Source organism: Triticum urartu, chromosome 3A (assembly GCF_056163025.1).
Source record: "Triticum urartu cultivar PI428250 chromosome 3A, HENAU_Tu73, whole genome shotgun sequence".
Classification (NCBI taxonomy): domain Eukaryota; kingdom Viridiplantae; phylum Streptophyta; class Magnoliopsida; order Poales; family Poaceae; genus Triticum; species Triticum urartu.
Genome location: NC_141875.1, coordinates 312,311,212 through 312,446,193, shown reverse-complemented (window position 1 = coordinate 312,446,193; position 134,982 = coordinate 312,311,212). Strand labels below are relative to the sequence as shown.

The 134,982-nt window shown below is 45.2% G+C and overlaps 2 protein-coding genes and 1 long non-coding RNA gene across 4 annotated transcripts; 2 read left to right on the top strand and 1 right to left on the bottom strand.

The window, feature by feature from the left end:
- Positions 1–28,996: 28,996 nt before the first annotated feature.
- On the bottom strand, positions 28,997–70,292 carry LOC147979554 (nicotinamide adenine dinucleotide transporter 2, mitochondrial-like). Its single transcript, XM_087547004.1, has 9 exons — positions 69,797–70,292; positions 69,599–69,700; positions 64,327–64,433; positions 48,801–48,849; positions 39,338–39,450; positions 30,320–30,414; positions 30,153–30,241; positions 29,980–30,074; positions 28,997–29,349 (listed from the first exon to the last, which is right to left on the bottom strand). Exons 1-9 carry the CDS (start codon positions 69,882–69,884, stop codon positions 29,128–29,130), a joined length of 960 nt encoding a protein of 319 aa, XP_087403130.1. The 5' UTR covers positions 69,885–70,292; the 3' UTR covers positions 28,997–29,127.
- LOC147979555 (uncharacterized) lies at positions 43,013–44,796 on the top strand. The gene has a single exon (XM_087547003.1). The coding sequence runs from the start codon at positions 43,058–43,060 to the stop codon at positions 44,648–44,650; it is 1,593 nt and encodes a 530-aa protein (XP_087403129.1). The 5' UTR covers positions 43,013–43,057; the 3' UTR covers positions 44,651–44,796.
- A 2,500-nt stretch (positions 70,293–72,792) lies between the features above and the next one.
- Positions 72,793–74,492, top strand: LOC147979553 (uncharacterized). 2 transcript variants are annotated; one of them, XR_015618832.1, is made up of 4 exons: positions 72,793–73,159; positions 73,371–73,461; positions 73,572–73,839; positions 74,199–74,492. It is a non-coding gene; the product is annotated as an uncharacterized LOC147979553 (long non-coding RNA). The 2 variants fall into 2 exon arrangements; XR_015618833.1 differs by lacking the exon at positions 73,572–73,839 and having other exon boundaries at positions 72,796–73,159.
- Positions 74,493–134,982: the final 60,490 nt, after the last annotated feature.

Genomic DNA, 134,982 nt, shown 5'->3' with positions numbered 1-134,982 from the left:
CACAAAAATTTGATGTAAAATGTTAGCAAGAGTCAATAATGTTGAAAAAGATTCACAAATTCGCAAGTGTAACAAGTAGACCAATAGCAATGAATGGCACACGGAAACGCACACACGGATAGATAAATGGGGTCATGCAACCAAGGATGAGCACAAAATGTGGAATCCACAGAAAACACTCATGTTGCACAACTCAAGAGAGACGCTAGCACGATTTCTCAATAGGCAGATACGACACTTGTGCACAACCTATAAGATGCAAAATGTATTGACTTTCTATCCCAAGTATGCTATATATGTATGATGTTCCGGTGGTATGATCCAAGATGATCGGATATGACAATCTTATGTGCAATGTGGGATGATGCTATGGCACTTGCTTACAAGCTCTTTGTTCACTCTTTTTCTTTGCTTAAAAGCTTTATTCTTTTTTTTATAATGCCACAATGCGAAATGCACAAACCAAGATAGCAATTGGTTATATACGGGAACAATCTTGTGGCACAAGGGATGATATGATACCAAAATGATATGGTATGTATGCAATGGGAGGTGTAGATCACTAATGTGCACAAGTAACGTTGCCGGCAATACTCAAATGGCTAGTCTCGATAGGCAAGTGACGCAAAATGGGCTAGGGGTTAACAATGTAATGAGGACATCAATACCATTGTTACACCCATAGCCCCTACTGTTACATATACTGGACCAATTACTAGAGCTCGCGCACGCCAATTAAATTACCAGGTACTTTTGTTTCTTGGTAATGATTCTAATGTTCATGAGATTATGATGCTGCCTAAATTGGATACATTTGTTTTGCTTACAAATGAAGGGCCTAGCTTGGAGAAGGATGAACATTGGAGCAAGAACACGCATGGAGTTGATGGCATGCGCAAGGGGATCAAGAACGGAGTTACAAGTGATGATTTCAGGACTTTGAAGCCGCTATAAGGAGTGCATGAAGCCTTGGACAAAATATACAAGATGCCACTTCATAATATTCGTCCATAGGCTATTCTAGGTGCTGCGTCACCTTATTAATGGGCCAGGCCCATGTAATTTCGAAATACTTAAGTATAGGCTATTTTTAGAGTCCGTATGTGTGGGGAAACAAGAGTTAGGGTTGGTTTCGGACCCCACCCTCAAGGGCCACGAAATTCCCCCCTCTTCCTCCATATATACAGCCCTTAGGGCGTCGTTTAGACTTTGGGTTTTGTTTAGATTAAAAGTTCGCCATAGCTGCAACTTTGCCTCTATGGTTGTGGTATATGGCAGCGGTGGTGGTATATGGTAGCGGTGGTGGTATATGGATACAGATTGGTGGTGGTATATGGATACGGATTGGTGGTGGTATATGGATACGGATTCAGAGCGGTGGCGGATAAGCAAAGGTGGTAGATGGCAAGGCGATGATGATGGTGCGGCGGCAGCGTGACAACTTATGACCAGAACTCAAAACTCTAAAAGACTAGACTCTAAGACCAGCAACTTGACACGACGATGCAACCGCAAATTCAACAAAGCAAAAACCCTAAAAAGATTATGCAAAGGCTCAGATTGGTTCGGATATGATGAACTAACCCTAAATTTTTTTTTGTGGCTTTTTCGTGGACTGTAGGTATGAAGAACAGACTCGATCTAATCTACGAAAAACTGTAAAAATCTCACCGAGCAACCTGGAAATCTGATACCACTTGATAGAGGCGAGGGTCCCAATCTTTCGATGAGATGGTGGCTATCGTTCTATGGGAGTCGACCTTGACGATCCGACTACGAACGTGCGAGACGTCGCGCCTTAGCAATCGCTAAACCAACTTCCGAGGGTTATTGACCACGCCGGAGCACGATCAACCTGACCACGAGGGTCTGTTTCCTGCGAGCAAACGAAGAACAAGCAAGAAACTGAGATTGCAATCTGGATATTGCGAATATAAGATGAAAGCTTTATTGATCAAGGTGGGGTTCTGTGACGTCTTGGTCTGGTCGTTGGACACAAACGAAGTACGCGAAGTTGCAGCTATGGCGAACTTTTAATCTAAACAAAACCCAAAGTCTAAACGACGCCCTAAGGGCTGTATATATGGAGGAAGAGGGGGGAATTTCGTGGCCCTTGAGGGTGGGGTCCGAAACCAACCCTAACTCTTGTTTCCCCACACATACGGACTCTAAAAATAGCCTATACTTAAGTATTTCGAAATTACATGGGCCTGGCCCATTAATAAGGTGACGCAGCACCTAGAATAGCCTATGGACGAATATTATGAAGTGGCATCTTGTATATTTCGTCCAAGGCTTCATGCACTCCTTATGGCGGCTTCAAAGTCCTGAAATCATCACTTGTAACTCCGTTCTTGATCCCCTTGCGCATGCCATCAACTCCATGCGTGTTCTTGCTCCAATGTTCATCCTTCTCCAAGCTAGGCCCTTCATTTATAAGCAAAACAAATGTATCCAATTTAGGCAGCATCATAATCTCATGAACATTAGAATCATTACCAAGAAACGAAAGTACCTGGTAATTTAATTGGCGTGCGCGAGCTCTAGAAATTGGTCCAGTATATGTAACAGTAGGGGCTGTGGGTGTAACAATGGTATTGATGTCCTCATCACAATGCAATTGCAAGGGGAATATACAATGGTGTCGTCGAGGTTACCGTCCGTGGCGATGATGAGAGGCGGTGTTGTCGATGTTGACCCGTTCCTAATTAACCGAAACACCTTAGGAAACGGAAAAACCACAACTCAAAATCTAAAGGACAAAGGTCAAATGGTGGTAGCGGAAAGCGGTGGTGTTGCACTAGGCAATGTGGAAGTGGAGGTTATGGTGGACTATACACGGTGTCAGAGTTGAAAGCACGGTCCCTAAGTAGCCTAAACACCTTAGGAGACAAACTCACAACACAAACAAAATTGGGTTAAGTTGAGGTGGCGGAAGTGTATGGTGGGCAAGGTTATGCGGAAGTGGTGGTGGTGGTTGATGAAGAAGCAACCATCCCTAAGTAGCCGAAACACCTTAGGAGACTCAAGTCACAACTCAAACAACCACATATACAATGGGGATCAAAATGTGTTAGGTTGCGGAAGTCGGTGGTGGTGTAGCAGATGATATGGTGGAGAGCCTAGGAAAACATGCCAAATTTCAGAAATTTGATGGAGTCAAATGATGGTGGTGTTATTTTTGTGAGAAGGGGAATGTCAAGAGCTTCAAAACGAGCTAAAGAACGTCAAAAACGGACTCCAGATGAATTAGATATGGCCAAAACAAAAATTTAGCCGAGTCAGTGTCAGGGTTACCCGGACATCCGGGAGTAGGTCCAGATGATCCGGGTTCGTCAACCGGATTTCTGTCGTGTGGGGCGTCCGGACATCCGGGAGATGGTCCAGCTGATCTGGGTGGATCCGGATGATCCGGGAGCACTTCCGGATGATCCCGGCAGGTCAAACTGCTCGGGATTTTCTCTCAGGGATGAATTTTTGGGTGGAAATTGGATGATTTCGGGGTCAAAATTGACGACATTTCGTGGATGGAATGTGGGGAAACTTGGGGATATGCTAGATCCACTCGAAACCAAGCAAATAGATCAAAATCAACAAAACATCATCAAAACGAACAAATCACAAAAAAAAATTGGGGCTATTTTTGGTGGGGATTTTCGAATTTAGGATGAAATCAAGCAAAAGAAGGCTAGAAAACGGTGGGGGGGCTCCGAAATCGTGATCAATGTGGCTCATGATACCAAGATGACGTAGGGTAGAACCCTAACGGCCCGATATTTCACGAAAGGAGCGGATCCTATCCAAGAATGCGAAGAACATGAGGGGAAAACGAGGGAAAACACAAGAGGAAACACGAGAGAATCACTCAACCAACAAGAATAGATCACACATGCGCTAGATCGATGAACACAAATGTAAGATACAAGATCCAAAGTCAACAACGGACGATACAAGAGGTAAACGGTCTTCTCCGTGGGGAGGTCTTGAATCCACGGGGGCGGGGGGGGGGGATCTTCCCTTAGAAAGGGGGCTTGAATCCAAAGGGATCTTCTCCGTAGAGGCCGCGGTCTCTCTCGTGGAATAGATCCGATATGGATGAGCGTAGCTCTATCTCTTAAATGAGCTATCACAACGCTAACCCTAGAAAGGAGGTGGAGGAGGTCTATTTATAGTCTAGTGGGCGAAGGGGTAAGTGAGGGGGCGAAACAAGTACATGGGCCTCGGCCCGGGGGCATGCACGCAGGCAAGGCCGGATGATCCGGATGGGGGTCCGGATGATCCGGGCGTCGTCCGGATGATCCGGGACCTCGTCCGAATGATCCGGCTCCGCGGTGGAGATTCTGCAAGCTTCGGGTGTCTTCAGACGCAATTACCCAGATGATCCGGAGGGGGACCTGGATGATCCGGCTGAGCCCGGATGATCCGGACGGCGCTTCGGATGTCCGGCCTGGCTCCTGCAGCCGCTCCGTCTTCTTCTTCTCCTTTCTTTCGTCTTCTCTTGCACGCTTCCCTCGTGGATGTTGTAGACGTACACTTGCGCTCGCACTCCTCCTCGACATCCGTGATGTTCCAACAATACCTATGCATGCACACGGAAGGAGTGTCAAGTAGTATACCATCCTTAAGAGGGTCAAGTGAGCACTTGTAAAGGAGATGATTCACATTTGTGTATGTGAAGTAGATGTCGCACGTGTCACTTGCCAAATGGTCTCTTGATGTGGTGATGTCCGTAGGATGCTCTGCATCACAAACACATGATACCAGGATGGAATATGTACGAAAAACAGGACGGCAAGGCATATTCACAACTGTTTTTATAAACTAAGAAGAAGCCATTTCAACAAATAAGAAGCAATGCAAGCTAGACACCACCTAAAGATGCAACGAATATGACTCTGCCAAGTTAAAAGTGTCCCATCATAAATGGTGTTTCAACAAATTACAAGCAGCGCATGCTATAAATCATATGAAAGATGCAACTAATATCACACTGCATATACGATAGGTGTCTCGTCATATTGATTGTTGCGGGATACAAAAAAACAATAGTTTTATGTGGGGACATGCTTAATAGACAGATGTACTATGTACTAAAAACAGGATGGCATGTCACATTAACAGGTATAATGTATAAAATAAGCAGAATAGCACATGTAATTTAACCAGATTGGAAGAATTACAATCTAGATACCATATGCAACATGCAACCACATATCATGCTGCCAAGTTAGAGCAAGCACCTACAATGTTGGTGTAGAGGAAATGCGTCATCAACTACAGAGCTGCATTCAGTATCTTCATCTAGCCTTGCTGTTTCTTGAGAATCATGTGGGGAGGCTGACGCTGCATTGTTTAAAAGAGCGTATTTTGTCACAGTAACCCCCTAGGGTGACTATCTCATCATAAGTGATTGATGTGGGATACAAAAGAACATTAGTTTGATGTAAGAACATGGTTAATAGACAGATGTACTAGTATGTACCAAAAACAGGAAGGCATGTCATATTCAAAGGTATAATGTGTAAGCTAAGCAGATGCAATTTAACCAAATTGGAAGAAATAGAAGCTAGACATCCGGCTGGAGTGGTGAGCATGATCATTGAGGACCTGAGAGCCTGGTGGGAGGCGGGATGCTTCGCCACCATCGTGCCTTTTTAGTTGGCTTCCAGGTGATGCATGTCTATGTTGGGCTTGTCACTGGCTCGACCAGTGCCCTGACTAGCTATTTGTCTCCTGGTGCTCCCAGGATGGTGGTTCATGTAAAAAAATATTTCCTTATCTTAATAAAGACCAACTTCGACCTTTCGAATACAAGCTAGACACCATATGTAACATGCAACCACATATGACACCGTGAAGTTAAAGCAAGCACCTGGGATGGTGGTTCATGGCGAGTGAGATCATCAACTCCAGAGCTACGTTTACCGTCTCCATCTATTGAACATCAAACCTTTAAAGCGCGGACACGTGTCTTGCCTGCCCGCAAAGCAAGTAGGAGCGACTTCTCTCTTTTCTTTTGTGCTTCTGTCAAGGCACAATCTGAAATACCCTTGCATAAAAACACAATAGTGAGAGTATGGGTGAAGTGTGTGCCGAACTAGTGTAGTGTAAAAGTTGAAGATAGCAAGTTGCTGAAAAATAAATGACAGGAGACATATGATAGCTCTACAACATTGCATGGCAAACAAAATTAGATTCTACTCCATATAATTTTGTAATATATGAGCGATGGCTGGGCAATGCAGGTACTCCTCCAGCACACCACCACATGTGGTCCAATCAAAATAACAGTCGACTAAAAATAAATAGGTCAGTCGATTTTTTATGAACCGTCCGATCTATAAGGAACGGGTAGATGGCCTTCGTCTACCCCCCGCCAGTCACTATTGAGGATCTTTCTCGAACCGCCAGCAACCACCGGCCCAGACCCCTACCTCCGCCGCCCCGCCCTCCCCTCGACCTCACACCATTGCCGTGCTTGGCAGCCCCCACAGCCATCCCTTTAATCCCGGCTGACCTCCAGATCGGGCACCAACAGCTCCTAGGCCCCACACACCCCTAAGATAAACACTGAGGCGCTGCTTCCCCGGCGTAATAGGCGCACTAGTGCCTGTTACGCCGGAGAATGCTTCCTTTAATTGGGATTCAACTGACCAGGAATTGAAATCCAGGGGGCAACAGACCTCTAGCTAAGGTGAAATAGTACATGAGGAGAAACCTTGTGCATCCCGAGTTACTAGGAACATCTAGTGTTAGGAAGAAGCGGTCAACTACTGTCTTCTGTGGGATGAATACAGTGCTAGCAGACACGTAAGATTTGCACGAATAAGGGAAGAGGAGTACCATTTTTGGTTGCTAGTATTGTGTCCTCTTGATGTCATGGTGATTTTCTTGTTTTTACCGAGGTACCGATGTTTTGTAGGAGGATGGAGCCTTGGACAAACACATGAGCAAATTGTTGAGTATGTTGCGGTGGTCGTCTATCGGCGGAGGGGAAGCAGATCTAAGGCGGCGAAGGATGGCGTAGCGGGAACAGCTTCGGTGCGGTGGACGATGGTGAAGTTGGAGCTGCAGCAGTGAGGCGCAGGACGGCGTGGTTGAAATGGGTCGAGTACGAACAGCTCGGCCTCGGCTTCAACTACTAGCCGTGGAGGGCATTGCTATTGCGGTTGCGGTTGCGCTGGATGACGGCATCGGCGTACCGGCTCCGACGTGACGGAGGAGAGCGGCGGTTGATGGGTGGGATGGGGTGGCGCATGGAGGACCCTGGGGTTTCGCAGCTGGTCGAGTGGTAGTTTTGGCGCCCATAGAGTACGAATGGGGAATCGGACGGGGGGCGGGGGCGGGGGAAGCTAAGGGAGAACCATGTTTTGTTCTGGGACGCGCTTGTTTTTGGTTATTTTGAACAGATGGGACGCGCTTGTTTGAAATTGGGGGAAAGTACAAACTTTGCCCCCCTCTTAAATTTTGTACCTACTGTGGGTCGGGGGTAGGATGGTAATCCCAGGTGTCCCAAATAATGGGCGGGAGCGATTTCGGTCGCGCGCATGTGTGCTCAGGCGGCCATTGTGTATGAATGTTTTTCGGAGGCGGTTGCGTGGCGTCTAGATGAAGCTACAAACCTTCCCCGGATTAGACCTTTGGACGTCGAGCCTGTAGGTTTCACGGGTCGGAGTTAGAAAAGTAATTTCCTTCTACCAAAAATTGGTCTCATGCAGTTTCGGGCAAGTAGAGGCTCTTTTGGCGCTTCGTTTGAAATTTTGGAACAGAAGCATTCACGTTTAGAGTACTCTTCAAATTTGAGGATTGACCTAAATAGACAACGTTAAATTTGACCTTGTATGTTTGAAAACCTCATTAAATTATGCTCTTCTTTTTGAAATTTTGACACTTGAAAATCCTATAACTATGATTATTTTGGAATGGAGGAGGCAAATTTGAATCTATATCGTACACGACTATATATGCTATTATGTACAAAAGAAGAGCAAATATTGGTGCCCCCATAATTTAGGTATGATTTACAAATGCCATGATGTCAAATTCAAATAATTGAATGGACTTCATGTTGAATTCGAATTTTTTAAACCACCTTAAGTTAAATTCAAATGTATGCTAGTTCATAGCTATCTATTTATAGTGTTAATTGTGTAACTTTTGTATGTATAATGTGCTTTACACACACAACATGAACTATACTCACATTTATATTCGACTGCTAAAGCAATGCATTGTCTGGAGTTCAAAATACTAACTATATGGATCAATTATGTCGAATAATAACATAGACATGCTCAAATTCGATAGAATATAGATGTCTGATGGATCAATGACTGTTCCTTACGCGAATTGCAAATATCATGATCCCATCCTAATATTTGGATACAATTTATATTTTTAATCAGTGTGTACATCAGCCTTTTACGTGTAGTTTCACTCTCCATCAGTGGTCTCTCACACATGCTCACACACTCTCCCCCAAGGTGTCTTTCTTGCAGACATGCTCTCGATATAACCCTCCCTCCCTCTCGTAACCATTTACGATTGTTTTGACTAACCTTTATCACAAGTACTCTTCCTGTCACAAGCATACGCATGCACAATCCCCATCGACCCTTTCTATATACATAGACCTGCCTACGTGTCTCCCACCTGCACATTATCTTTAGGCCTGTCTCTCATGCATTGTCTCCACCTCTCTTCCTAATTAACGAGTATGATTCTAGCAGAGCATTCTATAGGATGCCCCTTAAAGTTAGGTTGGATGAATAGTAATATCAGAGATAAGGGATTACCTTAGTCCGACGACCTAGGGTTACAAATCCTAACCAACTTTGTTAGTGGACACAGAGTCCTCCAAGACTCTGCTATCTTTGTCTTGTACGACTAGACCTCCATGGGTCTCCCTAAATGCATCACGAGCCGACCAATGTGGCACAGGATGGAACCGAACCAAGGGCCTTACCTCGGTCCACCAGACCTCACGCGGTGACACACCCTCTGTCGGTCTCGTTATCTTCTCACACCCACACATACCAACACAAAAAAAATTCTCCTCGTGCCTCTATCCCCTCCCCCTTGCATATACACACTCAAGGGCATCTCTCACTGTGACATCATATTCGTCTCTCTCTCTAGACCTCTCTCATTTCTCGTGCTATCTCTCCCACGTCTCCCCACCCCCGTCGGGCCCTCTATCCATGCCTCTCTCGAATGCGTAATACACACACATACCTCTCTAGGCCCTGCCAAATACATCAACTACACATTCACACATGTTACATCACGTACCCCATTGATCTAAAAAGCCCTCTCTTCACATTTATTTTTCATACACATTCATTTTGAATAAAACCACACAAAGTGTGGCCAAAAAATTATTTTAGAATTTCTACATATATACAACATTACAAAGTTATATGGAGGAGTATGAACGTTAATTTGCAGTGCATGGTGCCCACAATGATATTTATTCCGCACCATGAATTTTTATATTTTTATACTATATATAAAGTTAGTCCTAATAAAGAGAAACAAAGAGCATCTCTCTCTCCATTGCATACACCCCCTATACGCCCCTTTCACGTACGCACACAAACTATCTCCAGGTCCTCTAAAAGCATGCCCCCAGCACGTTCACGCATGTTTCATCTTTCTCTCGTCATATATACAGTGACGATCATTGTATTTGAAGCGAAAGCACGATACGTACATTGGACTTCAGAATCCACTCGTTACGGTCACCATTTACTTTTTGTGGTTATTATACAGTCGCGAGCTGACAAAACAGCTCTGTATTTGCTCAAGACACGACTAGTTGACCAGCTAAATGCTCCACATGGCACCTCTAGTGCTGCATCATTATCTCACTACCATTGGGCCCACCTGTCGGCGTGTATCTACTCTACTCTTATAAAAAACAGATTTGATGATGATGGTGTGCCTGCCATCCTGCAATATAGGACATCCGATTTATATCTAACGGATAGGAAGGAAACTATGTCAATTTTGCAAAAAGGTACCCACACCCCTCTCCACATTTGCAAATAAGGCCTTCCCTCGTTCATCGTTTTCTCTCACAAGATAAACTACTCATACAAATGCATCTTGATGTTACATGCAACGCACGGGCATCTTGCTAGTAAGAATGAAAACAAACGATAAAAAATATTGGACGGTGGTTCGAAGTCATGACTGCGGGCACATGGACAAGGTGGCCTTGTATTGGTATGTTGAGCCGTCTGTTTTAACACACGGGAGCAGGTGGGGTGATTATACACACACACACATGCACATGAACTGCATGCACGCAACACTCACATGAACACACGCAGCCACACACGCATGCAACACTCACACGTACACACACAACCACGCACACACGCAACACTCACACGCACACACGCACGCATGCATGCACACACCACACGACCAACACACACTCTCACGCTCAAATGCTAAGCCTACACGTGCATGCGCACACATCAGGCCCTGTCAGGCACATACACAACCAGGTGGTTTCCGCCCACGGGTTGGAGTCTTGTCGCGCCTGTGTAAATTTGTGTTTCTCTGACCTTTTTCTTATGCGAACTGACAGGTGGGACCCACAAGGAATGTGGTCAATTTAACTAGTCAACATCGTGCCACACAGACTATTTGGCCGGTCAACAGAGTGCAATCCGATGCTAAATGGTGAGCAAGTGACCGTATAATCACCGCAAAATGTATATAGTGACCGTAATGAGCGTATTCGGAAGTCCGGTAACTGTATTACACTTTTCTCTCTATAGGCCCTCCAAAACTACATCTCTACACGTTCTCGCATGTTACATCTAACAACTATGCAATACAACACTACTACTACACTCTAACTTAATAAATCATTATGTGTTTTTAGTTTTACTAGATCTCATATTGTTACTTAATTATTCAGTTTGCACACATTAAAATTGCCTTTGAAATGTATGGCTAGTGTCATCTACCATGCAGGAAAAATCCCGTCCTTTCCTGTTTAATCAGGTTTGTATCGATGGATCGTGCAAAACAGCAAAACTATAGTAGTACTACAGTATAAGTAGCAGTTCACTGGGCCGCAGTGTCGTTTAATCCTTCGTCGTAAGAGTGGAGCACTCGCTTTCATAAATGTTCTAGTCCCTTTCACTGACATGTGGGACATCAACAACCGGGTCCACGTGCCATACCGAAATAACAGTACAGAGCAGCAGGGGTGAAGCACCCCAGTCATGGCGCCGGTGTAGTAATGAGCAATGAGGCATCAAATCACAAAGCTGCACCTTTCCCGTAGTTAAGTTGGAGGGGCGAAGTAATAATGCTAAAAAAGAAGTTGGAGGGACGAAGCAACCATCATTTCACTCGTTACTTGATCTGCTTCTCCCTCATCTTCTTCAAGTTAACCACATGTTGCTTCTATCGTTGTTCTGCCTCATGTGGGACACGGATCGGCTTGGTAAAGCACTGGCACATGGGACCGCATGTTAGCAAACTGCCAAGCCAACGTCCTCTAAATATAATAAACCTCCCCCGCCATCCACGCGGCAAAATCACCTCCTTTTTACTAATCTTGATACTATAATTTTTTAGATCAATATAATTGAGATTTGTATAGATAGCACGCAGGAGCAAAACTAAGTGGTACGGTTATGGGCATCCACAATGATTAGCCAAATGTGAAAATAGCTTTTGGCATCAATGGGAACCATTGTAGATGGTGCTGCCAAAGCCAAAAAGTTGGAACAAAAGCTCCCTAATTGATTGATTGAAGGAGTAGAAAATTGCAACGTCTCTCCTCTTTCTCCTGTGCTTGGACGCATGTATAGTATAGAGCACAGAGTCTACTCCCCTGTCCCTTTTATCACAAATCACAAAGCAGTGAGGCGTCAAATCACAAAGCACGGATGAAGCAACCATCATTTCACTCTTCGCTGACTCCGCTTCTCCATCGTCTTCTTCGAGAAACCACCTCACCGCACTAAGATGGACGGATGATGCTATTGTGTAGCACTAGTACATTTACGCGTCCTTTGGTTCAAAGAACTCCTGGATGCAAATAAGGCGGTTGTCTCGGCTTGCAGGCATCACTTGAGAATGACTTACCTTGTTCTCCCTCAATGGTGTTCTCCGTTGATCGCACTTCGCCAAACCACAACGTTTGAGATATCATCGATGTCACCGCAATGGGGAAGGAAGTCAAATAGTTACTACCTCCATCTTTTGTACACAAGGCCAGTATATCAAAATTACAATTTGCAGAAGGCCACTCACACTAATCGAGGCAAAATTGATGGGGTTTGCCTCATACTAGCAACCCAGGACATTAATATACCCTTGCATGCATGCCGAAGTGAGAAGGTTGGTTTGCCTAGCGCTGCATTAATCAAGCGATGAGGAGTGAGGTGGTTAGATCTTTGGGCGTTGTAGAAAAAAATATGTATTAATTGACACGTTGAACGAGAATTTGTATCGATCAACCCTGAGAAGGAAAACCCCGCCTTTCTTTTTTAACACAAGTAGTACTTTACATACTTGTATCCTGTTTGGGTCTAGGCCTTGCATTTCCATACTTCGCCACACATTTTGCCAAGTTTGCCTAAAGTTTTCAAAATGAAAAGGAGGTATTGATGTAGGGTAGAACCCTAATTGCCCGATCTTTCATGAAAGGGGCGGATCCCGCGATGAACACGAAGAACACGAGGGAGAACACGAAGGGAAACAAGAGAGAAGCACTAAACCAACAAGAAATAGTCACACATATGCTAGATCCTCGAGTACATAAGAGATCACATGATCCACGGTCAACTAGGGATGATACAAAGGTAGCTGGTCTTCTCCGTGAGGAGGTCTTGAGGTTCTTTTCCGCAAGGAGGTCTTGAATCCAAAGGGATCTTCTCCGAAGAGGGGCCGCTGTCTCTCTCATGGAGTAGATCCGATGTGGATGAGCAATGCTCTATCTCTAAAATGATCTAAACCCATGCTAACCCTAAAATGTAGGTGGGAGAAGAGTATATAAAGTCTATGTGGGTGACCTCGGCCCTTACACTATGCGCGGACTGGGGAGGCCAGGCGTCCGGGCGTCGGGCCGGATGTCTGGGCGTTCGTGGAAGGACGGATGTCCGGGCTGGAGAGGCCAGATGTCCGGGCTGGAGGCGTTGGCCTTGCTGCTCTCGGGATCGGTGGTGTCCAGATTTCCGGGCTGGAGGCCGGATATCCGGGAGCTCGGGAAGGGCCGGATGTCCGGGCTGGCGGGGTCGGATGTCCGGGGCCTGTAGGTGCTTGGCAATTGAGCGGCTGTTGTGGATGACTCTCCAGGGGGCGGATGTCCGGGGTCACGGCCGGATGTCCGGGACCTAGGAGGTGTTCTTGTCTCCTTTCGTTGGTTCTCTTCATCCATGGACTTGGCGGCTTGTCCGTCTTCACGTGCATCTTCGGGAGGGTTCTCTTGGTACCTAATCATGCACAACATCTCGGACTTAGGTAGTAGCCATGGGCGAAGGGGTACACGGGCCTCGGCCCTTACACTGTGCGCAGACAGGGGAGGCCGGACGTCCGGGCGTCGGGCCGGATGTTCGGGCATTCGCGAAAAGCCGGATGTCTAGGCTGGAGGTGCTGGCCTTTCTGCTCTCGGGTCGGTGGTGTCCGGATTTCCGGGCTGGAGGCCGGATATCCGGGAGCTCGGGAAGGGCCGGATGTCCGGTCTGGCGGGGCCGGATGTCCGGGGCCTGTAGGTGCTTGGCAGTTGAGCAGCTGTTGCGGATGACTCTCCAGGGGTCGGACGTCCGGGGTCACGACCGGATGTCCGGGACCTGGGAGGTGTTCTTGTCTCCTTCCGTTGGTTCTCTTCATCCGTGGACTTGGCGGCTTGTCCGTCTTCACGTGCATCTTCGGGAGGGTCCTCTTGGTACCTAATCATGCACAGCATCTTGGACTTAGGTAGTAGCCATGTCTCGAGGGGATCATATGCAATATCACTAAGGAGAGAAGTCACCTCGGTCCTGAGAGCTCTAGCCCTAGCTCGAGTCATAGGTCCTCTTGGCACTTCGTGAGACAATGGTCCATGGGGATGAACGTAGGATGCTCCGCATCAGGTAAACTTGCGCACAGCTGTCGTGGTCGCACCGCAGCCTCACAGAGTCGCTCCTGCACGCCGCGGTCGCACCGCACCCTCACACAGTCGCTCTTGCATGGTGCAAACCCAACCAAGGGAACGCACCCTCACTAACACATGCTACCGCATGTGATCAAACCAAACTCAGCCATCCTACCACTGACACATAATTTTCATTCAGACAGTATGTTTATCCAATGGCATGTTGGGGAATATCCGTACAGCCCCTGTGGTGATCTATTGGGGAAGAAGACGAGAGGAAGAAGGGTCAGGAGACATAGGATATTCATCCAACCACCTGAAATGGTCGATTGACCCAAATGATGAAAGTCAGGCGACTTGCATAAATATATGTTTTTACACAACAAAAGATCCCTAAAACCAAGGTTGTTAGAATCGCGATTCTGTTATACGATTCTACGACTTTACGATCCAAACTTACCCATCTGATTCTACGATTTTAATTCATAAAATCTACGTTTCAACGATCCTGGTAGTGAAGATTCTACGATTTATGATTCTACCATCAGAGCTCCGATCCGATTCAAAATCGCGATTCTGACAACCTTGCCTAAAACAACAACATAAAGAAAAACTATCATTGTTCACAGAACGAGACGGCCTCGTCGTCTTTGGCTGCCGGTGCGAACCAGCCGTAGCTCTCGACGTGTGTCTCCGCACCATGATTGTCCACGGCATCCAGCTACTTGTTCACGTTGAGCGTGCGGGTGCTCTGCACGGATGAGAGCACCACCCGGTTCAAGTCCAGGACATCCGATTCCGCCTGCAGGAGGGCCTCGATGGCAGCAGCATCCATGCGCTACGCGTTGAGTTGAGCCTCCACCGCCCGGTTCAAGTCCAGGACGTTTGGTTCCACCTACAGGAGGGCCTCGATGGTAGCGGCATTCGCACGCTCTGTGTCGAGTTGAGCCTTTGCCGCCTGGTTCAAGTCCGGGACATCCGGTTCCGCCTGTAGGAGGGCCTCGATAGTAGCGGAATCCGCGTGCTCTGCGTCGACTTGAGCCTTTGCCGCTCGGTTCACATCCACGACATATGGTTCCTCCTGCAGGAGGGCCTTGATGGCAGCGGCATGCGCGTGCTCCGCGTCGAGTTGAGCCTCCGCCTGCCGGTCCTCCTTTAGTATCGCCAGGTTGAACCGCTAGTCCGCCTTCACCATGGGGTACCCGGACGCCGCCATGAAGTCGACGTCCATCGTCTCATACGCATCGGGGGCCTTCTGCGCCACGACCTCCACCATGAACATTGGATCGGCTTCCTCCTCGGAGCTTGGCTCCAGAAAATTGGGGGATTGGCCCGCCGCAAAGCGAGCTTGGGAACGGAGGTCTATGGCGCTGATCGCCGTCGCGATTTCTATGTGGCGCTCCAGCATCAGCATCTTGTAGTACGTGATCTTGCAGCGCACCATGGCTTTCCGACGAACTAGGGGACGCTTGATGTGGGCTAGGGGATCGAAAGGTGGGGGAATGGGCTGGAGAGGAGGTTTGGTTTTGGGGCAGTGGTTGGCATAGGCCGATCAGCGAAGGTTCTGGTGTCAATAGTGGTTTCGGTGATGATCGGTCAATCGGTTTTGACTGTACATCGCTCTTGTCGCGTTCGCGTTGCACCCCAGCACGCTGGACCCTCCACGTCACTCACCGAATGGAACGTGCTTCATCTTGCATTTTCGCTCGCTTGTGGGACCGCAGTTGACAGCAAACCGACGTCCCTCCCCCTGCCCTGCCTGCGTCATTTTTACTACTACTCCCTCCATTTTATGCGGAGTAAATAAAAATAGAGGGAGTATACTACGGATGAGGATCCCCTGACATGGCCGAACCCATTGATTTACTGACATGCGGGGCCTAGCAAGCATGGGGCCCACCAGTCAGTGACCGAAAGGCAGGGTAAGGCAGGGATACCTACGTCAGAGGATCCACTTCCACTACTACTCCCTCCTTCCATATATATAGGGCCTAATGTGTTTTTCGAGGCTAACTTTGACCAAATGTTAGAGTAATAATATATGACATGCAACTTACACAAAGCATACGGTCAAATTTGTACGTGAAAGGAGCTTCCAATGATATAGTTTTCACATTATACATCTCATGTACTATTAATCCTATGAATAGTCAAAGGCGGCTTTGAAAAACGCATTAGGCCCTATACAAATGGAATGATAGAGGCTAAGGTGTCCCGATGTTTCGATGAGATGGTGGCTATCGTTTTCTGTGGGAGTCGACCTTGACGATCCGACTACGAACGTGCGAGACGTCGCGCCTTAGCAATCGCTAAACCAACTTCCGAGGGTTATTGACCACGCCGGAGCACGATCAACCTGACCACGAGGGTCTGTTTCCTGCGAGCAAACGAAGAACAAGCAAGAAACTGAGATTGCAATCGGGATATTGCGAATATAAGATGAAAGCTTTATTGATCAAGGTGGGGTTCTGTGACGTCTTGGTCTGGTCGTTGGACACAAACGAAGTACACGAAGTTGCAGCTATGGCGAACTTTTAATCTAAACAAAACCCAAAGTCTAAACAACGCCCTAAGGGCTGTATATATGGAGGAACAGGGGGGAATTTCGTGGCCCTTGGAGGAGGGGTCCGAAACCAACCCTAACTCTTGTTTCCCCACACATACGGACTCTAAAAACAGCCTATACTTAAGTATTTCGAAAATACATGGGCCTGGCCCAATAATAAGGTGACGCAGCACCAAAAATAGCCTATGGACGAAGTTTATGAAGTGGCATCTTGTATATTTCGTCCAAGGCTTCATGCACTCCTTATGGTGGCTTCAAGTCCTGAAATCATCACTTGTAACTCCGTTCTTGACCCCCTTGCGCATGCCATCATCTCCATGCTTGAACTTGCTCCAAGGTTCATCTTTCTTGTCCAAGCTAGGCCCTTCATTTGTAAGCAAAACAAATGTATCCAATTTAGGCAGCATTATATTCTCATGAACATTAGAATCGTTACCAAGAAACGAAAGTACCTGATAATTCAATTGGCGTGCGCGAGCTCTAGTAATTGGTCCAGTATGTATAGCAGCAGGGGCTGTGGGTGTAACAATGGTATTGATGTCCTCGTCATCCTCCCCTTCTTGAAATGAAGTCGTCCTCGACGGAAGCGCATCTTCCTCACCCAAATAAGGCTTCAAATCTGCAATGTTAAAAGTGGGACTAACCCCAAAATCTACAGGTAGCTCAAGTTTATATGCATTATCATTTATTTTCTCTAACACCTTAAAAGGACCATCAGCACGTGGCATTAGCTTTGATTTGCGCAGATTAGGAAATCTATCTTTACGCAAATGTAACCAAACAAGATCTCCAGGCGCAAACACAACATGTTTTCTACCCTTATCTCCAGCAAGTTTATATTTAGCATTCATACGCTCAATGTTTTCCTTAGTTAACTCATGCATTTTTAAAATCAATTCAGAACGTTCTTTAGCATCAAAATTAACCTTCTCTGAAGATGGAAGAGGCAACAAATCAATAGGTGCACGAGGTAGGAAACCATACACAATTTCAAAAGGGCACATCTTAGTAGTAGAATGCAATGAGCGATTATAAGCAAATTCAATATGAGGCAAGCATTCTTCCCACATTTTCTTGTTATTCTTCAAAACAGCCCTAAGCATAGTAGACAATGTTCTATTGACTACTTCAGTTTGTCCATCAGATTGGGGGTGACAAGTAGTACTAAAAAGCAGCTTAGTCCTCAACTTAGCCCATAAACATCTCCAAAAGTGGCTAAGAAATTTAGTATCATGATCTGAAACAATAGTATTTGGCACACCATGTAAGCGAATAATTTCACGAAAGAACAAATCAGCAACATTAACAGCATCATCGCTTTTATGACATGGTATAAAGTGTGCCATTTTCGAGAACCTATCCACGACAACAAATATGCTATCCCTCCCCTTCTTTGTTCGAGGTAAACCTAAAACAAAGTCCATAGATATATCCTCCCAAGGAACACTAGGTACTGGCAAAGGCATATATAAACCATGAGGATTGAGTCGTGACTTAGCTCTTTGACATGTAGTGCAGCGAGCAACAAAACGCTCAACATCCCATCTCATCTTTGGCCAAAAGAAATGTGTAGCAAGTATATATCCTCCGTCTTCTTGACGCCAAAGTGTCCCATAAATCCTCCTCCATGTGCCTCCTGCAACAATAAAAGACGAACGGAGCTAGCTGGAATGCATAGCTTGTTAGCACGAAACACAAATCCATCGTTAAGAACGAACTTGTTCCAAGTTCTCCCTTCCTTACAATTCTGCAATACATCTTTAAATTCAGCATCATGAACATATTGATCTTTGATGGTCTCCAAACCAAATATTTTAAAGTCAAGTTGTGAAAGCATAGTGTAACGACGAGACAAGGCATCAGCAATAACATTTTCTTTACCCTTCTTGTGTTTAATGACATAAGGGAAAGTCTCAATGAATTCAACCCATTTAGCATGTCTACGGTTCAGTTTTGCTTGACTTTTAATGTGTTTCAAAGATTCATGATCAGAATGTATAACAAATTCCTTGGGCCATAAATAATGTTGCCATGTTTCTAAGGTCCGAACAAGAGCATATAATTCTTTATCATAAGTAGAATAGTTCAGACTAGGCCTACTCAATTTTTTAGAAAAGTATGCAACAGGTTTTCCATCTTGTAATAACACACCTCCTAATCCAATTCCACTAGCATCACATTCAAGCTCAAAAGTCTTATTGAAATTAGGAAGTTGGAGTAAAGGAGCATGTGTCAACTTATCTTTCAAAACCGTGAAGGCATCTTCCTGTGCGGTACCCCAAACAAAAGGCACATCCTTCTTTGTAAGCTCGTTGAGAGGTGCAGCAATGGTGCTGAAATCTCTCACAAAACGCCTATAGAAACCAGCGAGGCCAAGGAAACTCCTCACTTGTGTGACCGTTTTGGGCTGCGGCCAACTCTCAATAGCTTCAATCTTGGCTTTATCAACTTCAATTCCCTGTGGAGTAACAACATAGCCAAGAAAAGATACTCGGTCGGTGCAAAAGGTGCACTTTCCAAGGTTTCCAAACAAACGTGCATCACGTAGAGCAATAAAAACAGCACGTAAATGTTCCAAATGTTCCTCCAAAGATTTGCTATAAATCAATATGTCATCAAAGTAAACTACCACAAATCGTCCAATGAAAGCACGTAAAACTTCGTTCATTAACCTCATGAAAGTACTGGGTGCATTAGTTAACCCAAAAGGCATGACTAACCACTCATATAATCCAAACTTAGTTTTAAATGCTGTTTTCCATTCATCACCCAATTTCATACGAATTTGATGGTATCCACTACGCAAATCAACTTTGGAGAATATTGTAGAGCCACTCAATTCATCAAGCATATCATCTAGCCTAGGAATAGGATGACGATAACGAATAGTAATATTATTAATGCCTCTACAATCAACGCACATACGCGACGTACCATCCTTTTTCGGCACTAAAATGATAGGAACAGCACAAGGACTAAGGGATTCGCATATATAACCTTTGTCGAGCAGTTCTTGTACTTGACGCATAATCTCCTTCGTCTCCTCTGGATTGGTACGGTATGGTGCACGGTTGGGTAGCGAAGCACCGGGAATTAAGTCAATTTGATGCTCAATCCCTCGAATAGGTGGTAATCCCGGTGGCACGTCTTGTGGAAAGACGTCAGCGAACTCCTGCAAAATATTAGTGACAGCAGGGGGCAAAGAGGAAGGCACGTCCTCGAATGAAAATAATGCCTCTTTGCACACAAAAGCATAGCAAACAGATTTGCTGAAATCTAGCTCATCAATATCAGATTTGGTGGCAAGTAAACATGCACTTTTCAATTTAATTTCAGAAACAACAGTAGATGGTTTATTATTAGGCTTCATTTGGTGCTCAAATTCTTTTGCCACAATCTGATTTTCACTCTTATTTGTCTCCTGTTTTGCTTTATTAGCTCTATTAATATCATCTTTCAAAATGGAATCAGGAGTCATAGGAAGCAAAGTAATATTTTTATCGTTATGAACAAGAGTATATTGATTGTTTCTACCATGGTGTACAGAATTTTTATCAAATTGCCATGGTCTACCAAGTAATAAGGAACATGCTTGCATAGGTACCACACCACAATCAACATAATCAGCATATGTAGAGATACTAAAATGCACACGAACAGTACGTGTTACCTTAACCTTGCCGCTGTTGTTGAACCATTGGATGTAGTAAGGATGTGGATGTGGTCTTGTGGTGAGAGATAGCTTCTCCACCATCTCCATGCTAGCCAAGTTATTGCAGCTCCCTCCATCTATGATCACGCGAACAGAACGTTCCTTCACAACTCCCTTTGTATGGAACAAATTATGCCTCTGATTTTGCTCAGCTTGTGTAACCTGCACACTCAAAACACGTTGAGCAACTAAACTTTCATACCTGTCAGCATCTTCAGGAGCCATGTATTGCGTCTCATGATCAGAATCGTCTCCACCGTGTTCGTCACGTGTAATAAGAGCCAAAGTCTCCTCATCATAGTCACTAGCGGACTCATACCCACCATCCTCAGTAACAATCATCACACGCTTAGATGGCCATTCTCTCACATAATGACCTCCACCCTTGCAACGTCGACAAATAATATCATGTGTTTGCCCTGTTGATGCCATGGATGAAGAAGAGCTCTTTGCAGGCCCAGAAGGTGTGCTCTTGGCAGATAGTGGTGATTGTGCCTGCTTTATTGTATCACGGTTGGAGGTGGTAGCCGACGGAGGCGCCGGTGTAGCAGAACGTGTGGAAGTAGATGATGCACGTGGTGTCCATGATGAAGGTCGACCTGCAGAAAAGTTAGTCCGCGCCAATGCCTGTCGATCCTGCACTTCACGTTCAGCTTTACAAGCAAGATGGAATAAACGAGTGATATTAGTATACTCCTTATACTCTAGAATCGTCTGAATCTCTCTATTTAATCCACCCATAAAACGTGCAAGCATAGCTTCATTCTCCTCAACAATACCACATCTAATCATGCCAGTTTGTAATTCCTGATAATATTCTTCTACAGAATTTTTTCCTTGTCTTAAGCGCTGCAATGTTTGAAGTAATTCACGTTGATAATATGGTGGAACCCAACGAGTACGCATAGCAGTTTTCAAAGCAGCCCCAAGTAGCCGGAATAGGATATAATCTACAATGCTCAGACCACCAAACACATGAAAAACTAGTGAAAGCACAAACAGCAGCAGGAACACGTCTCTCCTCGGGATATTGTAAACATGTAAATCGTTGTTCAGTTTCTAACTCCCAAGTAAGATATATATCAGGAACATATCTACCCTCAAATGGTGGAATATTCAATTTTAGTTTAGGGAGATGGTCATGATCTCGTACCTGAGGGTGAGCCCTACCATTGCCATTATTTGCATGTGGACGACCTGGTGGTTGCTGTGCTATTGGTGGCACGTAGTTCTGATTTTGATCAACCTCATCCTCATAATCTCCCACATAAGCATCCTCCTCCACATCAGCAGTAGGAGCCACAGAAGTATCCACAACAGCACCAGCAGTTTGGCCCGACTGAAGAGGGACACGGCTCGCTCGGCGGAGGGCTGTTTCCCGATGTGGAGGTAGTCGGTGTTGTTGCTGTTGTTGCAGAGGTGCGGCAGGAGCAGCCGGTGGTGGTGGTGGAAAACGCGAAAGCAATTCAGCAAACTTGTTATCGAGCTTTGTTTCAAACGTCTTCTCCATGCCATCTATCTTCTCCATGGCCTCTTCAAATTTGTTTATCACATCTTGCACCTGTCCATTCATCATTTGCTGAAACGTATCATGAAGCTCCTTGTTCGTCAAGTTCTCCCAGTCAGTCTCGTCGGCTTGTGATCCTGGCATGGTTAGCAGCAATAGAAACACACAAGAATATGATCCTACAGACTACTAACAAGTGGTGGTGGTGGCGGGTGTCACAAATCCGTCAAGCAAATCTCAAATTCTTACCAGTTCTTACCCAGCAGCAGGCGGTGATCGGCAACCGTTGTAGTCAAAAACTCTCAAAAGCTTGGATAGACCGATTGCCAGGGAGAGTCAAACGCACGACGTAGATGTATGTGGAGCTGGGAAGGCTTATAGTATGGTAGCAAAAAGGGTCAGCAATAATCAATTCAGAGATGCAAAGTTGAATAAACGCTCAACGACGGTACTGTGCTGGTCCTAGGCTAGACCGTGCTAGAGACGCGAGCCTAGAACACTAACAAAATCACGGCGCTGCACGTAAATAAGGGAAAAGCACACTCTGGAACTTGTTTTTTCGCTCTCTTTTTTTGCGCTCCTTTTTTTTGCGCTCCTCTTTTTTTTGCGAAAAATCACTATAATGGCGAGTGTCTCAAAACTCTTCCCTCGTCAAACTGATAGGATGGGCATGAAAAAAAATTTCACTTTTTTTTCGGAAATCAGGGCAGCGACGACGAAAAAGTGCGACAAAAAATCACTATGATGGCACGTGGCTCAAAAGACTCAGAAAAGCCTAAAAATAGGATAGGGAAAAAAAATCCCGTGAAAATTTTGGCCTAAAAACTGCCCGGGGGTCTCCAGACTCTCTTTTTTTCCGAGACCTACGCAGGCAAGGAAACACGACTCGGAATTTAGATTGATCTCAAGAACAAACCTAATATGAGAAGAACTCGGATTGGTGGTGGATATATGGTTGGGGTATATGGCAGCGGTGGTGGTATATGGTAGCGGTGGTGGTATATGGATAGAGATTGGTGGTGGTATATGGATACGGATTGGTAGTGGTATATGGATATGGATTCAGAGCGGTGGCGGATAAGCAAAAGTGGTAGATGGGCGATAATGATGGTGCGGCGGCGGCGTGACAACTTATGACCAGAACTCGAAACTCTAAAAGACTAGACTCTAAGACCAGCAACTTGACACGACGATGCAACCGCAAATTCAACAAAGCAAAAACCCTAAAAAGATTATGCAAAGGCTCAGATTGGTTCGGATATGATGAACTAACCCTAATTTTTTTGTGTGGCTTTTTTTTCGTGGACTGTAGGTATGAAGAACAGACTCGATCTAATCTACGAAAAACTGTAAAAAATCTCACCGAGCAACCTGGAAATCTGATACCACTTGATAGAGGCTAAGGTGTCCCGATGTTTCGATGAGATGGTGGCTATCGTTTTCTGTGGGAGTCGACCTTGACGATCCGACTACGAACGTGCGAGACGTCGCGCCTTAGCAATCGCTAAACCAACTTCCAAGGGTTATTGACCACGCCGGAGCACGATCAACCTGACCACGAGGGTCTGTTTCCTGCGAGCAAACGAAGAACAAGTAAGAAACTGAGATTGCAATCGGGATATTGCGAATATAAGATGAAAGCTTTATTGATCAAGGTGGGGTTCTGTGACGTCTTGGTCTGGTCGTTGGACACAAACGAAGTACGCGAAGTTGCAGCTATGGCGAACTTTTAATCTAAACAAAACCCCAAAGTCTAAACGACGCCCTAAGGGCTGTATATATGGAGGAAGAGGGGGGAATTTCGTGGCCCTTGAGGGTGGGGTCCGAAACCAACCCTAACTCTTGTTTCCCCACACATACGGACTCTAAAAATAGCCTATACTTAAGTATTTCGAAATTACATGGGCCTGGCCCATTAATAAGGTGACGCAGCACCTAGAATAGCCTATGGACGAATATTATGAAGTGGCATCTTGTATATTTCGTCCAAGGCTTCATGCACTCCTTATGGCGGCTTCAATGTCCTGAAATCATCACTTGTAACTCCGTTCTTGATCCCCTTGCGCATGCCATCAACTCCATGCGTGTTCTTGCTCCAATGTTCATCCTTCTCCAAGCTAGGCCCTTCATTTGTAAGCAAAACAAATGTATCCAATTTAGGCAGCATCATAATCTCATGAACATTAGAATCATTACCAAGAAACGAAAGTACCTGGTAATTTAATTGGCGTGCGCGAGCTCTAGTAATTGGTCCAGTATATGTAACAATAGGGGCTGTGGGTGTAACAATGGTATTGATGTCCTCATCATGGAAGGAGGGAGTATTAGTACTATGAGCACTGCATACTCTACTATAGAGTTGTCAGTACACCACTAGTACTATTGGGCAGGGAGCTTAAAAAAGTTACTATTGGACTGGCTATACATGGCGAAATCCTAGTAGGAAGAGCATGCGCGAGAACAAGCACATTCACGTGTTTGAAAACAAATTGGAAACCATCTGTGTTTGAATACAAATCTAGGAGTATGTACGAATCTAACAATATTGATTGGGCCTTGTTGAATGTTGATACTTTTTCTGTAAGTTTGATCAAAGTAGAGATACTTTGACTACACATAAAACTTATATGTAAACTAGAAATGATCGGAGGGAGTATATTGTATGTTCAAAAGCAAAACAAACATTGAATACCCTTTGTATATGATTTGCTGATGCTATGATCACCGGTTCAAAATTTTGAATCTGGCTTAGATATCACACATGCACCCACTCGTTCTCTCTCGGTTTCATCTCAGGGTCGGGAGATCGATTGAAAGAGGACTAGGGTGGGTACAGTACATTCGTTTTGCTTATGAATGTAGAATATACTCGCTCCGATCCCCACAGACCCCCCCCCCCCACCCACGGGTCATTTCTATCATAGAAACAGACCAAACTTTCTCTCCTTGCACGACACGCAATTGATCTCTCAACATCAATCCATCTCATCAAGATGTGTCAGGGCATGAACCAAATGGAATGTCAAAACTAAGACAGGAAGCGACACGTAGTGGAGGTAAAGTGAAACTTTAAACGAACCGTTTGTCTGTATGCATGTCAGACAAATTACAACATTGGAAATACAAGCATGGTCTATGCCATGTGAATGATACTCGGCGGAATGTTCTAATGAGGCATACGGGAGGATGGACTCGACCGGAGGGCAACATGATCTATAGAGAAGAGGGTTGGAGAGGAATGAGAAATAAGCAACGCCACATGATTATACTTGAACGGCTCAAGTAAACAATAAGATGTCTCATTTTCCCTTTCGTTTTGGTCATGGAGTAAGATACTCCCTCCGTTTTTATTTACTCTGCATATTAGGTTTGACTGAAGTCAAACTTCATTAAATATGACCAGATTTATAGAAAAATATGAACATTTACAATAGCAAATATATATGATGTGAAAGTATATTCAATAATGAATCTAATGGTATTGATTTGTTATTGTATATGTTATTATTTCTGTCTATAAAATTTGTCAAAGTTTACAAAGTTTGACTTCGAGCAAAGCTAAAATGCGGAGTAAATAAAAACAAAGGGAGTATGCAGGGACTAGTATATTTACTACTGCCGGAACATGGTAAGTTGGACCCCTAAATATGGTCACGGAACGGGCACACCTCAATTATTCCTTCAAACAACACTACTGCAGGATGCTGCTAATGCGACACTACGATCAGAGACCCTTCGAGAAACTGTGTGTGATGCCATAATCGCAAACGGTGATGTATGAAAACCGTTAAAAAGGTGAAAACATTTGCCATGGAGGATGCATCAAACACAATTCAGATTTTAGTTGCGTGTGCGATCCAGGGCATACGGTTCAGTTCAATGAACTGTTTGTGATGAGGCGGAACAAAAGAAACGGGCAGCCTGATGAAGGCGTGTGTGATATGGAGCATACGGTTCACTCGGATGAACTGTTTGTGATTAGGCAACATAAAAGAAACGGGCAGCCAGATGAAGGTGTGTGCGATATACAGCATACGGTTCACTCGGATGAACTATTTGTGATTAGGCAACACAAAAGAAATGGTCAGCCAGATCAAGGTGTGTGTGATTGAGGGCATACGCTTCAGAAGGATTAACTGTTTGCGATTAGGCAACAGAACAGAAACGGGTAAGCCAGATCAAAGTGTCTGCGATTGATGGCATACACTTCACATGGATGAACTGTTTGCGATTAGCCACAACAAACTGAAAAAGTTAGATAGATCAACGTGTGTGCGCTAGATGGGCACACCAATTCTAATTAAAAGACGTGTGCTGACATTGCCTATTGCGGTGCACCCTAGGTGCAAACGCCATGTACGCGGCCGAGAAGGCGTACGTGCCCATGTTACACCTTTCGGGAATAGTGCCGCACTTATAACCATCAGTAAATTTTGAGCATGCATCCCGTCATATTCCAAATTGCAAACCTGTTCACACTGATCAAAACCTAAACGGTTTCCCACTTAGGAGCGTATTACTACGCGGTAATAAATAGTACTACTCCAGGATGGCTGCACATTCCTCCTCAACTCCTCATCCAAAAAGAGTCAAAAACAAACAAGTCATTCATCATCGTTCCCTTGCATCCCCCATGGCCAGCGTGAGTTCTGGGTCGAGAGATTGCCACCAGGGAGAGGTGAGCCTGGAAGCGGGAGGACGAGAGATGTCCCGCCTCGCCGCGACAGCAGCCAACATGTCCCGCCGCACGGCCGTAGCAGCAGAGAGGTCCCGCCGCGCCGCCGAAGCAGCATGGAGGACCCGCCACGCCGTTGATGCAGCAGTCTGGTCCGGCCGCGCCGCGGAAGCAGAAGAGATGTCCCGCCCCACCGCGAATGCAGCAGAGATGTCCTCCCTTGTCGCGGCGGCCTGGGAAAATGCCTCGCGGGCAGGCGAGGACTCTTACAGGCACACGCATGCCCTCGTCCATAAGCAGATGGATCATATCTACAGGTGGGCGAGGTTGCAGGGTGACCTGCAAGCCTCGTTTGAACAGTCTACCGACGTCATCCGGCAACTAAATGAGAGCAATGCAAAGCTCCGGGCCAAGCATGACCTACTGAGGGAGAAGATCGTCGGAAGTGCGGAGCAGCAGGAGCAGACCACTGCCTTGTTGAAGAGGGCCGGCGTCATCGTCGAGAAACTTATGGACAAGAATAAAAAGTTGTGCATCGAGCGCAGAAGGCTGGTGGAGGAATACATGGATGCTCTCAAGCAACATCTTGAGGACAAGAAAGAGCTCGTCACCGCTCGCCGCGAAGACTAGTTCCCGCGGCCTGCAGCAACGCATCAAGAAAGTAGAGATCAGCGAGCCAGATTGTTGTCTTCCTTCTTCTTTTACCCTTGTGTATTTTGGGCGTTGCTACACGTGGCTTTTTTTAATTATGTTTCTAAATATGTAAGACAATTATTGTCCACTGTCATCGTCCTTATATTCATCATGCTTGCTATAAGTCGCAGTCGATGCTAGGTCGGCCATGCAACGCTCACACCCCGTGTCGTGTGCACAAGCTTACGCGTCGCATGCGTACGAGGCAACCTAGCGGCCAAATTTAGTGTTTTGACCCTTTTTAGAAAGTTAAGCCGGATATGACCTTGTTTTAAAAAAAAGGGGATCTAACCCTTTTCCTATCGTCGGGGTCGATGGCGGTAGGGTATAACTGCCTACCGCCGAGGCCCCTTGCGGTAGGATTAACGGCAAAGGCGGACAACCGTTGGTTGTTGCTGACGTGGTTACAGTGTACCTACCGCGAGAGAAAGTTGCGATAGGGTGAAGTACCCAACCACCAATGTATCTACCAGTAGGCTTCAAACACCAACCCCCCCCCCCCCTCCCCACACACCGAGCTCCAGACGGTTCTAGTCATGAAATTGAGGTTTATTTTGCGATCCTACTACCAACTACCTCGGCGGTAGCTGTCGAAGAGGGGAAATCTATGTTGTTCCTGAGAGTGGGTTATATTTTACGATAGGGTATGCAACCCTACCGCCAGAGACCCTGGGGGTAAGGGCTGGCTTGGTGGGTAGACCTCGCCAGCCGGCTTATAACTGTTCAAAACCTACCGTCAGGCTCGCTGGCGATAGGGTATAACAGCCTACCGCTAAGGGCCTCGGCGGTAGGGTTGACGGCACGGGTGACAAGTCCTTTACTTAAGCTGACGTGGATAAGTGGCCTACCGCTAAGGGCCTCGGCGGCAGACAGTTATACCCAACCGTCATCTACCCCAACAGTAAGGATAGAGACCAGATCCTGAATGTTTTTCGAACCATGGTCAAATCCAGCTTAACAGGTCAAAACACTAAATTTGGCCCAACCCAGCAGGGGCGACGAACGCCGGCCGTCCAGACAAGCACGCACATTAAACCAACTAGTAGCTAATCTAAAAAAACATAAAACCAACTGGCAAGCACGCAAATAAAACCGACTGGCGTACCAAGCACTGCCAGTTGGCCCTCTCCAAACAGCCGTCTGTCCCATGCCGAGTCGGCCACGCATGCCCGTCTAGAACGATGCTGACAGCCAGCCTCCATGCGTGAACTGGTGTCGCGGGCGGAACGCACGCCCCGCCTGTCGCAACCGGGCAGCCGACACGGGGCGTACAAGCCAGCCAACAGGCAGGTCCAATCACGCCATCACGAGCAAGAGGGCGCAAGGGGGGCTCCTCACAAGCACAACCGAATCTGCTCCATGATGGTGGCACCACGCCTGCCCACGATCCACCTGTCATAGACCGCCGAGGCATGTCGCCTTGCCACCGCAGCACCAGCATCCTTTATATAGGAGTATAATCGTCATTGTTGAAACAAAGGGTGTGACACTTCCAAAGGAAAAAGTGATAACATATGATCAGCTACAATAGCTGGCCAAATATTCTTCTAAAAGCTTAAATCAACGTGAATGGACAATTAGCATGCCATCGTTCTTGATGCGCAAAAGGAGAAAAGCATGCCAACTTTCTGTAGACAACGATTTGCTCCTAACAACTATGCAGAATGAATTTAAAACAACAGGGTTTCTCCCTCACGGCAAAATACAAACCTCTGGATCCGTCTACTTTTACCAAAATCTGTCGTCAACAGCTATCTTTTCTTCAATAATGGACAAATGGCAATGCAACCACGATAACGAACCATTACAGCCAGAACTTACGATTCAGCATTGCAAGCACATTGAAGATTTGTTGGTTTCCATCTTTCAATTAGGAGGACAGGAGTTGGTGCATGAGTCGATTGATCATCTCATAACTAGTAAAAGTAATGACAGCGTTCGGCGTTGTTCGCAACAAATTTGTAGCACAACCTCGGTAGAATCCAGCAATCCCCTCCTTCTGTAACACTTGCTTTATACAGTCCGTTACACCTATATACCGTATAGCACCATGGGGAACACGGCCTTGTTCTTGCAACTTAGATCGTACAACCTGCGTGTAAAACAATGACTGAAAATTAAAATAATAGCAAAGGGCCTTTTGATGTGCCAACAGAAGGTGATTATTCCTTGTTAAATTAAAAACATCTCTCTGTTTCTTTCTCTAATTTAACTCCTAAAGGAGATCAGATATATCATACTCCATCCATGTCAGGGTCTATTTTGTTTCATCAAGGCATGTTATTGGTGTCACTAGATATGCTGTCCAAAGAATCCTGATTGTGACTTTGTAGACGCAAACCACATATTATATATTAATGGACTAATTATTGGTCAAATCCTCGTCTGGCCAAAAATACGGCTTACATTTTGTAATGGATGAAATATTTCTTTAGCCTCTCATTTCATAAGCTTATGTATTTCATTTGAAAATAGACTCCTCATTTGTAGTAGGCAGTAACAACTGCTCCATTCAGTTATCCCAGTGAGAAGTAAAAAGACTTTGTGAATTGTTGCACTCCATGATTTGCTATTCCATAATGGGGACACAAACAGATCTGGCAGACGTTACAAACAACACTGCACTTGTACTACCATAGAAGGAGAAGCATGTATGCAGCAAATGATATAGCATTTGGATGATGAAAGTATACTATCGAATAGGGAGGATCGATAAACATACCTCATGAGGGTATGTTATCAGCGAGGCTGCTATTTTGGATCCTGAAGAACAAATTGCTACTTGACCAGGGCCAAGCTTGTCAACTGTAGTATTGTCTGGAAAACACATACACTTTTCAGTCAATCTCTTGCCCAGATTCGTCTCACTTTTCATTGTAGAAGATATCTCATTACCTCTTTTGGCAAGGTACAGCTTCGCCTTCTCGTATACTGGGAACTGGATGGCTACATGAGTAACCCCAGCTAAAGAAGGAAGAAGACCACTGTTGTTGTGGAAGAAACAATCAAGGACACAACAAAAAGTAAAAACGATTGAGCTTTATAGTCAAAATGCAGCCAACCTGTACAATCCACGGAGACCTTCTTCTGCTGCAATCCTACGTAACGCAGATAAGACGCTCGTGTAAGGCACCACGCCAGGCCTCATCCCTTGTGTCTTCAGGAGAAAACAGAGTAATATAGTTGTTGAATATCATTCAATGTGCCACACAAATGCAAGATTGTGCCCCAAAATTAAGCAACAACGAAAATTCATGTATGACTCCTTATAAATGATCAGGTCCAAAGATATTGTGACTTAGTTTAAGTTGTTAACGATAAACATTCAATTAAATCGGAGAGAAGTCCATGTTACAACCCTGAATTGTCATCAAAGTCTAAAGATACAACCCCGAACTTCAAAACCGTCTACTTTACAACCTCAAACTTTCAAAACCGTTCAAAAAACAACCCTAAACCGGTTTCACACAGTTTTGACTGGTTTTGACCATTGACTGCCTAGTCATCCCAGCCAGTTTTGACCATTGACTGGTTCCCATGATATTCAATCAGGGAAAATTTCAAAACGTTTTGCCAAACAGATAAATAATTATAAGGAAAATGCATATTCAGGACCTTTTGGGCTAAAAATTGGCAACAAAAAAAAGTCTCCAGACCACGCCCAGACCTCAGGATCCGTCAAGAAACCAGTGCTCAAGGTCGACCTACATGGGAAGATTCTGGGACTTGGTCCACTGAACTAGGAAGTCGGACAGGGCCTGTGACTTTATCACCTTGCAAGACTGGTAAGTGATCTTGAAGGGAAAGAGCTCGATGCGCCAATTGGCGACCAGGCCCATGGCATTTCTATTGTTGATGATGTCGGCCAGGGGTGTGTGGCTGACCATAGTGATCAGGTGAGCCTGGAGGTAGTGTAGCAGCTTCCGAGCCACCATGAACACCCCATAGGTGATCTTTTCATAGTGGGTGTAACGAGACTTCGATGGGGACAACACCTCACTGACGTAATACGTCAGGTGTTGGACCTTCTAAGCTCGGCCTTCCTCCTCGCATTAAATCACGACCACCACGCTTACAATCTATGTAATAGCACAGATATATAAAAGCATGGATTCGTCAGTTCTTGGAGCGGCCAAAATTGGTTGCTTCACAGCAGCTGCTTGAGTTCACAGCAGCTGCTTGAGGTTGTCCAGTGCCGACTGGGCCTCATCTATCCTGACGAATTACTCTGAATTCTGAAGGAGACCGTACAGCAGCAAGGCCTTTTCGCCAAGCTGGGAAATGAAGCGGCTTAGGGTTGCAACCTGCCAACTTCTGGATGTCCCTCGGCTTCTTGGGTTTGCCCAGCTTGGAGATCGCCGCCATTTGGTCAGGGTTTGGGCTCGACGTCGCACTGGGAGACGATGAAGCCGAGAAGCTTGCCCGAAGGAACCTCGAACAGGCATTTGTCCGGGGTTAGCTTCATCCGGAATCGGCGCAGTTTAGCAAACGTCTTCACAGGCAAACGTCTTCGCGAGGTCGGCCAGGTGTCTGTCCTCCAAACCTTGACTTGACCACCACGTCGTCGACATAGGCCTCGACGTTGACGTTGATCTACTCGCCGAGGCACTTCTGCATGGTGCACTGGTATGTTGCGCCAGCATTCTTGAGTCTGAAAGGCATCATGATGTAGCAGAAGGGCCCAAAAGGCATGATGAAGGAGGTCCTCTCCTGGTCAGATTCTTTCATCCGGATCTAGTGATATCCCGAGTAGGTATCCCGAAAGCATAGGCGCTCACACCCCACAATGGAATCGATCACCTGGTCGATGCAAGGGAGCAGAAATGGATCCTTGTGGCATGCCTTGTTGGGGTCGGTGTAGTCAGACGCACATGCGCCACGTGTAGTTTTTCTTCCAGACGAGGACTGGGTTTGCCAGCCAGTCCAAGTGGGAAACTTCTCGAATGAAACCGGCAGCCAAGAGCCAGGCTAGCTCTTCTCCAATAGCTTTACACCTTTCTGGTGCGAATCAACGCAGGGCTTGCTTCACGGGTCGGGCGCTCTTCAAGACGTGCAATGAGTGCTTCACATTTTTTGCCGATACACTAGGCATGTCAGCAGGCTGCCATGCGAAGATATCTCGGTTCTCACGGAGAAAATTGATGAGAGCACTTACCTATGTGTTGCTCAGGTCAGCGTTGATCTCAACGGTCAGCTTGACCTTCTGGGTGTCCTGGCCGAGCTGGAAAGCAGAGGTCACTTGACCTTCTTGCTCAACGAGAGGGCCTCTGGATCCGCTGTCTTCTGGATTTTGGCGACCTCAGCTTCAGCTAGGTCGACATTGCCACCATGCAATCATGTGCGCACTTGAAGTTGCCGCTGACCATAATTACCCGGCTGGGGCCCGGCACCTTCAGCTTTAAGTACACGTAACATGGGATTGCCATGAATTTCGTGTGCGTTGGTCGGCCGAGGAGGGCATGATAGGCAAGATTGCCATGAATTTCGCATGTGTTGGTCGGCCGAGGAGGGCATGATAGGCGCTCCTGAAAGGGATGACCTCGAAAGATAGTGTCATGGCCGGAAGTTTGAGAGTGACAAAAACAACCTCCAAGGAGATCCATCCCAATGGCTGGGCACACTTCCCCGGCACGATGTCGTGGAAATAGCTGGAGGTCGGCTGCAGGCGTGAGATATGCCCATCTTTTCCAGCGTGAGATGTAGAATATGTTGATGTCGTCTTCCATCAGGACCTTGGACAGCTGACAACCCCCATGACCAAGTCGAGCACCAAGGTGAATCTCCCTAGGTGAGGAATATGTAGTCCGGAAGGTTGGACTGGTCAAACAGAAACGCACAGTAGGACCAGTCGAGGCATTGGGGGACGTCGGGCACTAGCACATTGCCTTGCACTGTGTGATCCTTTAGACCCGCTAGGATTCGAGGCCGCAAAAGACCCCATCACCTTCTTTACATCATGAGGGAAGTCCTTCTCGGGATGACTGCCACCCTTGGGGCACTGTTCTCGAAGTCGTCGTTGCTTGTTGGGTTTTTCGGCGACCAACTAGTCGTTGAAGTTGCATTGTTGGCTTGCGTGTGTCGCCTGGTAGCCCAGGTAGGTGTGGTAGCTACAAGGCCATCCATTATCTCATCATAGGTTTTTCTTGGGGTTTTCCCCTTCAGCTGCCACATGCGCTACTGCTTGTTTCCAGGGCCGCTTCCTTTACATCGGGGTGTTGTACTCGGCTGCGGCGACAAGGTCAGAGTCCGACTCGACATTCTTGCGCTTGCGCTTCTGGTTCTGCCTGGAGCGATCATGGTAGCCCCTTGACTTGGAGGACTCGGGCTTGTCCTGGCAGGTCCAATTTTTCCTGCCAGCTCACACGGACTCTTCTTCGGCCGCGAAGTCGTTGGCGATTTCCATGAGCTCGCACATACACTTCCTGGCCCCGAATTTGGCCTAAATAGCCTGCTCACTGGAAACATCGTCCAAAGAGTTTCTCTTTGAGCAACCACGAGATGAACCAGCGGATCGTATCCTAAGGCTCTTGAATGCAATAAGTGAGGTCATAGGCACTGCATGACATTTGGTAGGTGCCTTCAAAATTTGTCATGAACGCATCCTAGAAAACCTGACACTCATAAATAGAATTGGCTACGGACGTAGCAAAGTGCATTCAGTTCATCTCCTCTGGCTTGGTTGACGACTGTGAGGTAGTCGGCTAGCCAGTTGTCCGACTTGGAGTCGCCCATATATTTGTCGACGCCCTACACCTGGAATTTTGGCGTGAAAGGGTGCTCGAGGATGTCTTTGATAAAGCATGCCAGGTTGATGAATGCCGCCCAACTTGAGTGAACCAGGCTAAGGACCTCTGGGTCCCATCGGTACCGTGGTGCTCTACGAGCGTGAAGGGCTTGGATGGTATCCCATGCATCGGCCGACTTACGAGTCAGTCTTGAACCATGAGGGTCAGATCGAATGGTGACGGGCGGCCTAACGAGTTTGAGCTGCAGGTCCGTTGCGATTGGGCGCGAAGAATTGACGTTTGTGCGCAGCTCGGAGGTGATCGCTAGTCGGTTGCGCATCTGGGTTGACATGTCGTGCTGCACCACTGCTGCCTTGATCACAGTGTTGAACCACTCGGCCATCGGTTGATCTGGCATGAGGTTGATGTTGTCGTGCAGATCCACACGACCGCCATGGGGTTCCGGAGAAGGGTGAGATAAACCATTGCGTCATCGAGCTACCAGTCCAGGATGGAAGCGCGGGATGGAAGTTTAGCTGAGAGTGCACACGAAGCAATTACCCAAGTTCAGGCCCTTACGGTGGAGGTAATGCCCTACACTCCTGCTAGATTGATTGGGGTTTGGAGTACAATGATCGCATAGGTGTATTGAGACTAGATTAGATGTCTATCCCTAGGCCTCACTTATATAGGGGACAAGGCCTAGGGTTTACATGAGCCCAGGTTGATTGCGACCCGGTGGAGATACCCCGTGATCTCCGAGATAGCCACGCTTGATCCCCAAGTAAATAGCCATGCCCTGAGGAGCCCGCCAGCTAGAAAGCGGGCATGGGCCGCATCATGGCCTGATGGGCAAATGTCCGGCCTGGCGGGTCAACTTCCGGCCCGCTGGTGTAACCCGGTACATGGCACTGTCATTCTTGTTTCCCTTTTTTTCTCATCTTGCTCGACATATCTTTCACAACGATGCCAAATGGGGCACATAGTCATTTTTCGAGCAGCTTCGGGCATTGGCCATCGCCTGATCAGGTTGATCAATAGCACTCCACTCCCCACATGCACCGTGCCACTATTGCCACACCGCTGATAATCTCGCCTCCAGCAATGTGTGTCGTTGGAGATAGTTCGACTATGCATGGCTCGCTACACATGGTCCTTCTCAGCTCTGGGTTATCTCAGCAATAGAGCAAGAGAATCACATAGTGGCACCCCTTAAAGTGCCTTTTCTCACCTCTTTGATTGCTTGCCTTGTCGCTGTTAGACTGTTACCATTACCGAAGAGAACCAAACAAAATGAGCAATAGTCTCAATAGAGACACAACACGTTGTAACCTAATTACATTATCATTTGTGTTAACAATGCCCTAACCAAACACTTCCTTAGTTTCAATAACAAGCATCCAAGTAATACAGCTGATCTTTGCTAGATTGGTCAACATCCTAAGTTGTGTGTGTATTGTACGTTGTGTTCTCTTCTGGTTTGGTAAAACAAAATATCAGGTTTTACAACTTAAATTTGGGATCACCATATATATGCCCCTGGATTCATGTGAAGACGATGCCAACATGCGACACCCCAATGGATAGCATCATCCCTTACAAGGTTGAGACTAACCTTGCTAAATATCTTGTGTCTGGGGCTAGGATTTACTTGAATTAGTTGTTAGACAATTATGCACCTTGATCAACATTAATACAAGCACCATTTACACTAACGCTGTGTTTGGATGTCTGTATTGGGCTGTCGAATTGGATTTGGTATTGGGCCGCTCTCAATACAGGTGTTCCGATGTACTCTGAAATATCACACCAAAACTGTAACGAATACACAGGCATTACAGCTCGCAGGCAAACTATCATCCCAACGATTCGGAGCCCTCTCGCTCCGATTTCGGTCGAATTGGCTCTTCCGCAAAACATAGCGGTTAAGGATGATATGTTTCGTCCCACGACCATGAACAGAGAAAATGGGAGGAAACGAGCCCTCTCGCTCCGATTTTGGTTGAATTGGCTCTTCCGCAAAACATAGCGGTTAAGGATGATATGTTTCGTCCCACGACCGCGAACAGAGAAAAGGGGAGGAAACGAGGACAGGAGAGAACACAGCGAGGCGGTCGACGGCGGCGCCCAGCTAGATCAACCACGACAACGCGGGTATCTTCGGCAAGCCGTCCCTTCCCTTCCTCCTCCGTTGTCGTCCCTTCCTCTCCTCGCCACAGTTCGATCTTGTCCTCCCTGGCCCTGGCCCTGGCCCCATGCCGCCAGGTCCCATCTGAGCTCAAGCCCGTTGCTGCATCCCCTCTGGCACCTCCAAGGGGGAGCTGATGCACTGGTTCACCGATATTCAAGGAGCCATTGGATGTTGAGATCGATGTGGTTCATGCACTGTTGGGCTCCTCCGGCTATCCAGCTCCGCACCTCCTGCGAAGCGCACGCCGTCTGCCCGGAAGACCAGGGGCCAGCTGCCAGGAGGACCAAGGGCCGCTGCCCGCATGGCGTGGCGTGTTGTCGGGGAACCAGCCCTCTTCTGTATCTCAAGAAGCTTTGGCTCGACAGGAACGAGCCCTGTTCTGTATCTCTGTTCTTCAGGTTCAGTTGTTGTTCTTTCGTCAGTACTATGTTTCCGTCAAAATCTGCGTGCTTATGTTTCGCCTTTATAGAACACTTCCAAGTGTGTTTGCCATATAGTTAATGGATAATTGCAACCGCGGGATTTTCAATCGGAATGTCATAGGGCTAAACAATCCAGCGCGCCACAAGGTTGAACCTGAACCTATCTATTGTTTTGTCAAATTTGGAACTATGTCATGTTTAACTTGAAGCTATCTGAACTATTGTGTTGTTAAATTTGGTAAAAGAAATCCTATATAATCATCCAATTATAGTCACACATTGTAAACAAAATTGTTTTGATGCATACATATGTTGCTATGCAATTCCATAGTTTGCCATCCAAACATGATTCCGTACTGAAACCTCAGTATGATTCCGTGAGCCAATTCAGTTAACACCCAAATAACCGAATTCGTATTCATGTCCATTACAATTTCATGTGAGCCAATTCAGTTAACACCCAAATAACCGAATTCGTATTCATGTCCATTACAATTTCATGGCTGAACTGGAAATGAAACCAATTCAATATGGAGGCCTCCAATACAGCCATCCAAACAACAACAACAACAAAGCCTTTAGTCCCAAACAAGCTTGGCGATGGACAGACGGCATTGTTCTGGGATGACCGATGGCTCAACGGCCAGTCCGTGCGGGAGCTCGCGCCGGCACTCTACCAATGCATTCCCAAACGGCGACGCAAGTTGACAACGGTGGCCGCAGGCCTAGCGGGCAATGCTTGGGCTCGCGACATTCAAGGAGTGATAGGGATCCACGAGATTGGCCAATATCTCAGACTGTGGCAGGCCGTGCAGCAGATCAGCCTATCAAACCGGCCCGACCGAATGCTCTGGAGATGGACGGCTAGCGGCAACTACACGACGTGGTCATGCTACGCCGCAACCTTCCATGGATCCATGAAATGCCCCTCCTGGAAGCTTACCTGGAAGAGCTGGGCACCGCGCCGTGTGCATTTCTTTCACTGGTTGGCTAGCCAGGACCGGTGCTGGACGGCGGAGAGACTAGCCCGTCGCGGCCTACAGCACCATCCACGATGCCTCCTCTGTGATCAAGCCCCAGAGTCAATGTGGCACCTGCTCCTGGAATGCCCGTTTACGCGGCAGGTCTGGCACGACGTGCTGGCTTGGGCGAGGATACCTTCCCAACCGCCAAGCAATGAGCCCACCCTCACGGACTGGTGGCAACGAACGAAAGGGCAGACCCCACATGTGCTACGAAAGGCCTGCAATCTATCACCATGCTCGTCCCTTGGATGATTTGGAAACAACGCAACGAGTGCGTCTTCGACAATGTGCGCCCCTCGGTTACCGCACTCGTAGATAGGATTAAGGCCGAAGCCAAATGTTGGGCACAAGCTGGCGCTTTGGGTCTCAGGGTAGTCCTCCCCACCAACTGGGATGTCCACTGATAGGTTGCCAATCCATGTAGCCACCACCTCCTAGGAGGATTGTATCTTCTCATCTTTTCAATGAAATGAAACGCAAAGAGTCCTTTGCGTTTTCTCGAAAAAAAACCCATAAGATCTTGCGACCAACTCATGGCTCTGACACATGGATAGCAAGCTTCCACGCACCCCTGTCCATAGCTTGTTCTTTGGTGATACTCCAATCCTTCAGGTCTATCTTAACGGACTCCTCCCATGTCAAATTCGGTGTACCCCGACCTCTCTTGACATTCTCCTCACACTTTAGCCGTCCGCTATGCACTGGAACTTCTGAGGCCTGCGCTGAATATGCCCAAACCATCTCAGATGATGTTGGACAAGCTTCTCTTCAATTGGTGCTACCCCAACTCTATCTCGTATATCATCATTCCGGACTCGATCCTTCCTCGTGTGGCCACACATCCATCTCAACATACGCATCTCCGCGACACCTAACTGTTGAACATGTCGCCTTTTAGTCGGCCAACACTCAGCTTCATACAGCATTGCAGGTCGAACCGCCGTCCTGTAGAACTTGCCTTTCAGCTTTTGTGGCACTCTCTTATCACAGAGAAGGCTAGAAGCTTGGCGCCACTTCATCCATCCGGCTTTGATTCGATTGTTCACACGCAAACACAGCGTAAAGAAAACTAATGCAAACCAAGGTATACAATCAGTCTTGCATGATCTTAATGATATCATACTCCATCCTTTTGGGTTTACAAGGCCCCTCACAAAGAAAACCCATACCAAGACAGTCATTAACATTTCAATCTTTTTTATTAACCACATCCTAAAATGCTCGCTATAATCTCCCACCTAATTTCCCCCCTTTAACTCTGCCCATGCACAGCCAATAGCACAAAGGAATTGTTTTGCATATGATGATTTACATCTGATCTGTGTACAGCAACGTGATCCTATGCTTGTTTTTCAAGTAGCGATGTGATCCCTTGGTGATTGGCTACCGTCGGACAAAGATCCAATGAGAAATCATCGGACATGTAGCACTACTCATAGCATAGTTAGTGCTCGTATTAAACTCTGCACATCAACCAATGAGTAAATGGTCTAGCGAGTAATGTGGGGACAGGATGGCAAGGGTAATGGAATTTGCATTAGCAACATATCTGATTTTGGTAAGAGACCTTCTAAACCCAAAAGGTGGGAATATACAAGACACAAGTTTGGAGGCAATTTGCAACACCATAAATCTACAGAATCGATATGTGCCTCTGTTACAAAAATAAATTGGGCCTTCTGAAATAAAGACAAGCATAACAATGTAGTATACATACTTGTAGTCTAGTCTTCACAACCCATAATGGATTAGTTGCAACAGCTGTTGCAATCCCTGCACAGGAAGCAGCTAAAATATTTTCCTGTATGGACAGTTCGCCATTTTTAGCATCTGCAAAATGAACAAGAATAGTCAGGAGCTGACACCAGAGTATGTACGTTGTTCTATTATCTGCATCAACAAAAATAGAACATGGCTAATGTTTAATATTTAACATGGTATGCTGTCAACAATCAGTACAAATTAAATTCTTGTTTAACAAAATCCACTACTATGGGTTAAAAAAAACTACCGTTAATTTATCATAACAAAAATACATCTGCAGACAAAAAAAAACACCACGTGGGTAATATTTATGCCAAATTTTCTCCTCGACAATGTGATGTTACATCAATTGCCCAGACACTCTGAAAAACACAATTTGCCAAGTACCATTACAAAAATACCAGAATTTGCTAGAAAACAGTCACTAAATTAACTCCACATGTTGGGAGGAGAAATAGCACCTATGAAATGCCTAATTTTTGCCCCTGGCTTGAATGAATCAAATTGTCTCAACCGACTGAACATGCATGTTCAAATGTTGTTAAATTGCTTCAGCTAGCTAGGTGATAGCTGTAGTGATATATGTGTGCTTGAGCTTGATTGCTAGTGATATGTGTGATTATACCAGCTTGTGCTTTTTCTAAGTAAATTGTTAAGAAAAAAATGGTGAATAGATGTGTTAAAACTGGTAAGTGTGGTGCATGGTGCAAGTGAAAAAAAGGTAAAACCATTTTGGCTCTTGTAGCAGAGGATAATAAATAGGTCTCCATAACCGAATGGTTAAATAAACACATTTTGCATGCAAAAGGCACTGAATCAGAAAGACATTACGAACTTCATGTAAGGACAAGGAACCAAATACTTTAAAATTATCAAGGCCACTAGTAGCAAAAACCAAAGTACAACTTGGCACCTGGTAGTGACAATCTTTTAATGTTGCTAACCAGGATTAAGATATACATTTGACCTGATAATTTATCAGCTCAGTAAAAAAGATGGAACATCTTTCTTGCAGATTGAATGTATTTCAGGTGTTCAATCTAAAAGTCCAAGTGGGAAGAAAGAGAGAAAGGCGAATCCTAATACAGTATAACTGTGTACAGATAAAATTTTCTTCCATTCCACAGTACAAAATCAATTCAACTTCAACTCGCAGTATCTTCCTTTCATCTGCATGGGCATCACCCAAACTACTCCCTCATTTGGAGATGTCCTATATGAATGTCAAAGAACCCCTATTTCATGTGAAATTCAATCGCTGTTAGGTCTGATGAAGTTAGGTGCATTTAAGATTGTTGCAATAACATGGTGTTGTCCTGTGGAACATGTTGCTGTGAAGAATGTTTGCTATGATTAGCCAGGTTCTGCTATTTTATTGTATGGCTCTGAGCTTACCTGTAGTTAATACAACAAGGAGCAATGTGCTAAGGCGAGGCGCTGGGGCCGCAGCATCGAGGGAGGGGCCTGAAAAGCGCGCGCGGGGGGGGGGGGGGGGGGGGGGGAAGAAGAGAGAGGATGGGAGAGGGGCCAGATGGGGAGCAGCAACCGGAGAGGAAGCTGGCGGATCTGGTCGCCGACGGCCGCCTAGAAAGGAGAGCAGAGGAGGGCGGGGAAAAGTTAGACGAGGGGAAAGAAGAGAGGACGGAATCCATCCATACCTTGTTGCCGGCGGCGCAGATCTAACCGACTCCTCAAGCTCCAAAGCGGACACCTTCTGTGGCTGTCAAAGGCAAGCTCGGCGCCTTGAGATTGGAGGGCACCCTGACGCCTTAGGGACGCCTTGAAAACAATGAGAAGGAGTTAGATTGTTGTGCTATAATGGAACCATGTCCACCTCCAGTTGATGCAATCATCATTTGTGGCTTCTCACTCTTGGCTTTTATCCAACAATTTGAATGTCCAGGCCCCACCAGGATCCACACCAGCCAAGCTAGGTCCGACAGGCCCTAGAGGAAAGGATCGCGGAAGGTGCCCCCAAGTGGAGCCAAGAGAATGACGAGGCGCCCGGAGCTGACCGGGATCTAGTTCTGAGGACCAGAGGGCCCCGAAAGTCAACCTTTAGTCAAGGGCCCAGCAAATGGACATGAAGCCCTTTCCGTGGCTAGTTTGCCGGTACTGACGGAATTCAAAATCCCAAGTCAGGCTAGCATATGGACACGAAGCCCTTTCTGTGGTCAGTTTCCTGGTACTGACGGAATTCGCAGATGAATACAAGGTCTCCAAATCCCAAAAATACCTCTATCTTACATTTGTAATCACTTGCATAGCATTTTGAGTTCATTGCGGTTCGCTTCCAACTTCTACAACATCTTGAACTCCAAACTGCTTGAGTCATGCCACTAACCCCTACTGAGCTCCACTAAGTCATGCCTTTGTGTGTAGGTGTGAGGTTGGACAAGATTCATCACCAAGTGCACTCATTTCACATTGTCAGCTGTGAGATCGCTTGATCCTTCACCAACATCAAAAAGAGGTAAATTTGGTATTGTTCTTTTCCATCTCTACTTACACCTTGTTGAGTGTCATTACGGATAGGGACGGTACATCTCGCCCGGTCTACGGCAACCAAGAGGATGCGAACGACTATGTCACCAAGACGCACCACTTCAGCTTAAAACAAGCTATGAATGATGTGAATGCCATCTTGCATGAGTGCATCAACAACCTCGCCACCGACTTCCGTGCAGAGATGCGCAAATTCGAAGCTCGCAACAAGGACTACCTCGACGCCACAATGAAAGGGCAAATGGAGAGCATCCAAGTCATGTTCAACAACCACAAGTCTTCATGATATTCGCCTTCTTCAAGATGGCGATCAAGTACCCATGCTTTCGAGATACCTTCCAGCGCTATTCACACCGGGCTCGACGACATCCCACCATGAAGACCAAGCGCCACCTCTTCATAGGGGCAATGGACTTCGAAACCCCATACTCCACTGTGAACGCCGTGAACAAGAAGCTCATGAAAAACGCGTCTAAGAGGATTGGGCACCACAACTTCGCCAAGAAGAATATCGACGTCGTCAACATGAAGTGTCGCCTACAAGAAGAGCGCATAGTGCATCTGTTATGGCCGGCCGGCTTAGGCCCGCAAGTTATCTTAGTTTTTATTTTCAGATTAGGCAAGTTATCTTAGGCAAGTTATCTTAGGTTGATTCTTCTACAAGTTATCTAGGATATAAATATAGGTTGTAAGACTCTTTTTGAAGGCAAGCAATAAGAAGAATATTATCTCCTATTGCCCGGCTCCCTGAGGAGCCTGAACCCTAGCCGCCAACAGCCCTAGTCGCCGCCCTTCTCCTAGCCGCGACGGCGCCCTGCCGCCGGCGCGCCCGATCCTCGCCACGTCTCCCTCCATCCTTCCCCTACTGCCTACGGCCAAGACCGGGCAGAACCCTAGCCCCTAACACCTTGGTATCAGGTAACCGGGTTTCGACCATGTCTCCGCCAATTCCACCGCCACCACCACCGTGCCCGCCAACTCCTCCACCACCGCCACCTCTGCGCCGGGCGTCACGGCCTCGCTCTCGGCGGGCACCACTGCGTCGCTCTCAGCGCCGGTCCTAACGGCACCCGGCACCACGCCGGGCCAAGGGCAGCCACCGGCCCCCGTCCAACACTCGCCGCCGCCATCACCTCCCCCGCAGCCGCAACAGTTCACGCCGGAGGCCATGGCAGGCGTCCTCAACGACCTCGTCACCGCGGTTCAAGGGATCCGCCTCTACCTGGCAGGTCCGTACGGGCCGCCCCCACCACTCCATCCAGCCATGGCCGCGGGTCAGCAGGCGCTTCCGTGGTACTCGGCACCGGGGGCCATCACCGGACACCATCCAGCCATGACCGCGGGACAGCAGGCGCTTCCGTGGTACTCGGCACCGGGGGCCATCACCGAAGGCTACCCGGCGCTCCCCGCCCCAGCGGCCGCACCGCCGCCTTGGGCGCAGTGGCCGCCGCAGATCGCGCCGGCAGCCCCGCCACTTCTCGCCACCACGGGACCGCAGTGGCCCACCTGGACCACGCCGGCCGCGCCGTCCTCCGTCGCGCCCTACCTTCCAGCGGCCTCGGAGCAGGGTCCTCCACCGGCCCCGCCCAGCCCTAACCTGGGCACCGGCGCCTCGGAGCAGGGCCAGACCCAGCAGCTTCTTCCAGCGTCACCGCCGGCCCCCATGCCGCAGGCGCCGGTGCAGCAGCTCCACCAGGCGCCGCCGCCATCAACAGTACCACCACCCGCGCCTAGGGCTACGGGTCGGCCCCTGCACCCGGTGCAGTTTCCACCGTCACCATCGCCGATCCCCGCTTGGGCGACCGGCTCGTCTCCGGGCCCGGTCTACTCCACGGCGCCGGAACACCCGACGCCCTCTCTGCGGTTTGATCACCCCTCCAGCTCGGCAAACTACGCCCCAGCGCTTCCCGACCCAGCATACGCGCCGGCGGCGACTACGGCCGCCCCCGGGCACGGCGGGCCGACACCCCCTCGCTTCGCCAAACTGGACTTCGCCACCTACGAGGGCACGGAGGACCCCCTCAACTGGCTCAACCAGTGCGAGCAGTTCTTTCGAGGGCAGCGGACGCTCGCTTCGGATCGCACCTGGCTCGCGTCCTATCATCTTCGGGGCGCAGCGCAGACCTGGTACTACGCCCTCGAGCAAGACGAGGGCAGCATGCCACCATGGGAGCGCTTCCGGGAGCTCTGTCTCCTCCGGTTCGGGCCTCCTATCCGCGGGAGCCGACTGGAGGCCCTCGGCCGCTTACCTTTCACATCCACGGTGCAGGACTACGCCGACCGCTTCCAGGCCCTGGCGTGCCACGCGTCGGGCGTCTCCGCCACTCAGCGCGCCGAGTTATTTGTGGGCGGTCTACCGGACCATATCCGCGTGGACGTGGAGCTTCGGGGACCCCAGGATCTCCAGTCGGCCATGTATTACGCCCGCGCGTTCGAGCGCCGCGCGATGGCCATCCAGCAGGAATCACCGTCCCAGACTGCTAGGTCGCTACCCGGACCGGATTCCGCGCAGGGTCGGCCTGTGCAGGCTTCTGCGGCACCCCTCGCCGCGACCGCGGGGCGCCCGTTCCGCCGACTCACCCCAGCTGAGATACTCGAGCGTCGCCGCCAAGGGTTGTGCTTCAACTGCGACGAACCCTACAAGCCCGGCCACGCCTGCCCGCGACTCTTCTACCTGGAGGTGGCAGACTACATTCCGGAGGACGCCGTCGCCGCTGACCTGGCCGCCCTAGATGTCGAGAAGGTGTTTGACGCTGGTTGATTACCTCGAAGAGTTCAAGCAAGCGCTTCCCCACCTTACAGCTCGAGGACGAGCTGTTTGCGCAGGCGGGGAGAAGTGTTATGGCCGGCCGGCTTAGGCCCGCAAGTTATCTTAGTTTTTATTTTCAGATTAGGCAAGTTATCTTAGGCAAGTTATCTTAGGTTGATTCTTCTACAAGTTATCTAGGATATAAATATAGGTTGTAAGACTCTTTTTGAAGGCAAGCAATAAGAAGAATATTATCTCCTATTGCCCGGCTCCCTGAGGAGCCGGAACCCTAGCCGCCAACAGCCCTAGCCGCCGCCCTTCTCCTAGCCGCGACGGCGCCCTGCCGCCGGCGCGCCCGATCCTCGCCACGTCTCCCTCCATCCTTCCCCTACTACCTACGGCCAAGACCGGGCAGAACCCTAGCCCCTAACAGCATCGCCAATAAGAGGCTGACCGTGTGGAGGAAGCAAACCAAGCTCTCCATGATGTCAACACTTTGAAAAACTTCCTCTCTCTCTCAGTCAAAAACGAAGAACAGAGGAGACACAAGAGTTTTTGTGTAGCGTACGTAATGCTGCGTTTCTCCCTTTTATTCTTGCAGGATTGCATGCTCTCCTACTGGACCGCGCCATCCCATGACCGACAGCATGCACTATACTTGCACTCATGGTCAGACATACCGCGTCCTCGATGTAGTCACTCCAGTGGGAGTTACTGCCATTGCAGGGCTTTCGGCTGAAGCCAGATTTGCAGTCGTGGCAGCATTTTCCCTTGCCATGGCAGCGTTTTCGTTGTCCGCTCCCCCATGCACCATGTACTCCACGGTGAAGCTGCCGGACCAAAGGTCAGTCGCTTGTCCAGCTTGTCCAACTTCCGATCTCAGGGTAGCGTGATGACGGCAAGGCATGCCTTGGTGAGTCCTTGAAATGGTTGAATCTGGACCTCACCGAGGCTCCGGGATGATGGGCCAAAGAGCCGAAAGCTTAAGGGCCCCTTGAGCTCTTGGTATTGGACATTACCAATCGAGCCCGCCCCACGGAGATCACCGCCTGCAAGGCGGCGGCTTCCTCAAACTAGACCCGGATCTAATGCAACTTCTCATGTCCTAGGACTCCTTCCAGGATCTCAATTGCGTTGGCCGCTATCGTAACCATGACGAGGTTCCAGACCGGAGAGGAAGACGAGGACTCCTCTTCTTCAGGAGACCGAACTAGTTGTTGACCTGAAGAGTGTGGTCACGTAGCTCTTAGAGGCGTTTGAGGCGTCGAGCGGTGAACTTGTCCTTCTGGCGCTTGAGTTCCTACTGCTCGACGGAGAGGTGGAGGCGCATTCCTTGAGCTGTGCGCCCGCAGGGCTTTGCTCCGTTATGAGGGTTGACAGGACGTCATGACTTCCGACAGCGCCGAGGATCAAGCCCGTCATGAAGACTTCTCACGCTAGCCCATGGTCAGCCCAGGGCCTTCTTTGGCACAGATTCTCAAGGGGCAAGCAAGGCGGCCGAGTGGAGACTACAGAGCACGACCCAAGGACCCCGGTAACGAAGTCCACGCCCTCGAAGCTAAAGGCCTACCCCTTACGGAAAGGGGTGGGAAGGATCCAGGCCTCTGCCTTCTTTGAGACGAAGTAGAGGATGCGAAGGGTAAGATCTTGGTTCATCACAGAACCGCAGATCATGGTTGCGGAGGCCATCTCGATTTGGTAAGTTAGATTTGCATACTTTGCCCCTACTTGGTGCGCCAAATGTCGGTAGTACAGGCAACGCCGTCAAGGGACGACATTTTGTTCGATAGGGCAAGCACACAGCGAATCGAGATGATGAGGCACAGGGTGAAGGATTTACCCAGGTTCAGGCCCTCCGGGAGGAATTAAGGCCCTACTCCTGCCTCTGATGTTTGTATTGATGTGGTGCACGCCATGGATCGAGAAGATCGCCGAGGAGATCTATATCTCTTGGGTTACAAGTCTCTCAGCCTGGCGCCGGACAAGTAAAAGAAAAGAGATGGGTGGGAAAATGACTTGCCTTACTATATATACTTGGTCAAATCAGGGTTACATGGCTAGAGTCGGACCAGTCTCGAGCTAGCTCTATTGGGTTGCGCCGAACAACGTCTGTTATGTTTCCTTCTCCTCCGAAGCTTACCGAGCCCATGAGGTCTCCGCCGTCGACTTCCTAGCACCTATGGCCAACGTATCCATTCCCAGGATCCTTGTCACCCCTCTACTGATCAAGGCGCCGTTTTATCAAGGCGCCTAAACGGCGACGATCCTTGCGTCCTGCGAGTGCCCCACCCTACAACCTCCAAACCAAACATTGGCTACAACACCTACATATTGTGAGACCGACGGCTTTGGACTGAAGGGGTGCCACAACTTTATATCGTCGATACGGTGACGATATGAGGACGGCATAAAAACTATGCACTATTGTTGGGCCTGAGCAAATTAAAAGCAGCATGAGCAACATAGCGTTGGTCAAAACTGACTCAACTCATCACCAACCGCAGAAACAAGAACTATCAAACAAAGAATCCAAAAAAATGAAATGGTACCTAGCTTTATCAAGGGGAATGCACAAACACTTCGAAGAATAACTGTATGAAACATTCTACGACATCAATAACTTGATGCGAATATGCTCACTTGCAAGCAAGATCTAGAACCAACATCCCAGAAGGTGCATTTTATGAGGAGGTCCACAACCCTTCAACAAAAGGAATTCTAAAAATCAATTTGCTTACAACTAAGCAAGAAGATTGGCACTCAAAAAATATGAAAATACTTGGGAGGAAGTGAAGCCAAAAGCGGAAGGTGAAGAACTCATAAAAGGACATTCAAGAAGGCCTCTATGGGTCACTTGGTGCCAAGGCATGCCACCATTCTATTGGCGGACAACCTTGTCAGGCGCCCAGGAATTTGTCAAGAGATGTCTACATGCCAATGGATGGCATGAGATGCAAACAAAACAGCTCATGAGTTACAACCGATTCCGCCAACTTGGCCCATCACAAGATGTGAAAAAGATCTAATCGGACGACTGAGCATAGCCCCCAGAGAGGCGAAATACGTAGTTGTGCCTCTAGTTAAGAAAGCAATAGTCGTTGTCCAGCAATTTGTCTCGAAGTTCATCATTTGCAGATCTGAAGTCCCAAGCGACATCATAGTAGACAATGCTAGACAACTTGACTGCAGGACATTCGAAACATTTGTGAGAACCCAGGCATCAAGCTATGCTCTGCATTAATGGGCAATCCAATAGCAAATGGCCTTGTGGAAAGGGCAAAAATAACCATTTTGACAGGATTGAAAACATGTCTTGATGATTTAGAGAAGAGACGATGAGTAGAAGAGCTACAAAAGTTACTACAATCCACCAAGACTATGGAGACTTGACCAATAGGCTTCACCCCATTCAAACTGTTATTCGGGGAAGAGACTGTCACAATAGAAGAGTTGAAGCTCAAATCAATACGCATTGCCAACATCCTAGACAACGACAAGCACAAAGTCACAGTGGAGAACGTGGAGCACAGTGACCGACCTTGTGCTCAAGAAGAAACGCACAAAGTCACAATAGAGAACAAGCACAGTGGGCGACCTTGTGCTCAAGAAGAAACTCAATCCAGAAGAAGGAAAGCTAAGCTTCAAATGGGGAAGGCCATATGGGGTCTCAGGGGTAACAAGGCCAACCACATTCAAGCTACATGAAATAAATTGCCATGCCCATTACAGTTAATCACATAACGCTGAAATATATTCTTGTAAAGAAGCATCGGACTCTAGAAATGAATACGCCTTCACTCAAAAAGTCACGAATTAAATATGAAAGATAGCATGACCTTACTCTTATAAAAAAACATATTTTTCCTAGCTGAAGCACTTTGATGGTATCACAAAGGAGATTTCATGAACAAACAGATATCAGATTTTCATTGACATTGCCAATTAAACATGGTTTAGTGCTACAAATAAAAAAACAAAAGCATATCAAGATGGTGATGTTCTTTTGAATGCTTCAATAACTGAAAATAAAATTGTAGATGTACAAAATAAACATAATGCCACTCAATCACAACTATCCACCTACAAAAATGACAGTTCTGTCCACTACTAGTAACATGTTACACACATAATAAGACCGATGCGTAAAGTACGGTTGGATAACCTTGAGATCGAAGAAGACCCCTCACGTAATTATAAACTGAAAATGTAACCTGCAGAAAAACAGAAAAGACATTGAAGGTTGATGAAAGTATAGCAAAAAAGTGAACTACGGACAAAAGATTATGTGAGTTTTCCATCTCGCAGATTCATGATTACTCGACCATTCAAGCCTTGAATTGAGGTATATAGTAATCATTAATAAGGTATATTAGAAATAATAATAAGGTATAGTGGTATTATCTATATGGTATATGAAGAGCGGGAGTACATACTCCCAGGAGTACATATACTAATTTTCTGTACTCCTAGGAGTATGTACTCACACGTTCAATATACCTCATAATCAAATGTTTTATACCTCTTTTTCATTCTCAATATACCTTATTAATTATTCTAAGATACCTTGATACAAATTTTATAAACAAAATCTAGGCCCATAGTCTCTACTCCTAATGGAGCAGTTGGTAACCTCGTACGGTTTATTTTTGTCCCACCTTCCATGGTTTTTTTGATACCTCCTCCCACCTTCGCTGGTTTTTTTTTGTCCCCTCCCTCCACCTCATTGGTTTATTTTCGTGTCACTCTCTAACACAACGAAAGAAATCTCAGTAGATCAGAACTTTCCATACTAGCACAAGTTATTTAGTAATGTAGAATCAATCACGAACAATCTCTAAAAATAAAATCTAAATTGATGCGGTGGTTGGTGCGGTTGTGAGGTTGTTCGTGAGGTTGTCCCCTCCCTCCACTTCCCTGGCCGTGAGGTTGTTCGTGATTGATTCTACATTACTAAATAACTCCCAGGGCCACGGCCAGGGAAGCCGCCCTCCTTCCCTGGCCGTGGCCCTGGGAGTTGGTGCGGCACTTGAAGGACCCGGCGTGAGTGGCCGGCGTGCAGACGCACTTGGAAGCGGGCCCGTGGCCCGCGCCGGACGGCGCCGACCCCGACCCGGGCCACCTCCTTCGCGTATTCTTGGAGCTGTGGCTGGCCGATTTACATGAAATTAATTCCCTCAGTTGTGGTGGCAAATATAATACACATAATCCATATTGTTATGCACTAGCGTGTGTGTGTGAAATAGATGGATTATGGTCCCGTACCCAATAAGCTGGATATGTGTGTGTGTGTGTTAGAGAGAGAGAGAGAGGGAGGGAGAGGGGGAGAGAGAGTGAGGAAGAGGGAGTGAGAGAGTGTGTGTGTGAGTATTTGATGGTAAAAAAGGTCGCCAATGTAACTTGATATGTATAAGAATATTAATATTGAACTCTTTAAGTTAATTGACCCCGTTGCAACGCACGGGTGTTCTTCTAGTTTGCGTAATATACCATTTGTACGTACAAAAAAGCAGTTTGTGCATATAAATAATATACATGCACCCAAATGAAAAAAAATCACAAAACTAACTTTGAGGTATCTAGTAATCATTAATAAGGAATATTAAAAATAATAATAAGGTATAGTGGTATCATCTATGAGGTATATGAAGAGAGGGAGTACATACTCCCAAGAGTATATAATCATTTTCCTATATATCCTACATATATATACTCCCAGGAATATATGATCATATGGAGAAAATCCCTCATACAACCGGGATATTACACTGTTGGCGTAGTGACAGGAACACCAAAATCGTCAAACAAAATCACCCTAGCCAAGTCACCTTTGTTGTCGAAAGAGCCATAGCCCGCAACTCAACCTCTGTACATGAACGGGAAACTGTAGTTTGTTTCCTTGTCTTCCACAAAAACACAATAAGCAAAAAGGGGGAAAACAATTCGAAGGATTACGGCCCCAGGTAGCATCCAAATAGGCCAAATTTTGTAACGAACCGGAACATGGAATGAATAGACAGCGACAGATTGAAGACATTATAGAACAGAAAGAAGGTGACAGTAGTGAACCGACTAGGAGCAGAGACAAACTGACTTAAAATGTGAACATGATAGGGGAAAACTGGGCCAGTGAGCTATATAGACAAGACTCCTAACAAGATGATGATAACGCATCAGATCAGATAGAGGCTCGTCATTAGAAGCTCAGACGTGGACTCTGAGATCCATAAAGGTCAACAGTGCTCTCACCAGGAAGAGCAGGACGAGCAAAAAGATCCTCAATACTTCTTAATAGAGAAAAAGAGGCCGTCTGAGGTAGAAGAAATCTAAATCCCAAGGAAGTAAGAGGACCAAGATTAGAAAATGTGCTCTAAGACAAGCCTTCACAAAGATAATGTACTCGGGGTCATCACCAGTGATGATCATGTCATCAGTATAGAGAAGAGTTCAACCACGTGACAAATAGTGGACAAAGAGCACAGGATCATGATCATCACTGGCCAGAAAATAATAGCATTGACCAGTGAGGCCAAGCACTCAAACCAGGCACAAGGCGCTTGCTTAAAGCCATTTAGAGAGCGACAAAGATGGCATGCCATGCCGTTAATAACAGAGTGCCCAAGTGGTGGCCGGCATGTAGATATGCTCACGGAACTCACCATTGAGAAGGCATTCTTGACATCAAGCGAAGAGATACACCAATGGTGAACATAAGTTATGGCAAGAAGGGTGCGAACAGTGGTCATGTGGGCCACATGAGCAAATATCTTGTCTTAGCCATGATCGTGCTCCTGCTCAAAGCCACCAGCCACAAGACGAGCCTTGTAGCGCTCAAGAGAACCATCGAGATAAGATGCAGGACGATATCCATGTCCAGGAGCTATCTGCGAGGCTCTCCACCAATGTGTACGGAACATGGTTGGACTCCTGTGCCGAGCTGTTGCTTCTTATTCTCCAGGCATCCTGACCTGCGAATAATCTGAAGGTAAAAACAATGCAATTATATTAAGTAGATTCAACAAGTTAGGTACTAACCTGATCATTGTGTGCAGATGGTACTGCTAGGGACTCGCACATGTGGCCAACCTGAAAGGAGACCTGTTGGACTTCAAGGCCAAGTTGCTTGTCTAGGAGAAGGACAATGTTCTATTGACCGCACGATCCTAACTCCTAGAACACCACCCGGCCGCCCCATGGAGGGGCGGAGCGGACGACTTGCACCGCGTCGAAACAGGAGTTGTGCTTGTCAGGAAATATGCAACTTGTATTACTAGGAGGCCAAAACCACCATATATATGATGTACATGAGGATGCCAAAAGGCAAGAATACAAAAGGCCAAAGGCCATCATCAATATAACTCTAACACCCTCCCCCCCCCCCCTCAAACTCATGGTGACTCGACAACACTGAGTTTGGAGAGGTGAAATCTATGTTGTGCTCTAGTCTGTGCCTTCGTGAAGAAGTCCGCTAGTTGTAACTCGGAAGGCACATACTGAAGAGCAACAACATGATCCTACACAGCAGCGCACACATAATAAGCATCAACACCAATATGCTTGGTAAGCTCATGCTTCACAAGGTCCCGCGCAATACTGATAGCACATGTACTGTCGGACAAGAGGGTGGTAGGTGTAGTCACAGAAACACCAAAATCCTCCAGTAGCCATCGTAACCAAGTCACCTCTGCCGTCAGAAGAGCCATAGCTCTCAACTCGGCCTCTGCACTCGAACGAGAAACTGCAGTCTGTTTCTTCGTCTTCCAGGCAATGAGAGAACCACCAAGAAAAACACAGTAAGCAGAAAGTGAACGGCAATCCGAAGGATCACTGGCCCACGTAGCATCTGAATAAGCCTGGAGCTGTAACAAGCTGGAACGAGGAAAAAAAGAGACGATGAGAGATCGTGCCACGAAGATATCGTAGACCACGAAGAAGGTGACTATAGTGAACTGAAGTGGGAGCGGAAACAAACTGGCTCAGAATATGGACAGGATAGGAGATATTCAGACGAGTGACAGCAAGATAGACAAGACTCCCAACAAGATGACGATAACGCGTCGGATCAGACAAGAGCTCACCATAAGAAACACGAAGGTTAACATTGGGCTCCATAGGAGTCTCAGCAGTGCGCTCGTCACTAAGAGCCGCACGAGCAAGAAGATCCTGGATATACTTTTCTTGGGAAATAAAAAAGGCATCAAAGGAGGAAACCTCAATCCCAAGAAAGTAACGAAGGGGACCAAGATCAAACATAAGAAACTGCTCACTGAGACGGGCCTTGACAAAGGCAATGTACTCGGAATCATCGCCAGTGATGATCATGTCATCAACATATAGAAGAAGAAGAGTGCGACCACGAGCAGAAAGGTGGACAAACAACGCTGGATCATGAGCACTGGGCGAAAACCCAGCTGCAGTGACCACAGAGGCAAAACGCTCAAACCAAGCGCGGGGGGCTTGCTTAAGGCCATATAAAGAGCGACGAAGACGGCAAACCATGCCATCAGGAACTGAATACCCAGGTGGTGGCTGCATATAAACTTCCTCACGCAACTCACCATTAAGAAAGGCATTCTTAACATCAAGCTCAGACACAGACCAGTGGCGAACAAAGGCCACGGCGAGAAGTGTGCGGACAGTGGTCATATGGGCCACAGGAGCAAAAGTCTCATCGTAATCACGACCATGCTCCTGCTGAAAGCCACGAGCCACAAGACGAGCTTTATAACGCTCAAGAGAACCATCAGAGTGAGTCTTAATCTTATAGACCCACTTACAAGTGATGGGACGAACACGGGGGGAAGAGAAACCAGGTCCCACGTGTCGTTGCGCTCAAGGGCAACAATCTCCTCTGCCATTGCGAACTGTCATTCAGGATGAACAATAGCATCTCGATAAGAAGTCGGCTCAAGAACGGCCGAAAGACCATAACGAGAAGGAGAATATCGGCCAGGGGGCGGACAAGGCCGAGAACGAAGACCATAAGTCGGATGAGAGGAGGAAGACGACACACCAGAAGTAGAGGGCACATCGGTAGACTCATTCACAACACGTGAACAGCGAGTATAATGTAAAGGGAAGGACGGAAGAGGTGGAATCACTGGAGGTGGAGACGGGGAATGTATCGGTGATGAAGGTGGAGAAGGGGAAGCTATCGGCGATGAAGGTGGGGAATCATGCGACGAGTGAGTAGAAGAAACGATAGGAGAGGACGACGTCGGATCTGCAACAGCAGGATGAGTAGGAATACTGGGCACAGAGGGAGGTGTATCTGGAAAAGTAAGAAAAGAGATGTCCTCCGTAGAAAAAGCCGAGGAGGATGGACGCGGGTAGAAGGGATGAGATTCATCAAAGGTCACATCCCGGGAAATACGCATCCGGCGACCGACAGGATCCCAACACCGATAGCCCTTATGCTCTATCACTATATCCAAGAAAGACACACTCAACAGACTGAGCGGTCAGTTTGGTGCATTCACAAGGGGCAAGCAAAACATAGCAGACACAACCAAACAAACGGAGCGCTGAATAATCAGGAGAACAACCAAAAAGACGCTCGAGAGGAATACCACCTTGTAGAGCAGCAGATGGTTGAATGTTGATGAAATAGGTGGAAGTAGTAACAGCCTCAACCCAGAAGTGAGGCAGAAGAGAGGTGGCGATCATCATCGCACGCGCCGTCTCAAGAAGGTGACGATGCTTGCGCTCAGCCACGCCATTCTGAGCATGAGCACCGGGGCAAGAGAACTGAGCAAGAGTACCCTGCTCAGCAAGAAATCCTCGCAGCGCGTGGGAGATATACTCACCAGCTGAATCTGCGCGAAAAACACGAATAGGAGTGGAAAACTGGGTACAAACCATGGCAGCAATTTTTTTGTATATAGATAAGACCTCACTACGAGAAGACATGAAATAGATCCAAGTGTATCGAGAAAAGTCATCTATAAAGATAATATAGTAGCGATGACCCCCTTTCGAAGCGAAGGAGCCGGACCCCAAACATCAGAGTGTACGAGATCAAAAGGACGCTCGGACACTGACTCGCTGTGAGGATAGGGTAGCTGGATCTGCTTACCAAGCCGACAACCCATACAATCCAATGAAGCGTTACCAGAGACAGACCCCAGAACACCACGATGAACCAGAGACGAGAGACGAGAACCACATAAATGGCCAAAACAATGATGCCACTGCTGAAAAGAGCTGGTAGATGCAACAACAGGGGTTGCGAGACTGGCAAAGGTGGCAACGGAGGGAAGACGAACAAAGTCAAGCTCCCAGAGACCATCAGAACGTCGAGGGCCAGCACTAAGTAGAGCGCCCGTGCGACGATCCTGAACAGAACATGAATCAAAGTCGAGAATGACCCTACAACTAGAGTCAACAATCTGACCACCAGATATGAGCTGCATCGCAAGTTGAGGAACATGAGCGACAGAGGGAACATGATGAGGACATGACTACCTTGGATACGACCAAAAATATTGCATACATGCATATTTGTCAGGTGATTTCTAATGCAAACTATTCAATAATCTATTTATGTTATCCAGAACAAAAATACTTCACACACTTTTGTGTTTTGTCTAATTGCAGGTGTATGGGACATTTGTACAATCCACATATGAAGATAAGGGAAAAGGAGAAGTTTAGGTTGTGTTCAAAAAGTCCTTCTCACGTCACTTTTGGGCCAAGAGAAGATAGAGTCCAAGTCTCTCACGTTCTGGATTCAGATTCGGACTGCACAGACATACCTGACTCAAAACGCCAACAACTTTTTCATACGGACTCCGAATTGGGTGATTCTTTTTTTGTTGGAAACTAGATTTCGTGCTCTTTCCAACCCAATTGGATTCACCTTCAAATTCGTCCGGAGCGTTGAGTTACGAACGAAACAATCTGACGTTGCAGCAGAATCTGAGTCAAACTACAAGCCCAAAGGTGTTGCATCACCTCCACTTGGGCCCATGAGCCTTGTACGACCTAGGGTTAGTTTTAGGCTGCCTTGGGACGTCCTCCCACCTCCTTGGCCGCCACCCCTTGCTCCTATATAAGTAGATCCATCTAGTAGCTTTTTGCTTGGGATTTGTTTAGTTAAAAGTTAGCCATTGCAACTTCGTGTACTTCGTTTGTGTCCAACGACCAGACCAAGACCGCTTACGGATCCCCACCATTATCAATACCTCATATATATTTGCAATATTCAGATTGCTTTATCATATTCTTGCTCGTTCTTCGATTGCTTGCAGGAATAGACCTTCGTGGTCAGGCTGACCGTGCTTCCGGCATCGTCAGTAACCTCAGGAGATTGGTTTAGCGATTGCTAAGGCGCAACGTCGTGCACGTTTGTAGTCGGATCATCAAAGTCGTCTCCACCAAATCGATAGTTATCATCTCATCGAAAGATCGGGACACCCTCGCCTTCTATCAAGTGGTATCAGTTTTCAGGTTGCTCGGTGAGAATTTCCAGTTTTCCTAGATTAGATTTATTTTCTTACCTATTGTCCAAGAAAAAGCCACAAAAAAGAGTTAGATCTATTCATCCTTGTTCCAAGCCAGTCTGAGCCTTTGCAATTTTCTTTTCATTGCTTGCATAGTTGAATTATCGGTTGCATCGTCGTGTCGAGTTGCTGGTCTTAGTGTCTAGTTCGTTTAGAGTTTCGAGTTCTGTTCACATTAGTCACGCCACCGCTGCATCATTATCTCTTCCGCTGTCCACCACCCATCCATCAATTTCCACCACGTGCTACCCACCATTCATTGTCATAATAACAGTTGAGATCGTTCACATCTTCACTTGATCCAATCTGCATCTTATCTAGTTTGTTTTGGAAAGAGGGAGAAAAAGAGAGAGAAAAAAACGAGAGAAAAAAAAAGTCAGAGAAAAAAAGGAGAGAAAGAAAAAAAGTGTGAGGAAAAAAAAAGAGAAAAAAAACAAAATTCGGATCTTTTTAGACTCAATCTCGTAGTTGAATTCGGATTGGAATCTGTTTTGTGCACTGTTCAGTAAAACAGCTTGGCTGTTGTTTCACATCATTATCTTTACTGCCGTTGTGATCTTCACTTATATCTTGTTGTCCAGAGCTACTTAGTATCCTTCATTGATGCTGGTTGTTCTACGACGTGACCTCATTAGTGTTCTAGGCTCGCGTCTCTAGTTCGGTCTAGCCTAGGACCAGCACAGTACCGTCGTTGAGCGTTTATTCAACATTGCATCTCTGAATTGATTATTGCTAATCTTTTGCTACCATATATAGCCAACCCAGCTCCACATATTTCTACACCGTGTATACGCACGTTCCCCTGGCAATCGCTTTACACAATCTTCGGAGTTATTTGACACCGCTGGTTGCCTGTCACCACCTACCGCATGGATAGAACTTGTAAGATATTGATATTTGCTTTACTGTGAGCACTTTACAACCACATCCTAGTAGTTCATAGGAACATTATTCTCGAATTTTGGTTCTTGTTTCTACTAATCATGACAGGTTCCAGAGATAAAAGTTCTTGGACGACGGACACATCTTCACCATCACGAGAGTTGGGACAACACACACAAGCATATGGTCAGGTTATCTCTTTACCATCATTTGAGGGTAGATTTAATCCTGCTATTTATCTAGCTTGGGAGCTTGAAGTAGAACAAGTTTTTAGTCACCATGATTTTTCTGAACTTGAGAGAGTACGAGCTACCATTAGAGCATTTACTGGTTTTGCTTCTGTTTGGTGGAGTGTACATTGTAAGAAAAACATTGATAACCAGCCCACAACTTGGAAAGTTTTGAAAGCTGTAATGAGACAACAATTTTTTCCTCCTTACTATCGTCGTGAATTGCTTTGCAAATTGGAGCAATTAAAACAAGGCAGTAACACTGTTCATGCTTACTACCAAGAGTTCAAATCTTATATGCATCATTGTGACATAGAAGAATCTGAGGATGATACAATGAATAGATTTTTTGGTGGTTTGAACCATGATATTCAGGCAAGATTTCGGTATATTCCTCGTTGCATTACTGGTATGTATGTCCGTGCTTGTACCTTTGAGAGACAGATACAGGAGGATGCATTGGGTGACTACAACAACTACTATTCCAGTTCATGCTCACCATCGCCGGTTGGTTACTCCACTATTGCACCTACTAGAGCAGCCCCACCTCGGATTGTGAGCGCAATATCATCTCAAGAGTATGGTACATTGTCAACGTCCGTACCTACATCAGCTACATCTCTGCGAGGTAACAGTAAAGGTATTGATGATATAACTTCACATGAGAATGAAGCATGCCTAGTTAACTTGAATGCATCATGTGTTGAGTTACCTGTTGATTTGAGCACACCACCTATTTTAGAGACTCTTGTTACTGTCATGAATGTGTCATGTGATCAAACAACTGAAATATCAACAATTTTGAGTGCACCCATTGAATTAACTGTTGATGCAAAAGAACCAATGTTTAATCATTTTGATATGACCTCTAATCTTGATGATGATTCTGTGTCCAATGACTTATTGCATGTTTGCTTATTTAAGCATGTTGTAGCATGTAAATTTGATGCAAGTAAGGTTTATTCATCGAAGTTAGGATGGTTTAATGATGAACATTGCCAATCTTTTGAAGAGAATAAGAGCTTCACTTATATGTGCAAACTGAGTTCCAATATTTTCATGCCTTCTACTTCCTGTGATAATTTTTTGGCTTTATTTTTTATGAACTATGAAAGTTACTCATGTATACATGTGTCATACGTGCAAAAATCAAAGGAAGTTAAACTGGATGACATATACATATACAACATGCATATTTGTCAGGTGATTTCAGATTAAGCAACGCCGAGGACGGCTTTGTTTTCAAAAAGGGGAGGATGATGAGGACATGACTACCTTGGATACGACCAAAAATATTGCATACATGCATATTTGTCAGGTGATTTCTAATGCAAACTATTCAATAATCTATTTATGTTATCCAGAACAAAAATACTTCACACACTTTTGTGTTTTGTCTAATTGCAGGTGTATGGGACATTTGTACAATCCACATATGAAGATAAGGGAAAAGGAGAAGTTTAGGTTGTGTTCAAAAAGTCCTTCTCACGTCACTTTTGGGCCAAGAGAAGATAGAGTCCAAGTCTCTCACGTTCTGGATTCAGATTCGGACTGCACAGACATACCTGACTCAAAACGCCAACAACTTTTTCATACGGACTCCGAATTGGGTGATTCTTTTTTTGTTGGAAACTAGATTTCGTGCTCTTTCCAACCCAATTGGATTCACCTTCAAATTCGTCCGGAGCGTTGAGTTATGAACGAAACAATCTGACGTTGTAGCAGAATTCGAGTCAAACTACAAGCCCAAAGGTGTTGCATCACCTCCACTTGGGCCCATGAGCCTTGTACGACCTAGGGTTAGTTTTAGGCTGCCTTGGGACGTCCTCCCACCTCCTTGGCCGCCACCCCTTGCTCCTATATAAGTAGATCCATCTAGTAGCTTTTTGCTTGGGATTTGTTTAGTTAAAAGTTAGCCATTGCAACTTCGTGTACTTCGTTTGTGTCCAACGACCAGACCAAGACCGCTTACGGATCCCCACCATTATCAATACCTCATATATATTTGCAATATTCAGATTGCTTTATTATATTCTTGCTCGTTCTTCGATTGCTTGCAGGAATAGACCTTCGTGGTCAGGCTGACCGTGCTTCCGGCATCGTCAGTAACCTCAGGAGATTGGTTTAGCGATTGCTAAGGCACAACGTCGTGCACGTTTGTAGTCGGATCGTCAAAGTCGTCTCCACCAAATCGATAGAGGCGAGGGTGTCCCGATCTTTCGATGAGATGATAACTATCGATTTGGTGGAGACGACTTTGACGATCCGACTACAAACGTGCACGACGTTGCGCCTTAGCAATCGCTAAACCAATCTCCTGAGGTTACTGACGATGCCGGAAGCACGGTCAGCCTGACCACGAAGGTCTATTCCTGCAAGCAATCGAAGAACGAGCAAGAATATGATAAAGCAATCTGAATATTGCAAATATATATGAGGTATTTATAATGGTGGGGATCCGTAAGCAGTCTTGGTCTGGTCGTTGGACACAAACGAAGTACACGAAGTTGCAATGGCTAACTTTTAACTAAACAAATCCCAAGCAAAAAGCTACTAGATGGATCTACTTATATAGGAGCAAGGGGTGGCGGCCAAGGAGGTGGGAGGACGTCCCAAGGCAGCCTAAAACTAACCCTAGGTCGTACAAGGCTCATGGGCCCAAGTGGAGGTGATGCAACACCTTTGGGCTTGTAGTTTGACTCGGATTCTGCTGCAACGTCAGATTGTTTCGTTCGTAACTCAACGCTCCGGACGAATTTGAAGGTGAATCCAATTGGGTTGGAAAGAGCACGAAATCTAGTTTCCAACAAAAAAAGAATCACCCAATTCGGAGTCTGTATGAAAAAGTTGTTGGCGTTTTGAGTCAGGTATGTCTGTGAAGTCCGAATCTGAATCCAGAACGTGAGAGACTTGGACTCTATCTTCTCTTGGCCCAAAAGTGACGTGAGAAGGACTTTTTGAACACAACCTAAACTTCTCCTTTTCCCTTATCTTCATATGTGGATTGTACAAATGTCCCATACACCTGCAATTAGACAAAACACAAAAGTGTGTGAAGTATTTTTGTTCTGGATAACATAAATAGATTATTGAATAGTTTGCATTAGAAATCACTTGACAAATATGCATGTATGCAATATTTTTGGTCGTATCCAAGGTAGTCATGTCCTCATCAGAACATGAAATGAAGAAGTGCTAAGAGTGCCTCGACTAGCTACAGGGAGGGGAGTGCCATCAGGCGTAAGAACACGAACAGGAGACTCGACAGGTCGAACGGTGGTCAAAGTGGAAGAATCGTAAGTCATATGAAAAGACGCTCCAGTATCAAGAATCGATGGGGATGTACCTGAATGAGTAGGAAGTGGTTTCTCAATGTCGGAAGAGTCGGTCACGGAACCTGCAGAAACTGTCGGTGAAGAATCCCAATCATCAAGCAGGCATCGCAGCTGTGCAATCTCACATGCAGACAGGGACATGACATAAGAGGTCGAGGTAGAAGCATCTACCAACGATGAACAGTCGCCACCACCCGTGAAAGCCGAATGTAGAGTCGACCGAGAGTAGCGAGTCGACATAGAGCCACATGTGGAAGCCACATGGGGAGTCGACATAGAGCGGTCACCGCCGTGCGCATAAGCCGCAATAGGAGTTGATGTAGAGCGACTAGCAGCACCGATGGATGTCGCAATAGGTGTCGAAGTAGAGCGACAGCCACCACCTCCAAGTGGGCGAGCACCAAGCACCGAGGAACGGCTCATGTGCGAGACGGGATCAATATATAGAACACCGTCAAAAAACATCGAGCAGTGAGGGAAAGGTGTACTAGACGGAAACATTGCACTCTTTCTTTTTTTTCTGCTTCTCTTTTTTTAAATCAGCAGGAGAGCCAAGAGCCGAAAGAATTGGCAGACCACTCACGGCAGCCCACCACGAGCCCAAGCAACCAGCGCCTGCGAAATCGCAGGAATCGATCTGAACGGGAACTAAAAGTGCGGCAGTTTCACACGCACACGACCACACGAGCGCACGCGGAGGCCAACTGCACCGAGAGACCGGGCCGGACGGGCGGCCGGCGGCGACGGGCGGCGACCTGCAGACTGGGCCGGAGCCGGGCGGTGACGGGCAAACGGGGCCAGAGGAGCAGTCGGGCGGCGACAGGAAGACGAGGCCGGAGGAGCAGCCGGGCGGCGACGGGAAGACGAGGCCGGAGGAGCAGCGCCCGATGGGCTGCGGGCGGCAGCCGAAGGAGCGCCGGGCGGCAGCCTGAAGTTCACCGGCGGCGGTGGAGAACCTCCTCCGTGGCGGCCAGGGCGGCGTGAACTAGTTGGAGGAGCCGGAAGGTGCAAGACGCACGAGAGCGGCCTTCAGCCACGCTCTAGAGTGGAGACAACAGCAATCTGGTGGAAAGAAATGGCAGCAGCGGAGATGAGGGGGCGGCCACGCCGGGCAAGAGGAGACGCGACGCGATGGAAGGATCAAGCACGAGTTGCACGTGCGAAAAAATTAACCTAAGCTCTAATACCATGTCAGGAAATATGCAACTTGTATTACTAGGAGGCCAAAACCACCATATATATGATGTACATGAGGATGCCAAAAGGCAAGAATACAAAAGGCCAAAGGCCATCATCAATATAACTCTAACAATGCTAACTAAAGGAACGCCTTGGCGCGGTGGAGGCAGACCCATCGCGGGAGAGGTCCTTGGCGATGCCACGCCAAGATCGCCACGCCAAGAGCGAGCCTGCGGCCAGTCTTCAACTTTTGTGATCGCTTCTTGTCTCGTGTGGTCCTATGGATGAAGCCCCTTAGGGATCTTGATAACCTCGATGAACTACAACAAGTTGAGGACTCCCTTATTGCCTCGATGCGTCAGGCAATGGGTGCAAGAAGTGAGATCAGCGAGCGAGAGAGCAGTCACTGAAATCTTGGCCCGTGTCGTCAACAGCTTCCATACGATTCATTGACTACACGTGTGGATTTCGAAGCGTGGCCACTTCCCTGTGTGGCGACTCGATCCCTAACAGCCGGCGAGGATGTTCCAACCCCTAGTGGTTCATGCTCGTAGGGTCTTTCCCTGTAATAATGGATGTACAACCCAAAAATTTATGTAACTAAAGAAAAATAATACCAACCTCCCCTTCCATGGATTGTTCTTCTCCATAGCATTTAATCGTTAGTTAATTTCCAACTCCTTCCTAGCCCTCGAGCTGCTTAGCCCAAGGGCAGTGTCTTGGGTCAGGTGGTCTAGCCTGCTTATTCTGGAATGTGCAAGCAGGTGGCGATTTCCTAGTCATCTTTGAGGTCGTCCCCTCTTACCCCGCTTACTATACAGGTTACCACATGGCAACTCTACCCCTCTACCCAAATGCCATGCAATGCCAAGGCCGGAGCACCAGTAGTGTTTTGAAAGGGGCTTATTGTGGCCTGCCCCAAGAGATCAGGGTGCTCAAGTTGGCCCTAAGGCTGAAAGAGGTGTGGGTTTGCTAGGAGGTACAAATATCTTGGGTAGGCAATTTAAGTGCCATGTCTAACCTTAATTAATGGTTAGGTTGTCCCTCTAATTTCCGCGCGACCATCCCGGTCGTCCATGGCTCAAATCTGCCTTTGTCTCATTCCTATTAGAAAATAGTCTACATGAGGAGCGAAGGGTTAGTCATGAACATTCTCGACCGAAGTGTTGTCGCAAGTATACTTTGGCTATTTGGTTTATTCGATCAGCCAAGTTAGTTTAATTATGGATCGTTAAGTTGGTTGCTTGACAAACCATTCTCTAGTATGACTAGCATCTTGCACAGAATATTTTATTGCTTGCATTGTGTACTAATGAACAACCATAAAAGAAGAATGTTTGGAGGTCACGTTCTGCAAGCTAGTTCGTAGCTTCTGCCTAATAGCCCTGGAGTTTAAATCATCTTTGTCGTTTTGTTCAAAAAAACGGTCGTCTCTTCTCCACGAAAGCGAGGAGTCTGTGGTGCAACACGGATCAATTGTGTGTGGCAATAAGTACTCTGCGACGCAGAACTCTCCTCCCTGTGGACGCCCGCAATATCTCAGTTAAGACATACCCATCTACGCATGAGGCACCTTATCATGGTTTCTCCTCTAAAGGAAAGGTGTCCTTATGCTCACATGAATGGTGTTGCAAGTACTAGGTCGAGAGGTGCATTCCATTGGAGTTGTGTCGACCGATTATCAGATCGCACCCTGGGCCGCATGTTCAGGGGCTCAGCACCCTACGAGTCCAAGAGGCAGTACAAGGTCGCTAAAATACAACTGTTGGCCATCATTTCCACCCCTAGCAAGCGAGAACTTCTATTTACTGACGAGGGCATAAGCTTGAAGGATGCCATAAGCATGCCAAAGGTGTTCTTGCTTTTATTACCTCTACCCCGAGGCATTCAGATCTTCCCCTTGGTGGGGGCTGGAAAGCGGCGGCGGTGGATGTAGGCTTGTCCTTCCCCTTGTATGGAGGGGTTGGGCATGTTGTTAAAAGCAACTACGACTGAGGTTGACTTGGGAGTTGTTGCTTCCCAAGGACTTATTTTTGCCGGACACATGGTCGTTGTGGTGCGACCTTGGCCTGGATGAGCCCGAGTGCTTGTTTAAGAGAAGTTTCATGGCATCTTCAGCATCATGGCTTCCCATGCCCACATGACAGCTTTCACATAGCGTGCCTAAGCCTTTGCTAGGTTGGCAACGCAAGCAGTGGAAAATAACCCTCAATTGAAGGCTTGAATGGTCGAGTAATCATGAATCTATGAGATGGTGTTGCGACTCCAAACAACGTTGGATTAAATCCCAAAGTGGCTTGTCGTCTCCCTATCGAATGCATTGTAGATTGTGCTTGGTATTGGATCGGCCGTGTGGCCCTAGAAGTTGGACACAAACTTATGACATAGGTCATCCCAGGAGTGAATCGATGACATCAAAATCAGCACTGGATGGCTCCATAATTCATTTGTTGTTTGGATTCATACTCAGGCAACAAAACACAAAAGGATTACTTAGGTACAAACAACTTACAATGAAGCCCAACATTTGTGGACCATTAGATACAAGATTAATGACTACTTACAGCCCAAGTTGGATATAGTGCTACTATTGTTGGAGAAAGGCCACGATACAACCCAGGAAGGCCTTCAGTTTTGAGTATGTGTTGCAATCCTGAAAGAATTATCCTACCTAATAAACAAAGGAACATTACTTAGCAAAACGAAACAAAAAAAAAAAGATATCATAGTAAAAATGTTGATCATAAAATCAAATGAAGACGGCATGGTGGATTTTACGATTTGGAATGCATGCACATGACATCGGTGCTTTCTGAATATCCAAATTTATCTACCAAGATTCTATAGTGATAATGGCGATATAGCAAGTAGTGTAAATGTTGTGACATTCGATCAATCAAACCATCATATTTATACACACAAAAGGTTGTATTGTGCAGTCCATAATTCATACAAAAACAACCCCTCTTCAAGTACAAATCTTGCGTAAGTACAAGGCGATTTGGAACACCGGAAATGACTTTATTCTTGAAGGAGTCTTGCAAAGTCTCTACAGATGCGGAAGGAAATTCAAGAAAGCAATGAACTTGCTAGTTCATAGAGCAAAAAAAGGAAAGCATACACAGGGTGACAAGCTCGGCTTACCATTAAAGCTTTCATCTAACTTCTTCTACAGCAGTAGAGGGCTCGGGGCCTTGTATTAGTTTTTTGTTTTCCTTTTCTGCCCTTCTATACAGTTATTCTCTCATAAAATACAAAAATACACACATTATCTACAAGTACGAAACATCTAGTAATAGGTTTTCCACCAGGTTTTCCAGTACCTCACTTGATCTTAATCAAACGGCATTAGAGAGCACCTTACTCCCAAATCACATGATGTAGGCCCCGTTCAGATCCTCTCCAGCTTCCCGAAATAGCCAACTTCTCGAGAAGCCAGACAGCGCCAGCTTCCGATGGGAGCAGCGATCCGTTTGGCAGCAGAGAGCAGCTCCTCTCCGTCAGCAAAAAAACAAAGAGAGTTAGGGGAAGGGGCAGCTCACCTTGAGCTAGGGGTAAGGGCAAGGATGGCTTCGACGCATGGTGTCGGGGTGCTAGAGCTGCTGGGGGTGAGGCATCTTGCTGTCGAAGATGTTGGGGTTGAAGCGTCATGGTGTCGGCGCCCGTGGGGTTGAGGCGTCCCGTTGCCGGCGAGGTGGACACAGTGAAGATGCGAGGGGCGGTGGCGGAAGACTGCCAGCGGCGCGTCGGCCAGTTGACCGGCGATGGGGTGGCGGCGGCGTTGGCGACTGCTAGGGTTAGTGCTAGAAAGGAGAGAGGAGAGGCGCCGGGTATGACTGCATGTGTGCGGCCGCTCTGTATCGCTCGGGGGGGCTTCTTCAGATCGAAACGGTACGCATGCACCACTTTGGAATGGCATTCTCGCATAAATTGGATCAACTTCTTCCACTCTTTTAGGAGTTGGGCTTCCGCTGCTCCAAAGAAAATACACTAGTCGGGGACGGGCTCCATGAAGCTGGCTTCTAGGAGCTGACGCGTCCGGGGTGGCTTCTTCCAGAAGCCGATGAAGCTTGGAGAAGATCCATGAGTATAGTACATATTATATAAAATGGAGAAGGGCAACCATGAGGGTAGCAGAGGTGGGTCAAAGTTGGGACCACGGTGTGTACACTGCCAATCTATGCTGACCATGTATGCTTGTAATCATAGAAGGTTAACCATTTCCCTCTACCGAACACAACATCTCATTAGACCAGTTGGTTGGAGCTGCACTAGCAAGCAGTGGGGCATGATGTCGATATGCTATTGTGCATGTTGTTGAGCTATGTTCAAAATAAGTTCCAGCAAAGTCTTAGTGTTCTTTTGGCGATTATCATCGCTTGTATCTCCAAAATTAAAAGAAAACAAAGTTCGTAAAATGTTCTATTGCACATCTAAATTGGACAAAACCATGCACCTTCAATCTCACTTTTTCTTTGTTACAGTACCACTTGGGCGGTTGCACCTAGTGGCATGGTTCAAGAAAGCGTTTTTAAGTGCCGCTAAAGCGCTCAAGTGTTGAGCGAGAGTTAATTGCTCAGAACCACCACACTATGGCTAGGGTAACAAGTAACCACCGGTTCTGCCAAAAATCAATAAAAACACCACTTCAAACCCGATGAGTAACAAAAAAGACTAATTCATGGATTGGCTCGGACAAATAGCAAAACCGACTAGCAGGACCCACCCGTCGGGCTGACACGCATGCTTATGTGTACACTTTTACCCACCTCTTTTCCCCTTTTTCTCCTCTCTCCCTCCCCCAAATCATCCATGCCATGCCGCGGTGGAGCTCGGTCCGTGCAGCCGGAGGGAACGCGCGCCGAGGGGACACCACCAGGGAGTAGAAGCCACCACCGCGAAGCCAAATGCCCAAGCCATGGAGCGACGACGAGACTTCCGCCATGAGGAAGCCCCGCTGCCTCCACTAACCACAGTCTCTCCCCGACTCCATTTCCCCCGCTTGTGCATCCCCTTTTTCCTGCCACACAACTCCTTTTGTGTTGATGGAGGACAAGGGTGTCATGGCCAGCAAGGCATTGTCGAGAGGACACAAGGTGTGGTTGAGGACTCAAGTTCATGGTCGACGGCCACGCGTTGTGTGCCACCACTCCTCCAGCCCACGGGATCGTAGCACTCGTTCCCAAGTTGTGCGACAACCTACGAGAGCCCACTCATGAGAGGTTGTCACCGGCTGGGAGAAGCCCTCTTAATGCCCGCCGTCGTGCTGGTCCTAGTCATTATCTTCACTACGCCGCGGTTTGCTAGGAGCATGGGCAAGTGCGGCTTGACCGCACCAGACCAAGTGTTCATTAAGCTGGTGACTAATGGCTCAGACACAACGATTTTGTCATCGGTGAAGGCGTGAAGCCCCGCTATCCAATTCCTTCTATGCCTAGGTTCCTCCGGTCCCTGCTCATGATGCACGCATTAATTTCAGGCCATAAGCCCTCGGCCAACCACGCATCGCCACTGTTGTCAGCCATAGCACTGGAGCAACGCTGCTGCTATTCCGCTCCATGCAACTATCCGATCGTCTTGTCCGGGTGCTTGGAGCCCCGCATCAACGAGGCAAGGGCAACAGCACCACCCCGCATCCTCCAGAACACCCTGGCGAGGGCACCAACATCGTCTTCCTCATGCCTGGCGAAGCAGCGAGTCAAGGATCTCCGTGATGTCAACGGCCTTCAGCCACTTGGACTTTCGTCCTCTGCCGCCGCATGAGCGTGAGCCACCTGGACTCCTACCTGCTGCCGTCGCACAAACCTCCGAGTCGTCCCCTTGATCACGCTCCTCGATTGCACGTCCTACTTCATCTGTGCCCTGTGGCTCGCACGTCCTTGCCAGACCGCAGAGAGACGTCCCTTCGACTATGTCTCTGCCAAAGGGAAGCCAGACGAAGGAGGCTACAAGTGTGGGGTGAGGGTGGGGGAGAGGACAACGGCATGGTCGTCAGAGCAAAATGGAGCGACGCTTAGGATGATTCAATGAGAGATAGAGAGAGATGGGCAGAAAGAAAGGGAAAAAGAGGTGGGAGGCTAACAGGTGGGACCCCTGGCCATCTCAACGCACTGTGCATATGGACATGTCACGCAAGCTTGACAGGTGGGCCCAATTAGTCAGTTACTATTAGACGCAGCTAACATGTGAATCGGTGTTTTTTACTACTCACAGGCCTCTGAAGTGGGTGGTTTTTAGTGACTTTTGACAAAACTGGTGGTTAGCTGTTACCCTACCCACAAATGTGGTGGCTGAGCAATTAACTCCGCTAAGCGGCTGATGAGAAAATACAGTGAGAAAGTGATCTTCGATGAGAAATCGGCCTTCTCCGACGAGGAATCAACAACTACGAATGGGAATAGTCTTCTTCGGCGAGGAATCAAGGATCTACAGAGACCTAAAGGGAGAAGAGACACTGGCAAAGGAGAAGCATTAGAGGAGGCGAGTGAAACTGGGAGGTGACCATCACGAATAGGAGTGAATATTAAGTGTTGTTGGTTTCAGTCTGACCCTTTTCTATTTATGATGGACGGTCTTTATGGCATGGAGAAAGATAGGCCGTTTGGATGACATGAAGAGGGTTTTTTTAGTGGGCTTTCATATAGACCAGAGCCCAGATCTGCCATCCGAGAAACGTCTTCTCCCTCAACATGAACTCCTCTCATTCCCTCACCATGGATCTCGAGCTCCTTCTCTCTCGCCACAACTCCTCTTCCTTCCCTGCGATGAGACTGGCAAAATCCCGCTCTTCCCAAAAAAATGCTTATGCACCCATTTCTCTAAGCGACAGCCTCTTGCTTCACTTACACCTTACGCTTTTTGAACATTGCCTGGTGAAGATGTTAAGGATAGTCAACTTGAACAGGCAAGTTGCTCGTTGTTGGAGGACTGCTGGTTTCGATCAATTTTGTTCTCACAAACAACTCTCTACATACTCTCTTTTTTCAAGTTCCAAAAGGGGTCCTGCAAAGGCAGGATTATTTCATATTCTTTTGGCAAGGAGACAGTGAAAAAAAAAGTACAGGCTAACCAAATGGAGTGTGGTTTGTCGACCGAAAGACCAGCTGGATTATTCTAGATTCAAATTCCATTGGCAAGGAGACAATGAAAAGAAAAGGTCTGCTAACCAAATGGAGTGTGGTTTGTCGATCGAAAGACGACGGAGGTTTTGGCCTTCAAGACAATAATGATGCCTTAGTTAGTAAATGGTTGTTCAAGTTACTTACTGGATGGTGTTTGGCAGACACTGCTACGTAATAAGCATCTAGGCCAAAAAGCGATCACGGGCTTATCGGAAGCCTGGATATTCGCATTTTTGGGCCAGTATGATGAGCGTAAATTCTGAGCTAATAAAAACGCTTTTCGTCGGGAAAAAAAGCGATTATATTTCTAATTTCTCCTAATGCTGCCCGTAATGGGAGTATCATAGGTAGTACCATGCACGACAACTAAGCAATTTTGATGAGGTGGCATTGAATTAAATGAAGAAAGAGATGATTGAGTATCATATTATGATACCGTATCATAATAAATGATGTGCTACTATGTGTCATGCATGACAATTAATGATGCCATCTATGATACTAGTACTATGCACTACGAATGCAGTATCATAATACACTAGTATCATATGCATGATATACTATGATATTACTATATGATACTCCCCATTATGACCGGACTAATTATGTGAGATGTTGCCTCGGTACCAACAAAATGATTTTTGTGAGACTTCCAAATATCAAACAATATCTTCGCAACACTGAACAGTCATCCTCGTCAGGCGAGCAAAATTACCAGGCGGCGCAGTGCCAGGGGAAAGGTTTGAAGGGAGACCGTACACCTGCAGACGCGTCTTGAGCACGTCCAGCGGGCACAGCACCGTCGCCGAGATGACCCCTGCGCGACCATCAACCCCACAAAAGTATAAAACAAGAAGGATCATCAAACCAGCACCAAGGAAATAAGCCCGATACAAGGAGTGGGAATACTTACCAGCCGAACCGCCGGCGACGGCGTTGCAGACCGCCTCCCGGACTTTCACCCGTGCACCCCCGCGACTGCGGCCCTTGTCCTCTGACATTGTGGCACGGGCGCGTGTCGGGAGCCTGATAAATAGAGAACCGAGAAGGAAGGAGGCGCCTCTTCAGTCCTGTGAGTCGACCTTCGGAATTGGCAGCACGCAGCGGCAGCTAGAACAAAGGCGGGATCCCGGGCTTGCTCTCTGGCGGAACGGCCGGACCAGATCGGAGAAGTGACGCGTGTGCGGGCACTCGCTCGCTCGCTCCCCGCTCTTTGAACGCTTGTGGTGTGTGACGGAAAGGAGGACGAGGGCGGCGGCGGAGGGGTAGTGGAGTGGCGGCGCGGTGGAAGGGCGACGCTACCGACGGTTTTGCAGCGGGGGTGGGTCGGAGAGAAGGGGAAGGGCCGGATCGGCCGGAGGTTGCGCCGCGCAGGTGGCAAATGTAATGCGTGCCGTTCCGCGGTCGCCGCAATCCGAGCATCTCCAATGCCGTTGCAAACGGGGCCACATTAATTTTAAGAGTTTAATATTAATCATGTTAATAATATATTTAGTATTCTTATACATATCAAGGGACATATGAAAATATGGTAAGAATTCAATATTAATCATATTAACTTTAAGAGTTCAATATTAATCATGTTAATATTCTCATACATTTAATAATCATGTTAATAATACATTTAATATTTTCATACAACTACAAACATGAAAAATGATAGCACCCTATGAAATATGGTAAGATTATGTGTTTTTGCACGCAATTGTTGTGATTTTTTTAATGTGATTTCGTACAAACAATTATAGTGAATATATACTACTACCACTACCAACTACAACTTGTGACCAATCACATAAAGATATATATTTAGAAAGATGTGCATTGCTACGACTTCTAAATTGATATATCATACTGTATTTTGTCTCTTTTCACTTCTTTCCTCTCCTCATCTCGTTGGCTAGTCTTCTCTGATTATTTGTTGTCAATCCTTTTATCAAGGTTATGTAAAAAGGAAGTTCAAAATGTTCAGATCAAAGATAAATCTCTATGAAAACTAATTATTCAAGAGCGACGATGCAAATTAAAAGATGAGACAACACCTTGATGAAAAAATGCAGATCCACTTGTATGGCGTCCAAATATGTTACCCAGTGGGTTTCTTGTTCACTGAGCAAATTTCAGCACTTTCATGGAATTAATTAGTAGAATTATTGTAACACCAAGCATGTACAAGTATCCCAAGATGACCACGAGTGAAATTTCTACTGTAGTGCATACTAAACATACCTGACCTTTTTCTTCTTGAATCCATCAAATTTTCATTTCATTTGGAGCATCATGATGTCGTGAATACAACTTCAAAACTACTTAAGAGCATCATGACCTCAACACTTCTAATTAAGTCTGAAATCATCTCTATAAATGATCTGGGGAGCAATTCATAAACTGCAGTCAGTACACAAATTAATTAGATTGTGCATGCATGAGACGATGGATTGTGTAGATGATCCCTAAGCTGTGGAACAGTACAACTAGAGAAAATAGCAGTCAAAGGGAGGAATTAGCTAGTTAGATTGTAGATGCATGCATGAGTCAGCCGACGCAAGGGAAGTCGCGCGGAGCGCCATGACGAACTCGGAGTCTGGGCCCGAGCCGTTACACCTCGGCGGCAGACAGCGGCCAGCACAGCCGCTGCCCGCTGGGTCGCTACTCGCTAGTGCCCACCGCGCTGTTGAATCCACCGACGATTGTAGCCATTGCATACAGTGTTCGTGCCGCCATGATGGTGCCCGACGAGGACGGCACAGGGCGGCGGAGTCGTGCATATCCAGCGGTGTGATCGAACAGCGAGGCGAGGTGACCGGCAGCGAACGGGCAGGGCCTGCGGCGTCGGCTGCAGATCTCCTGGAACAGAGAAAGAGAGAGAGAGAGAGAGAGGTAGAGACTGAGGAAGGAGAGGTGGGGCGCAGGAAGAGGAGAGGGATACTGGTGTCCATGGCGAGACCTCCGTTGTCCACCGGCAAACCTCCATGGCTAAGGTAAGGTGCACCTACACCCGTAACACACCAGCATGACCTGACGGTGAACGGGTCCACGTGACGAGCGTGGGGCTGGCAATCAACGTTTCCTGGTCCTCCTCGCTGATGCATAACGGGCACGCATCGCTGCCTGGGTCGCTCACCATGAAGAAGAAGATAGGGTGGAGGAATTGAGCGAGGGAGGAGGAATCGAGCGGCTTATACGGCAGGGGGCCAAACCATGATAAAAATCAGTACAACCCGTGCGAGGTGGAGAACGAAATGACTTACCTATAGCTCATGATTCGATTGAGATGATAGGGAAGGAAGGAAAATTGTGATTTAGTCAGACAAAGTTTTGAAAAGTTCTGATTCAGCTGAGAAATAGATGGAAATAATGCCTCAGGATGAGGAGGTCACGATTAGGGTATGGCAAGAACTATTTTGGAAAGCTTTGATTCTGGTGATAATTACCATATTCGAAATTTCCTTAGTTATAGCCTTACCATACATGGATTGATTTATTATTATAATTATCATATTTGAGATTTCTAAATTTATAGCCTTACCATACATGGATTAATTGTGATTGATTACCATAAATACGTTGGGTATTGTCGGCCAGACGAGAAAGAGAAAACCCGGTTGGAGGGGGTGGTGGGAGGTGGGACGAAGAAAAACCGGTTGAAAAAAAACCGGTTGAAAATAAATCGGTTGAAAGTGTGGGGGACTATTCAACCAAGTCGTTCATTAGGAGTAGAGATAGTGCATCACCATTTTTATTTTATTTTAGGGAAGTGCAGCACCAATTTCTAGACCAAAACGCTGCGCTTCAACACGTGCCCCTATCTCTATTTTTAATGTCTCAGTTGTTAGTCTTCGTTTCACGATTAATTTTTGTCTCATCTTTGTCTGGTTTATTTTCGTCCCTCCTCACATCTCCCCGTAATAACCCTCGCATGAAAAAAAAGGACGACGACAAAGGCCCCTCGCACCAAAAAAAACGGACGAAGCGAAGGAGCGACGACCCCTCGATCTATTCGCGACGCGAACGACGCAACCGCCGCCATCGCAGATCCCAGGCGCTAGCCGCGGATCCCTTTGCCGGCGCTGAGGGGTCGTGGAGGCGCCGCCGCCGAGGTCCTAAAGGAGGCGCCGCCGCCATCGTTGTGGACCTCCGGGTCGCCATCGAGACACCTCTGTTGAGTATTCTTTCGCCTTCACACGGTGATGGGCATGGTGGCGGAAGAAGGTCGTCTTCTCAGAGCACCGCACGCTGGCCGCCGTCTTCATCCGCGGCCGCACCAACAAGACAGGTATGCCGCCGCGCCCTCAACGTATTACCTACTCCCGTGCACTCATGGAAGTCCGCATCGCCTCTTTTGCCCTTTGGCAGACTCCACTAGAAATTCCTATGAAGGGGATTTAGCTTAGAAGAACAATAGACAAATTCTACAATTAATTGTGGATTTCTTCTGTTATTTAGTGTTTCTGAATTAGGTCAAGAATGTACTGCTTACATTGCAGACTGTATAATTCGGATGGGTCTTCTTCTACATGGTGACTATTGACGCAAAGAAGGATTGCACTTCGTTCCCATCTTCTACATAGCCTATACGTACGTGATTACTCAGATTTCAATTTAGTGTGAATATTCACTATCATGATACTTGTCTGCATCAAGATGAGTTTGTCGGTGCTTAATCTGAAATGGTTGCTGCTGTCCAGCTAGCAGCACCGTAGACGAGCCCATCAACAACATGATGGAGACCAACCGTACTTCTTGATCCGGTATCTAAACCATTGATCGTCAGTGTTGTTACGGAAGGTGCGGAGGAGGGAGAAGGTTTTGCCGATAACTGGCACAACGAGGTTAGGTGTAGGTCTGGGCGCTGGTGCTGGTGGAGGCGCACCACTGGAGCTTGACCATGACTCGGTCGGACAACACTTTGAGCCATCATAAAAATATCATGATCATCTTTTGGCGAATACAAAGGTGTTTATAACCTCATAAGCAAAGACCTGTAGTATTTCTTGTATATTTAGAGATACTATGGGAATTGATACACTCATAGCTTTTTTTTCTTAGTTGTATGTTGTGTTGTCACTTTTTTCTGATCTCTGTCATGCATATGTTTTGACTAAATTATGGTTGTTGTTTATGGTCGTCAAATTAAGCCATTGATAGAGATAAGCAAAAGTAGTTGTCGATTGACCAAGCGGAGAGACAACTTAGAGACACTATAACAGTTAGGAATTTAAGTAGCGGGACCAAATTATGTCATGCTTTATAACATGCCATCGATTCTTCATGTAGCTTACTACTTGATTCTAACACTTTTTCTTTGGATGCAGCAAGAATCATACCCCACCCACACGGTGGCACGACGCAGAAGGGCTACATGGGTCTATAGCGGCGCGTGCAATGGAAGGACACCTATGGGAACAAGCTCACCGAGGTCTTGGAATTCCAACCTAGATAAACAAGTGAACTCATTTTAACAGTTTTCCTTTTTTTGTGATGCAGGCTAGCTCATTCATTAAGGGCTACTCAGCTCTGTTTTTGCCCTCCCTTTGGAGATTGGATTATATGGTACTCTGTGTTGAAGGCTCTTCATACTAAATTTAATAAATCTTGTCATGTTTTCATAGGTTGCCTATTTTCTCACTCTGCATGGAATGGTGAACGTTTGTAGCATGGTCACTTGGTCAGGTTTTGATTACTTTTATCACTGCACATACCTTCAGAAAATAACCCAATGAGGCTAGCTCGTTCTTTCTACTTATACACCTACACATGGGATGCTCTGTTAATTTTGTTGTGCAAATAATCATTATTCCTGTTGATGAACAATGATAATGGCTCCCAAAACTACAACACTTGCTGCTTCAGTGTATGTGTACTGAATCGTAAAAGAATATGATTATATCTTTTGCTTTGTAGTGCCCTGTTCACGAGAATGATGCTGAGAAGGCAATAGGTCATGCATGCTAGCTTTGGCATGGACACGCTTCAAAACTGTCTCTGTCCATAGGGTTACTGATTACTGCTTGTGATTGAAAGATCGAGGATGTCGCCTAGAGGGGGGGGGTGAATAGACGTTTTAAAATAATTACGGTTTAGGCTTGAACAAATGCGGAATAAACCTAGCGGTTAATTTGCCAAGCACAAAACCTAAAACAACTAGGCTCACCTATGTGCACCAACAACTTATGCTAAGAAAGATAAGCAACTATGTGATAGCAAGATATATGACAAGAAACAATATGGCTATCACAAAGTAAAGTGCATAAGTAAACGGCTCGGGTAAGAGATAACCGAGACACGAGGAGACGACGATGTATCCCGAAGTTCACACCCTTGCGGATGCTAATCTTCGTTTGGAGCGGTGTGGAGGCACAATGCTCCCCAAGAAGCCACTAGGGCCACCGTAATCTCCTCACGCCCTCGCACAATGCAAGATGCCGTGATTCCACTAAGGGACCCTTGAGGGCGGTCACCGAACCCGTACAAATGGCAACCCTTGGGGGCGGTCACCGAACCCGTACACTTTGGCAACCCTTGGGGGCGGTCACCGGTACCCGTCAAATTGCTCGGGGCGATGTCGACAACCTAATTGGAGACCCCGACGCTTGCCCGGAGCTTTACACCACAATGATTGAACTCCGAACACCAACAACCGTCTAGGGCGCCCAAGCACCCAAGAGGAACAAGCTCAAGGGTACCAAGCACCCAAGAGTAATAAGCTTCTCAACTTGTAACTTCCACGTATCACGTGGAGAACTCAAACCGATGCACCAAATGCAATGGCAAGGGCACACGGAGTGCCCAAGTCCTTCTCTCTCAAAACCCACCGAAGCAACTAATGCTAGGAAGGAAAATGAGAGGAAGAACAAGAAAGAGAACACCAAGAACTCCAAGATCTAGATCCAAGGGGTTCCCCTCACATAGAGGAGGAAGTGATTGGTGGAAATGTGGATCTAGATCTCCTCTCTCTTTTCCCTCAAAAACTAGCAAGAATCCATGGAGGGATTGAGAGTTAGCAAGCTCGAAGAAGGTCAACAATGGGGGAAGAACACGAGCTCAAAGGATAAGGTACAAAGGGGAAGAAGACCCCCTTTTATAGGAGGGGGAAAATCCAACCGTTATCCCCCACTCAGCCCCGCAGAGAGCGGTACTACCGCGGAGGCAGGGCGGTACTACCGCTCATAAGCGGTACTACAGCTCCCCTTCAGCAGTACTGCCGCGCCAGAAGAAAAGGGGCTGGGGCTGGGACCCAGAGCGATACTACCGTGGAGGCAGGGCGGTACTACCGCTAATAAGCGGTACTACCGCCACTACTACCGCAGCAAGTGCCGCAAAACCCGACACGAGAAAAAGCGCACTCGAGTCGAGGCGGTAGGAGCACGGAGCCGCAACGGTACTACTGCTGAGACCATCAAGCGGTACTACCGCTCCGAGGAGCGGTACTACCGCTGTGGCCCGCGGTATTACCGCTGCGGAGCGGTACTGCCGCTTGAGACTCCTCAGCGGTACTACCGCTGGGTACCACGGTACTATCGCTGGGACCCTGACAAAAGCCACACTCAAGAAAATCAGAACTGCCATAACTTCTGCATATGAGCTCCGAATTGAGCAAACTCAAGCTTGTTGAAAACAAGACGACGAGTAGCATCAAAACAGCGATTGGTTATAGTAAGAAGAGGCAGGGGAGGAATGCCAACAAATAGAGGAGTGAAACCTCCAACCGAGAAGAACCGGCAAAACCTCCAACATCGAAAACATCATAGAAGAAGCATGCGAACTCCGTTTTCGATGAACTCAAGCTTGTCATCAAGATGACCATAAGCTCTAAGACTCACAAAGAGAACCAAATAAGAACCAAGAAAGATGATGCAAGGATGCAATGGTTTGAGCTCTCTACGAACGATACGATCAAGCTACTCATCGAGAGCCCCCCTTGATAGTACGGCAATCGATCCTATAACCCGGTCTCCCAACTACCATCATGAGACCGGTAAAATAGAAAACCTATCAAGGGCAAACCTTTGCCTTGCACATGGTCCACTTGAGCTAGATGATGACGATCTTGACTTCCTCAAGTTGGACCACCTTTCTTGATTGTGTTGGCACGATGAAGACTAGATGATTGCTCCCCCATAGACCACTATGGGTGAGCCACTCTTCGGCACATCTTCTATGCTTTGTGAGTTGATCAACTTGATTCACTCTTGACTTAGTCTTGATCAACCTTGAATCTTTCTAACTCTCTTCGTTTGGATGATGTCTTGAAGGTAAACATGAATGATCACACAATCTTCTTCTTCAAGACATGCTTGCAATAAGCTCAACTCTCAAATGACCAATCTTTGGATAATTCCTTGAATAGCACCTTGGTCGACACAAACTTTTCTTGAAACCAACACATGTACTCCAAGAAAAGCCTATGGACAAAACCTTCAAACTCAAGGCAACCATTAGTCCATAGAGATTGTCATCAATTTCCAAAACCAAACATGGGGGCACCGCATGTTCTTTCAGTGATGTTTAAGAGTGATGCACAGGAACAGGATTATTTTTATGTGAAGGTGGATAGAAATAACTTTACTTGAGAAGGAGCTTTCCATTGCATCTGATTTGTACTATCAGTATCAGACTTCATTCGTGTGAAGTAACATTTGGGCAAAATGGGCAGCATGTGTTTGGTCATTGCCGTGCTTTGTTTCTTAGGCTCGTGCTATGATAACTTGATGACACCCCTTTATAGACATTATAGTATAGAGCATTCTCATGCATTAAGTTCAGTGCAAGGAAAATGGATAAAGTATGCAAACCGGAACAAGATAGTTGATCCTTTAAATGGAGAGTACAAATTTATTGCAATAATCTATATATGCCCTGCAGAACCTGTACACCTTGCAATAGGTAGAGATGGCTAAATTTTGTAGCTTTTTGTTCCCATTTTTCCCCATCAAAATTATGGGAAAAAGAAGCTATTCATGGAGTGTTTCAGTTGCCTGCTATATTATGGATTTGCAATGAGCACAAGTGATAGAGGCAAAGGTGTCCCGATGTTTCGATGAGATGGTGGCTATCGTTTTCTGTGGGAGTCGACCTTGACGATCCGACTACGAACGTGCGAGACGTCGCGCCTTAGCAATCGCTAAACCAACTTCCGAGGGTTATTGACCACACCGGAGCACGATCAACCTGAACACGAGGGCTTGTTTCCTGCGAGCAAACGAAGAACAAGCAAGAAACTAAGATTGCAATCTGGATATTGCGAATATAAGATAAAAGCTTTATTGATCAAGGTGGGGTTCTGTGACGCCTTGGTCTGGTCGTTGAACACAAACGAAGTACGCAAAGTTGCAGCTATGGCGAACTTTTAATCTAAACAAAACCCAAAGTCTAAACAATGCCCTAAGGGCTGTATATATGGAGGAAGAGAGGGGAATTTCGTGGCCCTTGAGGGTGGGGTCCGAAACCAACCCTAACTCTTGTTTCCCCACACATACGGACTCTAAAAATAGCCTATACTTAAGTATTTCGAAATTACATGGGCCTGGCCCATTAATAAGGTGACGCAGCACCTAGAATAGCCTATGGACGAATATTATGAAGTGGCATCTTGTATATTTCGTCCATGGCTTCATGCACTCCTTATGGCGGCTTCAAAGTCCTGAAATCATCACTTGTAACTCCGTTCTTGATCCCCTTGCGCATGCCATCAACTCCATGCGTGTTCTTGCTCCAATGTTCATCCTTCTCCAAGCTAGGCCCTTCATTTGAAAGCAAAACAAATGTATCCAATTTAGGCAGCATCATAATCTCATGAACATTAGAATCATTACCAAGAAACGAAAGTACCTGGTAATTTAATTGGCGTGCGCGAGCTCTAGTAATTGGTCCAGTATATGTAACAGTAGGGGCTGTGGGTGTAACAATGGTATTGATGTCCTCATCAATTTGGATGTCGGAAGTGTTTCGGGTGAAATCGGGATTTTACCGGAGTATCGGGAGGTTACCGGAACCCCCCGGGGGCTTAATGGGCCTACATGGGCCTTAGTGGAAATAGAGGGTAGGAAGGGAAGTGTGGGGCGCCCCCCCCCCCCAAGGCCCAAACCAAATTGGTTTAGGCCAAAGGGGGTCGGCCCCCTCTTTCCTTCTTCCCCTCTTTCTTTCCTTCTCCCGAATCCTATTCCAACTAGGGAAGGGGGGGAGTCCTACTCCCGGTGGGAGTAGGACTCCTCCTAGCGCGCCCTTGATGAGGACATCAATACCATTGTTACACCCACAGCCCCTGCTGCTATACATACTGGACCAATTACTAGAGCTCGCGCACGCCAATTGAATTATCAGGTACTTTCGTTTCTTGGTAACGATTCTAATGTTCATGAGAATATGATGCTGCCTAAATTGGATACATTTGTTTTGCTTACAAATGAAGGGCCTAGCTTGGACAAGAAAGATGAACCTTGGAGCAAGTTCAAGCATGGAGATGATGGCATGCGCAAGGGGGTCAAGAACGGAGTTACAAGTGATGATTTCAGGACTTGAAGCCACCATAAGGAGTGCATGAAGCCTTAGACGAAATATACAAGATGCCACTTCATAAACTTCGTCCATAGGCTATTTTTGGTGCTGCGTCACCTTATTATTGGGCCAGGCCCATGTATTTTCGAAATACTTAAGTATAGGCTGTTTTTAGAGTCCGTATGTATGGGGAAACAAGAGTTAGGGTTGGTTTCGGACCCCTCCTCCAAGGGCCACGAAATTCCCCCCTGTTCCTCCATATATACAGCCCTTAGGGCGTTGTTTAGACTTTGGGTTTTGTTTAGATTAAAAGTTCGCCATAGTTGCAACTTCGCGTACTTCGTTTGTGTCCAACGACCAGACCAAGACGTCACAGAACCCCACCTTGATCAATAAAGCTTTCATCTTATATTCGCAATATCCCGATTGCAATCTCAGTTTCTTGCTTGTTCTTCGTTTGCTCGCAGGAAACAGACCCTCGTGGTCAGGTTGATCGTGCTCTGGCGTGGTCAATAACCCTCGGAAGTTGGTTTAGCGATTGCTAAGGCGCGACGTCTCGCACGTTCGTAGTCGGATCGTGAAGGTCGACTCCCACAGAAAACGATAGCCACCATCTCATCGAAACATCGGGACACCTTAGCCTCTATCAAGTGGTATCAGATTTCCAGGTTGCTCGGTGAGATTTTACAGTTTTTTGTAGATTAGATCGAGTCTGTTCTTCATACCTACAGTCCACGAAAAAGCCAGAAAAAAAATTAGGGTTAGTTCATCATATCCGAACCAATCTGAGCCTTTGCATAATCTTTTTAGGGTTTTTGCTTTGTTGAATTTGCGGTTGCATCGTCATGTCAAGTTGCTGGTCTTAGAGTCTAGTCTTTTAGAGTTTCGAGTTCTGGTCATAAGTTGTCACGCCGCCGCACCATCATCATCGCCCATCTACCACTTTTGCTTATCCGCCACCGCTCTGAATCCTTATCCATATACCACTACCAATCCGTATCCATATACCACCATCAATCTCTATCCATATACCACCACCGCTACCATATACCACCACCGCTGCCATATACCACAACCATATATCCACCACCAATCAGAGTTCTTCTCATATTAGGTTTGTTCTTGAGATCAATCTCAATTCCGATTCGTGTTTCCTTGCCTGCGTAGGTCTCGGAAAAAAAAAGTCTCGAGACCCCCGGGCAGTTTTTAGGCCAATATTTTCACGGGCAAAAATATTTTTTCCCTATCCTATTTTTAGGTTTTTCTGAGTCTTTTGAGCCAGGTGCCATCATAGTGATTTTTTGTCGCACTTTTTCGTCGTCGCTGCCCTGATTTCCGAAAAAAAAAGTGAAATTTTTTTTTCGTGCCCATCCTATCAGTTTGACGAGGGAAGAGTTTTGAGACACTCGCCATTATAGTAATTTCTCGCAAAAAAAAAAGAGGAGCGCAAAAAAAAAGAGGAGCGCAAAAAAATGTGAAAAAAAAAGTTCCAGAGTGTGCTTTTCCCTTATTTACGTGCAGCGCCGTGATTTTGTTAGTGTTCTAGGCTCGCGTCTCTAGCACGGTCTAGCCTAGGACCAGCACAGTACCGTCGTTGAGCGTTTATTCAACTTTGCATCTCTGAATTGATTATTGCTGACCCTTTTTGCTACCATACTATAAGCCTTCCCAGCTCCACATACCTCTACGTCGTGCGTTTGACTCTCCCTGGCAATCGCTCTATCCAAGCTTTTGAGAGTTTTGACTACAACGGTTGCCGATCACCGCCTGCTGCTGGGTAAGAACTGGTAAGAATTTGAGATTTGCTTGACGGATTTGTGACACCCGCCACCACCTCCTCTTGTTAGTATTCTGTAGGATCATATTCTTGTGTGTTTTCTATTGTTGCTAACCATGGCAGGATCACAAGCCGACGAGACTGATTGGGAGAACATGACGAATCAGGAGTTGCATGATAAATTTCAGCAAATGATGAATGGACAGGTGCAGGATGTGCTAAACAGATTTGAAGAGGCCATGGAGAAGATAGATGACATGGAGAAGACGTTCGAAACAAAGCTCAATAACAGGTTTAATGAATTGCTCGCGCGTCTTCCACCACCACCACCGGCTGCACCTAACGCACCTCTACAACAACAACAACGACGACTACCTACACATCGTGAAACAGCCCTCCGCCGAGCGAGCCGTCTCCCTGTTGCACCTGGCCAAACTGTGGGTGCTGCTGTTTCTACTTCTGTGGCTCCTGCTGCTGATGCGGAGGAGGATGATTTTGCTGGCGATTACGAGGATGAGGTTGATCAAAATCAGAACTACGTGCCACCACCAGCACAGCAACCATCAGGTCGTCCACATGCAAATAATGGCAATGGTAGGGCTCACCCTCAGGTACGAGATCATGACCATCTCCCTAAACTAAAATTGAATATTCCACCATTTGAGGGTAGATATGTTCCTGATATATATCTTACTTGGGAGTTAGAAACCGAACAACGATTTACATGTTTACAATATCCCGAGGAGAGACGTGTTCCTGCTGCTGTTTGTGCATTCACTAGTTTTGCATGTGTTTGGTGGTCTGAGCATTGTAGATTATATCCTATTCCGGCTACTTGGGCTGCTTTGAAAACTGCTATGCGTATTCATTGGGTTCCACCATATTATCAACGTGAATTACTTCAAAAATTGCAGCGCTTAAGACAGGGAAAAAATTCTGTAGAAGAATATTATCAGGAATTACAAACTGGCATGATTAGATGTGGTATTGTTGAGGAGAATGAAGCTATGCTTGCACGTTTTATGGGTGGATTAAATAGAGAGATTCAGACGATTCTAGAGTATAAGGAGTATACTAATATCACTCGTTTATTCCATCTTGCTTGTAAAGCTGAACGTGAAGTGCAGGATCGACAGGCATTGGTGCGGACTAACTTTTCTGCAGGTCGACCTTCTTCATGGACACTGATAGAGGCAAAGGTGTCCCGATGTTTCGATGAGATGGTGGCTATCGTTTTCTGTGGGAGTCGACCTTGACGATCCGACTACGAACGTGCGAGACGTCGCGCCTTAGCAATCGCTAAACCAACTTCCGAGGGGTTATTGACCACGCCGGAGCACGATCAACCTGACCACGAGGGCCTGTTTCCTGCGAGCAAACGAAGAACAAGCAAGAAACTGAGATTGCAATCTGGATATTGCGAATATAAGATAAAAGCTTTATTGATCAAGGTGGGGTTCTCTGACGTCTTGGTCTGGTCGTTGGACACAAACGAAGTACGAGAAGTTGCAGCTATGGCGAACTTTTAATCTAAACAAAACCCAAAGTCTAAATGACGCCCTAAGGGCTGTATATATGGAGGAAGAGAGGGGAATTTCGTGGCCCTTGAGGGTGGGGTCCGAAACCAACCCTAACTCTTGTTTCCCCACACATACGGACTCTAAAAATAGCCTATACTTAAGTATTTCGAAATTACATGGGCCTGGCCCATTAATAAGGTGACGCAGCACCTAGAATAGCCTATGGACGACTATTATGAAGTGGCATCTTGTATATTTCGTCCATGGCTTCATGCACTCCTTATGGCGGCTTCAAAGTCCTGAAATCATCACTTGTAACTCCGTTCTTGATCCCCTTGCGCATGCCATCAACTTCATGCGTGTTCTTGCTCCAATGTTCATCCTTCTCCAAGCTAGGCCCTTCATTTGAAAGCAAAACAAATGTATCCAATTTAGGCAGCATCATAATCTCATGAACATTAGAATCATTACCAAGAAACGAAAGTACCTGGTAATTTAATTGGCGTGCGCGAGCTCTAGTAATTGGTCCAGTATATGTAACAGTAGGGGCTGTGGGTGTAACAATGGTATTGATGTCCTCATCATCCTCCCCTTCTTGAAATGAAGTCGCCTCGACGGAAGCTCATCTTCCTCACCCAAATAAGGCTTCAAATCTGCAATATTAAAAGTGGGACTAACCCCAAAATCTGCAGGTAGCTCAAGTTTATATGCATTATCATTTATTTTCTCTAAAACCTTAAAAGGACCATCAGCACGTGGCATTAGCTTTGATTTGCGCAGATTAGGAAATCTATCTTTACGCAAATGTAACCAAACAAGATCTCCAGGTGCAAACACAACATGTTTTCTACCCTTATCTCCAGCAAGTTTATATTTAGCATTCATACGCTCAATGTTTTCCTTAGTTAACTCATGCATTTTTAAAATCAATTCAGAACGTTCTTTAGCATCAAAATTAACCTTCTCCGAAGATGGAAGAGGCAACAAATCAATAGGTGCACGAGGTAGGAAACCATACAAAATTTCAAAAGGGCACATCTTAGTAGTAGAATGCAATGAACGATTATAAGCAAATTCAATATGAGGCAAGCATTCTTCCCACATTTTCTTGTTATTCTTCAAAACAGCCCTAAGCATAGTAGACAATGTTCTATTGACTACTTCAGTTTGTCCATCAGTTTGGGGTGACAAGTAGTACTAAAAAGCAGCTTAGTCCCCAACTTAGCCCATAAACATCTCCAAAAGTGGCTAAGAAATTTAGTATCACGATCTGAAACAATAGTATTTGGCACACCATGTAAGCGAATAATTTCACGAAAGAACAAATCAGCAACATTAACAGCATCATCGCTTTTATGACATGGTATAAAGTGTGCCATTTTCGAGAACCTATCCACGACAACAAATATGCTATCCCTCCCCTTCTTTGTTCTAGGTAAACCTAAAACAAAGTCCATAGATATATCCTCCCAAGGAACACTAGGTACAGGCAAAGGCATATATAAACCATGAGGATTGAGTCGTGACTTAGCTCTTTGACATGTAGTGCAGCGAGCAACAAAACGCTCAACATCCCGTCTCATCTTTGGCCAAAAGAAATGTGTAGCAAGTATATCCTCCGTCTTCTTGACGCCAAAGTGTCCCATTAATCCTCCTCCATGCGCCTCCTGCAACAACAAAAGACGAACGGAGCTAGCTGGAATGCATAGCTTGTTAGCACGAAACACAAATCCATCGTTAAGAACGAACTTGTTCCAAGTTCTCCCTTCCTTAAAATTCTGCAATACATCTTTAAATTCAGCATCATTAACATATTGATCCTTGATGGTCTCCAAACCAAATATTTTAAAGTCAAGTTGTGAAAGCATAGTATAACGACGAGACAAGGCATCAGCAATAACATTTTCTTTACCCTTCTTGTGTTTAATCACATAAGGGAAAGTCTCAATGAATTCAACCCATTTAGCATGTCGACGGTTCAGTTTTGCTTGACTTTTAATGTGTTTCAAAGATTCATGATCAGAATGTATAACAAATTCCTTGGGCCATAAATAATGTTGCCATGTTTCTAAGGTCCGAACAAGAGCATATAATTCTTTATCATAAGTAGAATAGTTCAGACTAGGCCCACTCAATTTTTCAGAAAAGTATGCAACAGGTTTTCCATCTTGTAATAACACACCTCCTAATCCAATTCCACTAGCATCACATTCAAGCTCAAAAGTCTTATTGAAATTAGGAAGCTGGAGTAAAGGAGCATGTGTCAACTTATCTTTCAATACCGTGAAGGCTTCTTCCTGTGCGGTACCCCAAACAAAAGGTACATCCTTCTTTGTAAGCTCGTTGAGAGGTGCAGCAATGGTGCTGAAATCTCTCACAAAACGCCTATAGAAACCAGCGAGGCCAAGGAAACTCCTCACTTGTGTGACCGTTTTGGGCTGCGGCCAACTCTCAATAGCTTCAATCTTGGCTTTATCAACTTCAATTCCCTGTGGAGTAACAACATAGCCAAGAAAAGATACTCGGTCGGTGCAAAAGGTGCACTTTCCAAGGTTACCAAACAAACGTGCATCACGTAGAGCAATAAAAACAGCACGTAAATGTTCCAAATGTTCCTCCAAAGATTTGCTATAAATCAATATGTCATCAAAGTAAACTACCACAAATCGTCCAATGAAAGCACGTAAAACTTCGTTCATTAACCTCATGAAAGTACTAGGTGCATTAGTTAACCCAAAAGGCATGACTAACCACTCATATAATCCAAACTTAGTTTTAAATGCTGTTTTCCATTCATCTCCCAATTTCATACGAATTTGATGGTAACCACTACGCAAATCAACTTTGGAGAATATTGTAGAGCCACTCAATTCATCAAGCATATCATCTAGCCTAGGAATAGGATGACGATAACGAATAGTAATATTATTAATGCCTCTACAATCAACGCACATACGCGACGTACCATCCTTTTTCGGCACTAAAATGATAGGAACAGCACAAGGACTAAGGGATTCGCGTATATAACCTTTGTCGAGCAGTTCTTGTACTTGACGCATAATCTCCTTCGTCTCCTCTGGATTGGTACGGTATGGTGCCCGGTTGGGTAATGATGCACCGGGAATTAAGTCAATTTGATGCTCAATCCCGCGAATAGGTGGTAATCCCGGTGGCACGTCTTGTGGAAAGACGTCGGCGAACTCCTGCAAAATGTTAGTGACAGCAGGAGGCAAAGAGGAAGGCACGTCCTCATATGAAAATATTGCCTCTTTGCACACAAAAGCATAGCAAACAGATTTGCTAAAATCTAGATCATCAATATCAGATTTGGTGGCAAGTAAACATGCACTTTTCAATTTAATTTCAGAAGCAACACTAGATTGTTTATTATTATTAGGCTGCATTTGTTGCTCAAATTCTTTTGCCACAATCTGATTTTCACTCTTAGTTTTCTCCTGTTTTGCTTTATTAGCTCTATTAATATCATCTTTCAAAATGGAATCAGGAGTCATAGGAAGCAAAGTAATATTTTTATCCTTATGAACAAGAGTATACTGATTGTTTCTACCATGGTGAATAGAATTTTTATCAAATTGCCATGGTCTACCAAGTAATAAGGAACATGCTTGCATCGGTACCACATCACAATCAACATAATCAGCATATGTAGAGATACTAAAATGCACACGAACAGTACGTGTTACCTTAACCTTGCCGCTGTTGTTGAACCATTGGATGTAGTAAGGATGTGGATGTGGTCTTGTGGTGAGAGATAGCTTCTCCACCATCTCGATGCTAGCCAAGTTGTTGCAACTCCCTCCATCTATGATCACACGAACAGAACGTTCCTTCACAACTCCCTTTGTATGGAACAAATTATGCCTCTGATTTTGCTCAGCTTGTGTAACCTGCACACTCAAAACACGTTGAGCAACTAAACATTCATACCTGTCAGCATCTTCAGGAGCCATGTATTGCGTCTCATGATCAGAATCGTCTCCACCGTGTTCGTCACGTGTAATAAGAGCCAAAGTCTCCTCATCATAGTCACTAGCGGACTCATACCCACCATCCTCAGTAACAATCATCACACGCTTAGATGGGCATTCTCTCGCATAATGACCTCCACCCTTGCAACGTCGACAAATAATATCATGTGTTTGCCCTGTTGATGCCATGGATGAAGAAGAGCTCTTTGCAGGCCCAGAAGGTGTGCTCTTGGCAGATAGTGGTGATTGTGCCTGCTTTATTGTATCACGGTTGGAGGTGGCAGCCGACGGAGGCGCCGGTGAAGCAGAACGTGTGGAAGTAGATGATGCACGTGGTGTCCATGAAGAAGGTCGACCTGCAGAAAAGTTAGTCCGCGCCAATGCCTGTCGATCCTGCACTTCACGTTCAGCTTTACAAGCAAGATGGAATAAACGAGTGATATTAGTATACTCCTTATACTCTAGAATCGTCTGAATCTCTCTACTTAATCCACCCATAAAACGTGCAAGCATAGCTTCATTCTCCTCAACAATACCACATCTAATCATGCCAGTTTGTAATTCCTGATAATATTCTTCTACAGAATTTTTTCCCTGTCTTAAGCGCTGCAATTTTTGAAGTAATTCACGTTGATAATATGGTGGAACCCAACGAGTACGCATAGCAGTTTTCAAAGCAGCCCAAGTAGCAGGAATGGGATATAATCTACAATGCTCAGACCACCAAACACATGCAAAACTAGTGAATGCACAAACAGCAGCAGGAACACGTCTCTCCTCGGGATATTGTAAACATGTAAATCGTTGTTCAGTTTCTAACTCCCAAGTAAGATATATATCAGGAACATATCTACCCTCAAATGGTGGAATATTCAATTTTAGTTTAGGGAGATGGTCATGATCTCGTACCTGAGGGTGAGCCCTACCATTGCCATTATTTGCATGTGGACGACCTGATGGTTGCTGTGCTGGTGATGGCACGTAGTTCTGATTTTGATCAACCTCATCCTCGTAATCGCCAGGAAAATCATCCTCCTCCGCATCAGCAGCAGGAGCCACAGAAGTAGCAACAGCAGCACCAACAGTTTGGCCAGGTGCAAGAGGAGACGGCTCGCTCGGCGGAGGGCTGTTTCACGATGTGTAGGTAGTCGTCGTTGTTGTTGTTGTAGAGGTGCGTTAGGTGTAGCCGGTGGTGGTGGTGGAAGACGCGCGAGCAATTCATTAAACCTGTTATCGAGCTTTGTTTCGAACGTCTTCTCCATGTCATCTATCTTCTCCATGGCCTCTTCAAATCTGTTTAGCACATCCTGCACCTGTCCATTCATCATTTGCTGAAATTTATCATGCAACTCCTGATTCGTCATGTTCTCCCAGTCAGTCTCGTCGGCTTGTGATCCTGCCATGGTTAGCAACAATAGAAAACACACAAGAATATGATCCTACAGAATACTAACAAGAGGTGGTGGTGGCGGGTGTCACAAATCCGTCAAGCAAATCTCAAATTCTTACCAGTTCTTACCCAGCAGCAGGCGGTGATCGGCAACCGTTGTAGTCAAAACTCTCAAAAGCTTGGATAGAGCGATTGCCAGGGAGAGTCAAACGCACGACGTAGAGGTATGTGGAGCTGGGAAGGCTTATAGTATGGTAGCAAAAAGGGTCAGCAATAATCAATTCAGAGATGCAAAGTTGAATAAACGCTCAACGACGGTACTGTGCTGGTCCTAGGCTAGACCGTGCTAGAGACGCGAGCCTAGAACACTAACAAAATCACGGCGCTGCACGTAAATAAGGGAAAAGCACACTCTGGAACTTTTTTTTTCTCTTTTTTTTTGCGCTCCTCTTTTTGTTTTTTTTTGCGAAAAATTACTATAATGGCGAGTGTCTCAAAACTCTTCCCTCGTCAAACTGATAGGATGGGCACGAAAAAAAAATTTCACTTTTTTTTTCGGAAATCAGGGCAGCGACGACGAAAAAGTGCGACAAAAAATCACTATGATGGCACCTGGCTCAAAAGACTCAGAAAAACCTAAAAATAGGATAGGGAAAAAATATTTTTGCCCGTGAAAATATTGGCCTAAAAACTGCCCGGGGGTCTCGAGACTCTTTTTTTTCCGAGACCTACGCAGGCAAGGAAACACGAATCGGAATTGAGATTGATCTCAAAAACAAACCTAATATGAGAAGAACTCGGATTGGTGGTGGATATATGGTTGTGGTATATGGCAGCGGTGGTGGTATATGGTAGCGGTGGTGGTATATGGATAGAGATTGATGGTGGTATATGGATACGGATTGGTAGTGGTATATGGATAAGGATTCAGAGCGGTGGCGGATAAGCAAAAGTGGTAGATGGGCGATGATGATGGTGCGGCGGCGGCGTGACAACTTATGACCAGAACTCGAAACTCTAAAAGACTAGACTCTAAGACCAGCAACTTGACACGACGATGCAACCGCAAATTCAACAAAGCAAAAACCCTAAAAAGATTATGCAAAGGCTCAGATTGGTTCGGATATGATGAACTAACTCTAATTTTTTTTGTGTGGCTTTTTCGTGGACTGTAGGTATGAAGAACAGACTCGATCTAATCTACGAAAAACTGTAAAATCTCACCGAGCAACCTGGAAATCTGATACCACTTGATAGAGGCAAAGGTGTCCCGATGTTTCGATGAGATGGTGGCTATCGTTTTCTGTGGGAGTCGACCTTGACGATCCGACTACGAACGTGCGAGACGTCGCGCCTTAGCAATCGCTAAACCAACTTCCGAGGGGTTATTGACCACGCCGGAGCACGATCAACCTGACCACGAGGGCCTGTTTCCTGCGAGCAAACGAAGAACAAGCAAGAAACTGAGATTGCAATCTGGATATTGCGAATATAAGATGAAAGCTTTATTGATCAAGGTGGGGTTCCGTGACGTCTTGGTCTGGTCGTTGGACACAAACGAAGTACGCGAAGTTGCAGCTATGGCGAACTTTTAATCTAAACAAAACCCAAAGTCTAAACGACGCCCTAAGGGCTGTATATATGGAGGAAGAGAGGGGAATTTCGTGGCCCTTGAGGGTGGGGTCCGAAACCAACCCTAACTCTTGTTTCCCCACACATACGGACTCTAAAAATAGCCTATACTTAAGTATTTCGAAATTACATGGGCCTGGCCCATTAATAAGGTGACGCAGCACCTAGAATAGCCTATGGACGACTATTATGAAGTGGCATCTTGTATATTTCGTCCATGGCTTCATGCACTCCTTATGGCGGCTTCAAAGTCCTGAAATCATCACTTGTAACTCCGTTCTTGATCCCCTTGCGCATGCCATCAACTTCATGCGTGTTCTTGCTCCAATGTTCATCCTTCTCCAAGCTAGGCCCTTCGTTTGAAAGCAAAACAAATGTATCCAATTTAGGCAGCATCATAATCTCATGAACATTAGAATCATTACCAAGAAACGGAAGTACCTGGTAATTTAATTGGCGTGCACGAGCTCTAGTAATTGGTCCAGTATATGTAACGGTAGGGGCTGTGGGTGTAACAATGGTATTGATGTCCTCATCATGTTTATGGGCTAAGTTGGGGACTAAGCTGCTTTTTAGTACTACTTGTCACCCCCAAACTGATGGACAAACTGAAGTAGTCAATAGAACATTGTCTACTATGCTTAGGGCTGTTTTGAAGAATAACAAGAAAATGTGGGAAGAATGCTTGCCTCATATTGAATTTGCTTATAATCGTTCATTGCATTCTACTACTAAGATGTGCCCTTTTGAAATTGTGTATGGTTTCCTACCTCGTGCACCTATTGATTTGTTGCCTCTTCCATCTTCGGAGAAGGTTAATTTTGATGCTAAAGAACGTTCTGAATTGATTTTAAAAATGCATGAGTTAACTAAGGAAAACATTGAGCGTACGAACGCTAAATATAAACTTGCTGGAGATAAGGGTAGAAAACATGTTGTGTTTGCACCTGGAGATCTTGTTTGGTTACATTTGCGTAAAGATAGATTTCCTAAACGGCGCAAATCAAAGCTAATGCCACGTGCTGATGGTCCTTTTAAGGTTTTAGAGAAAATAAATGATAATGCATATAAACTTGAGCTACCTGCAGATTTTGGGGTTAGTCCCACTTTTAATATTGCAGATTTGAAGCCTTATTTGGGTGAGGAAGATGAGCTTCCGTCGAGGACGACTTCATTTCAAGAAGGGGAGGATGATGAGGACATCAATACCATTGTTACACCCACAGCCCCTACTGTTACATATACTGGACCAATTACTAGAGCTCGCGCACGCCAATTAAATTACCAGGTACTTTCGTTTCTTGGTAATGATTCTAATGTTCATGAGATTATGATGCTGCCTAAATTGGATACATTTGTTTTGCTTTCAAATGAAGGGCCTAGCTTGGAGAAGGATGAACATTGGAGCAAGAACACGCATGAAGTTGATGGCATGCGCAAGGGGATCAAGAACGGAGTTACAAGTGATGATTTCAGGACTTTGAAGCCGCCATAAGGAGTGCATGAAGCCATGGACGAAATATACAAGATGCCACTTCATAATATTCGTCCATAGGCTATTCTAGGTGCTGCGTCACCTTATTAATGGGCCAGGCCCATGTAATTTCGAAATACTTAAGTATAGGCTATTTTTAGAGTCCGTATGTGTGGGGAAACAAGAGTTAGGGTTGGTTTCGGACCCCACCCTCAAGGGCCACGAAATTCCCCTCTCTTCCTCCATATATACAGCCCTTAGGGCGTCGTTTAGACGGTGGGTTTTGTTTAGATTAAAAGTTCGCCATAGCTGCAACTTCGCGTACTTCGTTTGTGTCCAACGACCAGACCAAGACGTCACAGAACCCCACCTTGATCAATAAAGCTTTCATCTTATATTCGCAATATCCAGATTGCAATCTCAGTTTCTTGCTTGTTCTTCGTTTGCTCGCAGGAAACAGGCCCTCGTGGTCAGGTTGATCGTGCTCCGGCGTGGTCAATAACCCCTCGGAAGTTGGTTTAGCGATTGCTAAGGCGCGACGTCTCGCACGTTCGTAGTCGGATCGTCAAGGTCGACTCCCACAGAAAACGATAGCCACCATCTCATCGAAACATCGGGACACCTTTGCCTCTATCACCTCCACGTCGGGAAACAGCCCTCCGCCGAGCGAGCCGTGTCCCTCTTCAGTCGGGCCAAACTGCTGGTGCTGCTGTTGATACTTCTGTGGCTCCTACTGCTGATGTGGAGGAGGATGATTATGTGGGAGATTATGAGGATGAGGTTGATCAAAATCAGAACTACGTGCCACCACCAGCACAGCAACCAGCAGGTCGTCCACATGCATATAATGGCAATGGTAGGGCTCACCCTCAGGTACGAGATCATGACCATCTCCCTAAACTAAAATTGAATATTCCACCATTTGAGGGTAGATATGTTCCTGATATATATCTTACTTGGGAGTTAGAAACCGAACAACGATTTACATGTTTACAATATCCCGAGGAGAGACGTGTTCCTGCTGCTGTTTGTGCATTCACTAGTTTTGCATGTGTTTGGTGGTCTGAGCATTGTAGATTATATCCTATTCCGGCTACTTGGGCTGCTTTGAAAACTGCTATGCGTATTCATTGGGTTCCACCATATTATCAACGTGAATTACTTCAAAAATTGCAGCGCTTAAGACAGGGAAAAAATTATGTAGAAGAATATTATCAGGAATTACAAACTGGCATGATTAGATGTGGTATTGTTGAGGAGAATGAAGCTATGCTTGCACGTTTTATGGGTGGATTAAATAGAGAGATTCAGACGATTCTAGAGTATAAGGAGTATACTAATATCACTCGTTTATTCCATCTTGCTTGTAAAGCTGAACGTGAAGTGCAGGATCGACAGGCATTGGCGCGGACTAACTTTTCTGCAGGTCGACCTTCATCATGGACACCACGTGCATCATCTACTTCCACACGTTCTGCTACACCGGCGCCTCCGTCGGCTGCCACCTCCAACCGTGATACAATAAAGCAGGCACAATCACCACTATCTGCCAAGAGCACACCTTCTGGGCCTGCAAAGAACTCTTCTTCATCCATGGCATCAACAGGGCAAACACATGATATTATTTGTCGACGTTGCAAGGGTGGAGGTCATTATGCGAGAGAATGCCCATCTAAGCGTGTGATGATTGTTACTGAGGATGGTGGGTATGAGTCCGCTAGTGACTATGATGAGGAGACTTTGGCTCTTATTACACGTGACGAACACGGTGGAGACGATTCTGATCATGAGACGCAATACATGGCTCCTGAAGATGCTGACAGGTATGAATGTTTAGTTGCTCAACGTGTTTTGAGTGTGTAGGTTACACAAGCTGAGCAAAATCAGAGGCATAATTTGTTCCATACAAAGGGAGTTGTGAAGGAACGTTCTGTCCGCGTGATCATAGATGGAGGGAGCTGCAATAACTTGGCTAGCATGGAGATGGTGGAGAAGCTATCTCTCACCACAAGACCACATCCACATCCTTACTACATCCAATGGTTCAACAACAGCGGCAAGGTTAAGGTAACACGTACTGTTCGTGTGCATTTTAGTATCTCTACATATGCTGATTATGTTGATTGTGATGTGGTACCTATGCAAGCATGTTCCTTATTACTTGGTAGACCATGGCAATTTGATAAAAATTCTGTACACCATGGTAGAAACAATCAGTATACTCTTGTTCATAACGATAAAAATATTACTTTGCTTCCTATGACTCCTGATTCCATTTTGAAGGATGATATTAATAGAGCTACTAAAGCAAAACAGGAGACAAATAAGAGTGAAAATCAGATTGTGGCAAAAGAATTTGAGCACCAAATGAAGCCTAATAATAAACCATCTACTGTTGTTTCTGAAATTAAATTGAAAAGTGCATGTTTACTTGCCACCAAATCTGATATTGATGAGCTAGATTTTAGCAAATCTGTTTGCTATGCTTTTGTGTGCAAAGAGGCATTATTTTCATTCGAGGACGTGCCTTCCTCTTTGCCCCCTACTGTCACTAACATTTTGCAGGAGTTCGCTGACGTCTTTCCACAAGACGTGCCACCGGGATTACCACCTATTCGAGGGATTGAGCATCAAATTGACTTAATTCCCGGTGCTTCGCTACCCAACCGTGCACCATACCGTACCAATCCAGAGGAGACGAAGGAGATTATGCGTCAAGTACAAGAACTGCTCGACAAAGGTTATATACACGAATCCCTTAGTCCTTGTGCTGTTCCTATCATTTTAGTGCCGAAAAAGGATGGTACGTCGCGTATGTGCGTTGATTGTAGAGGCATTAATAATATTACTATTCGTTATCGTCATCCTATTCCTAGGTTAGATGATATGCTTGATGAATTGAGTGGCTCTACAATATTCTCCAAAGTTGATTTGCGTAGTGGATACCATCAAATTCGTATGAAATTGGGAGATGAATGGAAAACAGCATTTAAAACTAAGTTTGGATTATATGAGTGGTTAGTCATGCCTTTTGGGTTAACTAATGCACCTAGTACTTTCATGAGGTTAATGAACGAAGTTTTACGTGCTTTCATTGGACGATTTGTGGTAGTTTACTTTGATGACATATTGATTTATAGCAAATCTTTGGAGGAACATTTGGAACATTTACGTGCTGTTTTTATTGCTCTACGTGATGCACGTTTGTTTGGAAACCTTGGAAAGTGCACCTTTTGCACCGACCGAGTATCTTTTCTTGGCTATGTTGTTACTCCACAGGGAATTGAAGTTGATAAAGCCAAGATTGAAGCTATTGAGAGCTGGCCGCAGCCCAAAACTGTCACACAAGTGAGGAGTTTCCTTGGCCTCGCTGGTTTCTATAGGCGTTTTGTGAGAGATTTCAGCACCATTGCTGCACCTCTCAACGAGCTTACAAAGAAGGATGTGCCTTTTGTTTGGGGTACCGCACAGGAAGAAGCCTTCACGGTATTGAAAGATAAGTTGACACATGCTCCTTTACTCCAACTTCCTAATTTCAATAAGACTTTTGATCTTGAATGTGATGCTAGTGGAATTGGATTAGGAGGTGTTTTATTACAAGATGGAAAACCTGTTGCATACTTTTCTGAAAAATTGAGTGGGCCTAGTCTGAACTATTCTACTTATGATAAAGAATTATATGCTCTTGTTCGGACCTTACAACATGGCAACATTATTTATGGCCCAAGGAATTTGTTATACATTCTGATCATGAATCTTTGAAACACATTAAAAGTCAAGCAAAACTGAACCGTAGACATGCTAAATGGGTTGAATTCATTGAGACTTTCCCTTATGTCATTAAACACAAGAAGGGTAAAGAAAATGTTATTGCTGATGCCTTGTCTCGTCGTTATACTATGCTTTCACAACTTGACTTGAAAATATTTGGTTTGGAGACCATCAAAGATCAATATGTTCATGATGCTGAATTTAAAGATGTATTGCAGAATTGTAAGGAAGGGAGAACTTGGAACAAGTTCGTTCTTAACGATGGATTTGTGTTTCGTGCTAACAAGCTATGCATTCCAGCTAGCTCCGTTCATCTTTTGTTGTTGCAGGAGGCGCATGGAGGAGGATTAATGGGACACTTTGGCGTCAAGAAGATGGAGGATATACTTGCTACACATTTCTTTTGGCCAAAGATGAGACGGGATGTTGAGCGTTTTGTTGCTCGGTGCACTACATGTCAAAGAGCTAAGTCACGACTCAATCCTCATGGTTTATATATGCCTTTGCCTGTACCTAGTGTTCCTTGGGAGGATATATCTATGGACTTTGTTTTAGGTTTACCTCGAACAAAGAAGGGGAGGGATAGCATATTTGTTGTCGTGGATAGGTTCTCGAAAATGGCACACTTTATACCATGTCATAAAAGCGATGAAGCTGTTAATGTTGTTGATTTGTTCTTTCGTGAAATTATTCGCTTACATGGTGTGCCAAATACTATTGTTTCAGATCGTGATACTAAATTTCTTAGCCACTTTTGGAGATGTTTATGGGCTAAGTTGGGGACTAAGCTGCTTTTTAGTACTACTTGTCACCCCCAAACTGATGGACAAACTGAAGTAGTCAATAGAACATTGTCTACTATGCTTAGGGCTGTTTTGAAGAATAACAAGAAAATGTGGGAAGAATGCTTGCCCCATATTGAATTTGCTTATAATCGTTCATTGCATTCTACTACTAAGATGTGCCCTTTTGAAATTGTGTATGGTTTCCTACCTCGTGCACCTATTGATTTGTTGCCTCTTCCATCTTCAGAGAAGGTTAATTTTGATGCTAAAGAACGTTCTGAATTGATTTTAAAAATGCATGAGTTAACTAAGGAAAACATTGAGCGTATGAATGCTAAATATAAACTTGCTGGAGATAAGGGTAGAAAACATGTTGTGTTTGCGCCTGGAGATCTTTTTGGTTACATTTGCGTAAAGATAGATTTCCTAATCTACGCAAATCAAAGCTAATGCCACGTGCTGATGGTCCTTTTAAGGTGTTAGAGAAAATAAATGATAATGCATATAAACTTGAGCTACCTGTAGATTTTGGGGTTAGTCCCACTTTTAACATTGCAGATTTGAAGCCTTATTTGGGTGAGGAAGATGCGCTTCCGTCGAGGACGACTTCATTTCAAGAAGGGGAGGATGACGAGGACATCAATACCATTGTTACACCCACAGCCCCTGCTGCTATACATACTGGACCAATTACTAGAGCTCGCGCACGCCAATTGAATTATCAGGTACTTTCGTTTCTTGGTAACGATTCTAATGTTCATGAGAATATGATGCTGCCTAAATTGGATACATTTGTTTTGCTTACAAATGAAGGGCCTAGCTTGGACAAGAAAGATGAACCTTGGAGCAAGTTCAAGCATGGAGATGATGGCATGCGCAAGGGGGTCAAGAACGGAGTTACAAGTGATGATTTCAGGACTTGAAGCCACCATAAGGAGTGCATGAAGCCTTGGACGAAATATACAAGATGCCACTTCATAAACTTCGTCCATAGGCTATTTTTGGTGCTGCGTCACCTTATTATTGGGCCAGGCCCATGTATTTTCGATATACTTAAGTATAGGCTGTTTTTAGAGTCCGTATGTGTGGGGAAACAAGAGTTAGGGTTGGTTTCGGACCCCTCCTCCAAGGGCCACGAAATTCCCCCCTGTTCCTCCATATATACAGCCCTTAGGGCGTTGTTTAGACTTTGGGTTTTGTTTAGATTAAAAGTTCGCCATAGCTGCAACTTCGTGTACTTCGTTTGTGTCCAACGACCAGACCAAGACGTCACAGAACCCCACCTTGATCAATAAAGCTTTCATCTTATATTCGCAATATCCCGATTGCAATCTCAGTTTCTTGCTTGTTCTTCGTTTGCTCGCAGGAAACAGACCCTCGTGGTCAGGTTGATCGTGCTCCGGCGTGGTCAATAACCCTCGGAAGTTGGTTTAGCGATTGCTAAGGCGCGACGTCTCGCACGTTCGTAGTCGGATCGTCAAGGTCGACTCCCACAGAAAACGATAGCCACCATCTCATCGAAACATCGGGACACCTTAGCCTCTATCAGCCCTCTCCCTGGCCGGCCGCACCCCCCCTTGCTCCTTTATATATGGGGCAGGGGGGCACCCCAAATACACAACAATTGATCTCTTGATCTCTTAGCCGTGTGCGGTGCCCCCTCCACCATAGTCCACCTCGATAATACTATAGCGGTGCTTAGGCGAAGCCCTGCGTCGGTAGAACATCAACATCGTTACCACGCCGTCGTGCTGACGAAACTCTCCCTCAACACTCGGCTGGATCGGAGTTCGAGGGACGTCATCGGGCTGAACGTGTGCTGAACTCGGAGGTGTCGTACGTTCGGTACTTGATCGGTCGGATCGTGAAGACGTACGACTACATCAACCGCGTTGTGCTAACGCTTCCGCTTTCGGTCTATGAGGGTACGTGGACAACACTCTCCCATCTCATTGCTATGCATCACCATGATCTTGCGTGTGCGTAGGAATTTTTTTTGAAATTACTACGCTCCCCAACAATGACAACTGTGCGTGAGATCTCTTATTATGTTAGTACAGAGTACATACTGATATTATGTCGCCGCAACAATGTATAGAGCTTCAGAGCTCATCCTTCTCTTCACATAAGGTTCGGTTTAGAGTTCATGCTTTGTGCTTATTAAAAAACAAAGAAAAGGAAGGAGTTGCTTGATATATTGACATGTATACAGTGTAAAAATCAACATGCTTACAGTTCTGACATGAATTTTATTGAACTGAGAGTTGTGATATGCAAATGTTTTATGGTCGAAGGTTCTGTACCATCGGTTATATTGTATAAAAATGGTCTCTGCTTTCATCTTCTTTGATGACATATTTTCTTATAAAAATTGAAATGCATTATGCACCTGTTCTTTTCATGGTGGTTCCATTTTTTGTCAATTTATAAACTTTTTATGAATAGTAATATGGACGCATGTTCTTAATCTATTTTGGATTTTTGTTCACCCCGAAATGCAGTGTAGATCTGCCATTGACTTTTTTTGGAGCACTGGTTGAACATTTGCTGAGATGTTGATAGGAAAAGCCTTTGTTTCCTCATAAAATGTTGCCCATTAGTTAAACTTATTGGATACATGCAGTGGGCATGATGACCATGTACAACTTTTTCAGTTTGAATTGTGTCTGCTATTGATCTATCTTGCTTAATACAAAGAACTCTGCATGTTTTGGAAACAAAAGGTAATGCAAACATTTAATTCTGTTGTGAACTTCTGATTCAGCCTTGGGGCATGGACGGCGAGAAGCGTAGGCATGTGCCTAGCGTACCGGACCATGATGGATTGAGGAGCTAATGTCACGTGGCGGCTGGTTAACCGGCGGCGGCTGGAGCCATCATCGACCACGATTTCACGCTAGGAGCACATGGGCAAAGGCGAGGAGATGTTGGTGTTGTTGGAATAAGTTTTATTGGGTCGTCCTCCTCCAGCAATATATTACACAATGTACTTAAGCCGATTTATTCTCTTTGGTAAAGATGTCCCTCATTTGCTTGATGAAACTTTACTTTCGTAAAATTAATTGAATTAGGAACCATAACATATACTACTACATCTATGTCTGGTACCTATCTGGTTATATTAAACTGATAGTTTATTCTTCTTGCTGGAAGGGGTGTCGTGAAAGATGATCTGGATGCTATTAAAGTTTTATATATGTTGTTGTCCATGTGAGTCATTTCTTTGAACTATGCTACTAATCGTCACATAAGGTGTAACGACCACGATGCGGCTATATCTCCCACGTGTCGAGGCACGACTTAAAGGCATAACCGCATGGTGGTTTTGTCGCAAGAGGGGTAATCTTCACACAATCCCATGTACTGAATAAGAAAGGGATAAAAAGTTGGCTTACAATCGCCACTTCACACAAATAACAAGTTAAACATACATCATCCAGAGTATAACCAAGGTCTGTCTACGGAACCAAAATAAAGGAAGACAACCCCAAATGCTAGATCCCCAATCGTCCCAACTGGGCTCCACTACTGATTATTAGGAAATGAAACATAGTAACGACCAAGGTCCTCGTCGAACTCCCACTTGAGTTCGGTAGCATCACCTGCACTGGTTATCATCGGCACATGCAACTGTTTGGAAGTATCCGTGAGTCACGAGGACTCAGTAATCACACCCACGGGATCAAGACTATTTAAGCTTATAGGTAGGGTAAGGTAATGAGGTGGAGCTGCAGCAAGCACTAAGCAAATATGGTGGCTAACATACGCAAATAAGAGTAAGATGAGAAGCTACACAACGGTCGAAAAGTTATAAGTGATCAAGAAGTGATCCTGAAACTACTTACGTTCCCAAGACCGTGTTCACTTCCCGGACTCCACCGAAAAGAGACCATCACGGATACCCACGCGGTTGATTCATTTTAATTAAGTCAAGTGTCAAGTTATCTACAACCAGATATTAACAAAATCCCATCTGCCACATAACCGCGAGCACGGCTCTCGAAAGTTTATACCCTGCAGGGGTGTCCCAACTTAGCCCATCACAAGCTCTCACGGTCAACGAAGGATATTCCTTCTCCCGAAAAGACCTGACCAGTCTCGGAATCCCGGTTACAAGACATTTCGACAATGGTAAAACAAGACCAGCAAAGCCGCCCGATGTGCCAACAAATTCCGATAGGAGTCGCACGTATCTAGTTCTCAAGGCACACCAGATGCGCCAGACTTGGCATAGACCCTGGTTGCCCAGGGGGCACCGGACATCGCCCAGGTTGGACCAACACTCAGAGGAGCACTGGCCCGGGGGTTTAAAATAAAGATGACCCTCGGGCTCGCGAAAACCCAAGGGAAAAGGCTTAGGTCGTCAAATGTAAAACGAAGGTTGGGCCTTGCTGGAGGAGTTTTATTCAAAGCGAACTGTCAAGAGGGTCCCATAACCCTAACCGCGTAAGGAACGCAAAATCAAGGAACATAACACCGGTATGATGGAAGCTAGGGCGACAAGAGTGGAACAAAACACCAGGTAAAAGGCCGAGCCTTCCACCCTTTACCCAGTATATAGATGCATTAAATTAAAATAAGAGATATTTGTGATATCCCAACATGTCCATGTTCCAACATGGAACAGACTTCAACTTCACCTGCAACTAACAACGCTATAAGAGGGGCTGAGCAAATGTGGTAACATACCCAAACAACGGTTTGCTAGGAAGGTGGGTTAGAGGCTTAACATGGCAATATGGGAGGCATGATATAAAAAGTGGTAGGTAGCGCGACATAGCGATAGAACGAACAACTAGCAAGCAAAGATAAAAGTGATATCGAGGGTATGGTCATCTTGCCTGCAATGTTCTCAGAGTCGTCGAAAGCTTGCTCCTCGTTAGCGTACTCAACAGGTCCCTCGTTCACGTACTCGTCTCCCGGCTCTACCCAAAGCAAGAACACAAGCAAACATGATGAGGACATCAATACCATTGTTACACCCACAGCCCCTACTATTACATATACTGGACCAATTACTAGAGCTCGCGCACGCCAATTAAATTACCAGGTACTTTCGTTTCTTGGTAATGATTCTAATGTTCATGAGATTATGATGCTGCCTAAATTGGATACATTTGTTTTGCTTACAAATGAAGGGCCTAGCTTGGGGAAGGATGAACATTGGAGCAAGAACACGCATGGAGTTGATGGCATGCGCAAGGGGATCAAGAACGGAGTTACAAGTGATGATTTCAGGACTTTGAAGCCGTCATAAGGAGTGCATGAAGCCTTGGACGAAATATACAAGATGCCACTTCATAATATTCGTCCATAGGCTATTCTAGGTGCTGCGTCACCTTATTAATGGGCCAGGCCCATGTAATTTCGAAATACTTAAGTATAGGCTATTTTTAGAGTCCGTATGTGTGGGGAAACAAGAGTTAGGGTTGGTTTCGGACCCCACCCTCAAGGGCCACGAAATTCCCCTCTCTTCCTCCATATATACAGCCCTTAGGGCGTCGTTTAGACTTTGGGTTTTGTTTAGATTAAAAGTTCGCCATAGCTGCAACTTCGCGTACTTCGTTTGTGTCCAACGACCAAACCAAGACGTCACAGAACCCCACCTTGATCAATAAAGCTTTCATCTTATATTCGCAATATCCCGATTGCAATCTCAGTTTCTTGCTTGTTCTTCGTTTGCTCGCAGGAAACAGACCCTCGTGGTCAGGTTGATCGTGCTCCGGCGTGGTCAATAACCCTCGGAAGTTGGTTTAGCGATTGCTAAGGCGCGACGTCTCGCACGTTCGTAGTCGGATCGTCAAGGTCGACTCCCACAGAAAATGATAGCCACCATCTCATCGAAACATCGGGACACCTTAGCCTCTATCAAGTGGTATCAGATTTCCAGGTTGCTCGGTGAGATTTTTACAGTTTTTCGTAGATTAGATCGAGTCTGTTCTTCATACCTACAGTCCACGAAAAAAAATATACCACCACCACCTTTGCTTATCCGCCACCGCTCTGAATCCATATCCATATACCACCACCAATCCGTATCCATATACCACCATCAATCTCTATCCATATACCACCACCGCTACCATATACCACCACCGCTGCCATATACCACAACCATATATCCACCACCAATCCGAGTTCTTCTCATATTAGGTTTGTTCTTGAGATCAATCTAAATTCCGATTCGTGTTTCCTTGCCTGCGTAGGTCTCGGAAAAAAAAGAGAGTCTGGAGACCCCCGGGCAGTTTTTAGGCCAAAATTTTCACGGGCAAATTTTTTTTCCCTATCCTATTTTTAGACTTTTCTGAGTCTTTTGAGCCACGTGGCATCATAGTGATTTTTTGTCGCACTTTTTCGTCGTCGCTCCCCTGATTTCCAAAAAAAAAGTGAAAAAAAAAATTTCGTGCCCATCCTATCAGTTTGACGAGGGAAGAGTTTTGAGACACTCGCCATTATAGTGATTTTTCGCAAAAAAAAGAGGAGCGCAAAAAAAAAGGAGCGCAAAAAAAAAGAAAAAAAAGAGAGAGTTCCAGAGTGTGCTTTTCCCTTATTTACGTGCAGCGCCGTGATTTTGTTAGTGTTCTAGGCTCGCGTCTCTAGCACGGTCTAGCCTAGGACCAGCACAGTACCGTCGTTGAGCGTTTATTCAACTTTGCATCTCTGAATTGATTATTGCTGACCCTTTTTGCTACCATACTATAAGCCTTCCCAGCTCCACATACATCTACGTCGTGCGTTTGACTCTCCCTGGCAATCGCTCTATCCAAGCTTTTGAGAGTTTTTGGCTACAACGGTTGCCGATCACCGCCTGCTGCTGGGTAAGAACTGGTAAGAATTTGAGATTTGCTTGACGGATTTGTGACATCCGCCACCACCACCACTTGTTAGTAGTCTGTAGGATCATATTCTTGTGTGTTTCTATTGCTGCTAACCATGCCAGGATCACAAGCCGACGAGACTGACTGGGAGAACTTGACGAACAAGGAGCTTCATGATACGTTTCAGCAAATCATGAATGGACAGGTGCAAGATGTGATAAACAGATTTGAAGAGGCCATGGAGAAGATAGATGGCATGGAGAAGACGTTTGAAACAAAGCTCAATAACAAGTTTGCTGAATTGCTGTCGCGTTTTCCACCACCACCACCGGCTGCTCCTGCCGCACCTCTGCAACAACAGCAACAACACTGACTACCTCCACGTCGGGAAACAGCCCTCCGCCGAGCGAACCGTGTCCCTCTTCAGTCGGGCCAAACTGCTGGTGCTGCTGTTGATACTTCTGTGGCTCCTACTGCTGATGTGGAGGAGGATGCTTATGTGGGAGATTATGAGGATGAGGTTGATCAAAATCAGAACTACGTGCCACCAACAGCACAGCAACCACCAGGTCGTCCACATGCAAATAATGGCAATGGTAGGGCTCACCCTCAGGTACGAGATCATGACCATCTCCCTAAACTAAAATTGAATATTCCACCATTTGAGGGTAGATATGTTCCTGATATATATCTTACTTGGGAGTTAGAAACTGAACAACGATTTACATGTTTACAATATCCCGAGGAGAGACGTGTTCCTGCTGCTGTTTGTGCTTTTACTAGTTTTGCATGTGTTTGGTGGTCTGAGCATTGTAGATTATATCCTATTCTGGCTACTTGGGCTGCTTTGAAAACTGCTATGCGTACTCGTTGGGTTCCACCATATTATCAACGTGAATTACTTCAAAAATTGCAGCGCTTAAGACAGGGAAAAAATTCTGTAGAAGAATATTATCAGGAATTACAAACTGGCATGATTAGATGTGGTATTGTTGAGGAGAATGAAGCTATGCTTGCACGTTTTATGGGTGGATTAAATAGAGAGATTCAAACGATTCTAGAGTATAAGGAGTATACTAATATCACTCGTTTATTCCATCTTGCTTGTAAAGCTGAACGTGAAGTGCAGGATCGACAGGCATTGGCGCGGACTAACTTTTCTGCAGGTCGACCTTCATCATGGACACCACGTGCATCATCTACTTCCACACGTTCTGCTACACCGGCGCCTCCGTCGGCTCCCACCTCCAACCGTGATACAATAAAGCAGGCACAATCACCACTATCTACCAAGAGCACACCTTCTGGGCCTGCAAAGAGCTCTTCTTCATCCATGGCATCAACAGGGCAAACACATGATATTATTTGTCGACGTTGCAAGGGTGGAGGTCATTATGCGAGAGAATGCCCATCTAAGCGTGTGATGATTGTTACTGAGGATGGTGGGTATGAGTCCGCTAGTGACTATGATGAGGAGACTTTGGCTCTTATTACACGTGACGAACACGGTGGAGACGATTCTGATCATGAGACGCAATACATGGCTCCTGAAGATGCTGACAGGTATGAATGTTTAGTTGCTCAACGTGTTTTGAGTGTGCAGGTTACACAAGCTGAGCAAAATCAGAGGCATAATTTGTTCCATACAAAGGGAGTTGTGAAGGAACGTTCTGTCCGCGTGATCATAGATGGAGGGAGCTGCAATAACTTGGCTAGCATGGAGATGGTGGAGAAGCTATCTCTCACCACAAGACCACATCCACATCCTTACTACATCCAATGGTTCAACAACAGCGGCAAGATTAAGGTAACACGTACTGTTCATGTGCATTTTAGTATCTCTACATATGCTGATTATGTTGATTGTGATGTGGTACCTATGCAAGCATGTTCCTTATTACTTGGTAGACCATGGCAATTTGATAAAAATTCTGTACACCATGGTAGAAACAATCAGTATACTCTTGTTCATAACGATAAAAATATTACTTTGCTTCCTATGACTCCTGATTCCATTTTGAAGGATGATATTAATAGAGCTACTAAAGCAAAACAGGAGACAAATAAGAGTGAAAATCAGATTGTGGCAAAAGAATTTGAGCACCAAATGAAGCCTAATAATAAACCATCTACTGTTGTTTCTGAAATTAAATTGAAAAGTGCATGTTTACTTGCCACCAAATCTGATATTGATGAGCTAGATTTTAGCAAATCTGTTTGCTATGCTTTTGTGTGCAAAGAGGCATTATTTTCATTCAAGGACGTGCCTTCCTCTTTGCCCCCTACTGTCACTAACATTTTGCAGGAGTTCGCTGACGTCTTTCCACAAGACGTGCCACCAGGATTACCACCTATTCGAGGGATTGAGCATCAAATTGACTTAATTCCCGGTGCTTCGCTACCCAACCGTGCACCATACCGTACCAATCCAGAGGAGACGAAGGAGATTATGCGTCAAGTACAAGAACTGCTCGACAAAGGTTATATACGCGAATCCCTTAGTCCTTGTGCTGTTCCTATCATTTTAGTGCCGAAAAAGGATGGTATGTCGCGTATGTGCGTTGATTGTAGAGGCATTAATAATATTACTATTCGTTATCGTCATCCTATTCCTAGGTTAGATGATATGCTTGATGAATTGAGTGGCTCTACAATATTCTCCAAAGTTGATTTGCGTAGTGGATACCATCAAATTCGTATGAAATTGGGAGATGAATGGAAAACAGCATTTAAAACTAAGTTTGGATTATATGAGTGGTTAGTCATGCCTTTTGGGTTAACTAATGCACCTAGTACTTTCATGAGGTTAATGAACGAAGTTTTACGTGCTTTCATTGGACGATTTGTGGTAGTTTACTTTGATGACATATTGATTTATAGCAAATCTTTGGAGGAACATTTGGAACATTTACGTGCTGTTTTTATTGCTCTACGTGATGCACGTTTGTTTGGAAACCTTGGAAAGTGCACCTTTTGCACCGACCGAGTATCTTTTCTTGGCTATGTTGTTACTCCACAGGGAATTGAAGTTGATAAAGCCAAGATTGAAGCTATTGAGAGCTGGCCGCAGCCCAAAACGGTCACACAAGTGAGGAGTTTCCTTGGCCTCGCTGGTTTCTATAGGCGTTTTGTGAGAGATTTCAGCACCATTGCTGCACCTCTCAACGAGCTTACAAAGAAGGATGTGCCTTTTGTTTGGGGTACCGCACAGGAAGAAGCCTTCACGGTATTGAAAGATAAGTTGACACATGCTCCTTTACTCCAACTTCCTAATTTCAATAAGACTTTTGATCTTGAATGTGATGCTAGTGGAATTGGATTAGGAGGTGTTTTATTACAAGATGGAAAACCTGTTGCATACTTTTCTGAAAAATTGAGTGGGCCTAGTCTGAACTATTCTACTTATGATAAAGAATTATATGCTCTTGTTCGGACCTTACAACATGGCAACATTATTTATGGCCCAAGGAATTTGTTATACATTCTGATCATGAATCTTTGAAACACATTAAAAGTCAAGCAAAACTGAACCGTAGACATGCTAAATGGGTTGAATTCATTGAGACTTTCCCTTATGTCATTAAACACAAGAAGGGTAAAGAAAATGTTATTGCTGATGCCTTGTCTCGTCGTTATACTATGCTTTCACAACTTGACTTGAAAATATTTGGTTTGGAGACCATCAAAGATCAATATGTTCATGATGCTGAATTTAAAGATGTATTGCAGAATTGTAAGGAAGGGAGAACTTGGAACAAGTTCGTTCTTAACGATGGATTTGTGTTTCGTGCTAACAAGCTATGCATTCCAGCTAGCTCCGTTCGTCTTTTGTTGTTGCAGGAGGCGCATGGAGGAGGATTAATGGGACACTTTGGCGTCAAGAAGACGGAGGATATACTTGCTACATATTTCTTTTGGCCAAAGATGAGACGGGATGTTGAGCGTTTTGTTGCTCGCTGCACTACATGTCAAAGAGCTAAGTCACGACTCAATCCTCATGGTTTATATATGCCTTTGCCTGTACCTAGTGTTCCTTGGGAGGATATATCTATGGACTTTGTTTTAGGTTTACCTCGAACAAAGAAGGGGAGGGATAGCATATTTGTTGTCGTGGATAGGTTCTCGAAAATGGCACACTTTATACCATGTCATAAAAGCGATGAAGCTGTTAATGTTGTTGATTTGTTCTTTCGTGAAATTATTCGTTTACATGGTGTGCCAAATACTATTGTTTCAGATCGTGATACTAAATTTCTTAGCCACTTTTGGAGATGTTTATGGGCTAAGTTGGGGACTAAGCTGCTTTTTAGTACTACTTGTCACCCCCAAACTGATGGACAAACTGAAGTAGTCAATAGAACATTGTCTACTATGCTTAGGGCTGTTTTGAAGAATAACAAGAAAATGTGGGAATAATGCTTGCCTCATATTGAATTTGCTTATAATCGTTCATTGCATTCTACTACTAAGATGTGCCCTTTTGAAATTGTGTATGGTTTCCTACCTCGTGCACCTATTGATTTGTTGCCTCTTCCATCTTCAGAGAAGGTTAATTTTGATGCTAAAGAACGTTCTGAATTGATTTTAAAAATGCATGAGTTAACTAAGGAAAACATTGAGCGTATGAATGCTAAATATAAACTTGCTGGAGATAAGGGTAGAAAACATGTTGTGTTTGCGCCTGGAGATCTTTTTGGTTACATTTGCGTAAAGATAGATTTCCTAATCTACGCAAATCAAAGCTAATGCCACGTGCTGATGGTCCTTTTAAGGTGTTAGAGAAAATAAATGATAATGCATATAAACTTGAGCTACTTGTAGATTTTGGGGTTAGTCCCACTTTTAACATTGCAGATTTGAAGCCTTATTTGGGTGAGGAAGATGCGCTTCCGTCGAGGACGACTTCATTTCGAGAAGGGGAGGATGATGAGGACATCAATACCATTGTTACACCCACAGCCCCTACTGTTACATATACTGGACCAATTACTAGAGCTCGCGCACGCCAATTGAATTATCAGGTACTTTCGTTTCTTGGTAACGATTCTAATGTTCATGAGAATATGATGCTGCCTAAATTGGATACATTTATTTTGCTTACAAATGAAGGGCCTAGCTTGGACAAGAAAGATGAACCTTGGAGCAAGTTCAAGCATGGAGATGATGGCATGCGCAAGGGGGTCAAGAACGGAGTTACAAGTGATGATTTCAGGACTTGAAGCCACCATAAGGAGTGCATGAAGCCTTGGACGAAATATACAAGATGCCACTTGATGAGGACATCAATACCATTGTTACACCCACAGCCCCTACTGTTACATATACTGGACCAATTACTAGAGCTCGCGCACGCCAATTAAATTACCAGGTACTTTCGTTTCTTGGTAATGATTCTAATGTTCATGAGATTATGATGCTGCCTAAATTGGATACATTTGTTTTGCTTACAAATGAAGGTCCTAGCTTGGAGAAGGATGAACATTGGAGCAAGAACACGAATGGAGTTGATGGCATGCGCAAGGGGATCAAGAACGGAGTTACAAGTGATGATTTCAGGACTTTGAAGCCGCCATAAGGAGTGCATGAAGCCTTGGACGAAATATACAAGATGCCACTTCATAATATTCGTCCATAGGCTATTCTAGGTGCTGCGTCACCTTATTAATGGGCCAGGCCCATGTAATTTCGAAATACTTAAGTATAGGCTATTTTTAGAGTCCGTATGTGTGGGGAAACAAGAGTTAGGGTTGGTTTCGGACCCCACCCTCAAGGGCCACGAAATTCCCCTCTCTTCCTCCATATATACAGCCCTTAGGGCGTCGTTTAGACTTGGGTTTTGTTTAGATTAAAAGTTTGCCATAGCTGCAACTTCGCGTACTTTGTTTGTGTCCAACGACCAGACCAAGACGTCACAAAACCCCACCTTGATCAATAAAGCTTTCATCTTATATTCGCAATATCCAGATTGCAATCTCAGCTTCTTGCTTGTTCTTCGTTTGCTCGCAGGAAACAGGCCCTCGTGGTCAGGTTGATCGTGCTCCGGCGTGGTCAATAACCCCTCGGAAGTTGGTTTAGCGATTGCTAAGGCGCGACGTCTCGCACGTTCGTAGTCGGATCGTCAAGGTCGACTCCCACAGAAAACGATAGCCACCATCTCATCGAAACATCGGGACACCTTTGCCTCTATCAAGTGGTATCAGATTTCCAGGTTGCTCGGTGAGATTTTACAGTTTTTCGTAGATTAGATCGAGTCTGTTCTTCATACCTACAGTCCACGAAAAAGCCACACAAAAAAAATTAGGGTTAGTTCATCATATCCGAACCAATCTGAGCCTTTGCATAATCTTTTTAGGGTTTTTGCTTTGTTGAATTTGCGGTTGCATCGTCGTGTCAAGTTGCTGGTCTTAGAGTCTAGTCTTTTAGAGTTTCGAGTTCTGGTCATAAGTTGTCACGCCGCCGCCGCACCATCATCATCGCCCATCTACCACTTTTGCTTATCCGCCACCGCTCTGAATCCTTATCCATATACCACTACCAATCCGTATCCATATACCACCATCAATCTCTATCCATATACCACCACCGCTACCATATACCACCACCGCTGCCATATACCACAACCATATATCCACCAACAATCCGAGTTCTTCTCATATTAGGTTTGTTCTTGAGATCAATCTCAATTCCGATTCGTGTTTCCTTGCCTGCGTAGGTCTCGGAAAAAAAAAGAGTCTGGAGACCCCCGAGCAGTTTTTAGGCCAAAATTTTCACGGGCAAAAATATTTTTTCCCTATCCTATTTTTAGGCTTTTCTGAGTCTTTTGAGCCACGTGCCATCATAGTGATTTTTTGTCGCACTTTTTCGTCGTCGCTGCCCTGATTTCCGAAAAAAAAAGTGGAAATTTTTTTTTCGTGCCCATCCTATCAGTTTGACGAGGGAAGAGTTTTGAGACACTCGCCATTATAGTAATTTTTCGCAAAAAAAAAACAAAAAAAGAGGAGCGCAAAAAAAAAGAGGAGCACAAAAAAAAAGCGAAAAAAAAAAGTTCCAGAGTGTGCTTTTCTCTTATTTACGTGCAGCGCCGTGATTTTGTTAGTGTTCTAGGCTCGCGTCTCTAGCACGGTCTAGCCTAGGACCAGCACAGTACCGTCGTTGAGCGTTTATTCAACTTTGCATCTCTGAATTGATTATTGCTGACCCTTTTTGCTACCATACTATAAGCCTTCCCAGCTCCACATACCTCTACGTCGTGCGTTTGACTCTCCCTGGCAATCGCTCTATCCAAGCTTTTGAGAGTTTTGACTACAACGGTTGCCGATCACCGCCTGCTGCTGGGTAAGAACTGGTAAGAATTTGAGATTTGCTTGACGGATTTGTGACACCCGCCACCACCACCTCTTGTTAGTATTCTGTAGGATCATATTCTTGTGTGTTTTCTATTGTTGCTAACCATGGCAGGATCACAAGCCGACGAGACTGACTGGGAGAACATGACGAATCAGGAGTTGCATGATAAATTTCAGCAAATGACGAATGGACAGGTGCAGGATGTGCTAAACAGATTTGAAGAGGCCATGGAGAAGATAGATGACATGGAGAAGACGTTCGAAACAAAGCTCGATAACAGGTTTAATGAATTGCTCGCGCGTCTTCCACCACCACCACCGGCTGCACCTAACGCACCTCTACAACGACAACAACGATGACTACCTACACATCGTGAAACAGCCCTCCGCCGAGCGAGCCGTCTCCCTCTTGCACCTGGCCAAACTGTTGGTGCTGCTGTTGCTACTTCTGTGGCTCCTGCTGCTGATGCGGAGGAGGATGATTTTGCTGGTGATTACGAGGATGAGGTTGATCAAAATCAGAACTACGTGCCACCACCAGCACAGCAACCATCAGGTCGTCCACATGCAAATAATGGCAATGGTAGGGCTCACCCTCAGGTACGAGATCATGACCATCTCCCTAAACTAAAATTGAATATTCCACCATTTGAGGGTAGATATGTTCCTGATATATATCTTACTTGGGAGTTAGAAACTGAACAACGATTTACATGTTTACAATATCCCGAGGAGAGACGTGTTCCTGCTGCTGTTTGTGCATTCACTAGTTTTGCATGTGTTTGGTGGTCTGAGCATTGTAGATTATATCCCATTCCTGCTACTTGGGCTGCTTTGAAAACTGCTATGCGTACTCGTTGGGTTCCACCATATTATCAACGTGAATTACTTCAAAAATTGCAGCGCTTAAGACAGGGAAAAAATTCTGTAGAAGAATATTATCAGGAATTACAAACTGGCATGATTAGATGTGGTATTGTTGAGGAGAATGAAGCTATGCTTGCACGTTTTATGGGTGGATTAAATAGAGAGATTCAGACGATTCTAGAGTATAAGGAGTATACTAATATCACTCGTTTATTCCATCTTGCTTGTAAAGCTGAACGTGAAGTGCAGGATCGACAGGCATTGGCGCGGACTAACTTTTCTGCAGGTCGACCTTCTTCATGGACACCACGTGCATCATCTACTTCCACACGTTCTGCTTCACCGGCGCCTCCGTCAGCTGCCACCTCCAACCGTGATACAATAAAGCAGGCACAATCACCACTATCTGCCAAGAGCTCACCTTCTGGGCCTGCAAAGAGCTCTTCTTCATCCATGGCATCAACAGGGCAAACACATGATATTATTTGTCGACGTTGCAAGGGTGGAGGTCATTATGCGAGAGAATGCCCATCTATGCGTGTGATGATTGTTACTGAGGATGGTGGGTATGAGTCCGCTAGTGACTATGATGAGGAGACTTTGGCTCTTATTACACGTGACGAACACGGTGGAGACGATTCTGATCATGAGACGCAATACATGGCTCCTGAAGATGTTGACAGGTATGAATGTTTAGTTGCTCAATGTGTTTTGAGTGTGCAGGTTACACAAGCTGAGCAAAATAGAGGCATAATTTGTTCCATACAAAGGGAGTTGTGAAGGAACGTTCTGTTCGCGTGATCATAGATGGAGGGAGTTGCAACAACTTGGCTAGCATCGAGATGGTGGAGAAGCTATCTCTCACCACAAGACCACATCCACATCCTTACTATATCCAATGGACCAACAACAGCGGCAAGGTTAAGGTAACATGTACTGTTCGTGTGCATTTTAGTATCTCTACATATGCTGATTATGTTGATTGTGATGTGGTACCGATGCAAGCATGTTCCTTATTACTTGGTACACCATGGCAATTTGATAAAAATTCTATTCACCATGGTAGAAACAATCAGTATACTCTTGTTCATAAGGATAAAAATATTACTTTGCTTCCTATGACTCCTGATTCCATTTTGAAAGATGATATTAATAGAGCTAATAAAGCAAAACAGGAGAAAACTAAGAGTGAAAATCAGATCGTGGCAAAAGAATTTGAGCAACAAATGCAGCCTAATAATAATAAACAATCTAGTGTTGCTTCTGAAATTAAATTGAAAAGTGCACGTTTACTTGCCACCAAATCTGATATTGATGATCTAGATTTTAGCAAATCTGTTTGCTATGCTTTTGTGTGCAAAGAGGCATTATTTTCATTCGAGGACGTGCCTTCCTCTTTGCCTCCTGCTGTCACTAACATTTTGCAGGAGTTTGCCGACGTCTTTCCACAAGACGTGCCACCGGGATTACCACCTATTCGCGGGATTGAGCATCAAATTGACTTAATTCCCGGTGCATCATTACCCAACCGGGCACCATACCGTACCAATCCAGAGGAGACGAAGGAGATTATGCGTCAAGTACAAGAACTGCTCGACAAAGGTTATATACGCGAATCCCTTAGTCCTTGTGCTGTTCCTATCATTTTAGTGCCGAAAAAGGATGGTACGTCGCGTATGTGCGTTGATTGTAGAGGCATTAATAATATTACTATTCGTTATCGTCATCCTATTCCTAGGCTAGATGATATGCTTGATGAATTGAGTGGCTCTACAATATTCTCCAAAGTTGATTTGCGTAGTGGTTACCATCAAATTCGTATGAAATTGGGAGATGAATGGAAAACAGCATTTAAAACTAAGTTTGGATTATATGAGTGGTTAGTCATGCCTTTTGGGTTAACTAATGCACCTAGTACTTTCATGAGGTTAATGAACGAAGTTTTACGTGCTTTCATTGGACGATTTGTGGTAGTTTACTTTGATGACATATTGATTTATAGCAAATCTTTGGAGGAACATTTGGAACATTTACGTGCTGTTTTTATTGCTCTACGTGATGCACGTTTGTTTGGTAACCTTGGAAAGTGCACCTTTTGCACCGACCAAGTATCTTTTCTTGGCTATGTTGTTACTCCACAGGGAATTGAAGTTGATAAAGCCAAGATTGAAGCTATTGAGAGTTGGCCGCAGCCCAAAACGGTCACACAAGTGAGGAGTTTCTTTGGCCTCGCTGGTTTTTATAGGCGTTTTGTGAGAGATTTCAGCACCATTGCTGCACCTCTCAACGAGCTTACAAAGAAGGATGTACCTTTTGTTTGGGGTACCGCACAGGAAGAAGCCTTCACGGTATTGAAAGATAAGTTGACACATGCTCCTTTACTCCAACTTCCTAATTTCAATAAGACTTTTGAGCTTGAATGTGATGCTAGTGGAATTGGATTAGGAGGTGTGTTACTACAAGATGGAAAACCTGTTGCATACTTTTCTGAAAAATTGAGTGGGCCTAGTCTGAACTATTCTACTTATGATAAAGAATTATATGCTCTTGTTCGGACCTTAGAAACATGGCAACATTATTTATGGCCCAAGGAATTTGTTATACATTCTGATCATGAATCTTTGAAACACATTAAAAGTCAAGCAAAACTGAACCATCGACATGCTAAATGGGTTGAATTCATTGAGACTTTCCCTTATGTGATTAAACACAAGAAGGGTAAAGAAAATGTTATTGCTGATGCCTTGTCTCGTCGTTATACTATGCTTTCACAACTTGACTTTAAAATATTTGGTTTGGAGACCATCAAGGATCAATATGTTAATGATGCTGAATTTAAAGATGTATTGCAGAATTGTAAGGAAGGGAGAACTTGGAACAAGTTCGTTCTTAACGATGGATTTGTGTTTCGTGCTAACAAGCTATGCATTCCAGCTAGCTCCGTTCGTCTTTTGTTGTTGCAGGAGGCGCATGGAGGAGGATTAATGGGACACTTTGGCGTCAAGAAGACGGAGGATATACTTGCTACACATTTCTTTTGGCCAAAGATGAGACGGGATGTTGAGCGTTTTGTTGCTCGCTGCAGTACATGTCAAAGAGCAAAGTCACGACTCAATCCTCATGGTTTATATATGCCTTTGCCTGTACCTAGTGTTCCTTGGGAGGATATATCTATGGACTTTGTTTTAGGTTTACTTAGAACAAAGAAGGGGAGGGATAGCATATTTGTTGTCATGGATAGGTTCTCGAAAATGGCACACTTTATACCATGTCATAAAAGCGATGATGCTGTTAATGTTGCTGATTTGTTCTTTCGTGAAATTATTCGCTTACATGGTGTGCCAAATACTATTGTTTCAGATCGTGATACTAAATTTCTTAGCCACTTTTGGAGATGTTTATGGGCTAAGTTGGGGACTAAGCTGCTTTTTAGTACTACTTGTCACCCCCAAACTGATGGACAAACTGAAGTAGTCAATAGAACATTGTCTACTATGCTTAGGGCTGTTTTGAAGAATAACAAGAAAATGTGGGAAGGATGCTTGCCTCATATTGAATTTGCTTATAATCGTTCATTGCATTCTACTTGATGAGGACATCAATACCATTGTTACACCCACAGCCCCTACTGTTACATATACTGGACCAATTACTAGAGCTCGCGCACGCCAATTAAATTACCAGGTACTTTCGTTTCTTGGTAATGATTCTAATGTTCATGAGATTATGATGCTGCCTAAATTGGATACATTTGTTTTGCTTACAAATGAAGGACCTAGCTTGAAGAAGGATGAACATTGGAGCAAGAACACGAATGGAGTTGATGGCATGTGCAAGGGGATCAAGAACGGAGTTACAAGTGATGATTTCAGGACTTTGAAGCCGCCATAAGGAGTGCATGAAGCCTTGGACGAAATATACAAGATGCCACTTCATAATATTCGTCCATAGGCTATTCTAGGTGCTGCGTCACCTTATTAATGAGCCAGGCCCATGTAATTTCGAAATACTTAAGTATAGGCTATTTTTAGAGTCCGTATGTGTGGGGAAACAAGAGTTAGGGTTGGTTTCGGACCCCACCTTCAAGGGCCACGAAATTCCCCTCTCTTCCTCCATATATACAGCCCTTAGGGCGTCGTTTAGACTTGGGTTTTGTTTAGATTAAAAGTTCGCCATAGCTGCAACTTCGCGTACTTCGTTTGTGTCCAACGACCAGACCAAGACGTCACAGAACCCCACCTTGATCAATAAAGCTTTCATCTTATATTCGCAATATCTAGATTGCAATCTCAGTTTCTTGCTTGTTCTTCGTTTGCTCGCAGGAAACAGGCCCTCGTGGTCAGGTTGATCGTGCTCCGGCGTGGTCAATAACCCCTCGGAAGTTGGTTTAGCGATTGCTAAGGCGCGACGTCTCGCACGTTCGTAGTCGGATCGTCAAGGTCGACTCCCACAGAAAACGATAGCCACCATCTCATCGAAACATCGGGACACCTTTGCCTCTATCAAGTGGTATCAGATTTCCAGGTTGCTCGGTGAGATTTTACAGTTTTTCGTAGATTCGATCGAGTCTGTTCTTCATACCTACAGTCCACGAAAAAGCCACACAAAAAAAAATTAGGGTTAGTTCATCATATCCGAACCAATCTGAGCCTTTGCATAATCTTTTTAGGTTTTTTGCTTTGTTGAATTTGCGGTTGCATCGTCGTGTTAAGTTGCTGGTCTTAGAGTCTAGTCTTTTAGAGTTTCGAGTTCTGGTCATAAGTTGTCACGCCGCCGCCGCACCATCATCATCGCCCATCTTCCACTTTTGCTTATCCGCCACCGCTCTGAATCCTTATCCATATACCACTACCAATCCGTATCCATATACCACCATCAATCTCTATCCATATACCACATACCACCACCGCTACCATATACCACCACCGCTGCCATATACCACAACCATATATCCACCACCAATCCAAGTTCTTCTCATATTAGGTTTGTTCTTGAGATCAATCTCAATTCCGATTCGTGTTTCCTTGCCTGCGTAGGTCTCGGAAAAAAAAGAAGTCTGGAGACCCCCGGGCAGTTTTTAGGCCAAAATTTTCACGGGCAAAAATATTTTTTCCCTATCCTATTTTTAGGCTTTTCTGAGTCTTTTGAGCCACGTGCCATCATAGTGATTTTTTGTCGCACTTTTTCGTCGTCGCTGCCCTGATTTCCGAAAAAAAAGTGGAAAAAAAATTTTTCGTGCCCATCCTATCAGTTTGACGAGGGAAGAGTTTTGAGACACTCGCCATTATAGTAATTTTTCGCAAAAAAAAGAGGCGCAAAAAAAAAGAGGAGCGCAAAAAAAAGCGAAAAAAAAAGTTCCAGAGTGTGCTTTTCCCTTATTTACGTGCAGCGCCGTGATTTTGTTAGTGTTCTAGGCTCGCGTCTCTAGCACGGTCTAGCCTAGGACCAGCACAGTACCGTCGTTGAGCGTTTATTCAACTTTGCATCTCTGAATTGATTATTGCTGACCCTTTTTGCTACCATACTATAAGCCTTCCCAGCTCCACATACCTCTACGTCGTGCGTTTGACTCTCCCTGGCAATCGCTCTATCCAAGCTTTTGAGAGTTTTGACTACAACGGTTGCCGATCACCGCCTGCTGCTGGGTAAGAACTGGTAAGAATTTGAGATTTTCTTGACGGATTTGTGACACCCGCCACCACCACCTCTTGTTAGTATTCTGTAGGATCATATTCTTGTGTGTTTTCTATTGTTGCTAACCATGGCAGGATCACAAGCCGACGAGACTGACTGGGAGAACATGACGAATCAGGAGTTGCATGATAAATTTCAGCAAATGATGAATGGACAGGTGCAGGATGTGCTAAACAGATTTGAAGAGGCCATGGAGAAGATAGATGACATGGAGAAGACGTTCGAAAAAAGCTCGATGACAGGTTTAATGAATTGCTCGCGCGTCTTCCACCACCACCACCGGCTGCACCTAACGCACCTCTACAACAACAACAACGACGACTACCTACACATCGTGAAACAGCCCTCCGCCGAGCGAGCCGTCTCCCTGTTGCACCTGGCCAAACTGTTGGTGCTACTGTTGCTACTTCTGTGGCTCCTGCTGCTGATGCGGAGGAGGATGATTTTGCTGGCGATTACGAGGATGAGGTTGATCAAAATCATAACTACGTGCCACCACCAGCACAGCAACCATCAGGTCTTCCACAAGCAAATAATGGCAATGGTAGGGTTCACCCTCAGGTACGAGATCATGACCATCTCCCTAAACTAAAATTGAATATTCCACCATTTGAGGGTAGATATGTTCCTGATATATATCTTATTTGGGAGTTAGAAACTGAACAACGATTTACATGTTTACAATATCCCGAGGAGAGACGTGTTCCTACTGCTGTTTGTGCATTCACTAGTTTTGCATGTGTTTGGTGGTCTGAGCATTGTAGATTATATCCCATTCCTGCTACTTGGGCTGCTTTGAAAACTGCTATGCGTACTCGTTGGGTTCCACCATATTATCAACGTGAATTACTTCAAAAATTGCAGCGCTTAAGACAGGGAAAAAATTCTGTAGAAGAATATTATCAGGAATTACAAACTGGCATGATTAGATGTGGTATTGTTGAGGAGAATGAAGCTATGCTTGCACGTTTTATGGGTGGATTAAATAGAGAGATTCAGACGATTCTAGAGTATAAGGAGTATACTAATATCACTCGTTTATTCCATCTTGCTTGTAAAGCTGAACATGAAGTGCAGGATCGACAGGCATTGGCGCGGACTAACTTTTCTGCAGGTCGACCTTCTTCATGGACACCACGTGCATCATCTACTTCCACACGTTCTGCTTCACCGGCGCCTCCGTCGGCTGCCACCTCCAACCGTGATACAATAAAGCAGGCACAATCACCACTATCTGCCAAGAGCACACCTTCTGGGCCTGCAAAGAGCTCTTCTTCATCCATGGCATCAACAGGGCAAACACATGATATTATTTGTCGACGTTGCAAGGGTGGAGGTCATTATGCGAGAGAATGCCCATCTAAGCGTGTGATGATTGTTACTGAGGATGGTGGGTATGAGTCCGCTAGTGACTATGATGAGGAGACTTTGGCTCTTATTACACGTGACGAACACGGTGGAGACGATTCTGATCATGAGACGCAATACATGGCTCCTGAAGATGCTGACAGGTATGAATGTTTAGTTGCTCAACGTGTTTTGAGTGTGCAGGTTACACAAGCTGAGCAAAATCAGAGGCATAATTTGTTCCATACAAAGGGAGTTGTGAAGGAACGTTCTGTTCGCGTGATCATAGATGGAGGGAGTTGCAACAACTTGGCTAGCATCGAGATGGTGGAGAAGCTATCTCTCACCACAAGACCACATCCACATCCTTACTACATCCAATGGTTCAACAACAGCGGCAAGGTTAAGGTAACACGTACTGTTCGTGTGCATTTTAGTATCTCTACATATGCTGATTATGTTGATTGTGATGTGGTACCTATGCAAGCATGTTCCTTATTACTTGGTAGACCATGGCAATTTGATAAAAATTCTATTCACCATGGTAGAAACAATCAGTATACTCTTGTTCATAAGGATAAAAATATTACTTTGCTTCCTATGACTCCTGATTCCATTTTGAAAGATGATATTAATAGAGCTAATAAAGCAAAACAGGAGAAAACTAAGAGTGAAAATCAGATTGTCGCAAAAGAATTTGAGCAACAAATGCAGCCTAATAATAATAAACAATCTAGTGTTGCTTCTGAAATTAAATTGAAAAGTGCATGTTTACTTGCCCCCAAATCTGATATTGATGATCTAGATTTTAGCAAATCTGTTTGCTATGCTTTTGTGTGCAAAGAGGCATTATTTTCATTCGAGGACGTGCCTTCCTCTTTGCCTCCTGCTGTCACTAACATTTTGCAGGAGTTCGCCGATGTCTTTCCACAAGACGTGCCACCGGGATTACCACCTATTCGCGGGATTGAGCATCAATTGACTTAATTCCCGGTGCATCATTACCCAACCGTGCACCATACCGTACCAATCCAGAGGAGACGAAGGAGATTATGCGTCAAGTACAAGAACTGCTCGACAAAGGTTATATACGCGAATCCCTTAGTCCTTGTGCTGTTCCTATCATTTTAGTGCCGAAAAAGGATGGTACGTCGCGTATGTGCGTTGATTGTAGAGGCATTAATAATATTACTATTCGTTATCGTCATCCTATTCCTAGGCTAGATGATATGCTTGATGAATTGAGTGGCTCTACAATATTCTCCAAAGTTGATTTGCGTAGTGGTTACCATCAAATTCGTATGAAATTGGGAGATGAATGGAAAACAGCATTTAAAACTAAGTTTGGATTATATGAGTGGTTAGTCATGCCTTTTGGGTTAACTAATGCACCTAGTACTTTCATGAGGTTAATGAACGAAGTTTTACGTGCTTTCATTGGACGATTTGTGGTAGTTTACTTTGATGACATATTGATTTATAGCAAATCTTTGGAGGACCATTTGGAACATTTACGTGCTGTTTTTATTGCTCTACGTGATGCACGTTTGTTTGGTAACCTTGGAAAGTGCACCTTTTGCACCGACCGAGTATCTTTTCTTGGCTATGTTGTTACTCCACAGGGAATTGAAGTTGATAAAGCCAAGATTGAAGCTATTGAGAGTTGGCCGCAGCCCAAAACGGTCACACAAGTGAGGAGTTTCCTTGGCCTCGCTGGTTTCTATAGGCGTTTTGTGAGAGATTTCAGCACCATTGCTGCACCTCTCAACGAGCTTACAAAGAAGGATGTACCTTTTGTTTGGGGTACCGCACAGGAAGAAGCCTTCACGGTATTGAAAGATAAGTTGACACATGCTCCTTTACTCCAACTTCCTAATTTCAATAAGACTTTTGAGCTTGAATGTGATGCTAGTGGAATTGGATTAGGAGGTGTGTTATTACAAGATGGAAAACCTGTTGCATACTTTTCTGAAAAATTGAGTGGGCCTAGTCTGAACTATTCTACTTATGATAAAGAATTATATGCTCTTGTTCGGACCTTAGAAATATGGCAACATTATTTATGGCCCAAGGAATTTGTTATACATTCTGATCATGAATCTTTGAAACATATTAAAAGTCAAGCAAAACTGAACCGTAGACATGCTAAATGGGTTGAATTCATTGAGACTTTCCCTTATGTCATTAAACACAAGAAGGGTAAAGAAAATGTTATTGCTGATGCCTTGTCTCGTCGTTATACTATGCTTTCACAACTTGACTTTAAAATATTTGGTTTGGAGACCATCAAAGATCAATATGTTCATGATGCTGAATTTAAAGATGTATTGCAGAATTGTAAGGAAGGGAGAACTTGGAACAAGTTCGTTCTTAACGATGGATATGTGTTTCGTGCTAACAAGCTATGCATTCCAGCTAGCTCCGTTCGTCTTTTGTTATTGCAGGAGGCGCATGGAGGAGGATCAAGAACGGAGTTACAAGTGATGATTTCAGGACTTTGAAGCCGCCATAAGGAGTGCATGAAGCCTTGGACGAAATATACAAGATGCCACTTCATAATATTCGTCCATAGGCTATTCTAGGTGCTGCGTCACCTTATTAATGAGCCAGGCCCATGTAATTTCGAAATACTTAAGTATAGGCTATTTTTAGAGTCCGTATGTGTGGGGAAACAAGAGTTAGGGTTGGTTTCGGACCCCACCCTCAAGGGCCACGAAATTCCCCTCTCTTCCTCCATATATACAGCCCTTAGGGCGTCGTTTAGACTTGGGTTTTGTTTAGATTAAAAGTTCGCCATAGCTGCAACTTCGCGTACTTCGTTTGTGTCCAACGACCAGACCAAGACGTCACAGAACCCCACCTTGATCAATAAAGCTTTCATCTTATATTCGCAATATCCAGATTGCAATCTCAGTTTCTTGCTTGTTCTTCGTTTGCTCGCAGGAAACAGGCCCTCGTGGTCAGGTTGATCGTGCTCCGGCGTGGTCAATAACCCCTCGGAAGTTGGTTTAGCGATTGCTAAGGCGCGTTGTCTCGCACGTTCGTAGTCGGATCGTCAAGGTCGACTCCCACAGAAAACGATAGCCACCATCTCATCGAAACATCGGGACACCTTTGCCTCTATCACTACTACTAAGATGTGCCCTTTTGAAATTGTGTATGGTTTCCTACCTCGTGCACCTATTGATTTGTTGCCTCTTCCATCTTCGGAGAAGGTTAATTTTGATGCTAAAGAACGTTCTGAATTGATTTTAAAAATGCATGAGTTAACTAAGGAAAACATTGAGCGTATGAATGCTAAATATAAACTTGCTGGAGATAAGGGTAGAAAACATGTTGTGTTTGCACCTGGAGATCTTGTTTGGTTACATTTGCGTAAAGATAGATTTCCTAATCTGCGCGAATCAAAGCTAATGCCACGTGCTGATGGTCCTTTTAAGGTTTTAGAGAAAATAAATGATAATGCATATAAACTTGAGCTACCTGCAGATTTTGGGGTTAGTCCCACTTTTAACATTGCAGATTTGAAGCCTTATTTGGGTGAGGAAGATGAGCTTCCGTCGAGGACGACTTCATTTCAAGAAGGGGAGGATGATGAGGACATCAATACCATTGTTACACCCACAGCCCCTACTGTTACATATACTGGACCAATTACTAGAGCTCGCGCACGCCAATTAAATTACCAGGTACTCTCGTTTCTTGGTAATGATTCTAATGTTCATGAGATTATGATGCTGCCTAAATTGGATACATTTGTTTTGCTTACAAATGAAGGGCCTAGCTTGGAGAAGGATGAACATTGGAGCAAGAACACGAATGGAGTTGATGGCATGCGCAAGGGGATCAAGAACGGAGTTACAAGTGATGATTTCAGGACTTTGAAGCCGCCATAAGGAGTGCATGAAGCCTTGGACGAAATATACAAGATGCCACTTCATAATATTCGTCCATAGGCTATTCTAGGTGCTGCGTCACCTTATTAATGAGCCAGGCCCATGTAATTTCGAAATACTTAAGTATAGGCTATTTTTAGAGTCCGTATGTGTGGGGAAACAAGAGTTAGGGTTGGTTTCGGACCCCACCCTCAAGGGCCACGAAATTCCCCTCTCTTCCTCCATATATACAGCCCTTAGGGCGTCGTTTAGACTTGGGTTTTGTTTAGATTAAAAGTTCGCCATAGCTGCAACTTCGCGTACTTCGTTTGTGTCCAACGACCAGACCAAGACGTCACAGAACCCCACCTTGATCAATAAAGCTTTCATCTTATATTCGCAATATCCAGATTGCAATCTCAGTTTCTTGCTTGTTCTTCGTTTGCTCGCAGGAAACAGGCCCTCGTGGTCAGGTTGATCGTGCTCCGGCGTGGTCAATAACCCCTCGGAAGTTGGTTTAGCGATTGCTAAGGCGCGATGTCTCGCACGTTCGTAGTCGGATCGTCAAGGTCGACTCCCACAGAAAACGATAGCCACCATCTCATCGAAACATCGGGACACCTTTGCCTCTATCACTACTACTAAGATGTGCCCTTTTGAAATTGTGTATGGTTTCCTACCTCGTGCACCTATTGATTTGTTGCCTCTTCCATCTTCGGAGAAGGTTAATTTTGATGCTAAAGAACGTTCTGAATTGATTTTAAAAATGCATGAGTTAACTAAGGAAAACATTGAGCGTATGAATGCTAAATATAAACTTGCTGGAGATAAGGGTAGAAAACATGTTGTGTTTGCACCTGGAGATCTTGTTTGGTTACATTTGCGTAAAGATAGATTTCCTAATCTGCGCGAATCAAAGCTAATGCCACGTGCTGATGGTCCTTTTAAGGTTTTAGAGAAAATAAATGATAATGCATATAAACTTGAGCTACCTGCAGATTTTGGGGTTAGTCCCACTTTTAACATTGCAGATTTGAAGCCTTATTTGGGTGAGGAAGATGAGCTTCCGTCGAGGACGACTTCATTTCAAGAAGGGGAGGATGATGAGGACATCAATACCATTGTTACACCCACAGCCCCTACTGTTACATATACTGGACCAATTACTAGAGCTCGCGCACGCCAATTAAATTACCAGGTACTCTCGTTTCTTGGTAATGATTCTAATGTTCATGAGATTATGATGCTGCCTAAATTGGATACATTTGTTTTGCTTACAAATGAAGGGCCTAGCTTGGAGAAGGATGAACATTGGAGCAAGAACACGAATGGAGTTGATGGCATGCGCAAGGGGATCAAGAACGGAGTTACAAGTGATGATTTCAGGACTTTGAAGCCGCCATAAGGAGTGCATGAAGCCTTGGACGAAATATACAAGATGCCACTTCATAATATTCGTCCATAGGCTATTCTAGGTGCTGCGTCACCTTATTAATGAGCCAGGCCCATGTAATTTCAAAATACTTAAGTATAGGCTATTTTTAGAGTCCGTATGTGTGGGGAAACAAGAGTTAGGGTTGGTTTCGGACCCCACCCTCAAGGGCCACGAAATTCCCCTCTCTTCCTCCATATATACAGCCCTTAGGGCGTCGTTTAGACTTGGGTTTTGTTTAGATTAAAAGTTCGCCATAGCTGCAACTTCGCGTACTTCGTTTGTGTCCAACGACCAGACCAAGACGTCACAGAACCCCACCTTGATCAATAAAGCTTTCATCTTATATTCGCAATATCCAGATTGCAATCTCAGTTTCTTGCTTGTTCTTCGTTTGCTCGCAGGAAACAGGCCCTCGTGGTCAGGTTGATCGTGCTCCGGCGTGGTCAATAACCCCTCGGAAGTTGGTTTAGCGATTGCTAAGGCGCGATGTCTCGCACGTTCGTAGTCGGATCGTCAAGGTCGACTCCCACAGAAAACGATAGCCACCATCTCATCGAAACATCGGGACACCTTTGCCTCTATCAAGTGGTATCAGATTTCCAGGTTGCTCGGTGAGATTTTACAGTTTTTCGTAGATTAGATCGAGTCTGTTCTTCATACCTACAGTCCACGAAAAAGCCACACAAAAAAAAAATTAGGGTTAGTTCATCATATCCGAACCAATTTGAGCCTTTGCATAATCTTTTTAGGGTTTTTTCTTTGTTGAATTTGCGGTTGCATCGTCGTGTCAAGTTGCTGGTCTTAGAGTCTAGTCTTTTAGAGTTTCGAGTTCTGGTCACAAGTTGTCACGCCGCCGCTGCACCATTATCATCGCCCATCTACCACTTTTGCTTATCCGCCACCGCTCTGAATCCATATCCATATACCACCACCAATCCGTATCCATATACCACCATCAATCTCTATCCATATACCACCACCGCTACCATATACCACCACCGCTGCCATATACCACCACCATATATCCACCACCAATCCGAGTTCTTCTCATATTAGGTTTGTTCTTGAGATCAATCTCAATTCCGATTCGTGTTTCCTTGCCTGCGTAGGTCTCGAAACAAAAAAAAAAGAGTCTGGAGACCCCCGGGCAGTTTTTGGGCCAAAATTTTCACGGGCAAAAATATTTTTTCCCTATCCTATTTTTAGGCTTTTCTGAGTCTTTTGAGCCACGTGCCATCATAGTGATTTTTTGTCGCACTTTTTCGTCGTCGCTGCCCTGATTTCAAAAAAAAAAGTGGAAATTTTTTTTTCGTGCCCATCCTATCAGTTTGACGAGGGAAGAGTTTTGAGACACTCGCCATTATAGTAATTTTTCGCAAAAAAAAAGAGGAGCGCAAAAAAAAAAAGAGGAGCGCAAAAAAAAAAGCGAAAAAAAAAGTTCCAGAGTGTGCTTTTCCCTTATTTACGTGCAGCGCCGTGATTTTGTTAGTGTTCTAGGCTCGCGTCTCTAGCACGGTCTAGCCTAGGACCAGCACAGTACCGTCGTTGAGCGTTTATTCAACTTTGCATCTCTGAATTGATTATTGCTGACCCTTTTTGCTACCATACTATAAGCCTTCCCAGCTCCACATACATCTACGTCGTGCGTTTGACTCTCCCTGGCAATCGCTCTATCCAAGCTTTTGAGAGTTTTTGACTACAACGGTTGCCGATCACCGCCTGCTGCTGGGTAAGAACTGGTAAGAATTTGAGATTTGCTTGACGGATTTGTGACACCCGCCACCACCACCTCTTGTTAGTATTCTGTAGGATCATATTCTTGTGTGTTTTTCTATTGTTGCTAACCATGGCAGGATCACAAGCCGACGAGACTGACTGGGAGAACATGACGAATCAGGAGTTGCATGATAAATTTCAGCAAATGATGAATGGACAGGTGCAGGATGTGCTAAACAGATTTGAAGAGGCCATGGAGAAGATAGATGACATGGAGAAGACGTTCGAAACAAAGCTCGATAACAGGTTTAATGAATTGCTCGCGCGTCTTCCACCACCACCACCGGCTGCACCTAACGCACCTCTACAACAACAACAACGACGACTACCTCCACATCGTGAAACAGCCCTCCGCCGAGCGAGTCGTCTCCCTCTTGCACCTGGCCAAACTGTTGGTGCTGCTGTTGCTACTTCTGTGGCTCCTGCTGCTGATGCGGAGGAGGATGATTATGTGGGAGATTATGAGGATGAGGTTGATCAAACTCAGAACTACGTGCCACCACCAGCACCGCAACCATCAGGTCGTCCACATGCAAATAATGGCAATGGTAGGGCTCACCCTCAGGTACGAGATCATGACCATCTCCCTAAACTAAAATTGAATATTCCACCATTTGAGGGTAGATATGTTCCTGATATATATCTTACTTGGGAGTTAGAAACTGAACAACGTTTTACATGTTTACAATATCCCGAGGAGAGACGTGTTCCTGCTGCTGTTTGTGCATTCACTAGTTTTGCATGTGTTTGGTGGTCTGAGCATTGTAGATTATATCCCATTCCTGCTACTTGGGCTGCTTTGAAAACTGCTATGCGTACTCGTTGGGTTCCACCATATTATCAACGTGAATTACTTCAAAAATTGCAGCGCTTAAGACAGGGAAAAAATTCTGTAGAAGAATATTATCAGGAATTACAAACTGGCATGATTAGATGTGGTATTGTTGAGGAGAATGAAGCTATGCTTGCACGTTTTATGGGTGGTTTAAATAGAGAGATTCAGACGATTCTAGAGTATAAGGAGTATACTAATATCACTCGTTTATTCCATCTTGCTTGTAAAGCTGAACGTGAAGTGCGGGATCGACAGGCATTGGCGCGGACTAACTTTTCTGCAGGTCGACCTTCATCATGGACACCACATGCATCATCTACTTCCACACGTTCTGCTACACCGGCGCCTCCGTCGGCTGCCACCTCCAACCGTGATACAATAAAGCAGGCACAATCACCACTATCTGCCAAGAGCACACCTTCTGGGCCTGCAAAGAGCTCTTCTTCATCCATGGCATCAACAGGGCAAACACATGATATTATTTGCCGACGTTGCAAGGGTGGAGGTCATTATGCGAGAGAATGCCCATCTAAGCGTGTGATGATTGTTACTGAGGATGGTGGGTATGAGTCCGCTAGTGACTATGGTGAGGAGACTTTGGCTCTTATTACACGTGACGAACACGGTGGAGACGATTCTGATCATGAGACGCAATACATGGCTCCTGAAGATGCTGACAGGTATGAATGTTTAGTTGCTCAACGTGTATTGAGTGTGCAGGTTACACAAGCTGAGCAAAATCAGAGGCATAATTTGTTCCATACAAAGGGAGTTGTGAAGGAACGTTCTGTTCGCGTGATCATAGATGGAGGGAGTTGCAACATCTTGGCTAGCATCGAGATGGTGGAGAAGCTATCTCTCACCACCAGACCACATCCACATCCTTACTACATCCAATGGTTCAACAACAGCGGCAAGGTTAAGGTAACACGTACTGTTCGTGTGCATTTTAGCATCTCTACATATGCTGATTATGTTGATTGTGATGTGGTACCGATGCAAGCATGTTCCTTATTACTTGGTAGACCATGGCAATTTGATAAAAATTCTATTCACCATGGTAGAAACAATCAATATACTCTTGTTCATAAGGATAAAAATATTACTTTGCTTCCTATGACTCCTGATTCCATTTTGAAAGATGATATTAATAGAGCTAATAAAGCAAAACAGGAGAAAACTAAGAGTGAAAATCAGATTGTGGCAAACGAATTTGAGCAACAAATGCAGCCTAATAATAATAAACAATCTAGTGTTGTTTCTGAAATTAAATTGAAAAGTGCATGTTTACTTGCCACCAAATCTGATATTGATGATCTAGATTTTAGCAAATCTGTTTGCTATGCTTTTGTGTGCAGAGAGGCATTATTTTCATTCGAGGACGTGCCTTCCTCTTTGCCTCCTGCTGTCACTAACATTTTGCAGGAGTTCGCCGACGTCTTTCCACAAGACGTGCCACCGGGATTACCACCTATTCGCGGGATTGAGCATCAAATTGACTTAATTCCCGGTGCATCATTACCCAACCGGGCACCATACCGTACCAATCCAGAGGAGACGAAGAAGATTATGCGTCAAGTACAAGAACTGCTCGACAAAGGTTATATACGCGAATCCCTTAGTCCTTGTGCTGTTCCTATCATTTTAGTGCCGAAAAAGGATGGTACGTCGCGTATGTGCGTTGATTGTAGAGGCATTAATAATATTACTATTCGTTATCGTCATCCTATTCCTAGGCTAGATGATATGCTTGATGAATTGAGTGGCTCTACAATATTCTCCAAAGTTGATTTGCGTAGTGGTTACCATCAAATTCGTATGAAATTGGGAGATGAATGGAAAACAGCATTTAAAACTAAGTTTGGATTATATGAGTGGTTAGTCATGCCTTTTGGGTTAACTAATGCACCTAGTACTTTCATGAGGTTAATGAACGAAGTTTTACGTGCTTTCATTGGACGATTTGTGGTAGTTTACTTTGATGACATATTGATTTATAGCAAATCTTTGGAGGAACATTTGGAACATTTACGTGCTGTTTTTATTGCTCTACGTGATGCACGTTTGTTTGGTAACCTTGGAAAGTGCACCTTTTGCACCGACCGAGTATCTTTTCTTGGCTATGTTGTTACTCCACAGGGAATTGAAGTTGATAAAGCCAAGATTGAGGCTATTGAGAGTTCGCCGCAGCCCAAAACGGTCACACAAGTGAGGAGTTTCCTTGGCCTCGCTGGTTTCTATAGGCGTTTTGTGAGAGATTTCAGCACCATTGCTGCACCTCTCAACGAGCTTACAAAGAAGGATGTACCTTTTGTTTGGGGTACCGCACAGGAAGAAGCCTTCACGGTATTGAAAGATAAGTTGACACATGCTCCTTTACTCCAACTTCCTAATTTCAATAAGACTTTTGAGCTTGAATGTGATGCTAGTGGAATTGGATTAGGAGGTGTGTTATTACAAGATGGAAAACCTATTGCATACTTTTCTGAAAAATTGAGTGGGCCTAGTCTGAACTATTCTACTTATGATAAAGAATTATATGCTCTTGTTCGGACCTTAGAAACATGGCAACATTATTTATGGCCCAAGGAATTTGTTATACATTCTGATCATGAATCTTTGAAACACATTAAAAGTCAAGCAAAACTGAACCGTCGACATGCTAAATGGGTTGAATTCATTGAGACTTTCCCTTATGTCATTAAACACAAGAAGGGTAAAGAAAATGTTATTGCTGATGCCTTGTCTCGTCGTTATACTATGCTTTCACAACTTGACTTTAAAATATTTGGTTTGGAGACCATCAAGGATCAATATGTTAATGATGCTGAATTTAAAGATGTATTGCAGAATTGTAAGGAAGGGAGAACTTGGAACAAGTTCGTTCTTAACGATGGATTTGTGTTTCGTGCTAACAAGCTATGCATTCCAGCTAGCTCCGTTCGTCTTTTGTTGTTGCAGGAGGCGCATGGAGGAGGATTAATGGGACACTTTGGCGTCAAGAAGACGGAGGATATACTTGCTACACATTTCTTTTGGCCAAAGATGAGACGGGATGTTGAGCGTTTTGTTGCTCGCTGCACTACATGTCAAAGAGCTAAGTCACGACTCAATCCTCATGGTTTATGTATGCCTTTGCCTGTACCTAGTGTTCCTTGGGAGGATATATCTATGGACTTTGTTTTAGGTTTACCTAGAACAAAGAAGGGGAGGGATAGCATATTTGTTGTCGTGGATAGGTTCTCGAAAATGGCACACTTTATACCATGTCATAAAAGCGATGATGCTGTTAATGTTGCTGATTTGTTCTTTCGTGAAATTATTCGCTTACATGGTGTGCCAAATACTATTGTTTCAGATCGTGATACTAAATTTCTTAGCCACTTTTGGAGATGTTTATGGGCTAAGTTGGGGACTAAGCTGCTTTTTAGTACTACTTGTCACCCCCAAACTGATGGACAAACTGAAGTACTCAATAGAACATTGTCTACTATGCTTAGGGCTGTTTTGAAGAATAACAAGAAAATGTGGGAAGAATGCTTGCCTCATATTGAATTTGCTTATAATCGTTCATTGCATTCTACTACTAAGATGTGCCCTTTTGAAATTGTGTATGGTTTCCTACCTCGTGCACCTATTGATTTTTTGCCTCTTCCATCTTCGGAGAAGGTTAATTTTGATGCTAAAGAACGTTCTGAATTGATTTTAAAAATGCATGAGTTAACTAAGGAAAACATTGAGCGTATGAATGCTAAATATAAACTTGCTGGAGATAAGGGTAGAAAACATGTTGTGTTTGCACCTGGAGATCTTGTTTGGTTACATTTGCGTAAAGATAGATTTCCTAATCTGCGCAAATCAAAGCTAATGCCACGTGCTGATGGTCCTTTTAAGGTTTTAGAGAAAATAAATGATAATGCATATAAACTTGAGCTACCTGCAGATTTTGGGGTTAGTCCCACTTTTAATATTGCAGATTTGAAGCCTTATTTGGGTGAGGAAGATGAGCTTCCGTCGAGGACGACTTCATTTCAAGAAGGGGAGGATGATGAGGACATCAATACCATTGTTACACCCACAGCCCCTGCTGTTACATATACTGGACCAATTACTAGAGCTCGCGCACGCCAATTAAATTACCAGGTACTTTCGTTTCTTGGTCATGATTCTAATGTTCATGAGATTATGATGCTGCCTAAATTGGATACATTTGTTTTGCTTTCAAATGAAGGGCCTAGCTTGGAGAAGGATGAACATTGGAGCAAGAACACGCATGGAGTTGATGGCATGCGCAAGGGGATCAAGAACGGAGTTACAAGTGATGATTTCAGGACTTTGAAGCCGCCATAAGGAGTGCATGAAGCCATGGACGAAATATACAAGATGCCACTTCATAATATTCGTCCATAGGCTATTCTAGGTGCTGCGTCACCATATTAATGGGCCAGGCCCATGTAATTTCGAAATACTTAAGTATAGGCTATTTTTAGAGTCCGTATGTGTGGGGAAACAAGAGTTAGGGTTGGTTTCGGACCCCACCCTCAAGGGCCACGAAATTCCCCTCTCTTCCTCCATATATACAGCCCTTAGGGCGTCGTTTAGACTTTGGGTTTTGTTTAGATTAAAAGTTCGCCATAGCTGCAACTTCGCGTACTTCGTTTGTGTCCAACGACCAGACCAAGACGTCACAGAACCCCACCTTGATCAATAAAGCTTTCATCTTATATTCGCAATATCCAGATTGCAATCTCAGATTCTTGCTTGTTCTTCGTTTGCTCGCAGGAAACAGGCCCTCGTGGTCAGGTTGATCGTGCTCCGGCGTGGTCAATAACCCCTCGGAAGTTGGTTTAGCGATTGCTAAGGCGCGACGTCTCGCACGTTCGTAGTCGGATCGTCAAGGTCGACTCCCACAGAAAACGATAGCCACCATCTCATCGAAACATCGGGACACCTTTGCCTCTATCAGATGGGCACGAAAATTTTTTTTTTCACTTTTTTTTTTCGGAAATCAGGGCAGCGACGACGGAAAAGTGCGACAAAAAATCACTATGATGGCACGTGGCTCAAAAGACTCAGAAAAGCCTAAAAATAGGATAGGGAAAAAATTTTTTTGCCCGTGAAAATTTTGGCCTAAAAACTGCCCGGGGGTCTCCAGACTCTTTTTTTTTTCGAGACCTACGCAGGCACGGAAACACGAATCGGAATTGAGATTGATCTCAAGAACAAACCTAATATGAGAAGAACTCGGATTGGTGGTGGATATATGGTATTGGTATATGGCAGCGGTGGTGGTATATGGTAGCGGTGGTGGTATATGGATAGAGATTGATGGTGGTATATGGATACGGATTGGTAGTGGTATATGGATAAGGATTCAGAGCGGTGGCGGATAAGCAAAAGTGGTAGATGGGCGATGATGATGGTGCGGCGGCGGCGTGACAACTTATGACCAGAACTCGAAACTCTAAAAGACTAGACTCTAAGACCAGCAACTTGACACGACGATGCAACCGCAAATTCAACAAAGCAAAAACCCTAAAAAGATTATGCAAAGGCTCAGATTGGTTCGGATATGATGAACTAACCCTAATTTTTTTTTGTGTGGCTTTTTCGTGGACTGTAGGTATGAAGAACAGACTCGATCTAATCTACGAAAAACTGTAAAATCTCACCGAGCAACCTGGAAATCTGATACCACTTGATAGAGGCAAAGGTGTCCCGATGTTTCGATGAGATGGTGGCTATCGTTTTCTGTGGGAGTCGACCTTGACGATCCGACTACGAACGTGCGAGACGTCGCGCCTTAGCAATCGCTAAACCAACTTCCGAGGGGTTATTGACCACGCCGGAGCACGATCAACCTGACCACGAGGGCCTGTTTCCTGCGAGCAAACGAAGAACAAGCAAGAAGCTGAGATTGCAATCTGGATATTGCGAATATAAGATGAAAGCTTTATTGATCAAGGTGGGGTTCCGTGACGTCTTGGTCTGGTCGTTGGACACAAACGAGGTACGCGAAGTTGCAGCTATGGCGAACTTTTAATCTAAACAAAACCCAAAGTCTAAACGACGCCCTAAGGGCTGTATATATGGAGGAAGAGAGGGGAATTTCGTGGCCCTTGAGGGTGGGGTCCGAAACCAACCCTAACTCTTGTTTCCCCACACATACAGACTCTAAAAATAGCCTATACTTAAGTATTTTGGAATTACATGGGCCTGGCCCATTAATAAGGTGACGCAGCACCTAGAATAGCCTATGGACGAATATTATGAAGTGGCATCTTGTATATTTCGTCCATGGCTTCATGCACTCCTTATGGCGGCTTCAAAGTCCTGAAATCATCACTTGTAACTCCGTTCTTGATCCCCTTGCGCATGCCATCAACTTCATGCGTGTTTTTGCTCCAATGTTCATCCTTCTCCAAGCTAGGCCCTTCATTTGAAAGCAAAACAAATGTATCCAATTTAGGCAGCATCATAATCTCATGAACATTAGAATCATTACCAAGAAACGAAAGTACCTGGTAATTTAATTGGCGTGCGCGAGCTCTAGTAATTGGTCCAGTATATGTAACAGTAGGGGCTGTGGGTGTAACAATGGTATTGATGTCCTCATCATGGTGGTGGTGGCGGGTGTCACAAATCCGTCAAGTGATTTGGACCTTCTTCATGGTGGTGGTGGCGGGTGTAACTTTTCTGCAGGTCGACCTTCTTCATGGACACCACGTGCATCATCTACTTCCACACGTTCTGCTTCACCGGCGCCTCCGTCGGCTGCCACCTCCAACCGTGATACAATAAAGCAGGCACAATCACCACTATCTGCCAAGAGCACACCTTCTGGGCCTGCAAAGAGCTCTTCTTCATCCATGGCATCAACAGGGCAAACACATGATATTATTTGTCGACGTTGCAAGGGTGGAGGTCATTATGCGAGAGAATGCCCATCTAAGCGTGTGATGATTGTTACTGAGGATGGTGGGTATGAGTCCGCTAGTGACTATGATGAGGAGACTTTGGCTCTTATTACACGTGACGAACACGGTGGAGACGATTCTGATCATGAGACGCAATACATGGCTCCTGAAGATGCTGACAGGTATGAATGTTTAGTTGCTCAACGTGTTTTGAGTGTGCAGGTTACACAAGCTGAGCAAAATCAGAGGCATAATTTGTTCCATACAAAGGGAGTTGTGAAGGAACGTTCTGTTCGCGTGATCATAGATGGAGGGAGTTGCAACAACTTGGCTAGCATCGAGATGGTGGAGAAGCTATCTCTCACCACAAGACCACATCCACATCCTTACTACATCCAATGGTTCAACAACAGCGGCAAGGTTAAGGTAACACGTACTGTTCGTGTGCATTTTAGTATCTCTACATATGCTGATTATGTTGATTGTGATGTGGTACCGATGCAAGCATGTTCCTTATTACTTGGTAGACCATGGCAATTTGATGAAAATTCTATTCACCATGGTAGAAACAATCAGTATACTCTTGTTCATAAGGATAAAAATATTACTTTGCTTCCTATGACTCCTGATTCCATTTTGAAAGATGATATTAATAGAGCTAATAAAGCAAAACAGGAGAAAACTAAGAGTGAAAATCAGATTGTGGCAAAAGAATTTGAGCAACAAATGCAGCCTAATAATAATAAACAATCTAGTGTTGCTTCTGAAATTAAATTGAAAAGTGCATGTTTACTTGCCACCAAATCTGATATTGATGATCTAGATTTTAGCAAATCTGTTTGCTATGCTTTTGTGTGCAAAGAGGCATTAACTTCATTCGAGGACGTGCCTTCCTCTTTGCCTCCTGCTGTCACTAACATTTTGCAGGAGTTCGCCGACGTCTTTCCACAAGACGTGCCACCGGGATTACCACCTATTCGCGGGATTGAGCATCAAATTGACTTAATTCCCGGTGCATCATTACCCAACCGTGCACCATACCGTACCAATCCAGAGGAGACGAAGGAGATTATGCGTCAAGTACAAGAACTGCTCGACAAAGGTTATATACGCGAATCCCTTAGTCCTTGTGCTGTTCCTATCATTTTAGTGCCGAAAAAGGATGGTACGTCGCGTATGTGCATTGATTGTAGAGGCATTAATAATATTACTATTCGTTATCGTCATCCTATTCCTAGGCTAGATGATATGCTTGATGAATTGAGTGGCTCTACAATATTCTGCAAAGTTGATTTGCGTAGTGGTTACCATCAAATTCGTATGAAATTGGGAGATGAATGGAAAACAGCATTTAAAACTAAGTTTGGATTATATGAGTGGTTAGTCATGCCTTTTGGGTTAACTAATGCACCTAGTACTTTCATGAGGTTAATGAACGAAGTTTTACGTGCTTTCATTGGACGATTTGTGGTAGTTTACTTTGATGACATATTGATTTATAGCAAATCTTTGGAGGAACATTTGGAACATTTACGTGCTGTTTTTATTGCTCTACGTGATGCACGTTTGTTTGGTAACCTTGGAAAGTGCACCTTTTGCACCGACGGAGTATCTTTTCTTGGCTATGTTGTTACTTCACAGGGAATTGAAGTTGATAAAGCCAAGATTGAAGCTATTGAGAGTTGGCCGCAGCCCAAAACGGTCACACAAGTGAGGAGTTTCCTTGGCCTCGCTGGTTTTTATAGGCGTTTTGTGAGAGATTTCAGCACCATTGCTGCACCTCTCAACGAGCTTACAAAGAAGGATGTACCTTTTGTTTGGGGTACCGCACAGGAAGAAGCCTTCACGGTATTGAAAGATAAGTTGACACATGCTCCTTTACTCCAACTTCCTAATTTCAATAAGACTTTTGAGCTTGAATGTGATGCTAGTGGAATTGGATTAGGAGGTGTGTTATTACAAGATGGAAAACCTGTTGCATACTTTTCTGAAAAATTGAGTGGGCCTAGTCTGAACTATTCTACTTATGATAAAGAATTATATGCTCTTGTTCGGACCTTAGAAACATGGCAACATTATTTATGGCCCAAGGAATTTGTTATACATTCTGATCATGAATCTTTGAAACACATTAAAAGTCAAGCAAAACTGAACCATCGACACGCTAAATGGGTTGAATTCATTGAGACTTTCCCTTATGTGATTAAACACAAGAAGGTTAAAGAAAATGTTATTGCTCATGCCTTGTCTCGTCGTTACACTATGCTTTCACAACTTGACTTTAAAATATTTGGTTTGGAGACCATCAAGGATCAATATGTTAATGATGCTGAATTTCAAGATGTATTGCAGAA

Bases quoted from the DNA above. Each gene is read 5' to 3' on its own strand.
- LOC147979555 (XM_087547003.1), top strand. From the start codon at position 43,058: ATGGCAGGCGTCCTCAACGACCTCGTCACCGCGGTTCAAGGGATCCGC.
- LOC147979554 (XM_087547004.1), bottom strand. From the start codon at position 69,884: ATGTCAGAGGACAAGGGCCGCAGTCGCGGGGGTGCACGGGTGAAAGTC. The intron at 64,434-69,598 runs GTAATTTTGCTC...TTTGTTTATTAG, and splicing joins CCCTGGCACTGCGCCGCCTG to GTAGGATAATTCTTTCAGGA. The intron at 30,075-30,152 runs GTAATGAGATAT...TGTGTTTTCCAG, and splicing joins GCTGTACCTTGCCAAAAGAG to ACAATACTACAGTTGACAAG.